Here is a 144,179-nt window from a genome sequence, read left to right on the forward strand (position 1 = left end):
AGCACGCAAAAACAAGTGTGTTTTAAATTGCAAAGTTCTTTAGTCTTGTATGACCACAAAGCTAGCTATGCTAGAGCTTTTCTTTGTGATCCTACAAGAATAAAAATCTTTAAACTTTGAAACAAGCCTGTTGGAGACTTATTTCAGCCAAAGTAGAGTAGCAAAGCCAGAGAGCCCTGGTCACAGCCACCCCATCACTGATTGTCAGTATATGCAGTTAGGACTGATATTGGAGGAGCATGGGCATCCGCTCCATAGGGCAAGGGGGGGCAACTGACCCCCCCAGGAAATTAGAGAAGGTGGAACCATCACCTCCTGTGGTGGCCACAGGCTGTCTGAGCAGTCCCGGGCCGGATGTCACCCAGGCACAGTGAGCAGAGTGAAGCCGCTCCCCCTCCAGTGTTGTGCCTGTGGCGCGCTGATGGCTGATCTGAGGTACTGAATGGGATGGGGGGAAGGAGGGTCTGTCTGTGCTGAAGGGGGGTTGTGCTGAATAGGGGGTCCATCTGTGCTGAAGGAGGGGTCTGTACTGAAGGGGGGGTCCATCTGTCCTGAAGGGGGGGTCTGTGCTTAAAGGGGGTCCATCTGTGCTGAAGGGGGGTCTGTGCTTAAAGGGGGTCCATCTGTGCTGAAGGGGGGGTCTATGCTGAACGGAGGGGTCTGTGCAGAATGGGGGGGGGTCTGTGCTGAGGGGGGGGTCCATCTGTGCTGAATGGAGGGTCTGTGTAGAATGGGGGTCTGTGCTGAAGGGGGGGTCCATCTGTGCTGAACGGAGGGGTCTGTGCAGAATGGGGGGGTCTGTGCTGAAGGGGGGTCCATCTGTTCATCTGCACTGAAGGGGGGTCTGTACATTCTCTAGGCTATATTTATATGGGCATGGAGTGAAGCTGAATTATTTCAAGAGCTATTTCACACTGCCAGCTGGTCGCGTTATTGGTAAAGCGCCGCTAAAAAGCCATTGTTTTAGCTGTGCTATTCGGCCATTAGCGGGACGCTTTAAACCCCCGCTAGCATTTGAAGAAAGGGTTAGATGCGGCTGTGTATCGCCGCTGCCGAATCGGCATCCTCAGTGCTTCACTGTCTCCTTGTGGAAAAGTCATAATTAGAACAAATGGGTAGGGCCAGGGGCGTACCTAGAGCATTTGGCACCGGGGGGGGGATCCAATATCTGGCACCCCCCCACGTTAAAATGTAAAAACACCCCACTGTGCCCCCTGCATACCTCTGCATTCTTCAATATCTTTTTGTTACTACTTTGTACCCCTCTCCACAACTGCACCTCTGGACCACTTTACATTGCACAGCACCCTGCATCACTGGACCCCTTTACATCTCACAGCCCCCTTCACCTCTGGACCCTTTTACATTACACAGCACCCTGCACCTCTGGGCCCCTTTACATTACACAGCACCCTGCACCTCTTTACATTACACAGCCCCTGCACCTCTGGACCCCTTTACATTACACAGCACCCTGCATCACTGGACCCCTTTACATTACACAGCACCCTGCATCACTGGACCCCTTTATATCTCATAGCACCCTGCATCTCTGGACTCTTTTACATTGCACAGCACCCTGCATCACTGCACCCCTTTTACATTACACAGCCGCCTGCACCTCTGCACCCCTTTACATCACATAGCCCCCTGCACCTCTGGACCCTTTTACACTACACAGCCCTCTGCACCCCTTTACATTACACAGCACCTCTGGACCATTTTACATTACACAGCACCCTGCATCACTGCACCCCTTTTACATTACACAGCCACCTGCACCTCTGGACCCCTGCATGTTACACAGACCCCCCTTCAGTGCAGACACCCCCTCAGTGCAGACACCCCCCTTAGTGCAACCCCCCCTCAGTGCAAATCCCCCCTCAGTGCAACCCCCCAGTGCAAACACCCCCAGTGCAAACACCCCCCCCTTAGTACAACCCCCCCCCCAGTGCAAACCCCCCTTAGTTAAAACCCCCTCAGTGCAAACACCCCCTTAGTACATCCCCCCCACCCCTTCAGTGAAATCCCCCCAGGTGCAAACACCCCCTCCCCATTCAGTACCTCAGATCATCGCAGGCAGCACCACGGCACATGGACAGAAGGTCCCCTCTGCCCCTCCCCCTCTGTACACACAAACAGAGAGGATGGGGCTGTGCCTGTGTGCCGACTGCCGACCACCGCTAACAGCCCGTGGCTGTGAGAGGAGGGGATGGATGGTGCTGCAGTGTCACCCCGCAACCCCCCTCCTCTTGTACCGCGGCGCTCATCGCTGCAGTTGCGAGGGGGAGCCGCCCCCCCCCCCCCCCCCACATGTCAGCATTTTTTTTTTTTTTTTTAAATCGGGATGGTGTCACCCCTCTAGCGGGTGTCACCCGGGCCGGACCGCACCCCCCGCACCCCACTAGCAACGCCTCTGGGTAGGGCACTGTAAGTGATGCACTGGGGTTGTCTAGAAGAAGGAATGCTTTGTGAATCAAAACCTTTACTTTTGAAGTGGGATGTTTGTATAATACCCTAATCCATTGGAGCACCCTTGGACCTATCCTCATAGCTTTCAGGGTAGTAAGCTACAATATAACCACTTGCAGACCAGTTGCCATTATACAGCAGCAGGTCGGCACAATCCCGCGAACCACCGTAGGTGTACGTCGGCCCCTTTAAGCAGCATAGCAGGCGCGCGGCCGCTGCGGGGGTGCCAAGCATTTTTTTCAAAATTGTCGCTCTTTTTTTGTTTATAGCGCAAACATTTTTAAATCGCAGAGATGATCAAATATCACCAAAAGAAAGCTCTATTTGTGGGTAAAAATGGACGTGAATTTTGTTCGGGTGCAGCATCGCATGACCATGAAAATGTCAGTTAAAGCGACGCAGTGTCGAATCGCAAAAAATAGCCTGGTCATTGGGCAGCCAATTCTTCCGGGGCTGAAGTGGATAATAAAGGTTTACTTTTGGGTTAATACCGCTTTAACAGCATACAGGGACTTGAGCAAAGTTAGACATAGGGGCCCAGATTCAAGAAGCAATTGCGCCCGTGTAACCATAAGTTACACGGCGCAATTGCTTACTTGCTCCGGTGTAACGAGTGCTCCTGATTCAGGAACCTCGTTACACCGACTGCAGCCTAAAATCTGCGCGGCATAAGGCTCTTATGCCTCGCAGATTTTAGGCTGCATTCTTGCGTGTGCCGCTAGGGGGCGCTCCCATTGTGATCAGCGTGTAGTATGCAAATTGCATACTACCAACTGATTCACAAAGTTGCGCGGGCCCCGCGCAAGCCAGGTACGGAGTTTCCGTACGGCAACTTTAGCGCAAGGCTGCCCTTTCTAATAGCAGGGGCAGCCAATGCTAAAGTATAGCCGCCGCTCCCGCGCCGTGAAATTTGAATTTCACAGGGTTTGCGTAAGTGATGCGTGAATGGCGCTGGACGCCATTCACGTTCACTTTGAAGCAAATGACGTCCTTGCGACATCATTTGCCGCAATGCACGTTGGGAAAGTTTCCCGGCGGGATCATTTACATTGCGCGCGCTTATGCCGGGCAATTTTGCCGGCGCGCCCTCGCAATTCACGGAGCTACTGCTCCGTGAATCGAGGGCAGCGCAAAATATTTGCGTGGGCGCAGGGCAAAATCGTTGCCCTGTGCCCGCGCAAATATAGCGCAATTCTACCTGAATCTGGGCCCGGGAATGTAATAGATGAGTCAGAAATGGCTTGTAGTAGGGAGAAGGGTGGTGAAATCCCCAGCTAGTCCTACTATTACTAGTTTTAAGTAGTTTGTAATTACTAGTCAAGTAGAATGTAGGTTGGAAGAAAGGTGTATAAACAGCTTTAACACTGACACATCTTTTTGAGAAACGTCCTCGGCTTGTACTCACTGACTCTTGTTCTTGTGCAGTAGGTGTGCCTGGATAAACCAATAGGATCAAGGGGACTGACAGGTAATAATGGAAAGCTCAGTATGTTTTGAATAAAATTTGTCATGCCTACGATTACCGTTTGCCACTTTTAGTAAAATGTTTTTGGTATTGAGGTTTGTTTCACTATCATTCATGAAGAGATTTGTATCAAGGAAATCAAGTGTGGAAAAAGTGGTTTACACTCTTGGCAGGGGGCCATTTATTTAACGCCTAACAAAACTGCATGATGAAAATGGATTGTAGTTGCAAAAACAATATCTCTGGGTTGAATCAGAAGTCCCCCTAAAATTTGCTTTAAAGTGAACTTGTGCTTTGCCCTACTTGAGGCTGGCAGCAAAGTTGCTTTGTTCTGAAAAGGCAAAGTGTATTTTCACTATATACAGTGGCGGCTGGTGCTCAAAATTTTTGGGGGGGCGCAATATAAATATATATATATACACAAACACATACACAATTAGTAAAAGTATTGGGACGCCTGCCTTTACACACACATGAACTTTAATGGCATCCCAGTCTTAGTCGGTAAGGTTCAATATAGAGATGGCCCACCCTTTGCAGCTTTAAGCGTGCTGACAACTTCATATATACACTATATTATTAAAAGTATTTGGACGCCTGCCTTTACACGCAGATGAACTTTAATGGCATCCCAGTCTTAGGGCCCTTTCACACTAGCGGACCGTATGTTCGCATTTTCATCCGTCCGGTTTCGGATGAAAACGGGACATACATGGGTCCCTATGTGATTACGGGTGTCAGCGGATGAACATCATCCGCTGACACCCGTAATTTGTCCGCCTCCGCAAAGATCCGCATTTGCAGACGGAAGAAATCCTATTTTTCTTCCGTCTGCCGGATCGGATGAACACGGACACACGGTCCGTGTTCGTCCGATCCCCCATAGGGGAGAGCGGAGGAAACACAGGGCGGTCCCTGCACAGTGTGCGGGGACCACCCTGTCAGCTGCCAGCTCAGCTGGTATTTTACGGAGGATCCCCGCTGGGCAAAGCGAACACACGGAGCGGATCATTACTGATCCGCTCTGTGTGAAAGGGCACTTAGTCCGTAGACGATTGCTATTTTTTTTTTAATTACATTGAGAGTCCTGACCTTAACCCGATAGAACACAGTTGGGATGAATTAGAGTGGAAACTGCAAGCCAGGCCTTCTTGTTCAACATCAGTGCCTGACCTCACAAATGCACTTCTGGAAGAATGGTCAAACATTCCCATAGACACACTCACTAAAACTTGTGGACAGCCTTCCCAGAAGAGTTGAAGCTGTTATAACTGTAAAGGGTGAGCCAACTCAATATTGAACCCTACGGACTAAGACTGGGATGCCATTAAAGTTCATCTGCGTGTAAAGGCAGGCGTCCCAATACTTTTAATAATATGGTGTATATATGAAGTTGTCAGCATGCTTCAAGCAGCTTTTAAAGCAGAAGTAAACTTTCCCTTTTACCAGCACATCTCGATTTTTGCCCATTCTTCTTCTTTGCAAATAGCTCAAGCTATGTCAGATTGGATGTAGAGCGTGTGTCTGTGAACAGCAATTTTCCATTCTAACACATGAGTATGCTTTGATCGAAACCATTCCATTGTAGCTCTGGTTGTATGTTTAGGGTCCTTGTCCTGCTGGAAGGTAAGTGTCCTTATTAAATATCAGCAGCTACAATGTTTGTAGCTGCTGACTTTAAAAAAAAAAAAAATTGCGGGTGGAACCCCGCTTTAAGTCGGCCATAGATGGTGCAATTTTCCTGTCCTACAGCTACAGGTTGCAGGAAAGAAAGTCGCTTGATTCCCTCCAGGGCCGTCTTTAATATTGATTGGACGCTGGGCAAATATTTTCTTAGGCCCCTCTTCCATGCAATTTTACTCTCCACCTGCTCTGAGACATAAAATAAATAGCAGCTAGACTCAAAATAATAAGTCAATCGCTGGTATTTGTAAGTCCGTGAGGGACTCCAAACCCCGCTGAGAACCCTGACTGGGCCCACTGGGCCCACATCCCCCCCCCCAAAGGGGTGATCTACTCTAAAACCCTTTTCACACTGGGGCGTTTGTCAGGCACTTTAGCGTTAAAAAAAAGCACATGTAAAGCGCCTGAAAGAAGCCTCATCTGCAATCCCAATGTGAAAGCCCGAGTGCTTTCACACTGAGGCGCTGCGCTGGCAGGGCGTCAAAAAAAGACCTGCAAGCAGTTTCTTTGCAGCGCTTTAGGAGCGTTAAATACACCGCTCCTAAAGCACCCCTTCCCATTGAGGCTCCTTTTTTAACGCCAACGCGCCTGAAAAATGCCCCAGTGTAAAAAGGGGTCTTAGTGGAGCTTTACCAGCGTTTTTCGGGCGCTGGCAGTGTGAAAGGGCTCTCGGGCTTTCACATTGGGATTGCAGATGAGGCTTCTTTCAGGCACTTAAAGTGGAGGTTCACCCGGAAATGACAATTTTTAACATTAGATTCATGCTCATTTTGTCAAGGGGAATCGGGTAGTATTTTTAAAATCAAAGCCGTACTTACCGTTTTAGAGATACATCTTCTCTGCCGCTTCCGGGTATGGGCTGCGGTACTGGGCGTTCCTATTTGATTGACAGTCTTCCGACAGGCTTCCGATGGTCACATCTATCGCGTCACGATTTTCCGAAAGTAGCCGGCTACTCGTGACGCGAGAGATGCGACCGTCGGAAGCCTGTCGGAAGACTGTCAGTCAAGAAGGAACGCCCAGTCCCGCAGACCATACCCGGAAGCGGCGGAGAAGATCGCTCTCTAAAACGGTAAGTACGGCTTCGTTTTTAAAACAACTACCCGATTACCCTTGACAAAATGAGCATGAATCTAATGTTAATTTTTTTTTTAGGGTGAACTCCCGCTTTAAAATGCGCTTTTTTAACGCCAAAGCACCCCGAAAAACGCCCCAGTGTGAAAGGGGTCTAACAGAGTGATGGGTACATTTTGGCAGTATTTCTACAGTCAATCACTGGCACATGTAAGTCCATGAGGGACTCCAGACCCCACTAAGGACCCATCACCCCCCCCCCCCCATAAGGGGTGATCCATTCTAACAGAGTGATGGCTACATTTTGGCAGTATTTCCCAGGGAACAGACCTATATGGCATTGGGTGAGTGGTTTTCATATAGTATGGCCTGAAGGGGGCGGTAACTTTTCTATGAAGACCAAGAAACACGTTAACCCTTCCAGCTCAGTTACCCCCCAGCTTAAAGGTCAACCTAAGGACAAAGTGCAACACATTGTAACATTTTGCACCCGACTGTGCCAATTACCTTTAAGGCACAAGCACAGGCAGGAAAAACAGGAACATAGGAAGAAAAACAAATTAACCCTTCTGTAGGCACCTGCTCACAAGGGGCTGAAATCTGAAACCTAGGCAAATGTGAAAACACAGAACTAGTATAAATAGCCTCTGGTAATCACCTGCGCAGAAGCACTAAGGCATGGTTCACACCTATGCAGGTTGCAGGTTGCATATCCCAGGTGCATTTTGCATTTTTTAATACACGTTTTTGATCCTGAAGTCTATGGAACCAAAAAACAGAAAAAAGTCCCTGGCCCCTTCCATAAAATGCACAGATGTGTACGTGACCCATAGGAAACCATGTTAAACGGACTACAGTGTGTTTCTGCAAAATTGAAAAGGCACAAAAAAAATGCATTGGTGTGAACCAGGCCTTGGTGCTACATAGGCAGGCATAGCTCCCAACTGTCCCTGATTTCGAGGGACTGTCCCTGATTTGGAGCAATGTCCCTCTGTCCCCCATTCCTCCTCCTTTGTCCCTCATTCCTCCTCCTTTGTCCCTAATTTTGGTCTGATCTATATAGATGTATATAAAATGCACTTTTTATCTATCAAAAAGTGTTTTCCAGCGCCAAACCTTTCATCAAATTGCTGCATTTGTAAACTCCAAAAGCCAATATTATGGAATAGTAGTGGTAAAGAAAAGCACTTGTGGGTTTAACCAATCCTTGTTTTTTTGTACAAATCTCCTTTAAGGGGGCGTAACAAGGGGTGTGTCCTATACCTGCATACTTTTGCTGATAGGTGTCCCTCATTCCCATCTCAAAAAGTTGGCAGTTATGGGCAGTTATGGGCAGGCAGCAGAAGCTTGCACCCTTGTTAGCACTAGTTGGCGCTAGAGGGGTTTCAGCAGAGCGAGTTTTCCCCAGCAGCCAATTGGGGGAGTTTTTCCCTCGCGGGGCATGCTGGGGGAGAATATATCTGTGACAGGGGTCATGTGTTAAAAAACTTTCGCGGGGTCCCCGTTCCAGGTTGGGTATCCACCTTCAGGGTACGCGCATCCATGGACCCCACCAGCGCGGCCCACCTGGCCAAAGCTGCAAACTGCCTCGAACCTCATCCGAAAGGTAAAAGGGGACCTCAGTGCTTCACTGGGTTCCTGGACCTGTTGAGAAAATCCCAATCTGGGATCGGGTGTCCGGACCACTGACAGGTATGATTGCTGTCATCCGGGGGCCTTTATAGGAAAAGTCTACTGGGAGGATTCGCTCTCTTTATTCACCTAAGTCCTTTATTGAAATTGGCCTGTGGCAGAGGCCCTAGAGCCGGGTTTGTGAGAAAGACCTGTTCCTCCCAGCTAATTCAGTGCTGCCAGGCCTATCATAGGGGTCTGTCCGGGGGCACTTTACCCACTCCAGGTAGAGTGGTGACGAGTTACAAAATTGGTACTATACAGAGCAGTACTTTATTATTTATTATTTAATTTAGGTTGATGTTGGCCGTGTTTGGCCTGGACAATAAAGCATTGAAAACCCTTTTATTGGTTGTCTGGACCTTCGCTCACTACCACTGTTCTCACAACTACACCCCTAGACAAAGCCAGGGTAACTTAGTAGGTCAATCCCAAAACAACCAGCAGCTCCTGAGGGGGTAGAGCTACATATTTATTTATTTATTATTTATAAAAGGCCCACCAAAATCCTCAGCACCAGGCCCATGATGTTCTTAATCTGGTGGCCCTGCTCCTGAGTCAGGGCTCTTAAAGCTGCCTGAGCACAGCAGCGTTAAGGTTCTGTGTCCCTCAAAACTGGGGTAATGCATTGGGTTAGGCGGCCGCAAGGCCCCTGTGAGTGCGAGGCCTTAGGCGACCGCCTAATTTGCCCAATTAAAGAGCCGCCTCTGATCATCAGATAAATGAAAGGCTCTTCCATAAGCCTCGAACCTAAATAAATGATAGCAGTAGAATACTACAGAGCCTTGTTTCAGCTCTAAGCCGGCCTGGGGCTGTTGATGTCAAATCCAAAATAGCGGTTCCCAGCAGCAGTCTCAGGCCTCTTTAATATCATCAATATTTAGAGGGGCGATTTTACATATCCCGCTTTATAGGAAGACTTTTCCTGATATTAATAGGATGAGGATAGGGTCTCTTTAATTTTAGTACTGCTTTAGAAGTCCTATTTCAGAACCCTGACCTTGGAAAGAACTATGCCTCTGGACATTCTGCACTTTGTTTTCCATTGGATCTTACAAAACAGTGTTTAAAAAAAGACAGCAAAGCTTGCAGAGCTGGATTTGGAAGCCTTCTCATTCATTGTTGATGAGGATCAGGGAGAGCCCCGGGCACAGGCTGTGTAACGTATAGAACAGGCTTCGCACACTGTATCTGGATATTCACAGCTTCTTATTCTCTTCAGCCCTGTGTAACTTCTTCATTGCCAGCTACATGAAATATTTTGCACAGTCGCTGCCCAAATAAGAGCTAGATAAGTGATATAGACGAAGCCGACCCTCCCACGTGGGCCTGCAGATGAGCAATGCATAACGCCTCCTAGCTCTGGCCATGCACAGTGTGCTTTATAACTTCCCTCTCCTCAGTCTCCTGCCAAGGATTTCAAGCATTGTGTCATTTTTCTTGGACTTTTAATTTGAACCACTCCTTCCAGAGCTTTCCAGAACACTGACGTTGAGTTGCGTGATGTCCCAAAGGTAGAGAGCGCTGTGTAGCACCTATTTACAGAGATGTGCCAGGTAAAGAGCCATGGCACAGGTGCATGTTATGGCATTAGACAGGGAAGGGGTTACATGATGCTTTGCTGAGTGTGCGGAGAATATTCGGTCTGAGTCATTCTGTAGAGAGTTGCTCTTCCTGCCGCGCCCCATGAGTCACCATCACCGCAATGTGTCAGAGGCCACAGAACAAAGAATGGCTGCACAAATCCAGAGGGATTCCCATTCACGGAATACATTACTGGATCATAGCTGCAAGTCAACTTCATTTACAATACCAGTAATAATCCTGCTCTTATTGCTTTAATATCATCCTTACTGCAGCAAGACAACACTGGCATGGTCTTCACTGCAACAACAAACTGTACTAAGCAAAAGAACATCTGTAATATAAATCTCATTGCTCCAATACATTGCACTGGCTGCTTCCCCCTCCCTCTAGTTTCTTACTATTCCTCCATTTTCTTCACTGTTGTAGCCAGGCCCGGACTGGGACAAAAAATAGGCCCAGGTATTTTAGACTGAGAGGCGGCGGCGCTTTGCGGCGGCGGTTAATGATGGGATGTGGGGTTCCAGCACCTTGTACCTCTGGACCTCTTTACATTACACAGCACCCTGCACCTCTGGTACCCTTTACATTACACAGCACCCTGCACTCCTGGACCCCTTTACATTACACCGCACCCTGCGCCTCTGGGCCCCTTTACAATACAGAGCACCCTGCACCTCTGGACCCCTTTACATTACACAGCACCCTGGACCCCTTTACATTACATAGCACCGCACCCTTGGACCCCTTTACACTACACAGCACCCTGCACCTCTGGGCCCCTTTACATTACACAGCACCCTGCACCTCTGGGCCCCTTTACATTACACAGCACCCTGCACCTCTGAACCCTTTACATTACACAGCACCTTGCACCTCTGGACCATTTACATTACAAAGCACCCTGCACCTCTGGGCCCCTTTACATTACACAGTACCTTGCACCTCTGGACCCTTTTACATTACACAGCACCCTGCACCTCTGGACCCCTTTACATTACACAGCACCCTGCACCTCTGGGCCCCTTTACATTACACAGCACCCTGCACCTCTGGACCCCTTTACATTACACAGTACCTTGCACCTCTGGACCCTTTTACATTACACAGCACCCTGCACCTCTGGCCCCCTTTACATTACACAGCACCCTGCACCTCTGGGCCCCTTTACATTACACAGCACCCTGCACCTCTGGGCCCCTTTACATTACACAGCACCTTGCACCTCTGGACCCCTTTACATTACACAGCACCCTGCACCTCTGGGCCCCTTTACAATACACAGCATCCTGCACCTCTGGGCCCCTTTACAATACACAGCATCCTGCACCTCTGGATCCCTTTATATTACACAACACCCTGCACCTCTGGACCCCTTTAAATTACACAGCACCTTGCACCTCTGGACCCTTTACATTACACAGCACCTTTCACCTCTGGACCCTATACATTACATAGCACCCTACACCTCTGGACCCCTTTACATTACATAGCACCGCACCTCTGGACCCCTTTACATTACACAGCCCCCCACAGTTTGTTACACAGACACCCCCCTTCTGCATATTACAATGGAGGTAGACGTGACATGTGGGCCGCCGCGGTGGGGTGGGGCTTTAACAAATGCCCCACCCCAAACAGGATATTGCGCTAACTCTGTAGGTAAATAAGAGAACCAGAACTTTCACATGGAAGCATGGGTTTCATACAGTGTTAATTTAGTGTTAATTTAGTCGACTAAAACAACTAAAACATTTTAGTCGACTAAATTAAATTACTAAAATACGAATAAAACTAAAATGGTATTTTAGTCAAAAGACTAACATGGGGCTAAAACTAAAATTCCATTTTAGTCAAAACACAGACAAAATACTAAGACTAATGCCGCGTACACACGGTCGTTTTTCGGCATGAAAAAAAAAGACATTTTTCAGCATGTCCAAAAAACGATGTTTTTCCAACTTCATCATAAAAAACGATGTTGCCCACACACCATCGTTTTTAAAAAATGATGAACAAAGTGCGGTGACGTACAACACGTACAACGGCACTCTGAAGGGGAAGTTCTATTCGCCTTTGGGCTGCTTTTAGCTGATTCCTTGTTAGTAAAAGACGATTCGCGCTTTTTTTGTCTGTTACAGCGTGATGAATGTGCTTACTCCATTATGAATGGTAGTTTTACCTGAACGAGCGCTCCCGTCTCATAACTTGCTTCTGGGCATGCACAGGTTTAAAACGTCGTTTTAGCCCACACACGATAATTTTTTACAACCCGAAAAACTACATTTTAAAAAACTACATTAAAAAATGCAGCATGCGCAATTTTTTTTTGGTCGTTTTTCAGAAGCTGAAATACAATGTGAAGCTCACATACATTGATTTTAAATGACGTTTTTAAAAACGTCGTTTTTTTTCATGCCGAAAAACTACCATGTGTACGCGGCATTAAACTAAATTTAAATTTGACTTTAAAATTACCACTGGTCTGTAGTGCATGTTTATACCTCAGTACCATAAATAATAACATATTCGATTTTTCACTCCTGGACATTGGAGAAATGTTAAAGCGGGAGTTCACCCATTTCTAAAAAAATTTTTTTTCTTCCCCTAGATTCCTGCTCGTTCGGTCTAGGGGAATCGGCTATTTGTATTAAAATATGAGCCGTACTTACCCGTTTTCGAGCTGCATCTTCTTCCGTCGCTTCCGGGTATGGGTCTTCGGGAGCGGGCGTTCCTTCTTGATTGACATTCTTCCGAGAGGCTTCCGACGGTCGCATCCATCGCGTCACTCGTAGCCGAAAGAAGCCGAACGTCGGTGCGGCTCTATACTGCGCCTGCGCACCAACGTTCGGCTTCTTTCGGAAAATCGTGACGCGATGGATGCGACCGTCGGAAGCCTCTCGGAAGACTGTCAATCAAGAAGGAACGCCCATTCCGGAAGCCCATACCCGGAAGCGACGGAAGAAGATGCAGCTCGAAAACGGGTAAGTACTGCACATATTTTAATACAAATAGCCGATTCCCCTAGAGAAAACGAGCAGGAAGCTAAGGGGAAAAAGTGCCCTCTAAGGGTGAACCCCCGCTTTAACTAATGCATTACAATTTATTTATACCCATTAGATTTTAGTCGACTAAAATGTACTGGAGATTTAGTCGACTAAAACTAAAACAATTGCAGAAGACTAAAATGGGACTAAAACTAAAATGCCATTTTAGTCCTAAGACTAATGCCGCGTACACACGATAATTTTTCGGCATAAAAAAAAACAACGTTTTTCCAACTTCATCATTAAAACGACGTTGCCCACACACCATTGTTTAAAAAAAATGCTCTAGCAAAGCGCGGTGACGTACAACACGTATGACGGCACTATAAAGGGGAAGTTCCATGTGGATGATGCCACCCTTGGGACTGCTTTAGCTGATTCCGTGTTAGTAAAATACGATTTGCGCTTTTATGTCTGTTACAGCGTGATGGATGTGCTTATTATGAACGGTAGTTTTACCAGAACGAGCGCTCCCGTCTCATAACTTGCTTCTGAGCATGCACGGGTTTTTAACGTCGTTTTAGCCCACACACGATCATTTTTTACAACCCGAAAAAACGACATTGTTTAAAACGTCGCCCACACACGATCATTTTAAATGACATTTTTTTAAAACAACGTTTTTTTTCATGACGAAAAATGATCGTGTGTACGCGGCATAAGACTAAAACTAAATTAAAATGTGCTGCCAAAATTAAATTTCCAGCGGATAAATCCTCTGGCGGATTTGGATCTGATGGCTGTACACACCATCAGATCGAAATCCCCACGGAATACATCTGCGGTGACGTGGCCGCGCCGTCGCCGCGACGATGACGTGGCAACGTGCACGACCCAGGAAGGTAAATACTTCCACGCATGCGTCGAATCATTACGACGCATGCGAGGGATGGGAGCGGACAGACTGATCCAGTGAGTCTGTACAGACGACCGGATCAGTCCGCTGGACTGGATTCCAGCGGATAGATTTCTTAGCATGCTAAGAAATTTTTATCCGCTGAGAATCCGTCGGCTGGATTTTTATCCGCTGGGAAATGTCCGCTAGGCCGTACACACGACCAGATCTATCTGCTGGAACTGATCCGCGGATCAATCCCAGCGGATAGATCCAGTCGTGTGTACGGGGCCTTAGAGGAACAACTGCAACCAGCACATAGCATTAACCATAAGTAGGAGATTAAATCGCACATACATACAATATATGAATAGTGTAGGTATATTTAGCAAAGGGCCCAACAAGAGTCCTGGTGGAATTGTGCACATATACCCAGATACAGGCGGTCCCCTAGTTACAAACATCCGACTTACAAAGGACTCCTACTTACAAATGGAGGGAAACAACAGTAAGTGAGAGGAAATCTCGTAGACAACGGCGCAGGCGCACTGAGCGTGCCATTATTCTGAATGGCATTTTTTGGGTTAATGCTGTATTCCTGCGCATGTGCGGGGATCTACCGGTCCTGTGACCATGTGCGGGAGTGACGTCATAGCCGCTCTGGCCAATCACAGGGCCGGAGCGGTGATAACAGGAAGAATCCTCGAGGGGACATGGCGGCGGCGCCATGGAGCACTTCGGGGGCTTCGATGCATACTAACTCATTATGCCTTTCTCTTGCAGGATTCGTTTTTTCCCCGTTTTTCGGGGGGGGGGGGGAGAGGGGGTTATATCCTCTTTAATAGAGATACCATCAGCTGAAAATCACAGCAAAGGTCAGTTGCAGGGGCCCCTGAGGATGATAACAATGTGGTATCCGTCTTTGTGTCGGAGACTTAAAGTGGATGTCTCCTTGATTTGAGTGACAGGTTATTTACATATCTAGCTTGGACATGTTTATCATACGTTATGTTATGTTTATCACACAGGTCATTGTATATTACCAGGATGTGTTATGTGGGGGAGGGGTGGATTTCTCACTTTTTATACTGTGGATCACCTCATATTATGATAAAAAAAAATTCATGTGCATGTGAAATAATAACAATAGGACAGAGACTTGTCTATCACTAGTATTCCGAAACAAACTCAAGAAGCTGTGGGCACCTGTAGTTAAACTATTAGAACATAGGAATGTTTGCATAATATCCCCTTCTGGCCAGTGAGGATAATGTGAGAACTGTATTTCTGCAGTGAGACAGATGTGAGAAGGGTATTGGTGCAGTGAGGATAATGTGAGAAGGGTATTGGTGCAGTGAGGATAATGTGAGAAGGGTATTGTTGCAGTGAGGATGATGTGAGAAGGGTATTGGTATAGTGAGGATGATGTGAGAACAGTATTAGTGCAGTGAAGATGATGTGAGAAGAGTATTGGTGCAGTGAGGATAATGTGAGAAGGGTATTGGTGCAGTGAGGATGATGTGAGAACAGTATTAGTGCAGTGAAGATGATGTGAGAAGAGTATTGGTGCAGTGAGGATAATGTGAGAAGGGTATTGGTGCAGTGAGGATAATGTGAGAAGGGTATTGGTGCAGTGAGGATAATGTGAGAAGGGTATTGGTGCAGTGAGGATGATGTGAGAAGGGTATTGGTGCAGTGAGGATAATGTGAGAAGGGTATTGGTGCAGTGAGGATAATGTGAGAAGGGTATTGGTGCAGTGAGGATAATGTGAGAAGGGTATTGGTGCAGTGAGGATGATGTGAGAAGGGTATTAGTGCAGTGAGGATAATGTGAGAAGGGTATTGGTGCAGTGAGGATGATGTGAGAAGGGTATTGGTGCAGTGAGGATAATGTGAGAAGGGTATTAGTGCAGTGAGCATAATGTGAGAAGGGTATTAGTGCAGTGAGGATAATGTGAGAAGGGTATTGGTGCAGTGAGCATAATGTGAGAAGGGTATTGGTGCAATGAGGATAATGTGAGAAGGGTATTGGTGCAGTGAGGATAATGTGAGAAGGGTATTGGTGCAGTGAGGATAATGTGAGAAGGGTATTGGTGCAGTGAGGATAATGTGAGAAGGGTATTGGTGCAGTGAGGATGATGTGAGAAGGGTATTAGTGCAGTGAGGATAATGTGAGAAGGGTATTGGTGCAGTGAGGATGATGTGAGAAGGGTATTGGTGCAGTGAGGATAATGTGAGAAGGGTATTAGTGCAGTGAGCATAATGTGAGAAGGGTATTAGTGCAGTGAGGATAATGTGAGAAGGGTATTGGTGCAGTGAGCATAATGTGAGAAGGGTATTGGTGCAATGAGGATAATGTGAGAAGGGTATTGGTGCAGTGAGGATAATGTGAGAAGGGTATTGGTGCAGTGAGGATAATGTGAGAAGGGTATTGGTGCAGTGAGGATAATGTGAGAAGGGTATTAGTGCAGTGAGGATAATGTGAGAAGGGTATTGGTGCAGTGAGCATAATGTGAGAAGGGTATTGGTGCAATGAGGATAATGTGAGAAGGGTATTGGTGCAGTGAGGATAATGTGAGAAGGGTATTGGTGCAGTGAGGATAATGTGAGAAGGGTATTGGTGCAGTGAGGATAATGTGAGAAGGGTATTGGTGCAGTGAGGATGATGTGAGAAGGGTATTGGTGCAGTGAGGATGATGTGAGAAGGGTATTAGTGCAGTGAGGATAATGTGAGAAGGGTATTGGTGCAGTGGGGATAATGTGAGAAGGGTATTAGTGCAGTGAGGATAATGTGAGAGAAGGGTATTGGTGCAGTGAGGATAATGTGAGAAGGGTATTGGTGCAGTGAGGATAATGTGAGAAGGGTATTGGTGCAGTGAGGATAATGTGAGAAGGGTATTAGTGCAGTGAGGATAATGTGAGAAGGGTATTGGTGCAGTGAGCATAATGTGAGAAGGGTATTGGTGCAGTGAGGATGATGTGAGAAGGGTATTAGTGCAGTGAGGATAATGTGAGAAGGGTATTGGTGCAGTGGGGATAATGTGAGAAGGGTATTAGTGCAGTGAGGATAATGTGAGAGAAGGGTATTGGTGCAGTGAGGATGTTGTGAGAAGAGTATTGATATAGTGTGGATGATGTGAGAGTAGTATTGATGCATTGAGGATGATGTGGGAACAGGGAAACAGCACTGCCAGAATGAGGATGATCTTTATCAGCGTTTCTCAAACATTTTTAAGTCATGGCAACCTTTAAAAGCATGTTTTTTCCAGATGTATTGGCCTTATTTGGTGATAAATATTATTGGATAACTCCTGATTATTTGTAAACTTTCCCGCCCGAGCCACTGTAAAATAACACCTGAGCGAGAGCCCTATTGTTCTAGGTGGACGTCATATAACATCCTCCCCCTCATGCAGGCACGTAGCTTTATGGTGCACACTGCAGAGGACACAGGCAATACACCACGTGAGAATACTGCAGCTAGCACAATCAACTGCCTGCCAGTAACTTAGGAAGAGCTGATCTAGCTAAACTATACAGTGTATAAATATATGTACAACACCTGGGATGCATATATATCCTCTACACACTGTAACTTTAACTGACTAGCCTGCCTGCTCTATCTACCTAGAATAAATGACACTCTCTCTCACTCTCTTTCTTCTCTTTCTAACCACTGCCGCAACACACTACACAAGGCCGACCTGCAGGCGGCCTTTTATAGTGTGGGGCGTGTACTAAACCCCCTGAGCCATAATTGGCCAAAGCCACCCTGGCTTTGGCCAATTATGTCTCTCCATTTTTTGCGCACTGTGATTGGCCAAGCATGCGGGTCATAGTGCATGCTTGGCCAATCATCAGCCAGCACTCGAATTTGGCGCGAACGGCCCGTAACGTTCGTATTCGAATTGTCGAACATACAATGTTCGATTCGAACGTGAGTTCGACTCAAACAGGAAGCTCATCCCTACTCTCCAGTTTGTGACAGACTGATTTCTGGATTTTTGTGCTCTTCAGAAATTAATTCATAGAAATCTCCATAATGTGTCTCATTCCCAGGGTTGTTGCCATGAGGGGATCAATAAACGTTTGAGCCAATAAACGTTTGAGCCAATCAAACAGGATGTTGCAAGCAAAGCCTCCTTCACATCTGTATCTCATTGACAGGCCAACCCAGCAGATATTCTTTATGTGGCTGTCACTGGAGGCTCTTGACTTACTTACATACCTTATGTCATCCAAAGGAATTTGCAGAGTAAAAAATATCTGGGTAAAGCAGACCTTCACACAGAAAAACAACTTTGCACCTTGGTAATTCCTTCACAGCCAACTACGTTTTTTGTGATTTTTTTTTTTTCCAATTCCCGGTCCCTATCTTCTGTCTCCATTCTTGCCTTTGCAAGGATTATGTTATCTCTTCCTGCTGTCTCCTGTGTGTCACAAATCCGAGAAGTCTTCAACTAAAGCCTAGTACACACAATCAGAAAATATGACAAAAAATACCTATTTCAAAGCGATCATATGATAAGCTGATCGTTAGTACACAGCTTTTCGAGAGCTGATCATGACAGTTCATCTGAAATTATCCGAATGGACAAACATGAAGAGTTTTCTCGTATGATGCCAGATTGTACGTTTTTCGTTTAATCAGTACAGTAAAAAAAAACAAAAAGGAAACGGAAGAGCAAGACCAAGCATGCTTGGAAACGCAAGAATACATTACAAAACAATATAACACATTACATCACTTCCGAAGTTTTATTCTGTCGTATGGGAATTTTCTTAAATTGAGTATCGTATTTTCCGGCGTATAAGACGACTGGGCGTATAAGACGACCCCCTAATTTTCCAGGAAAAATGTTGGTTTTGGGATATACTCACTGTATAAGACTACCCCCTTCTTACTAGTCTTTCTGGAAGCTGAGGGGTAGCCAGAACCGCTGACAGAAACAGGCTTTTTCAAATCTCACTATGCCATTACATTACATTCCTCACTGTGCCATTACATCACTTGCCCCCTCACTGTGCCATTACATCACTTGCCCCCTCTCTATGCCATTACATCACTTGCCCCCTCACTGTGCCATTACATCACTTGCCCCCTCTCTCTGCCTGAGCTTGCCCCCCAGTGCCATCACTCACTTTTTTTTTCAGGCGGTGGGGTGACAGTCTCCGCGCTGCGCGTGTCAATAATTTAAAAGACGCGCCTTCTCCTCAGACTGTCCTGTGTTAGGCGGAACACAAATCTTCCCAGCAGCGCCTCTGTTCTGTGTTCCGCCTTTCAGGGACGTCTTCTCATCTCGTCCGAGGATGAGAAGGCATCTGTGATAGGAGGAACACAGAACAGAGGCGCTGCTGGGAAGATTTGTGTTCCACCTATCACAGAACACGCTGAGAAGAAGGAGCGTCTTTTAAATCATTGACGCTGGCATTGACGCTCCCCGCACCGCACCGCCTATTCAGGAACAAAGTGAGTGATGGCAGAGACCGTACCCGGCGTATAAGACGACCCCCGACTTTGGATGCATTTTTTTGCATCCAGAAAGTCGTCTTATACGCCGGAAAATACGGTAACCTCTTCATTTTCAATATGAGACTAGCATGCAAAAAAATACTGGATCATTTGTCCAGTATTCTCACCATGTGTACGGGGCCTGCATGCAAAAAAATACTGGATCATTTGTCCAGTATTCTCACCATGTGTATGGGGCTAGCATGCAAAAAAATACTGGATTACTTGTCCAGTATTCTCACCATGTGTACGGGGCTAGCATGCAAAAAAAATACTGGATCTTTTGTCCAGTATTCTCACCATGTGTACGAGGCTTAAAGCGGGGGTTCACCCTTAGAGGGCACTTTTCCCCCTTAGATTCCTGCTCGTTTTGTCTAGGGGAATCAGCTATTTATTTTAAAATATGTGCAGTACTTACCCGTTTACGAGATGCATCCTCTCCGTCGCTTCCGGGTATGGGCTGCGGGAATGGGCGTTCCTTCTTGATTGACAGTCTTCCGAGAGGCTTCCGACGGTCGCATCCATCGCGTCACGATTTTCCGAAAGAAGCCGAACGTCGGTGCGCAGGCGCAGTATAGAGCCGCACCGACGTTCGGCTTCTTTCGGCTACGAGTGACGCGATGGATGCGACCGTCGGAAGCCTCTCGGAAGGCTGTCAATCAAGAAGGAACGCCCGCTCCCGAAGACCCAAACCCGGAAGCGACGGAAGAAGATGCAGCTCGAAAACGGGTAAGTACTGCTCATATTTTAATACAAATAGCCGATTCCCCTAGACCGAACGAGCAGGAAGCTAAGGGGAGAAAAAAAAAAAATTATAAATGGGTGAACTCCCGCTTTAAGGCATGCACAGCACTGGAAGGAGGTGGACCTGGTGGTGGCACATCAACAGGGAGCCAGATGCAAGAACCTGGAGGAGACAACTGGCTCCTGATGGCATCAGAAAGGAAAATGGTGGTCCAAGACCTTGTGTGCAACAGTGGACCATAGAAGATCAAAACTGGATTTGCTGGGCATGCGAGTCTGTTTATTGAAGATCAACCAGCATTAAAGATAAGGTGTAGCAAGGTCCACCGGTGGGAGGGTTCCCCATCGTCAGAGTACAATAATCAATACTGGTGGCTGTAGCCACCAACAGTGATCACACAAGAAAGACCCAACAGGCTGGTTGCACTGATGTCGATTGATAGATCAGCTTCAGTACAACCAGACTGCCCATAGGTGGATCGAAATTTGTCTGGTTCAGCAGGAACCATTCAAATTTTTATCCATCTATGGCTGGCTTAAATATAGCGATTGTATGCTGTTGTTACCATGGACTATGATGATTTGTCTGGCCACTACTCACAGTACTGTGTGCTACTTTTTTTTTATATATATATATATATATATATCAGAAGGGTAAACGGTAAAGCTTTTTTGTTTAGTCCTGGGGAAGAACTAAAAACCCTGTCAGGTTTCCATTGCTATCCAGAGCTCAGTTGCATGTGTAGAAGACTTGAATCCCTAACAAGTATTGGATATGGCTATGTGCAAAATCAGCAACTGTGCCACACATGTTACATATCACGGAGGACACCAGAGTGAGAGTAATAATGCTAGGGCCATCATTTATTGTTAATGCTAAACTGATGACAAATAAAGTTTTTTTAAACTTTAGTGTCAATGGAGAAACCTTTTAGGTTTCTCTTATTGAGCCCTTGGGTATATCTATGGCTCAGCTTAAAGTAGAACTAAAGGGAAAGATTAATTTTTTTTTTAATAGACTAAGGGGGAGGGGGGATTATGACCCCTATCAGTTTGTTTTAGCCATTCGTTTCCCACTGGGGAGTTTTCACTTCATTTCCTGTCCCATAGCCAAAACAGGAAGTGAGAGGAAATCCCTCCAAAGTGAGGGAATCCTGGGTGTCTGTCCCAGTTGAAAGATTTCCCCTCTTTTCCTGTTCTGGTGTCAACCCATAATTTGGGATTTTCTTTTACTTTCACTTTTGATGATAATGATATACAATATAAATACGGGGACACAGACACAAATAAATACCTGAAAAGAGTTCTAATCCTTCTCCACTCTATCCAAAACTAAAAAAAAAGTTTTGCTTTCAGTTATACTATAAGCTATCAGATCAGGCTACTAGTGTGATCAAATGACTGGAGATTGGCATAGGTCACCGTAGCTTGCTGAAGCTCAACATGTTTCATGAAAGATCACTTCCTCAGGTGTTTAGGTAAATTTTCTCGTAAATAAAATTACACGATAAGGTTCTCCAAAAATATGTATGTTCAAATATTTTTTTGGGTTGTGTATAGATACCAAGGCACCACAGAACATGCATGCCCAGGGTATCCAGTGGATGTGGGGACATTATATATATATATATATATATATATATATATACACACACACCCACATGTGAGGAGCTTATCCATAATTCCAAAAGAAAAGAATGAGTGTAAATATGTATATGTAGTTTTTTAACCAAAGGACCTCTGACCCAGGGAAGGAAACAGACTCTTGTATAGATCAAACTGATATCCAAAAAGGCTAAAAAAGGAGGGGGGGGCTTACAATTACATACATTCAATTGTAGAACTTCAATCAATGATAAACCACTTAAGACCCGCACCAATATGCAGGTTAAGGACCAGGCCCCTTTTTGCGATTTGGCACTGCGTCGCTCTAACTGACAATTGCACGGTCGTGCGATGTGGCTCCCAAACAAAATTGGCGTCCTTTTTTTCCCACAAACAGAGCTTTCTTTTGGTGGTATTTGATCACCTCTGCGGTTTTTATTTTTTGTGCTATAAACAAAAATAAAGCAACAATTTTTAAAAAAATTCAATATTTTTTACTTTTTGCTATAATAAATATCCCCAAAAAATATATAATTTTTTTTTCCCCTCAGTTTAGGCCGATACGTATTTCTCTACATATTTTTGGTAAAAAAAATTGCAATAAGCGTTTATTGATTGGTTTGCGCAAAAGTTATAGCGTTTACAAAATAGGGGATAGTTTTATGGCATTTTTATTAATAACTTATTTTTTTACTAGTAATGGCGGCGATCAGCGATTTTTTTTCGTGACTACGACATTATGGCAGACACATCGGACTGGGCTCTTAAAGGGCAACATACCTGTACATGCCTGTGCCAGGCTGTGCCATTCTGCCGACATATATCCGCATTAGGCTGTCCTTAAAGCGGAGGTTCACCCTAAAAAACATCTATATACCATTACATCCAGCATACTTCCGACATCTACAGTATGCTGGTATTTTTTTTTTTTTCGCTGTACATACCGTCTTATAGTTCTTTTTCACCCGGCTTCCGGGTTCTCACTCCCGCGGGGAATAGGCGTTCCTATGAAGAGGCGTAGATGATTGACGTGCGGATAAGGCGCATCACGCGTTCCGAAAATAGCCGAACTGAGACTCGGCTCTATACGGCGCTATACGGCGCCTGCGCACAGACTAGGAGCCGTGTAGAGCTGACTGCGTAGGCGCCGTATAGAGCCGAGTCCCAGTTCAGCTATTTTCGGAACGCGTGACGCGCCTTATCCGCACGTCAATCATCACATTTGACACCTTTTAGGGGGGAGGGAGTGTGCAGATACCTGTATAATAATTTGCACCCACATCCCACAGGAGTCACTCCATTCCATCCCCCCCCCCCCCGCTGCCGTCTGGGAAACACACTGGTCCCTGGGAACGAGTCGTGCTACTCGCGCATGGCTTCACTTCCTGATTCCCTCACCGAGGATGTCGGCAGAGGCAGCAGAGAGACGAGCGATTGCTCGACTCTCTGCTGCCAACATTGCAGGCGTGCTGGACAGGTAAGTGTCCATTTATTAAAAGTCAGCAGCTGCAGTATTTGTAGCTGCTGGCTTTTAATATTTATTTTTTCGCGGGACCTCCGCTTTAACAGGTCATATTGAAGCATCACTCAGGTAGCCAAAAATCGACAGTCCATATATATTGTAAATATTCATTCATTCACATGGTAGCCAAACTCATCAGTGTATTAACCACCATTTAGTATACCATAAGCTAGCCATAGATGGATCAATCTTTCATTCAGCCAGCGGTTTGAAGCAAAATGACGTATTCCTCCATCCACACAAGTGAGATAGATTGTATGCTGTATGCTGAGACATTGGGGTAGATTCACGTACCTTTAGGCGGGCGTAGTGTATCTCCTATACGCTACGCCGCCGTAACTTTGAGAGGCGAGTTTGGTATTTTCAAAGATTTTGCCGCCGAAGTTACAGCGGCGTAGCGTATTAGGGTCGGCATAAGCCCGCCTAATTCAAATGTTGAAGTTGTGGGCGTGTTTTATGTATATTAACTGTGACCCCACGTAAATGACGTTTCGATCGAATGGCGCATGCACCGTCCATGGACATATCCGAGTGCACATGCTCCAAATGACGTCGGCAAATCGTCATGCTTTCGGCGTGAACGTAAATTACGGCCAGCCCCATTCACGGACGAGTTACGCAAACGACGTTGAATTTGAAAAATTTGACGCGGTTCCGACGTCCATACTTAACATTGGCTGCGCCATGTTTTTGGTGGTTTATCTTTACGCCTGAAAACCCCTTACGTAAATGGCATATCTTTACTGCGACGGCCGGGCGTACGTTCGTGAATAGGCGTAACTAGCTGATTTACATATTCTAGGCGTAAATCAGCATACACGCCCCTAGCGGCCAGCGTAAATATGCAGTTAAGATACGACGGCGTAGGAGACTTACGCCGGTCTTATCTTAGCAATATTTAAGCGTATCTCAGTTTGAGAATACGCTTAAATATACGACGGCGGGGATTCGGACTTACAACGGGGTTGCTGGCTGCAGTTAGTTCTCCAAGCTGAGAGCGTCTGTTAGACTCTTTCACACTGCCCAAAGCCAGCACAAACAAACCCCCCCCCCCCCCCCAACACACCTACCCCTCTGTGTCTGCCCACACTTCAATCCCAATCACTGTGCCTCAGAAAAGGAAAGTTGGGGCCAGAGATTTGTAGTCCAGCAGCCTCAGATATATCTGGATGAGAGGTGCTGACTGCCAAGGGGTGAGTGAACTCACCATCCATCTCTGTCTGTGACTGAAGTCTCTCCCCTTCTCTCTCCTGCCTCTAAATACGTACACCAAGGTAAATCAGGGTTCTCAGAGCACCCCTTACATCAGAGTTCCCCTCTACACCAGAGGCCACAATGTTTCCCCTTAAATCAGAGTCTTCTCCATACATCAGAGTTCTCAGTGTTTCCCCTTAAATCAGGGTTCCCAGATAGGGTGACCACATTTCCAAACTGCCATTCAGGGACACACCCCCTCTCTCACCTTCCCCCCACAAAGATGCGGGGGGTGTGGGGTAATGTAGTCTCAGGGTTGATGGGAAATTTGTCAGCAGGTTATTTGTCAGGTGAAGGTGCCACTTGCCACCAGATGCAGTGCCGCTTGCCACCCATCGCCTGCCACCAGATGCAGTGCTGCTGTCACTCCCTCTGCTTGAGCCACATGCGTAGAAGGAAAGGAGTGGCGTCCCTACCTGGAGAGTGAAGATCACACCAGTCCCTGCTGCTTGCCGCTGGGTGCTAGAAAAAGGAGTCGCCGCCGAGGTGGGTGGGGACAGCAGTGCTGCACTAGGCGCAGGCCTTGCTCCCAGTCTCACTGTCTGAGAGAAAATTGTCACTGGTTGCAAAATGCCAGGCAGCGCCGGCCCTAACAACCAGTTCTGGAAATGTATTTATTAGTTAGTAGGGGTGGCTGTGTCCTCTATTTCTTTCCGGGACATTGTATTGTCCCGGAATGAAGGTGCCCGGGACCCAGGACAGACATGTGAATTGCGGGACGGTCCCGGGCAATCCGGGACTCGTGGGCACCATGGGCCAGATTCACAAAAGAGATACGACGGCGTATCTCCTGATACGCCGCCGTATCTCTGTGATCCGCCCATCCTAACTATGCGGCTGATTCATAGAATCAGTTGCGCATAGATAGCCCTAAGATCCGACAGGTGTAATTGACTTACACTGTCGGATCTTAGGATGCAATTCTATGCCGGCCGCTAGGTGGCGAGGCCATTGCGGTCGGCGTAGAATATGCAAATGACTAGTTGCAGCGATCCACGAACATCCGTGTTACCCGTCGCTCTAACTTTACGTTGTTTCCGTCGAGATACGCGTCGTAAAATTTGGGCTGAGCCCTAGGTGTTCTAAGCAATGTTAAGTATGGCCGTCGTTCCCGCGTCGAAATTTAAAAAATCACGTCGTTTGCGTAAGTTGTCCGTGAATGGCGCTGGACGCCATTTACGTTAACGTCTAAACAAATGACGTCCGTGCGACGGAGCATGCGCAGTACGTTCGGCGCGGTAACGCGCCTAATTTAAATGGTACCTGCCCCATTTGAATTAGGCGGGCTTGTGCCGACCGGATTTACATTACACCGCCGCAAGTTTACAGGTAAGAGCTTTGTGAATCAGGCAATTACGCTGTAAACCTGCGGCGGTGTAACGTAAATGGGATACGTTACGCTGCCGTGGAGCAACGTAAATGTATCTGAATCTGGCCCCATATTCCCAGAGCATCTCTTATGTCAGAGGCCCAGAGTTCTCCCTTACATTAGAGTCTGCAGAGTCCCTTCTTAAGTGAAAGGGAACTCTTCAAGTTCAGATGTAACAGGGGAACTCTGTGGGCTCTGATGTAAAGGAGGACTCTTGTTATTAACTTCATATGATTAGAAATTTTATTTAATAGCAAAATACATGTATAGTTTATACTATAAAAAAATGTGCAGTAGCACCACTAAAGTGTCTGGGTTTGACTTGAAGAAAAGGTGGCAACCCTAAGTGAAGTGTGTTTCTGGAAACATGCATAGGTGTGATCCAGACCTAAAATCACATACTTCAATGCAGGGTGTGGGCCTTACAAGTGTCTAACCACCTCTCCGCCACCTGCTAAAGTTCAGTGCCAGGTGAAGAGATATTTTGTGTTCACAAATCATCATGATAGATTGTCAGTTCTTTGGATCAGCACTGTGATCATGCAATCGTCATTTGTAAATGAGAGCGAGATTCGCGGCAGAGATTGTGACTGGCCTGGAGGCAGGGAGAGGCTCCCTCTCGCCTTTTCCTAGTTTTCCTCCATCGATCATGGGTTGGGTCAGGCTGTTTATTATGTATTGCTTTCTTTCACAGCAGTGTGTTTGTGCTGTCTTCTCCCTTCCACTACCTAGCCCTTCATATTCCCTCATGCTTTATTTTTCCTGGCTATGTGTTCCTGTCCTCCCGCCATTCCCCCCTTTCCCCTGTTATTGCTTCTCCTTTCTCCAGACCTCCTCCAAAATGATGGTTCTAATGTCAGTAAACAGCAGGCCAGATCTCTGTGGCCCGGAGTACGCCCTCCTCTTCATTCTTTCTGTCCTTCTCCCCCTCTCTCCATGCCGTATCCCCGCCCTGTCTGCCCCCCTCCTTCTCCCTCTGTGTGTCTCTTGCTCTTGTAAACAGGCCTCTCCCACCTTGTGCTGAGCTGGGAATGTTCTCTTGGCTCCAGCAGCTCAACAATTTGGCCTGAAACTGACTGAGCTGATCATAACAAGCTTGGCCCGGGCCGAGGAGGGAGGGAGGGGGACTGATATACAGGAAAATCGGCCTGAGAGGCAGATGAAAGGGAAAGGGAAGGAAAAAGAAAGGTGTATTCTGAGCGTGCAAGTCAACATGTGAATGAATACAAATGTACAATACAACATTTACATTTTATACACTTAAAGGGGTTGTAAAGGAATTATTTTTTCCCTAAATAGCTTCCTTTACCTTAGTGCAGTCCTCCTTCACTTACCTCATCCTTCCATTTTGCTTTTAAATGTCCTTATTTCTTCTGAGAAATCCTCACTTCCTGTTCTTCTGTCTGTAACTACACACCGTAATGGGAGGCTTTCTCCCTGGTGTGGAGAAAGCCTCTTGACGGGGGAGGGGGCGAGCAGGAGTGTCTGGACCCCCCAAACCAACACACAGCTCCTTTCTCTATCTGCAAAGTAGAGAGTGTCCTGACTTGCCTGCAGTGGCGGTTCGTCCATAGAGGGCGCTGGAGCGCCGCCCCCTCTGGCTCTCACCGCCACTGAGTCTAATAACATAGATTCATGCATTGCACAAATCTATGTTATTATCGCCGCTGCCGCTGGTCTATTCAGATGGTCGGCGCTCATGTCCGGCCATCTGAATAACAGCAGCTGGTTGGCTGTACTGAAGTGCCTATCAGAGCCAACAGCTCTGATAGGCTTTTCCCAGTACAGCCCTCTGGTCCCGGAAGCTTATACAAGGAACGCACTAGGGATGCGCTCCTTGTATAAGACTGACAGGCCTCTCAGCCAATCAGGTTGGCCTATTCTGGCTACCGGTAACCTGATTGGCTGAGACGCCTGTCAGTCATCGAGGGCGGTAGAAGACATCGAGGGACGTGGATGGCTGACTCCAGTAAAGGTAAGTGCCGGGCGGGGCACTTTACAGGGCACAGCGGCGACATCAATGGACACAGTGGGGACAATGGGCACAGTGGGGACAATTAAAGGGCACAGCGGCGACAATTAAAGGGCACAGTAGTGACAATTGATGGCACAGTGGCTGCGTTTGATGGCATGGCACAGTGGCTGTGTTTGATGGCATGTCACAGTGGTGACAATTAATGGCACAGTGGCTGCGTTTGATGGCATGGCACAGTGGCTGCGTTTGATGGCATGGCACAGTGGTGCGAATTGATGGCACAGTGGCTGCGTTTGATGGCATGGCACAGTGGTGACAATTGATGGCACAGTGGCTGCGTTTGATGGCATGACACAGTGGTGACAATTAATGGCACAGTGGCTACGTTTGATGGCATGGCACAGTGGTGACAATTGATGGCACAGTGGCTGCATTTGATGGGCACAGTGAGGCTTCAATTTTTTTTTTAGTTTGCGCCCCCCCCAAAAATTTTGAGCACCAGCCGCCACTGCTTGCCTGCTCACCCCATCCCCCCTCAAAAGGCTTTCTCCACACCAGGGAGAAAGCCTCGCATTACGGTGTGTAGTTACAGACAGAAGAACAGGAAGTGAGGATTTCTCAGAAGAAATAAGGACATTTAAAAGCAAAATGGAAGGATGAGGTAAGTGAAGGAGGACTGCACTAAGGAAAAGGAAGCTATTTAGGGGAAAAAAATATCCTTTACAACCCGTTTAATAATTAGGTGACAGACCGCTCGATTTTTACGTATCGAGGCTTCTATCTCATTTCCAGGGATACTCCCCAGATTTGATCCTTGGAAATATCCCCAGAAATGCCATAGAACTGACTAATGGGGCCATAATATTCATTTGTTTCCTGCATGTAAATAGATTCATATTTTATGAACATGTTCTCTAATTTTAGCTAATATTTATTTATTAAAAAAAAAAAAAAAAAAGTTATTTAACCACTTCCCGACGTACGGCCGCAGGGTGGTTCTACTTCTCTGGGGCGCGCAGCGGGGAACTTCTGTTCTGGCCGTGTCCCTTGGACACATCCAATCACAGATCGCCGTGAACGGCCAATCGGAGTGGCTGTTTGCTAGGCGATCTGTGCGGCCAATGAGAGATGATCTCATATGTAAACATATGAGATCATTTCTCAATGCCGGCTCTCACACTGACAGTGTCCTGTCAGGGAGAGAGGAGACCGATCTGTGTCTCTTGTACATAGGGACACAGATCGGTCACCCCCCCTCCCCCACAGTTAGTAACACTATATAGGGTACACATTTAACCCCTTCCTCACCCCCTAGTGTTAACCCCTTCAATGCCAGTCACATTTATACAGTAATTAGTGCATATTTATATCACTGATCGCTGTATAAATGTGAATAGTGCCAACAATGTGTCAAAAGTGTCCGATGTGTCCGCCATAACGTCGCAGTACCGATAAAAATCGCAGATCGCCGCCATTACTAGTAAAAAAAAAAAATAATAATAATAATTCTGTCTCCTATTTTGTAGGCGCTATAACTTTTGCGCAAACCAGTCGCTTATTGCGATTTTTTTTTTTTTTACCAAAAATATGTAGAATACGTATCGGCCTAGACTGAGAAAAAAAAACAAATTAAAAAAAAATTGAGCTATTTATTATATAAACAAGTAAAAAATATAATATTTTTTTCAAAATTGTCGCTCTATTTTTGTTTATAGCGCAAAAAATTAAAATCGCAGAGGTGATCAAATACCACCAAAAGAAAGCTCTATTTGTGGGAAAAAAAGGACGTCAATTTTGTTTGGGAGCCACGTCGCACGACCGCGCAATTGTCAGTTAAAGCGACGCAGTGCCGAATCGCAAAAAGTCCTCTGGTCAGGAAGGGGGTATATGTGCCCAGTAAGCAAGTGGTTAAATGTCCTTATTTCTTCTGAGAAATCCTCACTTCCTGTTCTGTCTGTAACTCCACACAGTAATGCAAGGATTCTCCCTGGTGTGGAGAAAGCCTCTTGACGGGGGAGGGGGCGAGCAGGAGTGTCAGGACCCCCCAAACCAACACACAGCTCCTTTCTCTATCTGCAAAGTAGAGAGTGTCCTGACTTGCCTGCTCGCCCCTCCCGCCTCAAGAGGCTTTCTCCACACCAGGAAGAAAGCCTTGCATTACGGTGGTGAGTTACAGACAGAAGAACAGGAAGTGAGGATTTCTCAGAAGAAATAAGGACAATTAAAAGCAAAATTGAAGGATGAGGTAAGTGAAGGAGGACTGCACTAAGGTAAAGGAAGCTATTTAGGGAAAAAAAAAAATTCCTTTACAACCCCTTTAACCACTTACCGACCGCCTTACGACTATATACGGCGGCACTTTAAAGATGGATATTTCGGTAACGGCAGCAGCTGCTGCCACAACCGAGATATCCATCTTTAGTGTGAGCGGTCCTGTAGAAGATAACGGTGGTCTCCGCGGCGGATTCGCCGCAAGATCACCGTTATCGGCGGCGGGAGGGGGCCCCCCCTCCCGCCACTCTCCCGCGCCCCCCTCTGCCGCTTACCGGAGCCGTCGGTAGGGGCGGAGGCGATCGGTGCTTCAGCCTGCTGTGTGGGGATACGAGTGAGGGCAAGATGGCCCCCACCCATCTCCATAGCATTGCTGGGCGGAAGTGACGTCAAAACGTCAGTCCCGCCCAGCGTCTTAAAGAGACATTTTTTGTTGTCATTTTTTACATTTTTATTTTTTTTGCATTGAAGTCTAAATATAAGATCTGAGGTCTTTTTGACCCCAGATCTCATATTTACGAGGACCTGTCATGCTTTTTTCTATTACAAGGGATGTTTACATTCCTTGTAATAGGAATAAAAATGATAATTTTTTTTTTTCAGTGTAAAAAATAATAAAATAAATAAAAATAAATAAGAAAAAAACATTTTTTTTTTTTTAAAGCGCCCTGTCCCGACGAGCTCGCGCGCAGAAGCGAACGCATACGTGAGTAGCGTCCGCATATGAAAACAGTGTTCAAACCACACAAGTGAGGTATCGCCGCGATCGTTAGAGCGAGAGCAATAATTATAGCACTAGACCTCCTCTGTAGCTCAAAAAATTCAACCTATAGAATTTTTTAAACGTCGCCTATCGAGATTTTTAAGGGTAAAAGTTTGACGCCATGCCACGAGCGGGCGCAATTTTTAAGCGTGACATGTTGGGTATCATTTTACTCAGCGTAACATTATCTTTCACAATATATAAAAAAATTGGGCCAAATTTATTGCTGTCTTATTTTTTAATTACAAAAATTGAATTTTTTCCAAAAAAAGTGCGCTTGTAAGACCGCTGCGCGAATATGGTGTGACATAAAGTATTGCAATGATCGCCATTTTATTCTCTAGGGTGTTAGAAAAAATATATATATAATGTTTGGGGGTTTTAAGTAATTTTCCAGCAAAAAAAACTGTTTTAGTCTTGTAAACACCAAATCTAAAAAACACCCAAAGTAGAGAAGTGGTTAATAATTAGGTACAGAGCGCTCGATTTTTACGTATCGAGGCTTCTATCTCATTTCCAGGGATACTCCCCAGATTTGATCCTTGGAAATATCCCCAGAAATGCCATAGAACTGACTAATGGGGCCATAATATTCATTTGTTTCCTGCATGTAAATAGATTCACATTTTATGAACATGTTCTCGAATTGTAGCTAATATTTATTTATTAAAAAAAAAGAAGAAGTTATTTAAAGCGGTATTAAACCCAAATTGAATACATTGCAGCTTACCAATCCCTAAGGCCCCTTTCACACTGAGGCGTATTTCAGGCGTTTTAGCGCTAAAAATAGCGCATAAATAACGCCTAAAATAATCCTGACCCAGCCCGAGGGCTTTCACACTGAGGCGATGCGCTGGCGGGAGGAAAAAAGATCTCCTGCAAGCAGCATCCTTGGAGCGGTAAAGGAGCGGTGTGTATACCACTCCTTCCCATTGAAATCAATGGCCCGGATTCAGGTAGATTTGCCCCTTTCTTGCGGAGGCGCAGGGCAACGTTTTTGCCTTGCGCCCCCGCAAATTTACTGCGCTACCCGCGATTCACGGAGCAGTAGCTCCGTTAATTGCGTGTGCGCTGTGTAAACTTGCCCTGCGTAAGGGCGCCTAATGTAAATGATCCCGTAGGGGGTGGGAATCATTTAAATTAGGCGCGCTCCCGCGCCGAGCGTAGAGCGCATGCTCCGTCGGGAAACTTTCCCGACGTGCATTGCGGCAAATGACGTCGCAAGGACGTCATTTGCTTCAAAGTGAATGTGAATGGCGTCCAGCGCCATTCACGAATCACTTATGCAAATTACGTAAAATTTGAACGTCGCGACGCGGGAACCACGGGTATACTTTAGCATTGGCTGCCCCTGCTATTAGAAGGGGCAGCCTTACGCTAAACACGCCGTACGGAAACGACGTAAATTGCGTACGCAGGGCTCGCGCAACATTGTGAATCGGTGTTAGTATGCAATTTGCATACTATACGCTGAGCACAATGGGAGCGCCCCCTAGCGGCCATCGCAAGAATGCAGCCTAAGATATGCGTGGCATAAGAGCCTTATGCCGCGCAGATCTTAGGCTGCAGTCGGCGTTACGATGTTCCTGAATCAGGAGCATTCGTAACGCCGGAAGCAAGTAAGCAATTGCGCTGTGTAACCTATGGTTACACAGGCGCAATTGCTTCTTGAATCTGGGCCAATGGGACAGCACGGCTATACTGCCCGCAAACTGCGGCTGTAGCGGTATTAACCCTTTTTCGACCGATAGTGGGGGTTAAAAATGCACAGATAGCGGCTGAATATCGCGGTAAATACAACGGTATAGCAGCGCTAAAAATCACGCCGCTATACCGCCACCGCACCTTTTGCGCCCAGTGTGAAAGGGGCCTAAGGCTGGGTTCACATCTAAGCCGCAGCAGGGGTTCCAGTGTGTCTCTGTTCTCCCTTTCAGGGACGAATCAGGGACACATTTTTGCCTGAATTCGGCCCTGAAACGGAGCCGAAGATGCACAGGATCCCTGTACAATCCGCTCCACAGCCGCCCTGGAGATATGGGAACCGTCTCCATAGAGAACCAGTCACAACTGAGTGTCATCCAATTCGCACTAGTGTAAACCCAGCCTAAAGAATTCCAGGTATAACATTTTTTAACCACTTCCATACCAGGCACTTATGCACCTTCCTGCCCAAGCCAATTTTCAGCTTTCAGCACTGTCGCAATTTGAATGACAATTGCGCGGTCATGCTACACTGTACCCAAATGAAATTTTTATAATTTTGTTCCCACAAATAGAGCTTTCTTTTGGTGGTATTTGATCACCTCTGCGATTTTTATTTTTTGCGCAACAACAAAAAAAAGACCGGAATTTTGGAAAAAAATTAAGTTTTTATTTTTTTCTGTAATTTTTTTTGTAAATAAGTACGTTTTCTTCTTCAATTATGGGCACTGATATGGCGGCACTGATGGGCACAGATGAGGTGGCACTGATGGGCACCGATGAGGTGGCACTGATGGGCACCGATAGGCGGCACTGATGGGCACCGATAGGCGGCGCTGGTATGCTGAACTGATGGGCACTCATAGGCGGCACTGATGGGCACTCATAGGCGGCACTGATGGGCACTCATAGGCGGCACTGATGGGCACTCATAGGCGGCACTGGGCACTCTTTGGCGGCACTGATGGGCACTCATGGGTGGTACTTATGGGTGGCACTGATGGGTACTTATGGGTGGCACAGATGGGCACTGATAGGTGGGCACTGGTCATAGATGGGCACTAAGAGGTGGCACTCATGGAGACTGGGTGGCACTGATGGACACTGAGGGGTGGCACTGATGGCATTGCTGGGCATCATTCCAGCCAGTGCCCATGTTGCCAGTCATTGCCCATTTGTGGGCACTGATTGGCATCGATTGTGTTAATTTTTTTTTTTATTGGTGTTTTTTTTTTGTTTTGTTTTTTGCTCTATTGAGCACCGGGGGCACTCCCTGGTGGTCCAGTGTTGGCATCCGAGGGAGGGGGTCTGTCAGACGCGAGTGAGTAAGAGCCGATCAACGGCTCTTCCTGTTTACATCGTGATCAGCCGTGGTTGGACACGGTTGATCATGTGGTAAAGAGCCTCCGCGGGAGGCTCTTTACCGAGATCGGAGATGCATTATCGATCGCATGCATTATCGATCGCCGCGCTGCGCGCCCCCACGGGCGCGCGCCGGCATGAAATCCTGCAGGACGTCAATAGACGTCCAACCAGGATTTCACAACCACTTCCCGGACGTCAATTGACTATTGACCTGGCGGGAAGTGGTTAACATAGTTACAACGGTACAGCTTTGACCAACGTAACTATGCATATACCATACCTCTAAAGCTGAAAATCACTATAGTAGACACCACTACTCCAGTGGTCTCCACTTGCTTCAGGTCCCATGCCAAGCAGCTGCTTTGCTGCACTGTGAACACTGGGGCCCTTCAAAGAATGCTTTACATTTTCTACCTGAATGCAAAGTACTCTCCGATTGAGGTGGTGAAAAGGTGGGGCAAAGAAATCACGTTCTCCACCTCATCCAATCAGAGAACACTTTGCATTCCTTAAAGCGGCACAAAACCAATTTAGCAGTTTCAAAAAACAGTTGCATTTCCGGCTAATTGTCACATTTGCTTTTGCTCTCAACCAAATTGTCAAACCATCAAATGGGTGGCGTCATAACTGATCACATGTGCAGCACCATCGCAGTTGCAGATCAAACTGAAGCAGCTTCCTTGGATGAAAACGATAGGAGGGTTTAGTTCCACTTGAATAAAATGCAAAGCATTCTCTAAATGGCACTCATGCAAAGCAACTCCTGCCCACCTGTATTAGCAAAAGCAAGGCAGCTGCTTATCCCCAGACCTGAAAGCCTGTGGAGATCACTGTAGTGCCTCCTCACCAGTGATGTCTCATCAGTTCCCATCAGTGCAGCCTATTAGTGCCCATCAATGCCCATCAGTGCCATCCTATCAGTGCAGCCTCATTAGTGCACATCAGTGAAGGAGAAAAATTACCTGTTTGCAAAATGTTATAGCAAACTATGGAAAAGTTTTAATTTTTTCTAGATTTTGGCTCTTTATTTGTTTTTTTAGAAAAAAATAAAAAACCCAGTGGTGATTAAATACCACCAAAGAAAAGCTCTATTTGTGTAAATAAAATTATAAACATTTGGGTGCATTGTCATTCATAAGGCCCATACACACAATCTGACTTTTTGACAACAAACTTCAAAATGAGCAGGTTTTCAAAAACATCCGACCGTGTGTACGCTCCATCGGACAAACTTTCGGTTTTCATCGGACAAATGTTCACTCTGCAAACGGACACACTTTTCGGCAACAAAAGTCCTACGGTGCAAAATCCTATCGTGTGTACAGAAGTCCAAAGTACAAGCACGCATGCTCAGAACCAGAATGTTAAAAAATCAACCAACAATAGTAGAAGTTGACCAAAGGATGGCGGTAAAGAGCAGAAAACCCACGTGATTTTGGGAAAGTTTGTTGAAAAAGTTCTGCTGTGTGTATGCATACCAAGTTCACGGCCAACGTCCTTCGAACAAAAAATCCACAGAAAAGTTTGTTTGAAGTCTGTGTGTATGAGGCTTTAGTGTGACAGCTGAAAATTGTCTTGGACAGGAAGGGGGTAAAAGTAGGCAAGTGGTTAATCAACTGGTTTAGTTCCACTTTTATGATTTACTGCTGTTCAGGGGCTCTGGGCTTCAGGAAAATGGCAGCCTTCAGCAAAAAAAAAAAAAAAAACAGAAGCAATGCTTGGGTCAATTTACAGCACACACTAATTTTGGTAGCATAACTATTAATGTGGATTGTATGTTCCACATACATTCATTTTTATCAAGTTGTTATGGTTAAAGTTCTGCTTTAAGTCCTGGAGTGGCTGCTGCAGGGCAGAAGAGGGCTAACCGACAACGGTTGGGCAATGGGAACTGGCAGGTGATGTCACAGCTTTCAGTGGATAGAAAGAAGATTGAAAGAACGGGGTAGCCAAAATTTAGAAGTAGTTGTGGGCGCCCTCACATCCTCAATCAACTTTTCAAGCATGTGGGATTGGGGGTGAGGGGGGTGTATTTTAACAGTGGCCATAAAGTCCAGATGTGTCTGTATTTATGTTAGATATCTTGTGCTATGGCACAGGCCTCCTCTATCTGGACTATCTGATTTACCTTATCTTGCCAATTCTTTAGGGTAGGGGGAATAGTGCTTTTTCCAGTGTTGTGGCACAATTGTCTTCACTACATTGAGCAGATGTACCGTCAGAGACATCATGGCCCGGATTCACGTAGGAGATACAACGGCTTATCTCCAGATACGCTGTCGTATCTCTGAGTCTGAGGCGTCGTATCTTGGCGCCTGATTCAAAGAATCAGATACGGCAAAATTTCTCTAAGATACGACCAGCGTAAGTCTCCTACGCCGTCGTATCTTAACTGCATATTTACGCTGGCCGCTAGGGGCGTGTACGCTGATTTACGCCTAGAAATCTGTAAATCAGCTAGATACGCCTATTCACGAACGTACGCCCGGCCGACGCAGTACAGATACGCCGTTTACGTTAGGCTTTTTCCGGCGTAAAGTTACCCCTGCTCTATGAGGCGTACCAATGTTAGGTATGGACGTCAGAACAGCGTAGAATTATTCACGTTTTACGTCGTTTGCGGAAGTCGTTTGCGAATAGGGCTGGGCGTCATTTACGTTCACGTTGAAAGCATTGGCTTTTTGCGGGTTAATTTGGAGCATGCGCACTGGGATACTTTCACGGACGGCGCATGCGCCGTTCGGAGAAAGCGTAATTTACGTGGGGTCGCAATACTTTTACATAATACACGCCCACATCTTCCACATTTGAATTAGGCGGGCTTACGCCGGCCTATTTACGCTACGCCGCCGCAACTTTGCTTTGAGAATACTGCACTTGCAGTCAAAGTTGCGGAGGCGTAACGTAAATAGGATACATTACGCCCGCACAAAAATGCGCTCTCCTACGTGAATCCGGGCCCTTGTGCTTTAACGGTAAAGCCGTATCACATAGAAGATAAGCTTGAGGAGTAAAAGGAGGTGCATCAGCTCATATTTATTAAGCAGTATTTAAATGCAAACCTACATTCTAATTTAATGAGCATGTTGGTATTCCTAAGGACTCTCACACATGCGGACAGTATGGCCCGGATTCACAGAGACTTACGCTGACGTATCTACTGATACGTCGTCGTAAGTCCAAATGTGTGCCGTCATATCTATGCACTGATTCTTTAAATGAGATGCGCCTGAATTTTGCCAAGATATGACCGACGTAAGTCTCCTACGCCGTCGTATCTTGGGTGCATATTTACACTGGCCGCTAGGGGCGCTTCCGTTGATTTACGTGTCGAATATGTAAATGAGCTAGATACGCCGATTCACGAATGTACTTGCGCCCATCGCTGTAAACTACGTCGTTTACGTAAGGCGTTTTTCCGGCGTAAAGTTAAACCACTAAAAAGCTGGTCTAAGTCGTTTAGGGTATAGACGTCGGAACTACCGTTGGATTTTACGTCGTTTGCGTAAGTCGTACGTGAATGGGGCTGGGCGTAGGTTACGTTCACGTCGAAAGCATTGAGCCGACGCATCCTAGGGAGTATTTGCGACGTGATTCTGAACATGCGCGCGCATGCGCCGTTCGTTCGGCCATGCATTTACATGGGGTCACGCTTCATTATAATACTACGCGCCCACTGCCTTGCTATTTTGAATTAGGCGGGCTTACGCCGGCCATTTTACGTTACGCCGGCGCAAGAAATGGAGCAAGTGCTTTGTGAATACAGTACGAGCCTCTCTATGTTACGTTGGCGTAGCGCATATCAAATGCTCTACGCCGCTCTAAAGATACACCGATCTCTCTGAATCCGGGCCTATGTCCGTTTTTCATCCACCCGTTTTCAGATGAAAAACGGACAAACGTGTATCCCTATGGGATTGCTGATGCCAGCGGATGAACATCCGATCTCATCAGTCTCCGCTATGCTCCGTTTTCTGTGCCCAAGTGCCCGAATGGTCAGTCCGCCCCTGCACATATACCCCCTTCCTGCCCAGGCGAAATGTCAGCTTTCGGCACTGTCACGCTTTAAATGAAAAATGCGCGGTCGTGCGACGTGGCTCCCAAACAAAATTGACATCCATTTTCCCACAAATAGAGCTTTCTTTTGGTGGTATTCGATCACCTCTGTGTTTTTTTTTGCGCTATAAACAAAAAAAAAAGAGCGACAGTGTTGAAAAAAAACCCACAATATTATTTACTTTTTGCTATAATAAATATCACAATTTTTTTTCTCAGTTTAGGCCGATACACATTCTTCTACATATTTTTGGGGGGAAAAAATCGCAATAAGCGTATAGTGATTGGTTTGCGCAAAAGTTATAGCGTCTACAAAATAGCGGATAGAATTCTGACATTTTTTTATTATTTTTATTTTACTAGTAATGGCGGCGATCTGCGATTTTTGTCAGGACTGCGATATTATGGTGGACACATCGGACACTTTTGACACATTTTTGGGACCATTCACATTTATACAGCGAACAGTGCTATAAATGTGCACTGATAACAGTATAAAACTGACTGGCAGGGAAGGGGTATGGGGGTGATTCTTACTGTGGGGGGGGGGGGGGACTGACTGGGGGGTGTGACCAATTGGTGTCCCTATGTACAAGGGACACAGCATCGGTCTCCTCTCCCTGACAGGACGTGGATCTCTGTGTTTACACACAGAGATCCACGCCCCTGCTCAGTCACTGCTGATCGCATTTAGCTGGCGGACATTGCGGCCGCCAGGCACACGCATTGGCATCCCAGTGACGCGCCGGGACCGCCAGTGGCCGGAGGACCCGCGGGCCATAAAAAGACGGCCTCCCGGCATTGTAGAGCCACCTTACTATGGCCCGGGTCTGAAGAAGTTAAAGGAACGGATCCTCACGGGATCCCTACGTGTGAAAGGGCCCTTAGTTATTTGAGGTCATCTTCCCTTGTAGAGCTTATTTCGAAAGTTTCATAACTTGAACCTTTTCCAAAAAGTTACTTGTGGGTCAAGAACACTATTTCTATTCATTAGTTTGGCACTTTAAATTTTAGGAAAATCCACTGTCCCTTATTTAATTGAGATATTCAACATTTAGAATGACACAAATTGGAATTTGAGAACAAAATGTGTAGGATTAGTAAAGTACCATAATCGCAGTATACATAATTACTTGTAACACAAGCCTCTCTCACTTTTACTCGTTTTGTTCTCAACTTTCAAAAGCCAGTTCACAGTTCACTGTGATCAGAATAGTACAACATAAATTCAAGTCGGTTGCCATGAGCACTGTACTTTTATTGAAACCGAGTAATACATTTGTGCCTTTTTTCCACTGAAGTGGTTGGTTTGCAAAGAATGCATGAACATGAAATATGTTCTGTTGATTATCAAACACATATTTGAAATAGAATACCTTGTAGGTTTAAATTTTTCCCTATTTTTTTGTTTTTTTGCTTTTATTTATAGTTGGTGATCCTGCCTGTTCTATGGTGACAACACTGTGGTGTGTCTATAGAGATGCAGCGTTGTCACCCTAGGAAGGAACAACAAGCACCTCCCTTCCTCCTCTTTAGTAGTGAAGCCTCGTACACAAGCTCGGTTTTCTCAGCAAGAACCAGCAAGAAAACTGCTGGCAGAGCTTTCTTTCCGAGTAAACCATGCGTGTGTACGAGGCTTTCAGGTTTCTCGTCAAGAAAACTGCCTAAAATCTTGACGAGAAAAATAGAGAACCTGTTCTCTATCTTCTCGTCGTGTTTTCCTGCCGAGAAACCCGAGAGTGTGTATACTTACCTGTCGCCGTGGAAACCCGCGCATGCTCGAAATGACTTTGACGCATGCATGGTAGCTTCCTAGGCATAGGTCGGGTGTAGCAAGATGGCGGCGACGGCATCGAATGTGACGAGCGCATGCTTGTCGTAGTCGATGACGTCACCGCTTTCGTTCCATTCAAAAGAACGACGGTTCTTTTGAATGGAGTGTCTGTATACTCGGCCGGCAAGAGATTCTTGCCAAGAATCTCTTCAGGAAAAACAATGTTTTTTTCCTGACGAGATTCTGGGCCGTGTGTACAGGGCTTAAGAGATAGAGTACAGGCTGAGAGCACAGGATGTTATCTACCGACTGTCTAAATCAGTGTTTCTCAAGTCCAGTCCTCAAGGCGCCCCAACAGGTCATGTTTTCAGGCTTTCCATTATTTTACCCAGGTGATCTGATCAGTTTCACTGCCTTAGTAATTACCACAGTCGTTTCATCTGATGAAAATCCTGAAAACATGACCTGTTGGGGCGCCTTGAGGACTGGCGTTGAGAAACACTGGTCTAAATCTACAGGGGTTATGCACTTATTGAGCACATATACTGTAAACACATCAGCTTCTGGAAGGTTTACCCTCCTTCATCACTAGACCATTTTTTGCTATACGGCACTGCCTTACTTTAATGCCTTGGAATTTCTGATGGACTAAAATCTGATGGAATTTTTCGTCAGAATTCCGATCAAGCTGTCATGTGATTGCATATGATTTATACATTTTAATAAAAGAGATTGTGGTACTTCACCATTAAGGCCTCGTACACACGACCGGACATGTCTGCTGAAACTGGTCCGCGGACCAGTTTCAGAGGACAGATCCGATCGTGTGTACAGGCTAGCGGACAGATTTCCAGCGGACAAAAGTTTCTTAGCATGCTAAGAAACTTGTCCGCTGGAGAGCTGTCCGTCTAGCCTGTACACATGATCGGATCTGTCATCTGAAACTGGTCCCTCGCATGCGTCAAATTGATTAGACGCATGCGTGGAAGCATTGAACTCGCGCGATAGAGAACGTCGGTGTCGTCTACGTCACTGCATTCTCTGTCCGCGGGGATTTAGGTTTGATGGTGTGTACAGCCATCAGACCGAAATCTCCGAGCGGACATGTCCGATGAAACCGGTCCGCGGACCGTTTTAATCGGACATGTCCTGTGGTGTGTACGAGGCCTCAGAGTTTATTTTCTTGGCTGCATTTATGTGCATTCCAGACTGCAAGACTTGGTTACAGCGTCTAAAGATCCAGTCAAGAGTAGAGCAGTTGTCTAATGGGTAGAGCTCTAAGTGCTCTTTGACCTTCTCTGTTTGGGTGCAGGGCCGTTTATAATATTGATTGGACCCCAAGCAATTTCGCTCTCCACCTGCTCTGAGACATACTATAACTAGCAGCTAGACTCAAAACCACCCACTTACTGGCTGCTAGAGGTTACAGCACACATTATGGGTCACTGATTATTTGCTAGAGGTTACAGCACATGACATCTTGTTGATTGGTTGCTAGAGATTATTGTACATCAATACTGTTCACTGCTTGGTTGCTAGAGGTTACTGGACATCCTTACCACTCACTTATTGGTTGTTAGAGGTCACTGCATATCCTTGCTGCTCAATTATTGGTTGCAAGAGGTTAGTGCACAGCATTACTGCTCATTGATTGACTGCTAAAGGTTAAGGCAGTCGAAATTCCGCGTCGGGTATGCAAATTAGCACTTACGGAGATCCACGAAGCGGTTTCCCTTCGTGAAGTCTACGTAAGTTGTTAGTTTGCAAACGCAAAATTAGGGCTACTTTTACAAAGTGTAAAGTTAGTACACCATGTAAAAGTAGACCCTTCTTTCCCGCGACGCTGTCAAATTTTTTTTAATTTTTTTTTTTCCCGCCGCATCTCTTTTTTTTCCCGACGCAACTTTTTTTACCCGGCGCGATTCACAAAACTCGGCGTAACGTAACTTCACGCAAAGCACGTTGGGAAAATCGCATGCGCAGTATGTCCGGCGCGGGAGCGCGCCTAATTTAAATGGAACTTGCCCCATTAGATTGGGCCCGCCTTGCACCGGACGAATTTAAGTTACACCGCTGAAAATTTCTAGGTAAGTGCTTTGTGGATCGGGCACTTAGGTAGAGATTTTGCGGCGGTGTAACTTAAATAGGAAAAGTTAAGTTACAGCCGCTCGTTGTGGATCTGGCCCATAGTACTCTAATAGTACTCCGCCGAGGGACCCCAGAAGACGAAGATCGGGGCCACTCTGTGCAAAACGAGCTGCACAGTGGAGGTAAGTATAACATGTTTGTTATTTAAAAGAAAAAAAATTCTTTACAACCCCTTTAAGATTGTTCTAGAAAATTGTAAGGGTGATGATGAAGCTGTTTAAGGTTACTTTAGGCCACAACAAAAGTAATTATAATTGCTCACAGAGTTTTGACAAGTTGTTGGAAAATATCTGGGTGACCCGGCCAATGCCTACATGCAATTCTCTGCAATACAAAAATATATAATTAGGATTGTCCTGGAAAATTGTTAGGGTGATGATTGTGCTGTTTAAGGTTACTTTAGGGCATCTCTTTCTACAGCATAAGTACCTCTATTGTTTACTGAGTTTTGACAAGTTGTTGGAAAATATCTGGGTTTTGGGGCCAATACTTGCATACAATACATTCTAGCAAGAGTACAAACATTATCACTCAAAGTTCCCAGATTATTGACTCCACATAAGGCATACAATTGTGAGTATTAATCTGCACACCTACACAAAAAATAAATTTGACAGTTCTGTTATTGAAACAGTGATGGGGCTAATACTTTCCTCTTCTCATTAGGAGGAGAGGAAATTGTGGTAGGCAATGCCCTCAGGGCCCAATGCATTTTGTTTTGCCCCATTGTTCAGGGAAACATACAGCATGCCCATCTATGGGTAATGTATGAAAAGTTTATGTAATTGTGCATGTGTGGTCAGCTAATACTACTGACCGGAAGCCCACATCAACTGTATATTTGATTATCATTTAAATATCATTTAAATAATAATCATTTAAATACCCCCCCCTTCTTTCAAATTAATTCTGATGTTATAATTATTATTATTGTTATTCAGGATTTATATAGCGCCAAAAGTTTGCACAGCACTTTACAACATGAAGGTAGACAGTACAGTCACAATACAATTCAATACAGAGGAATCAGAGGCCCCTGCTCGTTAGAGCTTACAATCTAGAAGGGAGGGTCAAGTGAAACAAAAGGTAATAACTGTGATTGAACTGATGGAGACAATGAAATGACAGTTGTTAGGTGTGGGTAGGATAGGATTCTCTGAAGAGAAGGGTTTTCAGGGATCGTCTAAATGCTAACAGAGTAGGAAATAACTGGACAGGTTGGGCTAAGGAGTTCCATAGTATTGGAGAGGCTCTGGAAAAGTCCTGGAGGTGAGCAAAGAAGGAGGTGACAAGGGAGCTAGAGAGTAGGAGGTCCTGAGAGGAACAAAGAGAATGATTAGGTTGGTATTTAGAGACTAAGCTAGTGATGTAGCTGAGGGCTAAATTGTGGATGGCTTTGTAAGTTGTTGTTAGTATTTTGAATTTGAGTCATTAGGTGAGCTGGAGGCAGTGGAGAGATTGATAGAGAAGAGTAGCAGACACAGAGAGATTGGTAAGGTGGATGAGTCTGACACCAGGATTCATGATGCATTGAAGGGGCGATAGCCTATGTTGAGGTAAGCCAATGAGTAGGGTGTTGCAGTAGTCGAGGCGAGAGATGACCAGGGAGTGAACTACTTATTTTGCATGTGTTTTGCAGCCCCATTCATTCTTTTGAAGGAGCTGTACTCTATGGTGGCCTCTAGCCAACCAATGAAGTACAGCTCCCACATAGGAATGAATGGGGCAGTGTAATGCATATTCAGCAAGAAGAAATGGGGCATACCACGCCAAGGTGATACCAATTCAATAACCCTGTCCTGCTGCTATCTGATTGAGAAATCTCAACAAGGAAAAAAATATAAAAATTACAGCGCCGTGCTCAGGTGTGTGTTAAACTAATCAATCCACTGTAGGTGTAACGTGGCGGATATCCCAAAAAGCCTTTTAAAGATTTTTCCATTGCACCCACCCCCATTGCCATTCACCCCTCTTGTGGGGAACCCTGCCTTTAGCCCGGGACTCAGTGACCCTAGATTCCAGGATCTGAAAGGGATTGACCGATCCCAGGCCCGGCCATCTCATAAACAGACAGTGGATGACCAGGCAACGAATCATGGACAACCCTACTCTGATGAGCCTTTCCTTCTGGCAAAAACTACAGCTAGCTCATTTCATTGACTCTTCACCTTCCCCAGAACCCTTCAGGAGGACCCTTACTACTTTCGAGGTAATGTGTCTGGAACAGTCCCCTACGCGCCATGTGGTATCTCAGACCTACCAGTTACTACTAGCACCACCCCCGAATTTAAGACCTTTCTACGTATCTAAGTGGGAGCAGGACTTGGGACTACAGTTCTCAGAGAGGCAAGTGGATTCTCTGGTTGGTGGTTGCCTAAAATAAATAAAAATAAAAAATTGTGATGTGCGACCACACCAACATGTGATAAAGGAGTGTGTAACTAAACCCACATACGCATCTCCTTGAATGTGTGTATATATATATATATATATATATATATATATACACACACACCAAACCAAAAAAAAAAGTCCATACGTGTCCCAAAATATAGTGTCAAAATAACTATTTGTATCAAAAAAGTTCAATAAATCTTGTTTCATCCCACATGTGTAAATGGCAATTTCTTCACAATGTAAACACCATGCCAAGTGATATATCCTCCACCTCTTATGATCGAGATCACTCACCGATGGTAGTGGCTGGTGATGAGGAACCAACAAACACACTTTCTCCCTTAGCAGGGCACAATACTCTGCATACCCCGTAATTGAATGATCTCAAACATTTTCCATTGTAACTGATCAATCTGAACTTCCAACAGGTAATTTCCTTTGCTTTTCAAGGTGCAATAATCTGCAAATACAAAAACAGCCACTCCAAACTCTCCTCCACTCTTATATGATCAATCTCTCCAGAGAGGTTTATCCCAAAATAAAAAAGAAGCACAGCATAGCAAAAAATCCTTTAAAAAAGGTTCGCATTTTAATCAAGCCACAGCACTCACCTTTAAAAGTGTCTCCTGACACTGGTAAAACAGGCATAGGTTGTATGTGTCTATCCCGGAGCTCAAGATACCATGAACAAGCATCCAATAAAGCGTGGTAACGATGCCTCCAACAGTACACCCTACGTACGTTTTGTTGTTAGACGTCCTCACGGGGCAGCAAGAAAAGGACCTGGCAGGAATGCTGGAATGGAGAAGAAAACAAGTATCCTTTACTGCAGTCGGCACTTGGGGGGTGAGGGCAATAATCAAAGGACAAGTGTACTAAGGAACAGTTGCCCTTAAAAGAGTAGGTAAAGTCAAAAATAAAAAAATACATATCTGAAATTGATGCACACATCTTTTTTTGTGGACTGATACTGATAGAAGAATTGCAGGTATGGATACTTTTAGGCCCCGTACACACGACCGGATCTATCCGCTGGGATTGATCCGCGGATCATTTCCAGCAAACAAATCCGGTCGTGTGTACGGCCTAGCGGACATTTTTCGGCTGAGATTTCTCCAGCCGACGGATTTCCAGCGGATAAAAATTTCTTAGCATGCTAAGAAATGTATCCGCTGGTATCCAGTCCAGCGGACTGATCCGGTCGTCTGTACAGACTCACCGGATCAGTCCGTCCGCTCCCCTCCATCGCATGCTCGACACGTCACCGCGGATGTATTCCACGCGGATTTCGATCTGATGGTGAGTACAGCCATCAGTTCCAAATCCGCCAGAGGATTTATCCACTGGGAACGGTCCGGCGGACCGTTTCCAGCAGATATCCTCTGGTGTGTACGGGGCCTTACATAATTACATTGGTCTAATTTAGAGAAATGTAACTATGCATATACCATGAAAATCATTGTAATAAGCTTCTCTATTACAGTGATCTCCACCAGTTTCTAGGTCCCGTGTCAAGCAGCTACCCTTATGCATTATGAACATAAGGGGTCACCTGCTCAGAAGAGGTGCCATTAAAATAATGGTGTGCTTTTTCTCAATAATTGCAAAGCATTCTGAGATTGTGATAGCTCTGCCGCACCCCTCCACCTCAGCCAATCAGAGAAATCTTTGTATTTAGTGAGAAAATGCAAGGCGATCTTTGAATGGGCTGGGCTAAGCATGCAACCTCCTCTGTTCACAATGCAGAAGGGAAGCCGCTTCGCACAGGACCTGGAAGCTAGTGGAGATCACAGTAGTAGCAGTAGCCTACTACAGTGATTTCCAGCATCTAGAGCAGGGGTGTCAAACTCAATTTCATTGTGTGCCACATTAGCATTATGATTTCCCTCAAAAGGGCCGGTTATATCTGTAAGATTAGATGTCCAGCACATCCCCTCCCCTTTGCAGAAGCTGTCAAGAGCCACCCCACCATCAGAAGTTGATTCCCCCACTCTCCCTTACATCAAAGTGCACCCCCTTTCCTTATGCTGCTGCAGGGAAGAAGCTAGATGCATTGCTTGAAAGCAGAAAGTAATGGTCTGGAGTAGGCCCAGTGGAGGGCTGGAGCTCTCCTGCAGTTGCAGGAGAGGTGCGAGGGCCACATGAAATGGCCTAGAGGGCCGGATTTGGCCCATGGGCCTTGTGTTTGACACCTGTGATCTAGAGGGATCCCACAGGTATGGTATATGCATATATACATTCCGTTGATCCAAACTGGACCAATGTAACTATGTAAAAATATCCACATCTGGAGTTCTAATTTAACAGATTCCTCAATCCATGCTATACAGGCCAGATGAATTATTCTTCCTCTGTGCCTGTTGTATTTTAACAGTCAGTTGCCAAAATACCCAAACAGCAGTTGCATCTGATTGGATGCAGGCTCTGTTTGTCCAAAATATTTCCTGCAGGCTCACTGGACAAAATTTGGTTGAACAATTGACTTTTGTCAAATAGAGCAGGCCGGCAGAGCCACCCACTAAGCGAATTTCATACGGTTCCTCATGCCACGTACACACGACCGTTTTTCATGACGTGAAAAATGCAATTTTTTTTAAATGTCATTGAAAATGACATTTAAAAAAAACAAGTTATTTTTTACAACCCGAAAAACGGTTGTGTGTACGCGGCATTACAGACTGAAAAGCACAAAGACTGAAAAGCGCGAATCCTCTCTCACCAAACTTGTACTAACACAAAATCAGCAAAAGCAGCCCCAAGGGTGGCGCCATTCTAATGGAACTTCCCCTTTATAGTGCCGTCGTACGTGTTGTACGTCACTGCGCTTTGCTCGAGCATTTTTTTTTCACAATGTTGTGTAGGCCAGGCAGGCTTGACAATAATCAGGTCGAAAAAAAGTTTTTACTAGGCCATTACAAATGGTCGTGTGTACGCGGCATCAGGAGTTGGTAAAAATCTGCACAGTGTATGGCACCTCTACTTTTGGATCTCTACAACATAACATAACACAACATAAAAGCTGATCATTCTGATAACAACTAGGAGGTTTTTGAGATAAAACAGGTAGTAAACAGAGGACTCCAGACAACTCTGACCAATAAAGAGCAAATAAGAGAAGCTCGTTCACTTTCCAACCGAAGCTCCACATTTACAGGGAGCACTGAAAGGCCATCAAGATAAACGATAAGTGAACGCAGCGAAACGATTGATTCCCCTTAAATGGAGAGACGCGAAAAGTCCGCAAATGTGGGAGTGGATCGACTCCGTAGAGGACACTTATAGGAGAGAGAAATTAAAATACGGGAGCTATAAACACGAGGTAGGGAAAAAGGATATATGGGTACCCTGGATGGAATTTAAAAAGTCCTGGAGGTTCGCAGAAAACCTGAGAGAGGAATAGGAACGCATTTTTCAATTAAGGGAAGGAATTCTTACAGTGGAGTCGTGGGATGGTCAAGGGAGGGGGGGGTAGGGGGTGGAGGGGGGATTTAGTTGGGGAGGGGGAGATGGGGTGCTGGGTATTTCTTTGTCACGCAGATAAAACCTTTTAAAAATTCCGTACTTACTATAAAAGAGTGAGTTCTAAACGGTGAAAAAAAAAAAAAAAAAAGATGAAAATATAAAAATAAACAAATAAATAAAATAAAAATAACAAGTATAAAAATATGCAAAAGAAATGCACCACAAATGATGCTAAACCTGATGTAGAGACGGAATTATGAATAAAATCATGAGCAAGTCTCTCGCTGTGGTGAAGTCTGAAGTGGCAAAAAAAAAAAAGAAAAAAAAAAAAAAAAAAAAAAAAAAAAAAGATAAACGATAAGGTAATATTCTCTATATTACATATTATTAGGTTTACAAGAGCCAAAAATTATATAACCTGGCAACGATCTGCACACAAAAACTGGATATTTAATATGAATTGGTCCTCAGACGCATAGTTGTGCAGAATGAAAGATAAGCAAAATAGTCTCCCTAGAAAATATTTTTAATTATTTTACCATACTGAAAACTATACACTTATTGCCTCTGTCTTCCCAGCTAACATAATTCTGGGCTCAGAGCCTTGAAGATTTCTAACACAAATGGCTCTTTGCAGAGCCATTGTCAAAAAACTGATTGGACAAGTTGCTGGATCTAGTTGATGGAAAGCACAATTCTCTTGAGAGCTGGAAAGCCTATTACGGTACATAGAATTGCCGAACACTGGACCTTTTCAGTGCAGTATAAAATGATCTATTCCAAAACACTCTCTTGAATGATAGACTGACTGTTTGGCCTACATGTAGATTCAAACATCTGTTATCATAGCCTTTCACTGTATAAAAAAAAGCAAAATGTACTATAATAAAAGAAAAGGTTTCTTTTAAATGAGTAGTTTAATCTCATAGAGTAGATGCACAGCCATTTTTGCAATATTGCATAACAGGCTGAATCAACGTTCGTCTGTGAATTAAAAAAAAAATAAAATTATTTGTTTGCCCTGTAAGAGCCCATTCACACAGGGGCAACACGACTTTCAGCGTGACTTTGGGAGGCAACTTGGACATGACTTGAGTATGAATCACAGTGCGACTTGGGGCGACTTCAGCGCGACTTCCAACGCGACTTGAAGTCGCCTCCAGGAGGGGGAACTTCATGCCAAATTTTTAATAAAAAAACAGCATGGGTTTCCCTCCAAGAGCATACCAGGCTCTTAGGTTTGGTATGGATTTCAAGGGGAACCCCCTATGTCCCCCCAAAATCCATACCAGACCCTTATCCAAGCACGTAGGCCGGCTGGTCAGGAAAGGGGGTGAGGACGATCGAGTGCCCCCCCTCCTGAACCGTACCAGGCGGCATTCCCTCAACATGGAGGGGTGGGTGCTTTGGGGCAGGGGGGCGTCCGGGCTGCATGCTCGGATAAGGGTCTGGTATGGATTTTGGGGGGGACCCCCACACCGTTTTTTCGGCGTAGGGGGTTCCCCTTGAAATCCATACCAGATCTAAAGGCTTGGTATGCTCCTGGAGGGGAACCCATGCCGTTTTTTTAGTTAAAATTTGGCGTGGAGCTCCCCTGTGGGAGGGAGGGGTTTACCTTAGAACAGGTTCACACTGGAGCGACTTCCTGTAAAATTGCCTCACTGTGAACGCGGATCCTAATTGGAGGCAACTTAAAATTGAAATCAATGGGTACAAGTCGCCTACAAGTCAGATTGAAGTAGTACAGGAACCTTTTTTCAAGTCGGAGCGACTGTAGTAGTATACATTAAGACGGCTCCATTCACTTACATTCATTTCTTCATGCAGCGCGACTTGAGGCGACTAGGGGCGACCTGAAGTCGGATCCCAGGTCGCCCCTGTGTGAACTGGCTCAAAGTATATGTAGCGCCCCTTTACTTTCAGAAAGGACGCTATGTTAAATTTTGTGGGAGAATGAGAGAGTTATGTTGCTCTCATTCTTGATTTTGTCAAATTTGGCTGTCGCCAAATCTGGATTGTTCTGTGGGTCAGTCTGCGTTCCAGGGATACGGTCTCATCTCTGGACGGCAGATGGCGCCAGAGGGATCCAGGCGGAGCCAATTCTTCCCAGCAGCCAATGAGAGGAGTTGGACCTCGCTGTGCATGCTGGGGAGGGGTATTTCTGTGGTGGAGGCCGTTGTTCTGGGTTCTTCGCGGGTTCCTGGTTCCAGGTGCGGCACCCACCTTTAGGGAGTGCGCACATCGCGGGCCCCACCACTATGGCCTACCTGGCCTGGGGTCGTGCACTATGCAGAGTTCCTGACTCTGGGCCCTTCCTGGCCTGGAGCAACTAATGCTACCAAGGGGCCCCAGTGACTTACTGGGTCCCCACTTCTACTGAGGAGATCCCAGGCTGTGTGCCGTTCGGTGGGGGATCGGCTTGAGGAGAACCCGGAGGCAGGTGATCCAAAAGGGCTTGAACGAACCATCGGGGATCTGGTGACTGGACATTGACAGGTACACTTACACTGTCAACCGGTGACCCTAACGTGATTTACTGGGAGGATTTGCTCTATCGTTCAACTTAATCTTGCACTAGGCCTGTGGCAGAGGTCTCAACATCCAATTAGAGCCAAGTCGGTGGCAGAGACTTGTTCCTCCCAGAAGCTTTAAGTGACGCTCTGGCTGCCAGGCCTGTGGCAGGGGTCTGTCCAGGGGTACTTCACCCACCCCGACTAGAGTGGCGAGATACTGATGCAACTACAGAAGGCAGGACTGCTTTCTTCATCCAGAGCCTAATACTACAAAGTTATTCTATTCTCATCAACCTGTCCTGTCTACCTTAAGTTGATGTGTTGGTTGTGTTGGACTAAGAAATAAAGCATTCAGAAAACCCTTATCTACAGATTGGACATTCGATTACTGCTCTACTCACTACCTTCACCCTAGACATCACATAGAGGTAACTTAATACGCCGATCCCAAATCAATCATCGGCTCCTGATGGGGTAGCGCTACATATAATAAAGAAAAATATGTATTAAATTATTTAAACATAATAAATCCTATTTACAACCAAATAATTTTACATTGATTTATACAGCTTTCAACAGTGCATTTATACAGTGCAGCTGAGGCTGCAACGAAAGGGACCGCAGAATCTACAGGTATTTCCTCAGTCCCTTTCTCTATCTCATGTGAGACATCAGAGCTCTGTATAGATCCCTGATATTTCAGCAAAGGCCCTCCAACAGATCTGTTAAAAAAAATGCAAAAAATAAAAAGGAGGGGCGCTCTGTTGGGTAGGCTGCAAGGGGCCCCGAGATTTCTAACAGCAGCCCTGGCTGCAGCAGATGGGCAGGCACAGTGGTGAATTGAGAATGGACTCAGGTAAGTGATGAAGGTGAAGCTGCTATTTAAAGTATATATTTTTTTACCATAATGCAGAGAATGCATTAGAGCCCTTTCACACTGCCCGCGCTGAATAACGCTGGTAAAGCTAAAACTAGCAGCTATTTACCAGCAGTTTTCGAGCTCTAGCGGTGCGCTTTTAACCGCCGCTAGTGGCCGAATAAAGGGTTAAAAGTGCCCACAAAGCGCCACTTTGCAGGTGCTTCCCATTGATTTCAATGGGAAGGGGCGCTTTAGGAGCGGTGTATTCACTGCTCCTAAAGCGCTGCACAGAAGCTGATTGCAGAACTTTCTTGGACGCCCTGCAAGTGCTGCACCTTAGTGTGAAAGCACTCGGGCTTTCACTTTGGGATTGCAGATGAGATTTCTTTCAGGCGCTTTACAAGTCCTTTTTTTAGCGCCTGAAAAACGCCCCAGTGTGAAAGGGCTCCTAAGGCCTTCGTCTTTAGAACACTTTAACCACTTAAGAACTGAGCCTCTTTCTGAGATTTGGTGTTAAAAAAAAAAAATTTGCTAGAAAATTACTTAGAACCCCCAAACATTATATATATATTTTTTCTAACAAACTAGAGAATAAAATGGCGGTCGTTGTAATACTTTCTATCACACCGTATTTGCCCAGCGGTCTTACAAGTGCACTTTTTTTGGAAAAAATACAAATTTTTTTATTAAAAAATAAGTCAACAGAAAAGTTAGCCCAATTATTTTTTATATTGTGAAAGATAATGTAACACCAAGTAAATTGATACCCAACATGTCACACTTCAAAATTGCGCCCGCTCGTGGAATGGCGAAAAACTTTTACCCTTAAAATCTCCATAGGTGACTTTTAAAAAATTCTACAGGTTGCATGTTTTGAGTTACAGAGGAGGTCTAGGCTAGAATTATTGCTCTCGCTCTAACGATTACAGTGATACCTCACATGTGTGGTTTGAACACCGTTTTCATACCGTATTCTACATGCAAGCTTGGCGGGACGGGGCACGCTTCAATTTTATTTACATTTTTTATTTTTTATTTTACCCTTTCTTTAAAAAAAAAAATGTGTCACTTTTATTTCTATTACAAGGAATGTAAACATCCTTTGTAATGGGAAAAAAGCATGACAGGACCTCTTAAATATGAGATCTTGGGTCAAAAAGATCTCAGATCTCATATTTACACTAAAATGCAATAAACAAAAATAAAATAAAATGCAAATCGATCGTAGAGACCACTTTTATCTGAAAGCGGACTGTCCGCTGAAGAGTATACCGGGGTTATGGTAGCTAGCTTCTGCCATAACACCGATACTCCTCTTCAAAGTACCGACGTATAATGACGGCGGGCGGTCCGGAAGTGGTTAAAGTGTATTTATAGCATTTTTTTTTATCTTGGATAGAGTAGAAAAGAGTGAAAACTCCTGACTGGTTTTGCCATTGAAAAAATGTCTCTTCCTGTCCTAGAGACGCAATAGAAACTTAGAGGAAATCTCACAACTGTCGTAATACAATTATCTTTGGAGCAAGCGTCCCCATTTTAAAGATTACCTCTTGTTCTAGGGAAAACACTAAAATGTTGGATTTCCCCTGAATTTTTGTCTTAGAGACAATATCCGGAAGGGTAACCAAGTGGTGAATTTCCCCAATGGGGACAGAAACATAAATTAAAAACTTGACAGAGGGTCTGATCCCTCCTCATTATATCCCAAAAAAAGTTTTTAATGTTATTATTAATACTAATCTTTGGACTTGCCAGATCCATGGATTAGTAAATATAAGTAGCCTCTTGCCGATTGCATAACGCATATATATGCAGCAACAGAATAAATGGGCTTTAATGCCCATATGCTCCCATGGCAGTGTTTGTTTTGTGTGCTAAAATTATAGTCATTGCTCACTCCCAGCACACTGACCAAGCTGTCGCTGACAGCTCTCGGTTACTGCTTCTGATTGGGAACCAGCGAGGCAGGCTCCTAAAATGGGCATCCGCAGGTAGGAGCAAGGGGTGTCAAGTTCCCCTCCCTGAAATCAGAGATCGAATGGGGCTGCGGGCAGCCCACACCCGGGTGACACCCGACAGAGAGAGAGCCACACTGCCTGGCGCCACCAGAGAGAGAGAGCCACACTGCCAGGCACCACCAGAGAGAGAGCCACACTGCCTGGCACCACCAGAGAGAGAGCCGCGCTGCTCGGCACCACCAGAGAAAGAGCCACACTGCCTGGCACCAGCAGAGAGAGAGCCACGCTGCCCGGCACCAGCAGAGAGAGAGCCACGCTGCCCGGCGCCAGCAGAGAGAGAGCCACGCTGCTTGGCGCCACCAGAGAGAGACACGCTGCCCGGCCCCACCAGAGAGAGAGCCACGCTGCCCGGAACAACCACCAGAGAGAGAGCTACACTGCCTGGCACCACCAGAGAGAGAGAGAGCCACGCTGCTCGGCAACACCAGAGAGAGAGCCACGCTGCTCGGCGCCACCAGAGAGAGAGCTACACTGCCTGGCACCACCAGAGAGAGAGAGAGCCACGCTGCTCGGCAACACCAGAGAGAGAGCCACGCTGCTCTGCGCCACCAGAGAGAGAGCAACGTTGCCGAGCCCCACCATAGAGAGAGAGACACATTGCCCAGTGCCACCAGAGAGAGAGCCACACTGGCCGGTGCCACCAGAGAGAGAGCCGCGCTGCCCAGCATCACCAGAGAAAGACTGAGCCACTGCCAGGGTACAGACATGCTACACTACTGACCAGAGTCGCCCCTGGGGAACCCAGAGTGATCGATCGTCCAGCCGGAGCGATCACTGCTCTAGTTTTGCTGGGTCTGGTAAGAGGGCCTGTCGGCCATTATCCGATACTTATCCTGGGGACTGTACTACATCTGCAGTCTCTGACAATGATAATGTGATAATGACCCTAAAATGATGCCCCCCCCCCTAAAAAAAAGTTCTGCGGACGCCCATGGCTCCTGATCATGTGACTGCTCTGAGGGGGGTACGTATACTAAATCTGAATGTTTGATTTATTATGCATTTGTATAGAATTATGCATCTTCAGCTTTCTGCTTGTTCCGGGAGCAGTGGTATTGCTGATAGATGTTCAAAATACAAAGAACTATAGTAACAATAACTCATAAATTATGTTTTAGGTTGTGATCACTTATATGGAAACAACTGTTCAGATTTTTCCTTCCTCTAGAAAGGAAGTCATAATGGAAACTTGTTTAATGTCTTCCATATGAAAACGGAAAGGAGCAGTCTGCATGAAAAGGAACGTGTATTTATGAAAAAATGATTCAGTTACAAGAGGACCATTCATATTAATAATGTTAGCAGTTTCTTCACTAATAAAGTAAATGATGTCACCAAAACATCATTTTGGAAGCATCTGAGATTATAAAATGATGCACCTTCTTTACATTGGGAAGAAGCATTTTCAGGAGTGTTTTTAAAGCCAAAACATTTCTTTGTCTTGGGTATATTGTGGAAGGGATAGAACATCTATCAGGATTTTTTTTCAAGCATTAAAAAAGTGTTTTATTTTTGATCTGCTTACAAATGATAATACTAATAATAACATCCATAAGAGATATTATAGAAATATAATAGATACAATGGGCCAGATTCTCGTAGTTCGGCGTATCTTTGCGCAGGCGTAACGTATCCGATTTACGTTACGCCTCCGCAACTCAGACGGGCAAGTGCTGTATTCTCAAAGCACTTGCTCCGTAAGTTGCGGCGGCGTAGCGTAAATAGGCCGGCGTAAACCCGCCTAATTCAAATTTGGATCAGGGGGGCGTGTTTTATGTAAATAACTTGTGACCCAACGTGATTGACATTTTTCATGAACGGCGCATTCGCCGTCCATGGAATTTCCCAGTGTGCATTGCTCCAAAGTACGCCGCAAGGACGTATTGGTTTCGACGTGAACGTAAATGACGTCCAGCCCCATTCACGGGCGACTTACGCAAACAACGTAAAATATTCAAAATTCAACGCGGGAACGATGTCCATACTTAACATTGGTACGCCGCATGTACGCCACCATATAGCAGGGGTAACTTTACGCCGGGAAAAGCCTAACGTAAACGGCGTAACTGTACTGTGTCGGCCGGGCGTACGTTCGTGAATTTGCGTTGATAGTTGATTTGCATATTTCTAAGCGTAAATCAGCGTACACACGCCCCTAGCGGCCAGCGTAAATATGCAGGTCAGATCTAATAGAAATCAATGCGTAACTGATTCTAAGAATCAGGCGCATAGATACGACCGCCCAGACTCAGAGATACGACGGCGTATCTGGAGATACGCCGTCGTATCTCCTTTGAGAATCTGGCCCAATGTCTTGAAAAAGTATTCATACCCCTTGAAATATTCCACATTTCTGTCATGTTTCAACCAAAAAAACGTAAATGTATTTTATTGGGATTTTATGTGATAGACCAACACAAAGTGACACATAATTGTGGAAGGAAAATTATTAATGGTTTACATTTTTTTTTTTTTTACAAATAAATATCTGAAAAGTGTGGCATGCATTTGTATTTAGCCCCCCTTAGTCAATACTTTGTAGAACCACCTTTCGCAGCAATTACAGCTATAGGTATTTTTGGGGATGTCTCTATCAGCTTTGTACATCTAGAGAGTGACATTGCCCATTCTTCTGTGCAAAATAGCATCTGTAAACAGCAATTTTCAAGTCTTGCCACAGATTCTCATTTGGATTTAGGTCTGGACTTTGACTGGGCCATTCTAACTCATAAATATGCTTTGGTCCAAACCATTCCATCATAGGTGTGCGCAGGTATTAGGGTGTGCACCCCAAAGATCAAACACACACTACCGATCACTCACCAGTTTCATTCAGAAAGGGAAGAGGCTGATAAATACATATTTACCAGCCCCTTCCCTCACTCATCCTAAAACATCCCTGCAGCAACATCCGGCAGGAGAGGAGGGAAGCCGGTAGTGCTGTAGAGGGAAGGAGTGGGCAGGGCAGTAGGGGTAATCTGTGCTGCACAGGGTGATTAGGGTGTGCCTGGGCACACCCAGCACACCTTGTGCGCACACCTTGTGCGCACACCTATGCATTCCATTGTAGCTCTGGCTGTATGTTTAGGGTCTTTGTCCTGCTGGAAGGTGAACCTCCTCCCCAGTCTCAAGTCTTTTGCAGACTTTACCAGTTTTTCTTCTAAGATTGCCCTGTATTTGGCTCCAACCATCTTCCCATCAACTCTGACCAGCTGTATACTTTTTGGCTTTGGGCTTTTGGGATCTTCTGTATTTTTTGCATTGTAATGTTACTGATAATTGATTCCACCTTAGACCAGGTGGAATCGATTATTTTCAACAAGGTAAAGAAGACGCACTCCTCTTACAAGTGTCCAAATCACAGGCCCTTCAGGCCTGTCTGAGGCCTACTTTCATTAAAAAAATATGGCAAAAGTAATCTGTGCAGAGGTCTTAAGATATTGTAAAAATAGAACTTTGTATACAAAGTTTGCCATGCACCGATAAAATCGTCATCTCAGAAATGCTACGTTTATGTTTCAGATCCAAATGTTGCTCTTTTTCAAACTCGGAGCACAAATAAAAGATCTACTGAATGCTCTATATCAGAAAACCTTTGTGCAGACCACTTTTTCTGGATTATCATTTATTTTCTCAAGTAGGAATGTTCCTCAAGGTGGCATCAATTTTTTTCTTCGATTACAGTTACAGTATTTTGACTATCTTTTCACCAGTCTTTTTATTTTACAATGTTTTTAACTTGCAGTCAGTAAAATGTTATAAGGCGGTCTGGGTATTATTATTTTACTGTAATGATCAGTGGCCACCCATGTTTATGATTTATTCAGGATTTTATTATTGCGGTATGAATAACTCTGTAAGCATTTATGACAAACCTTTAGAGTACCAAATAGCAGACTCCATCAGACTGTAATAAAATTATTTTGCAATAATAAATAATATGTTCATTATAACTTGATCCTGTAAAAATAATCAGTATTGCATGATACATTTGTTCCCAGCTCTATGCTTTAACACTTAAAGCGGAGGTTCACCCGCACATGACACTTTTTCCCCTTAGATGAATGCTTGTTTTGTCTAGGGGAATCGGCTAGTTGTTTTAAAATATGATCCGTACTTACCGTTTACGAGATGTATCTTCTCCGCCGCTTCCGGGTATGGGCTGCGGGACTGGGCGTTCCTATTTTGATTGACAGTCTTCCGAGAGGCTTCCGACGGTCGCATCCATCGCGTCACGATTTCCGAAAGAAGCCGAACGTCGGTGCGCAGGCGCAGTATAGAGCCGCACCGACGTTCTGCTTCTTTCGGCTACTAGTGACGCGATGGATGCGACCGTCGGAAGCCTCTCGGAAGACTGTCAATCAAGAAGGAACGCCCGCTCCCGAAGACCCATACCCGGAAGCGACGGAGAAGATGCATCTCGAAAACGGTAAGTACGGCTCATATTTTAAAACAACTAGCCGATTCCCCTAGACAAAACGAGCATCCATCTAAGGGGAAAAGAGAAAAAACAACATAATTGGGTGAACTCCCGCTTTAACTCCCCTAATTCTTACACTTAATCTTACCCCTAAAGTGAGCCTTTAGTACTCGCTGATACCAATTACTGATACCTAGCACAACTGTTTTGTTTACACTTCAGCTGTCAGCAATGGTACAAAGCATTGAAAAGTTGAGCTTTTTTCAATGTGAAATGTGTAAATATATGTGTATCTCCCTGATAGTTGGCAGGGTTGCTAACAAATTTAGCTTGCTAGGTGGTAACTAGCCTGGCTGATTGATAGGGGATTCACTGGGATTCACTTTTTCCTAACTCTGGATTGGATGCACCTATCTCTTCTGTCACTAGGTGGCATTGTTGCCTGTGGCATTAGTGAATTCAGACTAGGAGTAGATGGGTTGTCTCAGCCAATTGGCAGGGATTTCTTTAGTTCCTTGGCCTGCTGGGAGAGCCTATTTATTTGGGAGGAGTCAGATGATCAGGGTTATGTGCCACCTGGATGGCTGTCTGGGTGGACGTGTGTTACAAGGCTCCGGGTTCCTAGGCCAGAAGCCTGAGGCCTATCCCAGGAGCACCTGGCTGCTAGGCTGTCTGAGGCCTATACAGGCTTGAGAGAAGCAGCGTGGGGCTTTCGGCTGGAGGCCCAACCAAGTTGCAGAGGCTCCACTGGATGGGGAAACGGATCATTGCCAGCGGTGAGGGACAACCATTCCAGTTACCAGAGGAAAGTGAGAATCAAGGTCAGAGGTAAAGGAGACACAATCGCCATTAAGTGACAACCACTCCAGTTACCAGAGGCCAGTTATAGCAAGAGCAGCCTTATTCACTAGCTGGGAATGGTGAACAAGTGGGAAAGCTTCAGCAGAGTTCCAAGCCAGGGACCCAGCAGGTTAGCAGAACAAAGCAAACAAAACAAAAGTTTTAATTACAGTTGTTATTAGTTTATAAAACAGAAGTGAACACAAATGTTGCTTTAAACTGACTTGATCTGTAGATGAAAAAAACAGAAAGTTAAAAAAAGAAAGAATGTTTCTGTATATCTTCCGGTTTTAGCCCTGAGTTGATAAATATTGCCCGGCTTTTTTTTTTTTACAGCTTCAATTGCTGGAACTTCATTACTCTTTAGCTGTCAACAGGGGAACCCCACTTCATTACATTTTGGATGTCAGTAGGGGAATCCATCCAGTATTGGTATCAGTGCAACCCTAGAAATAATGGTAATCAGTCCAAATAGAGAGGTGAATCTCCACAATGGAGAACACAGGCAGCAATAAAAACTTGACAGAGAATCTAACTGAGATAATAGCTAGAGATATACTTTAACAAGTTTGGGCCAGATCCACAAACAGCTGCGCAAATTAAGTTACTCAAAACTTATGTAATTTAAGTTAAGGCGCCCTAATTTTGTGTCGTAAGTGCCGTATCCACAGCGCATTTGTGTCCAAAATTGCGCAAGTGTAACTTAAATTACGAGACGTAAGGCGGGGTTATTGCAAGTGGGAAGGAAGTGGGCGTGCTTCATTGTAATGAGCCGTGACCCCATGCAAATGAAGAGCCAGCCGTACTGCGCATGCGCACACGAATCTGCTCCTCACTGGGCATGTGCAGAATTTGCTCGGCGGAATCAGTGAGATAGGAAAAAGGCCAAGTGTACTTAGTTTGAGGATCGCCCTGTTTAAGACCATGCCTTTTTTATGACATTTGTTGTTTACAAGTAAAAATCAATATTTTTTGCTAGAAAATTACTTGGAACCCCCAAATATTTCATATATTTTTTAGAAGAGACCCTAGAAAATAAAATGACTTTCATTGCAATATTTCATGTCACACTGTATTTATGCAGCAGGCTTTCAAACGCAATTGTTTTTGAAAAAATACACTTTAATGAATTAAAAAAACAGTAAAGTTAGCCCAATTTTTTTGTATAATTTTTTTTTACAGGTTACCTTCTTAGATTTACAGAGGAGGTCTTGTTCCAGAATTATTGCTCTCAGTGTAATGATTGCGGTGATACCTCACATGTGTGGTTTGAACGCGTTTACATATGCAGGCGTGACTTTCGTATTCGTTTGCTTCTGCGCGCGAGCTCGGAGGGATGGAGCTCTTTAATTTTGATTTTTTCTTATTTATTTTACTTTTTATTTTTTACACTGTCCCTTTAAGTTTTTTTTATATGATCACTTCATTCCTATTACAAAAATATATAAACATCCCTTGTAAAAATAATAAGCATAACATCCTCTTTATTGAGAGATCTGGGGTCAAAAAGACCCCAGATCTCTCATTTACCTTTAAAAGCAAAAAAACTAACAAAATTAATATAAAAATCATTTTGACTTTAAGAAGAAAAAATCAACCCTTTAAGACCGAGAGGCGGAAGTGACGCCAGACGTCGCTTCGGTCCTCCAAGGGCATAGAGCCAAGTGAGGGCCATCTTGCCCTCACTTGACTTCCTGCCAAGCCACGGATCTGACCAGATCGCTTCCCGTTTTACCGATGGCTCCAGTAAAAACAGAAGACAGTGGATAACCCTGGGGGGCACCTCCCCCTGTAAAAGTGATCCCACGTTTAATGCACCACTTGGACCACTTTTATTGGAAAGTAGGCTGCCTGCTGTAAATAAAGATAGCTGCTACCATAATCCCGGTATTTAACGTCAAAGTAATGATGTTCAGTATATTTACAGTTAGGTGGTCGGCAAGTGGTTACATTTACGCTGGCAGAGGTTACTGAAGCATAACCCTGTAAAAGAAGAGGAGAAATACATAACTTTTAACAGGCAGCAAGGGAAATCTTCACTCTCTTCATCGGCTATGGCACAGCCACTGAACTTTGTTTGCAAGTTGGCTAGCTTGTCCTCTGCTGTGTGTTGTGGTTTCTCCCACTACCCCCTACATCAATACAGGATACACAGTGGGAGACACGGTATCTGACATACCCAGAATTGTTGATCATCAGGAGCCATAGCTCATAAAGAGAGTTATGGTTCCCTTCACCAGAAAGGTAAAGTATTCCTCTTTTTTATGGGGCTATTTTTCTGTAAAGTATACCTGCTAGTGACAGATTCACTCCCACCCAACACTTATACCATAAAGTACACAGCTAAGTCTTAATTCCCAAGGGCTCATTCACACTAGCAGTTAGGGGAGTAGTAAAAACCTCCATTTAAGCTCTGCTTTTACCGGCCCCCCAACTGTTACCCCCTTTAGCTGCAGAGGCAGCGGTCGGATGTGTACACATGCTGTGGTCGTGATGCGTTGCTTTGCAGCTGTGGCAGAAATTATACACCCTGCTGCTTCGGTGGGTGCAGTGGCCATTAAATGCAAACCATTCAGGTGAAAGGGGCCGTTCGGCAAGTACTCTGCAACTGCATGCAATGCATGTGGTTGTAGCACTAGTTTAGTGATCAAGGGATTTACATTACGCAGCCGCAAATTTTACGGGCAAGTGCTTGATTCACAAAGCACTTGCCTGTAAAGTTGCGGCGGCGTAGCGTAAATCCCCCGGCGCAAGCCTGCGTAATTCAAATCAGCTGGGTAGGGGGCGTAGATCATTTAAATTGGGCGCGTTCCCACGCCGAACCTAATGCGCATGCGCTGTCCCTAAAATTTCCCGACGTGCATTGCGCTAAATGACGTCGCAAGGACGTCATTGGTTTCGACCTGAACGTAATTGATGTCCATCCCTATTCACCGACGAGTTACGCAAACGACGTTAAATTTAAAAATTTCAACGCGGGAACGACGGCCATACTTAACATAGGATACGCCACCTAGGGGGCATGTTTATCTTTATGCCGCGTATCGCTTACGGAAACAGCGTATGTTTACTGCGACGGGCAAGCGTACGTACGTGAATCGCCGTAACTACTCATTAGCATATTCTACGCCGACCTCAATGGACGCGCCACCTAGCGGCCAACGTAAATATTGCACCATAAGATACGAAGGCGCAGGCCGTCGTATCTTAGGCATGTTTAAGTGTATCTCAGTTTGAGAATACATTTAGACATACGACAGGCTTAGATTCGGAGTTACGTCGGCGTATCTACTGATACGCCGGCGTAACTCTTTGTGAATCTGGCCCTTTGTATTTGTGCCCTTTATCTTGTGCAGATAGGTCCTGTATGTTATGTTCCTCCACTGTTTTCATTTGCTCTATGTTGATCACTGCTCACCTGTGATCATTGCTTTGATTTATAGCATTTGCATGCTGTTTACCACATGCTAAGTAACAAACTTCTAAGTCAGAAATGTAATTGTTAGCCGCAGAGTAGGTCCTAAGGCAGCCAAGTTAACAAAACTCTGTTTGTTCTTAGTAAAAAATCCATTTTTGCCATGACATCAGTTTTAGGCATCTGTTATTGTTTAAACACACGAAAGTTTGGCAATCGAGACACAAAGGCCGGGAATTTAGCACTGAAAACTTTCAGCTACAATGCTTTTCAGCCTCAAACTCAGCGTCAAATTGTAGGTGGTGTTACTGATTTTTTAAAATAACATATAAAGCTAATTGCTCTAAAAATAAGTAATAATTTGTAATAAGAGGTAAACTGAGACCACTCAGTCTATTATCTGGTAATTCCCCTAATGATGCATAAGTTTCTTTTGCACTGTTCACTATCACTAGCTGAGACTGGTGAGTACAGAAATAAGTCTGAATTTATACTTTACATTCATTTGATCACTGAGATCTAATTCATCTACAAAATATTGTACTTAGTAAGACATTGCCCAGAATGGAGGGATCTACTGATCACAAGATGTTGCATGAATTGATCAAAGGGTATCTGAACCCCAAAACAAAAATGTAATATATTTCAGTCCTTACATGGGATGACTGCATTTGTTTCCTATATATTAGGCCGTTTCTCCCGTTATTTTCAAATGATCCTGCCAATTACAACCTTTCTATTCTAAGGTGACAACCAGTGGTGGCCCGTCCATAGGGGGCGCCCGGGCGCCGCAAGTAGTAATAAAAAAAAACAGGCCCTTTAAGGCTTTTAAAATGTCATTCTGCAGCGCCGCGCAAATAACATACCCTCATGCATTGCATGAGGGTATGTTATTGTGGCCAGCTTCCGCTGGTCTATTCAGATAACCGGACATAGGGCGCCAGCTATCTGAATAACGGCAGCTGGTTGGCTGTGCGGAAGTGCCTATCAGAGTACAGCCCTTCGGCTCCCGGATGTCTTATCCAGGGAACATAGGGGGGCTACGTCCCTTGGATAAGACTGACAGCCGTCTCAGCCAATCAGGTTCACTGATTCTGGTTATCAGTAAACTGATTGGCTGAAGCGTCATCGAGGGCGGCAGAAGACATCGAGGGACTGTGGAAGGAGAATGGCGAACCCCAGAAAGGTAAGTGCCGATTTGGGGGGGGGCAATCTGATCTGACTGGCAGCATTTTACAGGGCACAGTGGCGACAATTGATGTGGGAACAGTGGCTACAATTGATGTGGGGACAATTGATGTGGGCACAGTGGCTACAATTGATGTGGGCAGTGGGCACAGTGGGGACAATTGATGTGGGAACAGTGGCTACAATTGATGTGGGGACAATTGATGTGGGCACAGTGGCTACAATTGATGTGGGCAGTGGGCACAGTGGGGACAATTGATGTGGGCACAGTGGGGACAATTGATGTGGGCACAGTGGGGACAATTGATGTGGGCACAGTGGCTACAATTGATGTGGGCACAGTGGGGACAATTGATGTGGGCACAGTGGGGACAATTGATGTGGGCACAGTGGGGACAATTGATGTAGGCACAGTGGGGTAAATTGATGTGGGCACAGTGGGGAAAATTGATGTGGGCACAGTGGCTACAATTGATGTGGGTACCGTGGCGACAATTGATGTGGGCACAGTGGCTACAATTGATGTGGGCACAGTGGCGACAATTGATGTGGGCTCAGTGGTAACAATTGATGGCATGGCACAGTGGCTGCGTTTGATGGCACAGTGGCTGCGTTTGGCATGACACAGTGGTGACAATTGATGGGCACAGTGGTGACAATTGATGGGCACAGTGGTGACAATTGATGGGCACAGTGGTGACAATTGATGGGCACAGTGGCGACAGTTGATGGCACAGTGGCTGCGTTTGATGGCACAGTGGCTGCGTTTGGCATGGCACAGTGGCGACAATTGATGGCACAGTGACGACGTATTATGGCACAGTGGCGACAATTGATGGCACGGCACAGTGGCTGCCTTTGATGGGCACAGTGGCTGCCTTTGATGGGCACAGTGGCTGCCTTTGATGGGCACAGTGGCTGCCTTTGATGGGCACAGTGAGGCTGCAATTGTCTCTTTTTTTTTTTCATTTGTTTGCGCCCCCCCAAAGATTTTGAGCACCAGCCGCCACTGGTGAGAACTCTCATTAACTGTACTGCATCTCTGGGGGAGCCGCATTGTCGCCCAAGGCTGCTCTTAGATTCCTTTCACACTGGGGTGGTTTTCAGGTGCTTTAGCGCTAGAAATAGCCTCTGAAAAGCGACTGAAAACCGCCTCCCATTCATTCCAGTGTGTCTTTTCACATTGGAGCGGTGCACTTGCGGGACATTTCAAAAAGTCCTGCAAGCAGCATCTTTGGGGCGAGTTGGGAGCGCTGTATTTAGCACTTCCAAAACACCCTACCCATTGGAATGAATGGGCAGCGCTTTCAAATCTGCTTGAAGTCGCCGTAAAATGGGTGTTTTTTGAGTTAAAAGCAACCTGCTAGCGGTCGTAAAACGGCGCTTAAAACGAGCGGTGCTTTAGAGCTAACAGCCATCGCTTTCAGTGTGAAAGCAGCCTTAAAGGGGTTGTAAACACTCATGGGCCGGATTCAGATAGAATAGCCTATCTATGGGCGGCCGTAACTTAGGGCGCAAGTTCCGTATGCAGAAAAAACTTGCGCCCTTAGTTACGGCGGCGTAACGTATTTGGTCCGGCGTAAGCCCGCCTAATTCAAATGGGGATGATGTGGGCGTGTTTTATGCATAATAACTGTGACCCCGCGTGTGCCGTTCGTGAAAAAATCCCAGTGCGCATACTCGAAATTACGCCGCAAGTCGTCATTGCTTTAGACGTGAACGTGAACGAAAGTTTTACGTAGTTTGCGTAAGTCTTTCGCAAATAGGGCTGTACATAATGTACAGCCCTATTCGCGAACGACTTACGCAAACTACGTAAAATTTTCAAAACTCGACGCGGAACGACGTCCATACCTAACATTAGCTACGCCTCATATAGCAGGGGTAACTTTACGGCGGAAAAAGCCTATCGTAAACAAAGTAAAAAAATGCGCCGGCCGGACGTACGTTTCTGAATCGGCGTAAATACCTAATTAGCATATTCATAGCGTAACTATACGGAAGCGCCACCTAGCGGCCAGCGTAAATATGGATTTTCCCACAGGAAAACTGCCGGGAAAAAAAGAGAGCAGGATCTCTTTTTTCACGTCAGGAAAAAATCCTAGCGGGAAAACCGTTCATCTGTATGCTTTTCCGACGGGAAAAAAAACATGCATGTTTGGAAACAATTCAACGCATGCTCCGAAGCATAGAACTTAATTTTGTCGGCTCGTCTTTTACACAGGGCCGATCCGCCCTATACGCAGACTACGCAAGCTGCGTAGGGCCCCCGGATTTACTCGGGGCCCTGCTGGGAAGCATGGAGTTTCTATTTGCATCGGCGATTCCTAACCAGAACAATGGCGGCTGTCCGAGTATCCGCCCGCGGCGCTGAACATTGACAATGTAGCAGTAGTGAGTCAGACGTCAGACGGCCGCCGCTAATGCTTATGGGAGCTGTAGTCAACGAGCGGCTAAGTGCTGAAGCTCCCTGCTCCTGGGGAGGTGGAGTCAGTCACTCTGAGGAGAGGAGAGCGGCACAGCTGTGGTGACTGTCAGATTTTATTTTCCCTGCCAATGCCTTTTGGAAATGGTAGGACTAGGAGGTGAATGTTATGTGTGTAAAAAAAAAAACCTGAATGTTATATGTGTAAAAAAAAAAAACCTGAATGTTATGTGTGTAAAAAAAAAACCTGAATGTTATGTGTGTAAAAAAAAAACCTGAATGTTATGTGGTTAAAAAAAAAACCTGAATGTTATGTGGTAAAAAAAAAAAAACCCTGAATGTTATGTGGTAAAAAAAAAAAACCCTGAATGTTATGTGGTAAAACCAAACCCTGAATGTTATGTGGTAAAAAAAAACCTTGAATGTTATGTGGTAAAAAAAAAACCCTGAATGTTATGTGGTAAAAAAAAAACCCTGAATGTTATGTGGTAAAAAAAATCCCTGAATTTTATGTGGTAAAAAAAAACCCTGAATGGTATGTGGTAAAAAAAAAACCTTAATGTTATGTGGTAAAAAAAAACCTGAATGTTATGTGGTAAAAAAAAAACCCTGAATGTTATGTGGTAAAAAAAAAACCTGAATGTTATGTGGTAAAAAAAAAAAACTGAATGTTATGTGGTAAAAAAAAAAACCCTGAATGCTATGTGGTAATAAAAAAAAACCTGAATGTTATGTAAAAAAAAATAAATAAATCTGAATGTCACGTGGTAAAAAAAAAACCTGAATGTTATGTGGCAATGGCAAATGGTTTACATAGCTCATGGTATCACGGGTCAGATAGAGGGCCCCTTAGCAGAATTGTGCTTAGGGCCCCAGAGAGGTCAGGATCAGCACTGCTTTTACATCACCGCGTTCTTGGCAGTCAAAAGTTCACCGGACTTTTGTGTGACCATGTGTATGCAAGGCAGGCTTGAAAAGAATTCTGTCGGGAAAACATTGTTTTTTTTCCGAAAAGAAAACCGCTCATGTGTACGTGGCATAAGCCACCTGGTCCAAGTGCTTTATTCACCTTTGATGCATCTATATGTTGAGGGACCATATCAGTTTTTAGCCATTGTTGTTCTTTTGGGGCTAAGTCAATAATATCCTCATTAAGGACTTGAGCTCCCCCATTTTATATCCAGAATTTAAGAATTTGCCTTTTTTTTTGTCCCCAGTCACCAACTCTTGTCTTACTCTTTTTCGCAACCTATTTACATTTTTGCACACTCGAGGCCAGATTCACAGAAAAGGTACGCCGGAGTATCTGCTGATACTCCGGCGTACTTTCAAATTTGCCGCGTCGTATCTTTATTTGTAATTCACAAACAAAGATACAACGGCATTTGGCTAAGATCCGACAGGCGTACGGCTTCGTACGCCTTCGGATCTTAGGATGCAATACTTCGACGACCGCTGGGTGGAGATTGCGTTGTTTTCCGCGTCGGGTATGCAAATTAGCAGTTTACGGCGATCCACGAAGGTACGCGCGTTCGTCGCATTCTCTTACGTCGTCGATAGTCGGTTTTTCCCGTCGTAAAGTTGCACTTGCTATTTAGGTGGTGTAATATTAAACAGCCCATGTTAAAGTATGGCCGTCGTTCCCGCGTCGAATTTCAAATTATTATTTTTTTGCATAAGACGTCCGGGAATACGAAAGGACGTAACGCACGTCGCCGTTCAAAAAACATGTCAGGGCGCCGTAATTTCGCGCAAAGCACGGCGGGAAATTTCCTAACGAGCATGCACAGAACGTTCAGCGCGGGAACGCGCCTAATTTAAATGGTACACGCCCCATTTGAATTAGGCGGGCTTGCGCCGGACGGATTTACGCTACGCCGCCACAAGTTTACAGGCAAGTGCTTTGTGAATCAAGCCCTTACGCTTAAAACTTGCGGCGGTGTAACGTAAATGACAAGTACGTGAATCTGGCCCTTGGTTTCCATTTTACATATTTTATTAGATTCTTTGTAACTTTCAAATGAGGATAGTGTTTAGTATTATATATATTTTTTAAATGCCCAATTCATATATTTTTTTTTTTAATTAGTGGAAGTGAGCCACTTAGGTTTTACTTTTAGCCTTATTGCCTATGGGAATATATTTTGCAGTGTTTGTATACAGTTGATTTGAAACCTTACCATTTCTGTTTTGTGTTCTTTGATGACAAATGGAAGGACCATTTTTTTGCAAGCCCCCTGCCCCCAACACAAATAGCCTTAAAAGTAATTTGTAAAGAAACAGATCACCTGGATGAAAGAAAAATATACAATCCTTGGCCCAAACCACATCTAGGAGGCATGGGTGGCAGTGCCATGCCTCACCACTGCCTCCTAAAAAAATAGCTGGCTGCCCCAAATTATGTCATGGGGGGGGGGGGGGTTTGTCCAGGGGGCTTGCAAAAATGTGGACTTTCCATTTGGCATGAGGTCAACTTTCAATACACTTCTAATATCTTCAGTTTTGTACTTTTGAGAAAAGAGCTGGCGAAATGTAACCAGCAATTTCTGTTTTAAGTTATGCTATTTGAGTGAGAATATGTAGGTGTTGTGCCATTTTGGATGCACGAATGAAAATACACTTTATGGTAAGGTCAAGTGTAATGAGTTAGGTTTAAGTTTAGCTTAAAGTATAAATATAGGCAAAACTTTTTTTTTTTTTTAGGGCTGTGGAAATTAACTATTAATTCATTGATTAATCTTAAATTTTTTTGATCGATCAAAATTTTTTTTGATCGATCAATATTATTTTGATTTGTACTCACCTCTTCACCGGCTTCAGGGAGTTCCGTCGGAGATCCGGTGACATCACGGCCACCGGCGGGGCTTGCCGTGTCCATCTGAAGGGCTCCTTTGCTGTGCCTTCATATCTGCATGTCGGCGGGACCTCACTATCTGCCACACACAAGGGCTGTTACACTTCCCTCTATCAATCTGGGATTCTACAACCATCCACTGGGAGTTGTGATAGTTCCCTTCACGGGACATCTACATGCCGACGGACTGATGTTAACGTCTCCTCATCTGGATTCAGCAGTGGCATCGTTGTACCCATTTTTATACCAGTATCATACTTGGCTACATGTTTTTATGACTGCTTTTGCTACCGTTTGGTATTACTCGCACCATTTTTACAGTTTATGTAGCTACATCGATTTTATCTCCAGTGCAATGTTTATTTTGTTACCTACTTGAAGACTATAAAAGTTTTAAAGTTATTCCCATCGAGCGCAGCCTTTGTGTGTTTTTTATATCCTGTCATCCATTTTTCCAGTGGTTGGTAGCTGCATTGGGAATCAGCCTGCAAGTAGATCAGCTAAAAGTAGTTGGATCTGTATGTGCGTTATAATTAATCGAAATTAATCGATTAATCGATTAAAAAAAAAATCGATTAATCGAACACAAAAATTTTGATCAGTAACAGCCCTATTTTTTGGAGATAGAGTCAGAAGGGATTAGAACATTTTGTCAGTTTTTCTTTCAATTTATTCTTTATTTTTTTATTATCATGTTGAAAAAGTAGAATACAAAGTTACATATAAAAGTAAAGCCAGAACACGGGCAAACACAAGGCTCAGTGGACATAACAGAGCCAAGAAATGTCCAACGAATACAGTATCTGAAGTCGACCACACAATAATAAATAGGAACGACTATCCTAAAGAAAAGAGCATTTCTATCACATCTATCGCATATTCACACAATATTCATAGTGGTTGAAATTCAGTACCATGAAGGAAAAAAAAAAAACGAAAATATAAAGCAATGCTTTCGAGGAGATAAAAAGTAAAGGGAAAAAGACAAAGGGAAAAGGAGAAAAAGAGAGAGGGGGGAAACCTACAGGAAAAAGAGCAAGGTACAGCAAGTGAGTACACAGTTACTAGAAGCTTGGCAGATCTCTAAAGGTCAATCGGAACATGGGTTCCAGACCTTTACAAATCGTTTTAAAGTAACATTAAGTTTTCTAGCGAAATGTTCATTGAGCATAATGCAGGACACCTTACGCTGGAACATACAGATTAAGACAGAAGATTGTTTCCATGAGCAAACTATAGTTAGCTTAGCAGCCAAGAAGAGATCAGTCTGTGATGGACACTAGAGCTGCTCTACTGGTTCATTTAGCAAGGCCATTCGGGGGAGTTGAGATACCGGGTCCCCTGAGATCCTCCTAATTAAGGCAAAAACCCTATTTCAGAAGCCTCTCAGTTTAGGGCATTCACACCAATATGATACATGGTGCAATGAGAGCGACAGCTGTGGAAGCACAATGACAAGGATCTCGTAAAGAGCCTTATAGGCGAGAAGGCACCAGATACCATTTGGTCATTACTTTTCACATTCGCTTTCACCAACAAAATATTCAAGATACCCTTATGGGCTGAATGAAAACAGGTGTGCTAATGTTCGGAGTCCCTCTCCGAAGCTAAATCTGAGTCCCAGGCCTGCATATAAGGCAATTTGTCAGCGGCATCCAGTAAAATCCTGTAAATGACCGAAATCCCCCCTTTCTGATCTGCATCCTGCGTGCATCATTTTTCATAAGAAGTCAACTTGGGATCCGAGAGAGCCGAGAGCCTTTGGTCCTTAACACTGTAGGAAATAGGAACATTTTTCATTGCTGTCTGTGCCCCTCTCTGTTTTTCCTGTTTATCATTATCATTGAAAGTGAAAGTAAAAGAAAATCCCAAATTTTGAGTTTTCCCCAGAAAAGTTAGAGGGCAAATATTCCAATGGGGAGACTAGTTCTGGTGACTAGGGGGTCCCCAAGGAATTCCCTTTGTTTGAATAGTTTTCCTCTCGCTTTCTGTTTTGCTTTTGGACAGGAAGTAAAGGGAAATCCCCGCAATAGGACACAGATGGTGTTCTACTTTAAGACTAAGTTTTAAGATAGTGTTTTTGAGATAAGCATTCATTTTAGTGGTCTGGTTTAGCTGACAATACACACTACAGTTTGATTATTCAATATCTATTTTTTTCTGCTAACAGCTTGGTTTTGCAAAGTCTTGCCTGATTGGATACCATTTGAATGCATTGTGTAGGTAAGGTTTACATAGTTATAGTAAATTTTGTAGGACTGAAAGGAGATTGTAAAATTGTATAGTAAAGTGTGTAGACAGCTTTAGGGTCTCAAGGTGAGGGGTCAGTTAAGAATCTGTTTAACAGGTAGCAAAACATTAAAGATTAGCTACAATTTGGTGATTTCTGTAAGGCCAGCCATAGATGTTTGAATCTTGGACAGTTCAAATTTTGGCCAGTTCAGCAGGAAACGGCAGAGATTCAAATCATGTATAGGCAGGCTGAATTTTCACAAGTTGATCAATCGATCAACTAGGGTTCAACAAGCCTGTCAGATTTTAAATAAGATTATTGCTAGCGGCTGATACAGTCTTCTTCCAAAAGGGATGGCTCCCCCTCCGGGGGAATACAATGGCTCATTGGGAGGGATTCGCCTGTCAACACTTTCTGTGTTGATGGGGGAATCAAGCTAATTTATATTCTACGCGTAAATCTACGGAAGCGCCCCTAGCGGCCAGCGTAAAATTGCACACAATTATACGCTGGCGTATGCAAGTTACGTCGGCGGAGGAAGCCTATTTTTTCAACGTATCTGGCTTTAAGAATCGGCCTAAAGATACGTCGGCGCAGATTTGAAATTACGGCGGCGTATCTAAAGATACGCCGCCGTAAGTTGTTTATGAATCTGGGCCTGTGTGTCTAAAACCCCTCAACAACAATCAGTTTCGTTTTACAAACCATCACTGCCCTGTATTGGCTCTGAGACTCTGTACATCACAGAAGCAGGAAACAGCATGCAAAAACGAAACTGAAACTGTAGGTACATTATATGATTGATTTTTATCTATTTTTAATCATTTTTAAAAGGAATTAGTTAACTGTTATGTCTCTATACCCTGTAAACAGTAATTTCAGCAAAAAAAATGTTTTCCTTTACAACTCCTTTATGCTATTCTCAGTATAAAATCTTTTCTCCCCATTTTTCTCCTGCCAAACCTTATGTAACAGTATGGGACTGGCCATTTGGCAGTGACAGCAGTGATGTCAGCTGCAGTTTCTGACTCTCCAGAGTCATCTTATTTTGCATCTGCCACGGAAGAGGCCAGAGAACCACTTTTTCTGTTTAACATATTATCCTGTATTATTTTACAAATTGGTTCGTGTTATTTTTGTGCATCATGAGCTATGTAATCCCTGGCTTAAAAGAAAGTCCATCCTTATACTGTTTTTGAGTTTTGAATAGAATAGAGAAGGGTTAAAACCTGTGCTTCTGCAGTGAGACCCCATTGGTAAGATTTCGGCACATGCCAGTGACCGTGTAGCATCCTGACACACAGGATATCAACAAGACAGGAAGTAAGAAAATCTTCTCAACGAAGTTGCAAACAGCAAAACAAAAAAAGGTTCTTGTAACCTCCTCCGCTTTGCTAAAAAACAGCCATATTTTTGGGTTTTAGATGTGAACCTCTGCAGCAGACACAAAAAAAATCAAAGGTTCTAACCCTTCTCTACCTTATCCAGAACAATAGACTCCAACAAGACTTTGGTGGAGCTGACCTTCAACCACAAGAAATCGGATCTTCGCCATTGTCACACAAATTCATCCAATTAAATCAATCTTTCTACTAAAGCCTCGTACACACGATCGGACTTCCATCAGACAAGTGATTTTTGTCCAAAGGGCGTTGGCCGTGAAGTTGGTATGCATACAGATGGCCCAACATTTTCAGCCAACATACACCAAACCACGTGGTTTTTCAGCTCTTTACCGCCACTCTTTGGGCAACTTCTGCTATTGTTGCCTGATGTTTAGCATTGGTTCAGAGCATACATGTTTGTACTTTGGATTTAAAGCGGGAATTTTTTTTTTTAACATTAGATTGATGCTCATTTTGTCAAGGGGAATCGGGTAGTTTTTTTAAAATCGAAGCAGTACTTACCGTTTTAGAGAGCGATCTTCTCCGCCGCTTCCGGGTATGGTCTTCGGGACTGGGCATTCCTATTTGATTGACAGGCTCCCGACAGGCTTCCGACGGTCGCATACATCGCGTCACGAGAAGCCGAAAGAAGCCGAACGTCGGTGCGGCTCTATACGGCGCCTGCGCACCGACGTTCGGCTACTTTCGGAAAATCGAGACGCGATGTATGCGACCGTCGGAAGCTTGTCAATCAAATAGTAACGCCCAGTCCCGCAGCCCATACCCGGAAGCGGCGGAGAAGATCGCTCTCTAAAACGGTAAGTACTGCTTCGAGTTAAAAAAAACTACCCGATTTCCCTTGACAAAATGAGCATCAATCTAATGTTAAAAATTAACTTTTCGGGGGAACCTCCACTTTAAGTCAGACGGATTTGTGTACACACGATCGGATAATCCGACGTAACAGATTTATTGTCAAACAGTTGGTGAGCATGAACAGCCAACATTTGTTGTCGTTAATTCCGCCAACAATTGTCTGATGGAGCATACACATGGTCGGATTATCCGAGACAACACATCCATCAGACAATTATTGTCATAAAATCCGATCGTGTGTAGGGGCCTTATGGCAGACAAGTCCTAATTTTCAACAAACTTCAAAGACAGAACTCTTTGTCAGAGTAGAATCAAAAACCTTATATAACACATAAATACAAAGTTAAAAGGGAGGGAGCAACAAATTCCAACCTAAAAAAAAATTTTTTAAAAACACAAAAGCACAAAACCAATCAAAAAAAAGTGGTTAGGCACAGAAACAGGCTAATTTCCATGTAAAGCTAGAAACAGAGAAAGAGTTAAGCTAAACTAAAAATGGCATTCCGTGAAATTCAAGCACACTACAAGCACTTAAGAGATATGGAGCTATGAAAATGAAAAAAAAACTATTGGAATCTGAAAATCTCAAGAGAGAGTTCTTCTGGGAATGCTGGTAACAACCCAACACAGCAAACTACTTGAATAATCTTTATACAAAGTTCCTAGAGAATGGCTCATCTTTGCTAATGTTGGAAAAACTGATAAAAGCCTTATCTTAATTTAATGTATTCTGCTTTCATACATTCTAATTCATAAATTACAACTTACTTACAGTACATAAAATTGTTTTTTGAGGGCTCATTCACACCAGAAAGGGCTGGCGACTCTGTGTGCTCCTAAATAAAGTACTTTATTACTGCAAGGTACAGAGTATATGCTAATATGTTAGTATATGCTATACAATTAGGGGCGCCACCTCATCCCTTTAAACCCGAACACCTATTGATTACACAAGTTCTGTGGCTGATCAAGGGGGCAATTAAATTCACTTAGTGTAGGGGTGTCCAAACTTTTTTCAGAGAGGGCCTGATTTGATGAAGTGAACATGTGTGAGGGCCGACCATTTTGCCGGACATTCTGTGAACCGTTAAAATTCGGTCTAAGTGTGTTCATCCGAGCACTAATACACTACCCAACAAGAATTCTCTTGCCTTTGTGGCTGTGTGTGGTGAAGAGATGAGCTCAGGCGTGTTATTTGGATATACCGTATTTATCGGCGTATAACACGCACCTTCACTTTAAAAAATCTTACATTTTAAATAAAGAACTGTGAATCAAAATAAGGGTCACTGCCCATCAATACTGCCTCATAAATGCCATAAATGCAGCACCCCCGTTGTCCTGAATGCAGCACCCCCGTTGTCCTGAATGCAGCACCCCCATTGTCCTGAATGCAGGACCCCCCTTGCCATGAATGCAGCACCAACCTTGCCATGAATGCAGAATCCCCCTTGCCATGAATGCAGCACCCCCTTGCCATGAATGCAGACTCACCATTGCAGCCGGATTCATTCATCTGCAGCATTGGAGGAGACAGGGAGGGGGCGGGACGAGCGCCGACAGACATACAGGAGAATTTCCTGTTTTATCGGTGGCCTCTTTAATCAAAAGTCCCACCTCCTGTGATGGACAGAACAGTCATCCAATGGCAGTGCAGGAGATGGAACTTTTTTTTAAACAGGTCGCCGTGTAAACAGGAAGTACTCCTGTATGCACGGCGCTCATCCCGCCTCCTTCAAGGCAGCTAGCATGTATTTCTTTTGTGGCCCTCGGCGCTCTGGGATTTGTTGGGGCCACAAAAGACATACATGTCAAAATGACCAGGCGGGCCATCCGAAACCGGAATGCAGGTCGCAAATGGCCCACGGGCCGGACTTTGGACATGCCTGACTTACCTTACTTGCATTAAATTAGCCTTAGAACCTGTGTAATTAATAAGGATGAGCTCAGGCTTGTTCACAACCAGCACGTGCAGAGACCGCCAAGAAGTCGGCACTGCGCTGCGCTAATCGCAGGCAGTGAGACATTTCCCGACCTCTGCAGCTGCGGATCGGGAAACGTCTCATTGCCTGCCATTAGCACAACGCAGTGCCGACTTACTGGCGGGCTCTGCATGTGCGGGTTGCGAACACGTCTGAGCTCATCCCTAGTAATTAGTATGTGTTGGAGCTTAAAGGGTTGAGGTGGCAACTCTATATACAGTGCATTTATGAAAAGTAGTGCATGCACTACTTTTGGTGCGATCAAGTGCCATTTTAGCCCATTGAAAAGAATAGGCTGAAAATCTCGACACGCTGAATTGCTGAACACAATCTGTGCTCCTGTGCGATTCAGGTGTGAACCAGCACTAAACAAGTTTATCACAAAATTAGACATTTGAAATGAAGGTGGCATAGTGCAGAGTCGATCAACTTAGTACATTCAGCCTGCCCAATAACGATTCGAATCGTGTATGCCCAACCTTAGGGCACTTTCACACGGGCTGTCCGATCAGGTCCACATGTCAGTTTTTCAGGCGGACCTAATTGGACCTTGCAGTCTCCTATATAGAGCTGCCGTGTCAGCAGACAAATGTCCGCTGACACCTACCGCTATCCAATCCGATCCTGCCCGCAAAAAACGGATGGATGGTGGTCCTTCTTTCCATCCATCTGGCGGATTGGATAGGATGGCACGGGAGAGCCTGGAGAAGCACTGGATGGCGGCGGGAAGGGGGGGGACGTCCCCTCCCGCTGCCTATAAGAACAATCAAGCGGCGCTTTGATCGTTCTTATCATGCACAGAATTGGCGGCTGAAGACGGCGATATCTGAATGATGCCTGTAGCTGCAGGCATCATTCAGATATCACCGCACAAAGTCGAGGACGTCCCAGGGACGTCCTCGGTTGTCCCAGGGACGTCCTCGTCGTCAAGAGGTTAAGAAGGGGTTCAAATTTATGACTATCTGGTCATCTGAAATAACTAGATATCACAGTAGGTAATGCTGAGAATAAAAAATGTAATTACAGGATGGTATATTAGACAAGGTTTTCCAATCAGACTCGACAGCCTTTATGGCTATTGGCTTTGCACAGCAGTGTGACATGAATTTGCGGATCGAAGATCAAGTTGCTGCTTTTCAAATTGTCTCCAGACTGCTGTCCAAAGAAATTGCCTTGAACTTCCAATCTAAAACTTTTTGTGTATATGTAATAAAGATTATGATGTATTTTATGTATCAATTTGTGCGATGTGGTTTTTGGCACCTAAAAAAATCCCTTATTCAGATAAAGGATGTTTAAATGAATGGTTTGATTACAGGATCTCTTTAAGACATTCCAGAAAGTTCTATTAAGACAGATTTTAAATGCCAAGTTTTAACTGTTTTGTAACAAAATATTCACCACAAAGCACATAGTAAAGTATTCCTAAACAATTATGAAATTGACTGATAAGTATGAAGGAAAGATTAACTGCTACAAAAAGATTGACTGCTAAAAAAAAAAAAAAAAAAAACCTGTACCAGAACATAACTGTAAGGCCAGGATGCAGACAATCCAATAAAGTTTACATAGGGCTAGGGATGAGCTTCGAGTTCGAGTCGAACATTGGCTGTTCGCCAGTTTGGCGAACAGCGAACAATTTGGGGTGTTCGCAGCAAATTCGAAAAGCCCTGTAAAAGTCTATGGGAGAATTCTAAAGTGCTCATTTTAAAGGTTAATTTCCAAGTTATTGTCCTAAAAAGTGTTTGGGGACCCGGGTCCTGCCCCAGGGGACATGTATCAATGCACAAAAAAAAGTTTTAAAAACTGCTGTTTTTTCGGGAGCAGTGATTTTAATAATGCTTAAAGTAACACAATAAAAGTGAAATATTAAAGTCATTTAAAACTACTAGCGGCTATTCATGAATTGTCGGTCCCGGCAATATAGAGAAAAATAATCGAAAAAAGGTGACAGGCCCCCCCCCCCCCCCCCCCAGTCCAGTAATAGGCCCTTTGGGTCTGGTATGAATATTAAGCTCCCATCGGAAATTCTGACCGTGTGTACGCGGCATTAGTTTCATCCGTGAATGCTTTTCCAGAACTGGTCTGGCTTTTTAAATGTTTTTTGGCAAAGTCTAATCTGGCTTTTCTATTCTTCTGGCTTATGAATGGTTTGCAACTTATGGCGAACCCTCTGTATTTGCTCTTGTGAAGTCTTCTCTTGATTGTAGACTTTGACAATGATATGCCCACCTCCTGGAGAGTGTATTTCACTTGTTTGGATGTTGTGAATGGGGTTTTCCTTTACCATAGAGAGAATCCTGCGATCATCCACCACTGTTGTCTTCCATGGATGTCCAGGCCTTTTTATGTTGCTGAGCTCACCAGTGCGTTCTTCTTTCCTCAGAATGTACCAAACTGTTGATTTGGCCACTCCTAATGTTGTTGCCGTCTCTCTGGATTTGTTTTGTTTTTGAAGCCTTACAATGGCCTGTTTCACTTGCATGAACAGCTTCTTTGAACATATGATGTAGGTTCACAGCCATAAATTCCAAGTGCAAATACCACACTTATTCCGCATACACATGATCAGACATTCAGACATCAAAACCGTGGATTTTTTTCTGATGGATTGTTCGCTCAAACTTGTCTTGCATACACAAATGTTGTTGGAAATTCCGAATGTCAAGAACACAGTTACGTACAATATTACGACGAGCCGAGAAAAATAAGGTTCAATGATTCCGAGCATGCGTCGAATTGATTCCGAGCATGCGTAGGATTTTTGTGCGTCGGAATTGGCTACAGACAATTAGAATTTCCGAACTTTTGTTGTCGGAAAAATTGAGAAACAGCTCTCAAACATTTGTTGTCGGAAATTTTCGACAGCAAATGTCTGATGGAGCATAGACACGATTGGATTTTCCGACAACAAGCTCACATCGAACATTTGTTGTCAGAAATTCCGACCATGTGTACGCGGCATAATAATCAACTCCAGACCTTTTAACTGCTTAATTAATGAAGAAATAACGAAGGAGTAGCCAACACCTGGCCATGAAACAGCTTTTGATTCAGTTGTCCAATAACTTTTGGTCCCTTGGTACGGGGGGGGGGGGCTATTCTTAAGAGCTGTTATTACCTAAACCATTTATCTGATTTGGATGTACATACCCTTAAATTAAACCTGAGAGTGTGCACTTTCAGTAAATATCCATTATATAACTATAACTTGAATATGTTTTGGTAAATACCTAAAATTGTGCCTGTGTCCAAATATATATGGACCTAACTGTAAATTTTCAGGCTGCTCATTTGACTCTCCTACCCGCTATATTCTGGAAAAAACAGAAGATAGGGGGAAGCGATCAAACTTGCAGCCTGCAGAGCCCAGCCTGAAGCAATAACATGCTGCTCTGCTGATTACAGGAGAGCCACAGAACTAAATTTGCCTACCATTTCACACTGGGGCAGGAGGTGCGGTGGCGGTATAGTGCAGCTAAAAATAACCCCCACTAGCGGCCGAAAAAGGGTTAAAACCGCCCGCAAAGCTCCTCTGCAGAGGCGGGGTTTCCCATTGTTTTAAATGGGAAGGAGCGATATACACACCGCTCCAAAGATGCTGCTTGCTCACCTCAGTGTGAAAAGCCCTCGGGCTTTCACATTGAGAATGCTGGGCAGGAGTTTTTCAGGCGGTATTTAGGCGGTATTTTTAGCGTTAAACCACCTGAAAAACTCCTCAGTGTGAAAGGGGCCTTACTAGCAGCCTATTTAGGAGCCTACATCCACATTTTGACAACCTGTGACAATCCACCTTCAGCTCCCCTCCACCACAACCTTTTGGCTTGAAGTTATGTTCTTGCATATATATCGGCATTTGGAACAGAACTTTATTGACCACCAAGGTAACGGGCATACTTATTCCTGACCAGCAGAGTAAGAGGACCTATGAGCACTGAGAAAGTGTTTTGGCCTCTGGGGTCAGATAGATGCATTGCGGGATACCATATGTGATCCGAATAGGAATTGCACCGCATTTTTATTGACATCACATGCGATGTCTGTGTGGTGCGATTTGAGCCATTAGATTGGATGGCTTAAATCGCATCAAATCCACACACAAAAGGTGCAGGACACTTTTTTTTCCCACACTGGAATGGGATCACATGGGTGTATATCCCTAGGCGATCTTATTCTGTCAATTGACTGCGTTTTGAGAACCGTTTTGGAGTGTCATTAACTTAACATTGACATCCCTGCGGTTCGCATGAATGTCGTGCAAATTCAATGGAATTCAATAGCAATGCACAGGAATTGCTGCGTTTACCATACCGCATATATGTTAACCGAGCCTAAGCGTGGATCAGTTAAAAGGTGTATGTTTAGGGTGCACTCACACTGGTAGTTTTAACTGTGCCTTGGCATGGTTCACTCCCTTGGTGTGGTTCATTTATGTAGGACCGGGGGAACAATTAAGCTTACTGTGCACAGGAGCATAGTCCCAGGTCCCAGAAGAGGTCTTGGCACAGTTTATATGTGGTCCAGCACAGTTCACTTCAGTGAGAACCGAAACTTCCGCCTTATTGTATGCCATGCTGTTCCCTAAATGGCTGAACATCTAGTCAGACGCCCTATGGGTATGTTCCTGATTGGTATTATACATGTAAGTACATGATCTTGCACAGGGCCAGATTAAGAACATCATGGGCCTGGTGCTGAGGATTTTGGTGGGGCCTTTTAGGCTGCATTCACACCCCCGCGACAAGTAACGCCGCGTACGCGGCGTATTTTGCCGCGAATAGTGTAACTTTTTTTTTACAAATCCTTCCTATTGCTTTGTATGGCCGAACGCCAATGCCGCCTGAAAAAAAAGGGTCCGGGACTTTTTTTCATGCCGCAGGTGTACGGCGTCTATGAGATGTGAACCATCTCATAGACAGCAATGGGAATTCTCCCCTCCAGCGGCACGAGCGGCCGGCGTCGGGCGTTTTGTCGCGGAGGTGTGAATGGGGTGTAATAAATTATAAATAAATGCGTAGGAATGGCATGAACGCAGCCCAGCCAAGGCAAGTGACCAAAGGCACAGAACCCAGAAGGAAGACCGGGTGAAGATGGAAGCGCCCGGGCCCCGCCTGATTCATTGCAGCACTGGAGGGCTCAGTCTGAAAATTGAAGTGTACACTAATGTGCTAATATGCTGTGCATACTTGTACATTGTGGCATAACCTACCCTAGGGCCTCTAAAAAGTAGTAATGTCAGGAAAGTTTACTACCGCTTTATTATCACAGGATCCCAGGAGCCTCTCATGGGGCCCCCTACTGACCCGGTGGACGGTGGCCCTTGGGCAGTGCCTAAGTGCACAGTTGCCAACATTTAAAACATATTTTCAGGGCCACTTTTTTATATAAGTGCTATATTTAGAGTAGCTGAGATCCCAGATGTTCCTCTATACATCATAGTAGTAATCACAAAATTAAATGAGTACTAATAATGGGGCAGAACAAATATGAGAACTGAGATTTCCTTTAGTTGAACTAACAAAAGTGTGTCCATTCTAGAGCTGGTAACATTGAGGATATTCAGTATAATTTTAAAGAACTGTTTTTGTGGGTAAGCGACATAGGGGAGAAGTATGGACGGTATATAAGTGGGAAGTATGTGCAGGTGAGGGAGAGGAATGTGGAGGGTCTAACAGTGGGCACTATGTACAGGAGAGGAGTACAAAGGGTACGGAAAAAAGCACTATGTACAGGAGAGGAGTGTGAAGGGTATGACAATGGGCAGTATGTACAGGAAGAGTGAGGGGGTATGACAGAGGGTAGTACGTACCAGAGAGAAGTGTGGAGGGTATGATGGGGCAGTATGTACAGGAGAGGAGTGTGGAGGGTATGACAGTGGGCAGTATGTACAGGAGAGGAATGTAGACAGTATGATAGTGGGCTCTATGTATAGGAGAGGAGTGTGGAGGGTATGACAGTGAGCAGTATGTACAGGAGAGGAGTGTGGAGGGTATGACAGTGAACGCTATGTATAGGAGAGGAGTGTGGAGGGTATGACAGTGGGCACTATGTATAGGAGAGGAGTGTGGAGGGTATGACAGTGAGCAGTATGTACAGGAGAGGAGTGTGGAGGGTGCGACAGTGGGCACTAAGTACAGGAGAGAAGTGAATGACAGCAGGCACTATGTACAGGAGAGGAGTGTGAAGGGTATGACAGTGGGCGCTATGTATAGGAGAGGAGTGTGGAGGGTATGACAGTGGGCACTATGTACAGGAGAGGAGTGTGTAGGGTATGACAGTGGGTACTATGTATAGGAGAGAAGTGTGGAGAGTATGACAGTGGGCACTATGTACAGGAGAGGAGTGTGGTGAGTATGACAGTGAGCACTATGTACAGGAGTGGAGTACATACACAGGAGTAGTGGTTAAGCGGGTCATACATGGATTGAAATTACGCCAATTATGCAGAGACCAGCCATAGTCAATCTATGTATGGGCTAGCTGGTTTTACACAAGTCAATCTATTAATCAACTTGAGTACAACCAGCCTGTTTTTTTTTCTTAAAACAATCAGTGCTGCCAGCTAAAGTTAGCAACACTGATCATTGTACGCACTGGCAGAACACAATAACACTGCAGGAGTGATTCCCCCATCCACAGGTCAGCAGGTGAGAGGGTGTGTGGGGACAGGCTGGGGAGAGATACTAGTCAGTGGCTGGGTAGGCACTGGCTAGTATCAGAGCCAGATACACACAGGTTACATACGCCACGATCATTAGAGCGAGAACAATAATTCTAGTACTAGACCTCCTCTGTAACTCTAAACATGTAACCTAAAAAAATGTAAAGCATCGCTTAGGATACCAAAAAAAATTGTGCTAACTTAACTAACTAACTGTTTTTTTAATGAATGAAACATTTTTTTCCAAAAAAACATGTTTGAAAAATTGCTGCGCAAATACCGTGCTAGAGCTGCACAATTAATCGTTAAAAAAATCGTGATCTCGATTCAACCCCCCTGACGATCTTCAATGCAGAGTTTGCTGATTCTTTCATATAACAAGTGGAGAGACTTTCAGCTGTCAAAAGAAAATATCTGGGCAGTCTGCCAAGTATTTAACAGGAAACATTGTAACTAACACTTCCTTCTTAGATCAAAGGGATACACTTCTGTGTGTAAAGAACAAATCTGGGCAGTCTGCGAAGTTTGTAAACAAAATTAAACATTGTAACTAACTAACATTGTAACTAAATTTAACCACTTAAAGTAAAACACTTGTTTCTTAAGTTAGAAAGCAATATTATTTGCTAGAAAATTACTTGGAACTGCCAAACATTATATATATTTTAGCAGAGACTCTAGGGAATACAATGGCTATTGCTGCAATATTTTATGTCACACTGCATTTTCCCACTTCAATGAATAATAAAAACCATAAAAACAAAACAGTGAAGTTAGCCCATTTTTTTTTTTTTCTTTAATGTGAAAGATGATGTTACGCCGCAACAATCGTGAGAGAGAATCGTGATCTATCTTCTAAGCAAAAAAATTGCAATTCTCATTTTAGCCAGAATCGTGCAGCTCTATACCGTGCAACATAAAAAGTGCAAAGACCACCATAGAGTCATTTTCTAGCAAAAAACAAATGATGATTTTTACATGTAGTAGAGAAGTGTCAGAATTGGCCTGGGTGGCAATGGGTTAATTACCATGAGTAATATACAAATAATTATTATAAGCACTGTGATCCTATCAGTCTGCTACAGTGTGTCAGCTTGTATTTATACAGTATTGGCCGCTCTGAATGTAGCTTCTGACAGGCTGTGCAAGCAGGCCCGTATCTCCGGAACCATACATGATAGCCGTCCCATATTTTGACCAGTTGTGGGAGAGGTCTTCAACTGCCTACCCCCCAAATGTGGGGTTTCTGTGACCTCTGGTCATCGAGCTACAACCCCCCAAATTCGATCTTAGAAAAAAAAAATCTTAAAAAAAAAAAAAAATTTTTTTTTTTTTTTTTTTTTTGGGGTAAATGGGCCTATCTTGAGAAAGGGGCCTGGAGCTGCAGCTCCATCAGCCCCATTGTTAATCCGGCCCTGATCTTGCACCTTTTCAGAAAGAAAGCTAAAACATGATTTTACATATTTATACACAATTTGCTGTCACTAATGTAAAAAATGAAAGTCTAATGTAAAACCAAATAATAACAATTTGTACTTGCAATGACTGCAAGTAATACAGAATGACATTGCAGAAGAGAACACTGCTTTCATGTTACACCTGTTTCCTGTTGGATGGATTCTGATGGAACAGGCCGCAACTTACACGTAAATGGCCTTGGAAGTAAGCCCAGAAAAAAATGTTTGATTAGGCAACTGATGATTTTATTTTTTGCCATTAGAAGACAACTAGTTTCTTATCCCCAAATCTCAACCAAACCAAAAAAGAAAAAAAAAGGGGTGATTCATAATGTGCTGTGATTTATCCCTTAGTGGCCTACCCCCGCCCTCCCCCTACCAATTATTAGAATTATTAATATTATTACTATATCATTGTACCAACTCATTCCTATCTTCCCCCCCTCCCCCCTCCCCCAACCCCTACAACTAGCCAATATCCAATGTAATAATCACCCAACATTTAAAGTCCATTCAATTACATTATATCATATATCGTAATTTTGGTCACATCTTAAAGCGGTGGTTCACCCTCCTTAACAACAGTACAGCACTACATTCGGCACAGCAGCGCGAGCCACAGCACGCCCGACCGCATCCCCCTACCCCCGCACCCACAGCGCCACCGCACATCCAGGACTCCGACTCCCGCGGGGAATGGGCGTGCCCATGGAGAGGGTGGGTGACCGACGGCCGGCCCCGGCACGCCACGCCCCCCGAAGACAGCCGGAGCAGGCCCACGGCGCCCGCGCACAGGCTATGCGCAGGCGCCGCGAAGAGCCAAGCCCACCCCGGCCATCCCCGGAGAGGCGCGATGCAACACGGCCGGCCGCCAACCCCCACCGGAACGCCCACCCCCCGGAACCCCCAATGCACAACAGCACAGCGAGCACCGGGACAAAAAAAAAAAACACAGACAGGCATACCGTAGCCCGCGCCACCACGCCGAACCCAACGCAAAAAAAAAAAAAAAAAAAAAGTTTCTTCTTTTTTATATAGGGTGAACCCCCGCTTCAATCATATTTTTATCAGTTACACCTTTTCCCCTTTATGAGAGAGAGAAAAAAAAAGGAAAAAAAGGGTAGGAGGCTGGGGGAGGGAGGGGTAGCGTAAATTAAATCCTCATATACATTATTTCACTAGGAAAAAGGAGAGGGGGAAGGGCGTAAGAGGACATAGGGAATATGTCCCTATTGGGAGATTTACCTCGAAATGGGAGGGTAGGGAGGGGTGGGGGGTGGGGGGTTTGGTAGGTGGGAGGGGGGAGATATACTATTGGGGGAGGGTGGGAGGGGGGCAATGATGTTATTGTACACTATCACAGGACACTGGACACAAGTGGGTACTAATGGGCGTAGAGGAGACCCCCCCACCTAGCTGGTAAGAGCGAGGGGGGAGGTACACGATAGATAGATAGATGAGGGGAGGGAGGAGTAGGGGATTGTGATGTTATTTGAACACGGACACTGGAAATAATTAGGTCACATGGGGGATTAGGGGGGACCCCTCTAACTGGCTAAATGTAAATGGTAAGATAGCCCTTTTTTTTTTTTTTTTTTTTACACTGAGAGGAGATGGAGTCACAGGAATAGTACTCAGAGGATGGTTAAGTAATATGGGTAATGAGAGATATGAGAGGTAGGTGGAGAGAGGAGGGGGAGGAGGAGAGGGGGAGGGGGGCGGAGGGTGATGAGAGGGGGGAAGGAGGAGAGGGGGAGGGGAAATTAGGGGAGACGAGAGGAAAAGGAGGCGTATGATTTAATGAAGATATTGGGACTTTTCCCCCTGAGGGGGTTTTCTTTTTTTTTTTTGTTTGTTGTTTGATGGGACAGAATGAATAATGCTATTAAATTGTTTATATATATATATATAAATAGGTGGGCTACGGACGGAGAGTCCGCTCTGACTCAGCTGCTCTCTACCCTAACCCCTCAATAGGCCAACACTCAATTATAGGTTGGGAATTGAGTGTATAAAGCAAGAAGCTTTACTGACTTGTGCGGCCAAGTAGGGGTTGGTTGTCGAGTTACTAGGGGAATTTTTTTTTCTAGGGGGTTTTTTTTTTTTTGTTTGTGTTTTTTTTTTTTTTTTTTTGGGGGGGGGAGGGGTTGGTATTTTTTTTGGGGGGGTTTCTCTCCCCCTTTTTTTTTTTTTTTTTCTCTCTCATTCTTCGTTTCCACTTTCTCTCCCTTCCCCTCAACGTCGGAGATGGAGGGATTAAAAATAACCTCCCTGAACGCAAAGGGACTTAATGTCCCAGAAAAACGCAGGATGTTGCTGAACGATTTGCGACATTCAGAGACAGATATTGCCTACATACAGGAGACTCACTTTAGGACGGGGGGGCTCCCACTATTGCAAAATAGGTTCTTCCCTTCGGCCTACCACGCAGGGAACCAGGAAGCAAAATCCAAGGGGGTCTCTATTTTGATTTCTAATAGGATCCCATGGACATTAGAAAATTGCTATCGAGACCCAAAAGGGAGATACCTTTTTTTAAAAGGGAAGATAGGAGAAACAAAAGTGACTTTAGCTACAGTGTATGTGCCTAATGTACATCAAGATACCTTTATGAGGAAGACTCTCAAAGAATTGATGGAGTTTTCAGAAGGCAAATTGATTTTGGGGGGGGATTTTAATATTCCCCTGAATCCAAAGATAGATACCTCAAGGGGAACTTCGTCTATCACAGAGGGGGTCAGACGGGAGGTCCTACGTAGACTGTACGAAATCCAGCTGGTGGATGCATGGAGGATGTTACATGGAGAAGAGAGGGACTACACCTTTTTCTCCAATCCCCACCAGGTGTACTCCAGGATAGATCTCTTCATGATACCTCACTATCTGATCTCCTCTGTGAAGGAGGTGTCCATTGGTAGTATTACATGGTCGGATCATGCCCCAGTTAGCCTGCGTATCTCACTATCTGGCATAGGGCTTGCACAGGAGAGAAGGTGGCGTCTAAATGAAAGCCTCTTGCAGAATAGGGAAGTGAGAGAAGATGTTGCTCGGGAAATCACAGAATATTTCCAAATGAATGCTACCCCCGGGAGTAATCTAGGGATGGTGTGGGAAGCGCATAAAGCGGTGATCAGGGGGGTCCTTATCAGACATGGATCGATTCTAAAAAGGAAGCGAGAACAGCAGGTTAAAAATTTACTAACAGAGATCCAGGAATTAGAACTACAACATAAAAAGACACATACCCCTCAAACAGGCAGAGAATTGAGCCACCTGAGAAGGCAGTTGACAGAGATCCTACGCTATAAGGCCAAAGCAATAATACAAAGGGGAAGGAAAATAAATTACGAATTTGGAGACAAGTGTAGTAAACTACTAGCTGGGAAATTGAAAGAGAAGAGTCAACAAACGTATGTCCCGCAAATCAAGGGGAAGGAGGGACAATTAAAACGTACGCCAAAGGAGATAGTGGAGGAGTTTGGGAGATATTACTCCTCTCTATATAATTTGGCACAGCTACCAGTAGCCCCACCCAAAATAGAAGAATATCTTTCAGCAATGGACTTAGCTAGGTTACCATCAATAGCTCAGGCCAGTTTAGACACCCCCATCTCGATAGAAGAAATAGAGGCAACGTTAAAAACTATGAAGGAAGGGAAAGCCCCGGGACCGGATGGCTATACGATAAGATACTATAAAGAATTTGTAACACTACTGAGAGGGCAGTTAGCAGAGTTTCTCAATGCAGTAGGCCAGACGGCTGGGTTCCCGCCGGACGCATTACTAGCTCAAATTATAGTCATTCCCAAAGATGGGAAAGATCCGGCGGAGTGCGGCAGCTATAGGCCGATTTCATTGTTAAACTCCGATTTAAAACTCTTTACGAAGTTACTAGCAAGACGGATCCAAGTATGGTTACCCGAGCTAGTCGATATGGATCAAGTCGGATTCGTACCTACACGGGAGGCAAGAGATGGTACAATAAGGGTTCTTAATCTGGTGCAGGAGGCCACTGACGGGGACATCCCTTGCGTGTTCCTAAATACTGATGCCGAGAAGGCTTTTGATAGAGTGAGCTGGAATTTCCTGTTCTCAGTACTGAGACACGTGGGCCTGGGGGAGAATATGTTAAGGTGGATAGGAAGTGTTTATACAGACCCACGTGCCTCAGTGAGAGTTAACGGGATGTTCTCTAAAACTTTCCAAATCACAAACGGAACGCGCCAGGGATGTCCCCTGTCACCGCTACTATTTGTGCTATCTTTGGAGCCCTTATTAAATAAAATACGCCAAAATCCGGATATACAGGGTATACAGATAGGGGGGAGAAGGCATAAAATAACCGCATTTGCAGATGACTTGCTGTTTACTATATCAAACCCTCACGTATCTCTTCCCAATCTCGTCAAAGAAATCGCTAAATTCGGAGAGCTCTCCAACCTAAAAATAAACCAAGCAAAATCTGAAGCAATGAGTGTGTCAATGACACCCCAGAAACAGTCAATTATACAACAAAACTTTGGTTTTAAGTGGAAGACTGCGCTAAAATACTTGGGTACCCTGATTCCAGCAAACATAAAAGAAGTTTTTAAAATAAATTTTCCACCTCTTCTTACTTCAATAAGAATGCTACTAGAGAAATGGCAACATGGACTACATTCATGGTTCGGCAGAAATAATATAGTCAAGATGAGCATCTTGCCAAAGATTACGTATTTGTTTCAAACACTGCCGATATTGATACCATCGGCCTTCCTACGGCAAATTAGTGCCCTCCTGATGAAATTCATCTGGGCAGGGAAAAAGGCAAGAATTAAGAAAGAGGTGATGAGGTTACCCAAGTGTTTTGGGGGGATGGCAGTCCCGGATATTGCCAAATATTATCAAGCGGCACATTTGACGAGATTGATAGACTGGTGTAGAAACGGACACTATAAAAGGTGAGTTGAGGTAGAACAGCAGACCTGTCCAATAACACTAAGTAGAGCCCCTTGGTGTTATAAGTTATTGCCAAGTAAGATGAAGAAACATCCCATAATTGGCCCAACGTTGTCAATCGCAGCTAAAATTTGTAAAAATCCAAAATTCTCATCGAAGTGTTCTCCCCTGTTCCCTATATTAGGGAACCCAGGCTTCATACCAGGTACAGCAGGAGCAGTTTTTAATAAATTAAAACAAAGGGGTAAAGTACAGGTATCACATTTTCTGCAAACTGGTATGTGGCCATCATTGGAGGCCCTAACAAAGAGAGGAGGGAATTATGAGTTATCCTTTTGGCAAGCATTTCAAATAAGCAACTTTTTAAGATCCCTGGGACAACCATCTAATTTTCGGCGACAACTTACAAAATTTGAACAATACTGCGACGAGGAGGAACCAATACAAAGAGTGAGTTCAAAGATGTATAGACTATTGAATTCCCCTCAGGAGGATTTTGAGTTGCCGGGACTGGGGAAATGGGAAAGAGATCTGGGGAGAAATTTCTCACAGACTCAACGTAAACACATAATTCACTTAGCACTAAACTCCTCAATATCTACGCGAATACAGGAATCCAATTATAAACTATTGTTCCAATGGTATTATACACCAGTAAGGTTACATAAATTTTCTAAAGGCTACTCAGAGTATTGTTGGAGATGTGGTGTGGAGCAGGGAACCTTGCTGCATATATTTTGGTCCTGTGCAAAAGTAAGAGATTACTGGAAGGAAGTCCAGAGAATTGTTCAAAAATTTACGGAGCACCAGATTCCGGAGGATCCAGCTTTTTTTCTGCTCCATTGCTCACAAATCCCAGTGCGAGAGTACAAAAAGATGGTGATATGTCACATGATAAATACTGCCAGAAATGGAATAACATTACAATGGAGAGACAGTAGATCACCCTCTATTGCGAGATGGCTCAATAGAGTGAGAGAGACTGGAGCTATAGAAGACCTGTTCCTCTCAGCCCGAAACAAAAGGGAACAGTATGTAGAAACTTGGACAGGTTGGAATCAGTTTATGAGTACGGAAGAGGGGAAGAGATTACTGGTGGAATAGATAGGGGAGAGAAGATTCCTTTTTGGGTAGAAGTGAAAAGGGAGAGGCCGAAGGGTTGAAGTAAGGGAGGATCCGTCCGTCTCCGGCGAGGTAGGGGAGGGAGAGGAGGGGAGGGGGTTGGCGGGGTTTTCTTTTTTTTTTGGTTGTTGTTTTGTTGAGGATTATGTTGATTCTAGGTTTAAGGGGGGGTTAGGTGGGGTATAGGAATGGACAAGGGAACAGAGGGGAGGAAGAAGTGTGAGGTCAATACAGTGGTATTAGGAAACGGGAAAAGAAGTTACTGATAAAAGGCAGGCGGGCTTGGGAATAGAGCAAGAGGACCGGGGAGGTACTGCTTTTGGTTTATTCTTCTTAAGTTTCTGAATCCCCACCTGTTTATTTGCTAGCCCATCATAAGTGTGTAGTGATAAGAACTATATGATTATGTATCCATTGTATAAGATATGTTAACCTTCTGTGAACCTTACCATAAAAGAAAAATAAAATAAAAGATTTAAATATGAAAAAAAAAAAAAAAAGAAGACAACTAGTCCCTGCATAAGAAAATATGATATATGCCATGATTGTATTAATCATGGCAACAACTTGAGTGGTTTTGTGGTTAAATTAGACACTTACCAATCTATATTGCTATAGTTTTCAGTGGACCTTTTGTCAATGTAGTAAACTGATAAAGTGGTTAACTGGAAAGTTTCAAGCCGTAAATCCAGGACAAATTAAATGAACACAATGATATTAATGATTATACATATATTTTACCGCGAATTTACCGCGATTTTAACGCTCCGCTATAGGCGTATCCAGTGTGAAAGGGGTCTAATGAAGAAACATCAGTGGCTGTCCTAGCTTCATTCAGCAGGAGCCCACAGCGTAGCACTCGCCGCATGTCACTGGAGAGCACATTGAACACATTTTATAAGTGGTCAGAAACTTGTAAATAACTCATGAAAGAATAAAGTTACGTTAAAACCAAGCACATCATTGTGTCATATGACACATCAATAAGTTTGATGTGTCATATGACCCTCTTCCTATTGAAAAAACAAACATTGGATTCAAAATGGCCGACTTCAAAATGGCCGCCATGGTCACCACCCATGTTGAAAAGTTTCCCCCCTCACATATACTAATGTGCCACAAACAGGAAGTTAATATCACCAACCATTCCCATGTTTTTAAGGTGTATCCATATAAATGGCCCACCCTGTACTCAGGGTCAATAATTTAGTGAGTTACTATTTGAATAAAACAAAAGGGGGGAGTTTTGGGACTTTGAATGAGACACATCGTGAATGTGCTTCAATCCAAGTAACGAAGAAAAGGGCATTTTGGGACTTTGAATGAAGCAGTTGACTGGTTGGGGTTAAAATGAAAATATCAAATTTTTTATTACATCAGTGTATGATAATAATATATCACATGTATAAAAGGTAGCATGTACATGTGCACATAGCGTAACCAACATAATACATAGACAACACATAATAATAAATTGATAACATATAGCAATCGGATGTTATATTCATAAATGGCATAAGATAAGTACATATAGGGCCAGATTCAGGTAGGGAGCGCGTATTTGTGTGTGGGCGTAGCGTATCTTATTTACGCTATGCCTCCGCAACTTTGACAGGCAAGTACAGTATTCACAAAGCACTTGCTCCGTAAGTTGCGGCGGCGTAGCGTAAATAGGCCGGCGTAAGCCCGCCTAATTCAAATGTGGAAGATGTGGGCGTGTTTTATGGAAATTTATTGTGACCCCACGTAAATGACGCTTTTTCCGAACGGCGCATGCGCCGTCCGTGAAAGTATCCCAGTGCGCATGCTCCAAATGACGCCGCAAAGACTCATTAGTTTCGACGTGAACGTAACTTACGCCCAGCCCCATTCACGGATGACTTACTCAAACGATGTAAAACGTGAAAAATTTGATGCGGTCCCGATGTCCATACTTAACATTGGCTGCGCCTCCTATAGCAGGGGTAACTATACGCCGGAAAAAGCCTAACGTAAACGACGTAAAAAAATGCGCCGGGCAAACGTACGTTTCTGAATCGGCGTATCTACCTAATTTGCATATTCAACGCGTAAATATACAGAAGCGCCACCTAGCGGCCAGCGTAAAATTGCAACTAAGATGGATAGATTTGACTAAGATCCGACCGGCGTAAGTCTCTTACGCCGGTCGGATCTTAGTCAAATCTATGCGTAACTGATTCTAAGAATCAGGCGCATAGATACGATGCCGCACACTCAGAGATACAACGGCATATCTGGAGATACGCCGTCGTATCTCCTACCTGAATCTGGCCCATACTGTATAGGCTAGGCAGCACATAACGTCCTGATGTAAAATAAGTACAAAATTGTTTGGGTCATAAAAATTGTATATCTGAATAGAGTCCTATTAGGGCATATAGCTACATGCTTGGTGCCCGACGCGTTTCTATGAATACACTTCCTCAGGTGCGGATGCTATAGGATATCTGAAACAAGAGAGTATAATGAAGTCAAAGGATTGACTGGGTGCAGCCAGAAGCGACAATATGTCAGTTCTGGGTACTTACAAAATATACTGAGCTGTGGTGTGAGTGGGAACTGGGCCAAGAAGGGTGTCCGTCCCGGGAGCTGAGATGGTTTGGAATCCAGCACAAGGCAGGCACGCACAGGCATCATCCCCAGAACACAAGCTGCCATTTCCATAGAATAGCCAAATGGTTGGTCAGGGTTGTAAGTGAGCATCTATGATGGATAGGTAAGTCCATTAAGATTCACCAGAAATATTGGAAATAGGAGTAAAGGAATGAAAAACTTTGTACTAAGATCACAAAGTATTACCTTGATAGTGTGCTTGAAAGCAAGAGCTTCTCAGAGCTATGGCGTCTGCACATGTATGGCAACAAGCATGGTGTCTGGGGAGACGTCTTATAAACGTCCCGCACGTACAGGAGACCAACACCAACATTACGCTGTTGCTACTGGCTGCGCCCAGTCAATCCTTTGACTTAAATATACTCTGTTGTTTCAGATATCCTATAGCATCCGCCCCTGAGAAAATGTATTCACAGAAATGCTTCGGGCACCAAGGATGTAGCTATATGCCCTAATGGGACTATATTCAGAAATACCATTTTTATGACCCATACGATTTTATACTTATTTTACATCATGACGTTATGTGCTGCCTAGCCTATATATGTACTTATCTTATGCCATTTTTGACTATAACAACCGACTGCTATATGTTATCAATTGATTATTATGTATATGTATTATGTTGGTTATGCTATGTGCGCATGTACATGCTACCTTTTATACATGTGATATATTATTATCATACACTTATGTAATAAAAAAAATGGATACTTTCATTTTAACCCCAACCAGTCAACTGCTTCATTCAAATTTCCAAAACGCCCTTTTCTTCTTCACTGTTTGAATAAATACATTTGTAGAATGAGATCCAAGAGGGGGCAAATGCCACCTTTTGGTTTGAGAGCTGTGAAAAGGTTGTGATAAAATCACACTTCCTGTACCCAGGCATCTGAAATACTAGTATATCTGTTCAGTTGTCTGCAAAGCCTAAAAGACATCCTGCCCCACTTTGGAAGGTTGCATGCCAAAGAGTACTTTGAGAGAATTTAGAGGCCCAGGGTTTGCAGCTGAACTGGGTACCTGGCTTGTCTATGGTTTTAGAGTTTGAAGTCTGTAAGCAATGAAAATACTTCTTTCTGGCCCTGAAGTTGTGTTTGGATGGGGGGGGGGGGGGGGAGGCATCATCTCAGTTTGAAGCCTAGGCTTTTCTGTGGAGCAAATTAGTACAATGTAGCTTCAAGGAGACTTTGACCCATGAAGGACATACGCAGAAGATCATGTTTACTGATAGGAGACTCATTTGGTAAATAAGATGAGAGACAACCACTAACCTGTCTTATGGTAGTGTAACTTTAATCACTCTACAAATAGGGGATCAGTGTGAATGGAAACAGGATTTATTTTTATGAGTCTAATATCAGGGCCATGGCAGGTTGCAATGATGGTTCTGCCATAGAAAACAAGGTTTTTGAAAAAATCGTCAAACCTTCATCTATGGCAGGGGTGCCCAACCATTTGAAGAGCGAGGGCCACTTAAGCAACTTGAAGGTAATGTGTTGGGGCGCCCGCTAATTAAGAATAATAATTAGTAAATAAATAATCTAAAATCCCAGAATGAAAAATTCCATGCAATTTCCTAGCACTAAGTGCATGACAAAATACAACATCAAAAATGTGCAGCACTAAGGTGCATGATAGGTAATAAGTGCTAATCAGGTGCATCCATACATTAAAACTAAATTCAGCAATCGGCACTGGATGTGCAAAATGAGTCCAATATAAACAATAAAAATATCTTCATGCAATTGTGCAAAAACGCATTAAAAGTTAAAAATTCCAAAATTCCGGATCAAAAATCCAAACATGCAAAAAAATATGTAAAAAGTAAAGTCCACAACGTTTTCCAAATGTGCAGTGTTCAGAACTAGCTCAGAAAGTGCTTCACTCCCCACGTGCCCAGTCTCACCAGCCTCTTACCTCTAAGAGGCTTAAAATAAGCCTTATGTGAAATCCCAGTGGCAGCTCCTCTTTCCCTCCAAATGCAGCAGCGTTGCAGATCAACTTCACTCCACAAAGGCAGCGCCAGTGTACAAGCCCCTCTTCATTTGAATCAATGACTCCCCATAAGGCACATATGGAAGGAATAACGCTCACAATAGTGTAAAAACGTCAGTATAATTTTAATATAGACATAATAAACACTCACATTTCAGTTAAGGATCTCAAACATCAGACATCAAACACAGTAGTATCTCCACTCCCGGCCGAGAGCGGAGACGACGTCACCAACAGCTCACTTCCCTCACGCGTATCGTGGCTGTGCACGCCACTTAATTATAGGATATTACTGTTATAAGTGTGTGAACACCCAATCGTTGTGGCTGCTGCTGTAGTCCATCCGTTATTTAGTATTCAATAGTGTAGTTTGCGCATCTAGTTACCCCCCATTCCACTTAAGCAACTTGGTAACCGGTCGCAGGCAACAATAAGCGGAGTGGGTGGGTGGATGGCATGTCCGTGTCCACGGACAAAGCCCACAATACTTTTTAGTTGATTGTATTGGAGTTACAACACAAGTCGGTTTATGTCTGCCACTACTTAGGGGTGAATGGAGGGTCCAATTGGTCAGACTGTCGGACTGACCATGTGAAAGTGGTCGCAAGGCTGCTTTCACACCGATGCGCTGCGGTTTACCCGCACCACGGGTGCAACGCAGTGTATCTTTTGCTTTCCTGCACTTTGCAATAGACTTCCATTATATTCTGCAGGTTTGGTGCACTTTCAGAAAGCTCCCCAAACTTGCAGGTAATAACAGAAGTCTATGGCAGTGTTTCTCAACTCCAGTCCTCAAGGCGCACCAACAGGTCTTGTTTTCAGGCTTTCCCTTATTTTGCACAGGTGATTCTATCAGTTTCACTGCCTTAGTAATTACCACAGCAGTTTCATCTGAGGGAAATCCTGAAAACATGACCTGTTGGTGCGCCCTGAGGACTGGAGTTGAGAAACACTGGTCTATGGCTTAGTGCAAGTACCCCGCAGCTAAACTGCTCTGCACCTGCGGATCATTTTGAAAGCAGCCCAGTAACCACTGCAGAACAGATATGCCCATATATACAATGTGATTTTAGTAATAAACTGACCTTTAATAACAGTATTCTATTCTATTCCATTCCAGAGTAGGAGGTCGCGGGCCACATGAGAGGGCTCCGCGGGCCACATGTGACCCCCGGGCCACTGGTTGGGCACCCCTGATCTATGGGATCCTTAAACATGGTCTTTTGTAAATAGCCGCCATGGCGAGAAGATGCTGCCTCATACTGCATGGCAGGAACAGAGTGCAGAATGCGTACACACCACTCCACCTAGTGACACAGCATTCAGTTTCTCAGTGTTTTAAGAAGTAACTCCCTATGCTCAGCCCACATAGCCTACTCATAAATCAGTCTTCAGAGACAGGATCACATCAGAGGCTGTACCACTGCTCTAGACCTGGGAAGAACTCTGTGCCTAACCAACACAGTACACAAAGGTCTGGAAAGTGCCATAATGCAGAGCCCAATGCTCAAAGGTCACATTCCAGGAAAGTTCTGCTATTGTCCATTCAAGCAAGCTGCATTTACGCTCCAAAGCTGTGCTGAGGATATGCTGATCTGGATGGCTGCATAAAGAGACTAGCTTGAGCAGCATGTAAAGATGTATTGACTGAAGAAAAAAATAAATCTTGAGAAAAATGAAATATGGCTAACAAAATGGTTATTTTTTTCTAAGTATAAAGGTGTCCATTCTCCTAGAACACTAACAATATTGAGACATGCTGGGAGTGGACGGGTGGTCGCTGTTTTATGTTTGCCAGTGCCCAGCTATCTTTCTACATGGCTGGTTTGATTGTTTGTGATGAGGCAAAAGGGAGGCTTTTGAAGATGGACTTTTAGGGGTTGAGCTGCCACCCCCCAACTGTTAAGTTCATCCAACCCAGAGAGTAATGGTCCCACTGTGTGCAGATGCACTAGGTGATTTGCTAAGTACATTGCCATGTTCTATTCGGATACTTTGCATTGCAGTCATCCAAACAGCCTAATAGATCCCTCAGAGGGTTCTTTCCTCAGACCTTTTGATGAATAAAGCCCTCTATGTATCTCATAGTATTTTTCTGGATTCCAACTGTGAACATGTTGGGGACGCCTGATTTTCACATGTGATTAGAGCATAAGGCATCTTCTGTCTGGCTATTATCCAGGCCTTTATACATTCCAACAGTTCTATGTCAGCCCTAAACACCTCCTTTCCTGACTTTGTTTACTTTGCAAGATAGCAACATGCGTTCTGATACAGATGAGATCACTTTCATCAAAAAAATATATTGTTGCCTTGTTAAAAAGACTAGCTAGATTGCTACAGCATTTGTGCATCAGAAAAAAAAGATGAAAGGGAAAGATAACATCTGAACACGTTTTACCTTTCACATAAAATAGACGGCATTTGAACATGTATTTATGTTGTACTAAAAATAAAAATAAATTTTTTTTTTTAAGAAGGGCTGCTTGATTTATGTTGAGGCATTGCCTGGGTTAAAATTCTGTTCTTGTTCACGCCATCGCCACCTATGGTGTGGGTTGCAGAAAAGCCTCCCTCCCCGCTGCAGGCATGTCGATTTTGGGGACATGGCGTTCTTGCACTGGGCACTTTACAAGCTTGCTTTTGTAATCTCATGTTTATTCTTAAAACTAATAAACATTTTGAAACAAAAAATACTGTATAGTAGTTTCATACACAGAAACATAGGGCCAGATTCACAGCCAGGCGGCGCAGCGTAACGTAACCGATTTAGGTTACACCGCCGCAAATTTTCTGTCTAAGTGCCCGATCCACAAAGCACTTACCTGGAAATTTGCGGTGGTGTATCCTAAATCCGTCCGGCGCAAGGCGGGCCAATTCAAATGGGGCGGGTACCATTTAAATTAGGCGCGCTCCCGCGCCGGACGTACTGCGCATGCTCCCGACGCAAATCTCCTGACGTGCTTTGCGCGAAATTACGACGCGCCAACGTTTTGTGAATCGCGACGTGAAAAAAAGACTTGCGCCGGGAAAAAAAAAATTTCAAAAAAATTCAAAAGCGACGCGTGAAAGACGGGTATATTTTTACATGGTGTAGTAATTTTACACTTTGTAAAAGGTGCCCTATCTTTGCGACGGCAAACTAACACTTGCGGCGACGTAACAACGGGAAAAAGTTTTGTGGATCGCCGTAACTGCTAATTTGCATACTCGACGCTGGTTTACGACGCAAACTCCCCCCAGCAGGGGCCGCGGTACTGCATCCTAAGATCTGACAGTGTAAGTCCATTACACCTGTCGGATCTTCTGCCTATCTATGCGTAACTGATTCTATGAATCAGTCGCATAGATAGAAACAGGGATACGACGGCGTATCAGCAGATACGCCGTTGTATCCCTTTTGTGAATCTGGCCCATAGCTCCCAACTGTCCCTCATTTGGAGGGACTGTCCCTAATTTGAGACCAAATCCCTCTTTTCCCCCTGTAGCTTCAGTTGTCCCTTTTTTGGTCTAATGTGTACATCTCCATGCAAAATTTACTATTTCACTACCAAAAATGTTAAGCAGCCGCATACATGAGTCATTTTTGTTTTCGTTCAACCAGTGGATTGAACAGAAAAAATTACTCGACTCCCCAATCCACACACTCAATGTGGATAGGGGACTCCTCCCCTACTAAGCTATTGTGTTCTGACAGAGGGGAAATTTCTCCGCCGTCAGAATAAACTGATAAGTGCTGCCAGTACCGGCTATAGCCTGATCATGTGGAAATTTTCCAACAGGCTGATTGTACAGAAGTCAGTTAGTACATCAACGTCCGTACAACCAGCCTGCCCATACATGGATCATCTTGGTTTGAGAGTAACTTGGTTTAAGAGCGTTTTGCAAGACAAGCAACATTTTTAAATACATTTTGACTTGATATACAAGCGGTGTCTTGATATAAGAGTAGTGTCATGTCACAACTGAGTATAAAATAGAGGAGAGGTGCCTTTATAGTATAGAAAGTAGTATAGAAGTATAGAAATATGGTTACATTTAATGAAGGTACAACATTTAGAAACTCACATGGTTAATGATTAAAACAGGCACATCTAAGTATGCAGGGAAAAGCTGTCCACATAGACCATCTACCTCACCGCCATTGATGTCTTCCCTTCCATGAGCGGTTAAAGCCTCGCTTTCAGATCTACTGGAGGGTAGTCTTCCCGGCAGGGCCACCATCAGGGGGGTACAGGATGACAATCTCCCTTTTTTTTATAAAAAAAATATCTTTTTTATATATATTTTTTTATTTCTTTTATTTTTTTATTTATATATATATATATTACTATTATTATTATTATTAAAGGGGCCAGAGGTCCCCAGGGCCCCAGATGGCAACCCCTCTTTTTAAAAAAAAAATATATCTTTTTTTTTATTTCTTTTTATTAAAGGGCCTAGATGGCTACCCCCCCCTTTTTTTTATATATATTTTTCTTTATTTCTTCTTTTTTTTTGTAAAGGACCCCCCCGCTTCTCAGTTCGCAGCAGCCCCCCCCCCGCTTCTCAATTTCAGGCGGCACATCCCCCCCCCCCCCACCCGATTCTCTGCTCCAGCTGTGTAAGGGGCCCCATAATTCATGATGGCGGCCCTGCTTCCCGGTCATGATTGCAGACTGGTAGCGGTGAGGAGGATGGTCTATGTGGATCACTTTTCCCCCAGATGCCTGCATACTTAGATGTGCCTCTTTTAATCATCAACTATGTGAGTTGCTAAATGTTGTACCTTCATTAAATGTAACCATATTGCTACACTTAGTGGTGCCTCTCCTCTATTTTATACTCTGTAGCTCCTGCTGGATTTTGCTTCTAATCCCCTTGTGGAGGCTTCCATTTGTGCATGGACATTTTAGGGTTACACAACTTATCACATTGCTATAATCTTTTTATATGAACTATAAACTGAAGGACTTATGAATAAATTGTGGAACAAATCATTTGAGTTTCCATTATTTCTTATGGGAAAATTTGCTTTGATATACAAGTGCTTTGGATTACAAGCATGCTTCCAGAACGAATTATGCTCGCAATCCAAGGTTTTACTGTATTTTCTATTTTGCCTACAAGCCTACATGCTGTGTGCTAAAAGAAATGTCTCTCTTCATCAATTCAAAAAGTTGGAACCCAAATATATGCACACTGCTCATATCTAATAGAAGACTAATAATGCGTACAGGCCCACATTATGTATAACACACTTTAAAGCCCAACTTAGGTCACAACTTTTTTTTTTTGTTTTGTTTGAAGGGGGGCACCCCAACACACATTGCAAACACACTAAAATAAGTAAGCATTGCAGTAAACCCCACTTCACAGATGGGAATTATCAGGAACATGCTGGGGGCAGATGGTACCTAAGGCACCCATGTTTGCTACCCTCTCCCCCCCCCCCCCACCAGGCAGCAAATATGCTTGTGTGTGTTTATTTGTGCATGCCCACACAAACATGTGTTGGCATGTGCCATGTGTAAATGCATTATACTGTGTGTGTGTTAATGCCCAGGAGCATTGGGGTTAACTGCATGCTGTGGTGCATCAGCCAGAGGGAAGGTTACATCCAGCTAGAAACAGGGCTCAAGTCCTGCGGGAACGCGTGGGAACGGAGTTCCTGCACTTTTTTCACAGCAGGAACGCAGTTCCCTTTGCAGGACTAGAGCAGCCGAGAGCAGCCAAGCCGCCCGAGCCAATCCTTCACTAAGTGGCGATGCCCAGCTCGAGGAAGTGACGGAATACCGGCACACTACCTGATGAATCCATATACAGGAAGCGGCCAGTAACATAAAGGATTACTAAGGTACAGTGGATCGAAAAAAACAACACAAAACATGCGGTTTAGTAATTATGCATATGAGCGTATCATTTTTTATTTTTTTTTGGTGGGGGAGTGGATCTTGGGTGGGAGTTCCCACACTTTTTTCCCCAGGACTTGACCCCTGGCTAGAAGGGTATATAAGTGTAGGCAGTAGTGGCCAGTATTGGGCTGGAAGCCACAGGAAGTACAGAATCTCTATAGATACTACGATGTAGAGACTCAATGTTGGGTTCAGTTTACCTCAGAAAGACCCGGAGTTAGGGAAAGTGAGAGACTAGGAGCCAATTATGTGGAAGGTGAACAAACTAAAGTTATGTGCATCATTGTACTAGTAACATTGCTGTGGCCCAGACCACCTCTGAGAGACTGTTGCTGCAAGCAATGTGATTACTGTGAAGTGGGTTCTGCCATGTTATTATGAAACAAATTGGATCCCGTGAAGTTGTATCGTAACTCTGTGCCTGGAGGTGTTGAATACTGAACTGTGTGAGATGTATCATAAAGAACTACTCCAGTAAACAAGTGTCATAAAGAACTTCTCCAGTAAACAAATGTCATAAAGAACTACTCCAGTTAACAAGTTAGTTTAGTCCTTGTCTGTTTAATAAATTAAGATAAGCTCATGTGTACAGAACGAAGAATTCGTCCGGAATAGGTATGGTATTGGCCAGTGAAGGAGGGTTCCAATTGGAAAGGGAGTTTGGTGTATGTCCAAATACGCCCTTCTCAGCGTTGAGTCCCTGTTCTAGGGCCATTATGGTACAGAATGTTCATAGTGACAGGGCCTGGACCATGAAGGAAGCAAGGCCTTGTATGTGTATGGTGTTCCCCTTCTAAACCTATGGGTTGGAACAAGACAAGTATGCCATTCTAAAGAACTGTTGGAATTTAGTGTTCTGCACTGTAAGGCTCCATTCACACCATGGCGAAAAAATGCCCGACGCCGGACGCTCGTGCCGCTGGAGGGGAGAATTCCCATTGCTGTCTATGAGATGGTTCACATCTCATAGACGCCGTACGCCTGCCGCCTGAAAACAAGTCCCGGACCCTTTTTTTCAGGCGGCATTGGCGTTCGGCCATAGAAAGCAATGGGAAAGATTTGTTAAAAAAAAAAAAGTTACACGAATCGCGGCAAAATACGCCGCGTACGCGGCGTTACTTATCGCGGAGGTGTGAATGCAGCCTTAAGCCTCGTACACATGCACGGTTTTCTCGGCAAAAAAACTGCCGGCAGAGCTTTTTACAGAGAAAACCGTTCGTGTGTATGGTTTCTCATCGAGAAAACTGTTGTGAATCTCAAGGAGAAAAATAGAGAACCTGCTCTCTATTCTCAATTTTCTCGTCGTGATTCTCGTCGGACTAGTTTACGTCGAGAAAACCGTTCGTGTGTACGCTTTTCCGAGTCTTAAAAAAACGTGCATGCTCAGAATCAAGTATGAGACAGGAGCGCTCCTTCGGGTTAAACTAGCGTTCATAATGGAGATTGGTCATGCTGTAACGGACTGAAAAGCACGAGGCTAAAAAGCGTGAATTGTCTCTCACCAAACAATAACTAACACGCAGTAACACAAGATTAGCAAATGCAGCCCAAAGGGTGGCGCTAGTGGAATCGAACTTCCCCTTTATACTGCCTTCGTACGTGTTGTACGTCACCACGTTTTAGAATGACGAGATATTGACTTGACAGTGTGTATGCAAGGAAAGCAAGACAAGAATCCCGTCAAGCTTGACAAGAATCCCGTCAAGAAAAACAGCGTTTTTTGTACGACGGGATTCTCGCCCTTGTGTACAGGGCTTTTGACTCAAAATGCTGTGTAGTTTGGTGCTGAGATGGATAGGAACAGACCCATGCAAATGACTAAAAAGGAGACTCTGTGCTTTTGGTGTGGGGCCTGGCAGGATGATTTAACATATGGCTATCTGCATGTGATAACTCTTCCCTTCTACAACACACGCACAGGCAGTCAGCGTGTCCTGCAGTGGCTGGCAGCAATGTGCTCATTCTCATTTCCACTGTTTTACCAGGCTCAGCGTTACTGAGCTGCACTGACAATCAGGGTCCAGTATGGACACTCCCCATGGGTTTTGATGACTCTGTTCTGATGACTCTGGTGACACACCAAGATTCCCTTACTTTGAAGGGATTTCTTCTCATTTCATGTTTTGGTTATAGGACAGGAAGTGAAGGGAAAATCTCCCCAGATTGAAAAAAAAAAAAAGCTGACGTGAGTTATAACCCTCCCTTACTCTATCCAACATGAAAAAAAAAGTTTTGGCTTTAGTTATACTGGTTCCTGGTTCACGCGATGATCAGCTGTGATTGGTCACAGCTGATCACATGGTCAGAAGCCTCCGTCAGAGGCTCCATACCACGATTGGAGTTGCAGTGTGTAAGACTGACACACAGCACCTCCGATCGCCGCACACTTGCGCGCCCCCACCGTACAGTAGGCAGGGGCGCGCCTGTGGGGGTGAGCAGCGCGGCGATCAGAGGTACTGTGAGTCAGTCTGACACATCAAAACTCCGATCGTGGTATGGAGCCTCTGATGGAGGCTTCTTACCATGTGATCAGCTGTGACCAATCACAGCTGATTATCATGTGAGCCAGGAAGTTCTGTTAAACGGCTCTCCCTGTCACGGGGGAGGGGGGTCTGCACTGATAATCTGCTGCCAATCAATGCACATCAGCTATAATAAATATCCCATTTTTTTTTTTAAAAACAACAATTTTTTTTCTCAGATTAGGCCGATACGTATTCTTCTACATATTTTTGGTAAAAAAATCACAATAAGCGTATAGTGATTGGTTTGCGCAAAAATTATAGCGTCTACAGTAGTACTAGTAATTGCGGCGAACTGCGATTTTTGTCAGGACTGCGATATTGCCGCGGATCCACATCGGACACTTTTGACACTATTTTGGGACCATTCACATTTATACAGCGAACAGTGCTATAAATATGCACTGATTACTGTATAAATGTGACTGGCAGGGAAGGGGTTAATACTAGGGGCTGATCAAGGGGTTAAATGTGTTCTCTGGGAGTGATTCTTACTGTGGGGGGAGGGGACTGACTGGGGGAGGTGACCGATGGTTGTCCCTATGTACAAGGGACACACCATCAGTCTCCTCTCCCTGACAGGAAGTGTATCTCTGTGTTTACACACAGAGATCTACGTCCCTGCTCTGTGACTGCCGATCGCGGGTACCTGGTGGACATCGCGGCTGCCAGGCACACGCATCGGCACCCGCATGACACGGCGGGCACAGCTCTTCCACGATGTGTGCCCGCGATGGCGCGCATTACGGAAGTAAGCAGGAGGACGTCCATGGACGTCCACCCAGCAATTGAGCGCCGCGCTGTAGACGTCTTTTGTCTATAGTGCGGGGCGAAAAGGTTAAAAATAAAATAAATAAATGAAAAAAAGATTCCAGTGGTGGTAATCCACTCTCGATCTCCACTCCAGCGATGCCGGTATCCAGAGATGAATGATCTCCAAGCTCCAGCGATGATGTCTAGCGAGGAACAGCACACAGTCCTGTCTCAGGGAATGACGTTGCGTCAGCCAGACAGCTCTTATGTAGCTGAGGACGGGGCCATCCGTCACGTGACCCCATCCCCTCTGAAGCAAGGGAAAACCTGGGCTTTCCCAGTGACGTGACGGGTGACCCCGCCCCCCTCTGATGTAACTCAGGTTTCCCGTTGCATCAGAGGGGGGTGGGGGCCCCCCGAAGTGTAGATCGAGAGTGGATTACCACCACTGGAATCTTTTTTTTATATATATTTTTTTTATTTTTAAAAAAAGGACTTATGCCAACTGTGTCTGTGTGTTTTTTTACAATTTTATTTACACTTTCTTTGTGAAATGGTAGGGCTACAATGTACCCCTTACCAATTCACATAGATGGGGGGCCGGGGTCTTCCAGATTTCGATAAGCCCCCCGCCTGCAGACCCCCATAACCATCGGGCAAGGGTTGTGGGGATGAGGCCCTTGTCCCCATCAACATGGGGACATGGTGCTTTGAGTCCAGACCCCAAAGCATCCTCCCCATGTTAAGGGCATGTGGCCTGGTACGATTCAGGAGGGAGGGGCGCTCTCTCGTCCCCCCTCTTTTCCTGCGGCCTGCCAGGTTGCGTGCTGGGATAAGGGTCTGGTATAGATTTGTGGGGGGAACTCCACGCTGTATTTTTTTAAATTTGGAGCGGAGTTCCCCTTAAAATCCATACCAGACTTTAAGGGTCTGTAATGGATATTTGGGGGAACCCTCACGTAATTTTTTTTCATTTGGTGCAGGGTTCCCCTTAAAATCTATATCAGACCTGAAGGGCCTGGTAATTGATTTTGGGGGGACCCCCATGCATTTTTTTTTTCATCAATGACTTTCAATTACTTTTCTCTGTATTGCAGGGAGGCGACATTTCATTAAAGCCGCAAGTACTTTTAAATTACTTTTTTTCCTTCAGAAATTACATTTTGTGCAGGGACAGTTCTAAGCACGGGAAACAAGCGCTACTTTACAGGCATACTATACACACCCCCCAGGTACAAAATATAAAAGGAATATTTCACTTTTATTGTTTCACTTTAAGCATTATTAAAATCACCCGGAAAAAATGCAGATTTTAAAACTTTTTTTTGCATTGATACGTGTCCCCTGGGGCAGGACCCAGTCCCCAAACACTTTTTATGACAATAACTTGCATATCGGATGTTCGAACAAATTTATTGCCTGTACGCATGTTCTGATGAGAATCGAACTGGGGGGTGTTCGGCTCATCCCTAGTGCCCATCAGTGTGGGCACAGTGTTGCATGACCGCGCAATTGTCGTTCAAAGTGCGACAGCGCTGAAAGCTGAAAATTGTCCTGGCAGGAAGAGACAAAAGTGCCTGGTATTGATGTAGTTAAAGTAACAAGGGGCCAGATTCACGTAGGGGAGCAGCGGCGTAACGTATCGTAAATACGTTACACCGCTGCAAGTTTTCATCGCAAGTGCCTGATTCACAGAGCACTTGCGATGAAAACTACGCCCGCGGCCTTCGGCGCAAGGCGGGCCAATTTAAATGGGCGTGTGCCATTTAAATTAGGCGCGCTCCCGCGCCGAACCTACCGCGCATGCTCCGTTTCCAAACTCCCGCCGTGCTTTGCGCGAAGTGACATAATTTTTTCGAACGGCGACGCGCGTAGCGTAATTCCGTATTCCCGGACGGCTTACGCAAACGACGTTATTTTTTTAATTTCGACGGCCATACTTTATACAGCAATAAGTTTGCTGACTAAAGTTAGGGCACCAAAAAAAAACGACTAACTTTGCGACGGGAAACTAGACTAGCGGCGACGTAGCGAACGCGAAAAACCGCCGGGAATCGCCGTAACTCCTAATTTGCATACCCGATGCTGGTTTTCGACGCGAACTCCCCCCAGCGGCGGCCGTGGTATTGCATCTTAAGATCCGACAGTGTAAAACAATTACACCTGTCGGATCTTATGGATATCTATGCGTAACTGATTCTATGAATCAGTCGCATAGATAGAAACAGAGATACGACGGCGTATCAGGAGAAACGCCGTTGTATCCCTTTTGTGAATCTGGCCCAATGTCACTAAAGGCCACAAATGACTAGTCAGAGGGCTGTATGCGCACCGAAATGCAATTTGTCAAGCCTGCTGTAAGTATTACAGTGCCCTTTAAATTTTCCACATTTTGTCATGTTACAACCAAAAACATAAAAAAGTTACTGAAGAAAATTTATCAGAAAAAACCTGCGGATTATTCTGATCCCAGCGCTCAATGGAAAGTGCGTTAAGTATATAAATGTTTTATGCAGTGGAAAAGCAGCTATTATAAAAATATTGACATAAAAACGATGTGTTATTAAAAAATTAACAAAACATTAACAGCGCTAAAAAAGGCCGATGAGCCTAATACTCATATACTGCAATAGTGTGTTAAGAAAAAGGATTTCTGAGATTGTATATATATCACATAAACAATATTATGAAGCATATGTGCCCACTCTTTGTGAGTCCATTGCTAATAGTCCTTGTAATTTCTCAAATGTGCAGTTCTTTCTTAGGAGTAATCTTCACAATATATAGCTATTTGTCTGCTCAAATGCTGGTGGTGATTCTCTTTGATTTCCCCTATGGTTTTGTACTCACCAAAATGTAGTACTTTAAAAGCATTGGATATATCCACTTATACGCATCGGTTCTCCTCCTCTGGTGTGTGGTGATGATCCGTTTGCTCGTCCGTCTGTAAAGCTTGGCAGTCATGCAGGGAGGCAAAAGAGACTTTCCATAGTGTAAAACTATTTTATTTAAGCAATAAAACCCCTGCTACCCGCTCATGCTTACAGAAAATTAAAATAAGTAGCGCTTGTCATAAAGGCTGCTGCCTCTGCTCACTCAGGAATATGGCTCCAAATTGATCAGGCTCAAAAATCCCTTCGTAAGTCCCGGGTAGAAGCTAGGCTGCCTTGCAAGCTGTGTAGTCGTGTAGTCACGCCCTAAAGGGCGTGACTACACGACTACACAGCTTGCAAGGCAGCCTAGCTTCTACCCGGGACTTACGAAGGGATTTTTGAGCCTGATCAATTTGGAGCCATATTCCTGAGTGAGCAGAGGCAGCAGCCTTTATGACAAGCGCTACTTATTTTAATTTTCTGTAAGCATGAGCGGGTAGCAGGGGTTTTATTGCTTAAATAAAATAGTTTTACACTATGGAAAGTCTCTTTTGCCTCCCTGCATGACTGCCAAGCTTTACAGACGGACGAGCAAACGGATCATCACCACACACCAGAGGAGGAGAACCGATGCGTATAAGTGGATATATCCAATGCTTTTAAAGTACTACATTTTGGTGAGTACAAAACCATAGGGGAAATCAAAGAGAATCACCACCAGCATTTGAGCAGACAAATAGCTATATATTGTGAAGATTACTCCTAAGAAAGAACTGCACATTTGAGAAATTACAAGGACTATTAGCAATGGACTCACAAAGAGTGGGCACATATGCTTCATAATATTGTTTATGTGATATATATACAATCTCAGAAATCCTTTTTCTTAACACACTATTGCAGTATATGAGTATTAGGCTCATCGGCCTTTTTTAGCGCTGTTAATGTTTTGTTAATTTTTTAATAACACATCGTTTTTATAAAAAAGTTACTGTATAAATACACTTTTATGTTGTATTCCGTGATAAATTACAGACTTTTTTTCTGCTATTTGTTGTTGTATGTCCAATTTATTTAATTTTTAACAGCTACTTTAAAGTATTATTGTCAAACTAAATACAATTTTCTTGTTTGTAGTGTCAGTCTTGAACTGTATAAATTGTTCCATGCTTATCTGTTACTATAGTTACCCAGTCAAAAATAGATTTTACAGAATCTTCCTGTTGCTGATATGTGGTGCTGTAGATGTTATCACTGGAACAATTTCTTCTGCAAATGACATTTAATTTAATTTCCTCACAACTAACACGAGACATGCACGTCTGTTTATATCTGTTTTTTCTTACAGGACTAGGTGTGATTTCAGCCTACAACTCTTCCCATCACTGGTATACTATTGGTAAGGCTAAGCTGCTAAAACTTGTATATAGGAAATCCAGTATTGCAAAGAAAACACCCAAATGGGCTTTCACAAAACTATACGATGCGAGTCAACTTAAATGAAAATGATACATTTTATACTTCTTGTTGCTCCCCCAAATCTTACTCTTTAGAAGCTGTAGTCTTCATGATGATAGTCAACTAGCCAGAACTAACTGCATGCAGTTAAGAATAAACGGCTCTATGATTAATGGCGGTGATCTGCGATTTTTATTGTGACTGCGATATTGCGGCGGACATATTGGACACTTTTGACACTATTTTGGGACCATTCACATTTACACAGCGATCAGAGCTAAAAAAAGCCATTGATTACTGTGTAAATGTGACTGGAAGGGAAGGGTTTAACACTAGGGGGCGATCAAGGGGTTAAATGTGTGTCCTAGGGAGTGATTCTAACTGTAAGGGGAGGGGGACTCACAAGGGGAGGAGGCCGATTGGTGTTCCTCTGTACTGGGAACACACATCGGTCTCCTCTCACCTGACAGGACGTGGATCTGTGTGTTTACACACACAGATCCACGGTCCTGCTGTGTTCATGGGCAATCGCTGGTGCCCCGCGGACATCGCGGCCACCGGGCACGCGCACTGGATTTTGCTTAGTGTCAAAAGGGGTATCGGAGCTCTATTGCACCCTAATGTAGATACCTTCTATTTTTGGAAGAATTTTCTGTCGTTCATATTTTTTTATTTAAAATTTAGATATGAGGAGGGGTTCAATAACTTACTTTGAATATCTTATTAGCTTAATTAGTAAAACATATGAGGTATATATATATATATATATATATATATATATATATATATATATATACACAGTATGGGCCAGATTCAGGTAGCTCGGCGCATCTTTGTGCCGGCGTAGCGCATCTCATATGCGCTACGCCGACGTAACTCTGAGAGGCAAGAGCAGTATTTACAAAGCACTCGCTCCCTACGTTGCGCCAGCGTAACGTAAATTGGCCGGCTTAAGCCCGCCTAATTCAAAGTAGGAAGGTAGTGGGCGTGATACATTTAAATTAACCGTGACCCCATGCAAATGAAGGGCCAAACGAACGGCGCATGCGCGCGCATGCTCAGAATCACGTCAAATTTACTCCCTAAGATCCGACGGCTCAATGCCTACGACGTGAACGTAACCTACGCCCAGCCCTATTTACGTACAACTTACGTAAACGACGTAAAATACGACGTCCATACCCTAACATGACTTACACCTGCTTTATGAGGCTTACGTTATGCCGGACGTACGCCTTACGTAAACGGCGTAGATTACAGCGACGGGCGTAAGTACGTAAGTACGTTCGTGAATCAGCGTATCTCGCTCATTTACATATTCGACGCGTAAATCAGTAAATCAATGGAAGCGCCCCTTGCGGGCAGCGTAAATATGCGCACAAGATACGACGGCTTAGGAAACTTACGTCGGTCGTATGAAGCCAAAATTCAGGCGTATCTTGCTTGCAGAATCAGGCGCATAGATACGACGGCGCATCCGTGCACTTACGCGGCGTATCAGTAGATACGTTGGCGTAAGTGCTTTCTGAATCTGGGCCTATGTATATATCTATATCTATCTATCTATCTATCTATCTATCTATCTATCTATCTATCTATCTATCTATCTATCTATCTATCTATCTATCTATCTATCTATCTATCTCTATATCAGTATATACAGACAGCGTATGAACGTCAAGTACTAACGAAGGTTATATAAGGTTATATACCCAGCTGTGGATAAGCACTGTACAACCAACTTTTTTTTCCAGTTTGTTTACAAGAGATGAGTATGGGAGGAAAGAAGGTTAAATGTGAAATCCAATTATATATCAGACAGGAGGCTCATATCTTATGCATTATCTTTCCTTTAATAATGCTCACAGCAGAAAGTGTATCTAAAACATTCAGTGTAAAAAACTTAAAACAACCACCACCCCCAGCAGTCCATATAGTCACTAACCACGCCCCAACGGGGGACTCCATAAAGAGGGGCTGCTTGTGGTGGATCCTCCTCTTTCTTTCTGCTCACAGGATCAGATAAGTACTCCATTAAATATTGTCATCAGTAAATATATATATATTGGTGTTGACTAGGGATATACAGAGTTTTTCACTCCTGTCTCTTTCCCTGGCTTATCCTCACTATTGTCCCCCTTTATTGATATGCTATTTTTATTTATATTGTTTAATAGCATATTGTGGATTTGCCATCTTATTTGCCAATTTTCCTGTTCTGACAGGACTGTCCTTGTCTATCCGCTCTCAACGCGCAGTTTTTCTCTAGCGCTCGAGACCCTCTCCCTTTTCACATCTCTTCAGCCTCTCCGCTGTCTTTTCCAGCGCGCTCCGGTGCTTGTCACCGCCATACTGAGAGAGAGCACGTCTCCTTCACTCACTGCCGCGTTGTGCGCGCGTTCGGGGGGGCGGAGCTTCTTCTCAGTTCACTCGTCCAATCAGCGCCCAGCGGCCGTAGTCTCGCGAGACTTTGTTCCCGGGCCGCTGGGGGAGTCCAGGTTCCCTTCCCCTCTGTCGCCATTCGGCGCCGACGGAGGGGAGGATTAGTTGGAACCTGGGACCGATAAGTGTTTATAGTTTATATACAAACGATTTCTATAGCAAGGATTTATAGGAACGATTGAATACCTAGCTAGCTGGCACTTTCTTATAAATACCGACCTGTGACATTCACTACAGTACCGCATAAAAGAAAACACACCCTGGTGGTAATTGACTCCCCGGCAGGGGAAGAAAATAATGTGCAGCAGGTAGCCCCTAACACGGGCTACCATCCCCAGCACTTACCTGAATCTGCTCGACCCCTGGACCCCAGGGAGACTCACCAAAAAGGGTATAGAATTCCTAGAAGAACCAAGCCGGATTCGTACGAAGATTCCTCTGCTGAGGAATCGGCGGACTTTTCTGAGGGATCAGACCTATCTGATTCTGAATCCATCAATCAGGATGCTGGGGCCATGACGACCGACACAGTCGCCAATCCTGCCACGCAGGACGATGTCCTATTGGACGCTCTAGGGGAACCATTTTTCCACCCGGACGCGATTACTCACCCGCGTTCCGGAGAGTGGACACCCCTGCCACATGTGGCACAGTATGTAGAGCTTTGGGCCAGGAAGTCCCTGGACAGAACGGCCCGTAACAAGCTGAGAGCCGAATGCCCTAGACCCTCATTGCCCAAAAAAGTGGTGGCTACCCCGGAGGTAGACCCGGTCCTTACTAAGTACCTAATAAAAACAGGTACATTTCAGAAAAAGGGCATTGAGAGGTCCTTCCGGTCAATACAAGACCGAGTTTTAGATCTTATCGGTCCACTGATCAAAATCTTAAATTTGTCCGAACAAGCAGCAACTTCGGGACAAGCAGTTGACTTACCACAACTGAGAGGTTGGGCACAAAGAGCCCTATGCCTAGCGGGCACTGCCAACACGGCATGTTCCGTAGAACGGCGCAGGTCCATTCTCATGCGCCTGGATCCCCAACTCTCACATCTGGCTGAGACTGAACCCGGCCCATCGGCCGAAGGCATGCTATTTGGGGATTCGGTCATTAAGGACATCAACAAATTTGTTGGCCTGTTTTCCAGCCTTGACAAAGCTCAGAATTCTCTGAGACGTACCGGAACCAATAAGGTTTTTTAACAGGGCCGGCAGAAGTAGAGGCCGTTCTGCCGGCCACAGGGTAGGAACTCTACCCAGTATCAGTACCAGGCTCCAAACTACTCCACCCCGGTGGCTCAGCCAGCACCGTTTTTTCCCCCCAGAGGCAGACCCTGGCGCGGACGCGGGGGACGCGGCTATCCTCGATCCAGACCCTATACCGGTGAGTATGCCTTGCACCACACTCGACCTCATCCCGGTGGGGGGTCGTCTGAGACATTTTACCCACGCCTGGTCTGCGATTACGGCAGACGCATGGATCTTAAATTCCGTAGAGGGGTTCACGATAGACATACTTTTTCCTCCTCTACTCAATATAATTCCCCCTCCCATTCGATTTGCAAAACGAAGTTGCCTTCTCATAGACAGGGAGGTGAGAGACCTGCTTACCAAACAGGCCATCGTGGAAGTAGACCCTTCTTCCCCAGGTTTTATAAGCAACCTTTTCCTGGTTCGCAAAAAAGGGGGGGGCTACCGCCCGGTTATCAACCTCAGGGGCCTGAATCAACACGTCCAGTATCGCCACTTCAAAATGGAAGGAATTCACTTCCTGCGAGACCTTCTCCAACCCAGAGACTGGCTCGTGAAAGTAGATCTCAAGGACGCTTACCTGACGGTACCCATACACCCGGACTCTCAGCATCTGCTGCGTTTCCCGTGGAAGGGCAAGATGTGGCAATTTACTTGCCTCCCCTTCGGCCTATCATCCGCCCCATGGTGTTTCACCAAGATCATGAAACCCGTAGTGGCAGCTCTAAGGAGCAGAGGAGTGCGTCTGATTATTTATCTGGACGACATTCTCATCATGGCATACTCAAAGCCCCAAGCCCTGTTACACATGTCTTGGGCTATGTCCCTTATACAAAATCTGGGATTCATAATCAACCGCGAAAAGTCGGTCTTAACCCCATCCCGTCAGATCCAATTCTTAGGTTTCACAGTGGACACCGTCCAATCTACCCTCAGCCTCCCCAAACCCAAACTTACTCTTATTCGCAAGGAGATTCGCTCTGCACTTCGCAAGAGATATCTCTCACTACGCACTCTGGCCCGACTGGTAGGCTTGCTGGCTGCCTCTATCCAGGCCATATTCCCGGCCCCTCTGCATTACAGGGCCCTTCAGAGGCTCAAGATTATGCATCTGAGGCAAGGCCTCGGATATTCAGACGAGATTCCCCTATGTCAAGAGACCACAGAGGAACTGAAATGGTGGCTACACCATGCCGTCGAGTGGAACGGCAGAACTATATTCAATCCCAGCCCAGACGTTGTCATAGAGTCGGACGCCAGTCGACTGGGCTGGGGCGCACGGTGCGGCGTAGCCTCCACAGGGGGGACTTGGTCCCAAACAGAATCCTCCCTGCATATCAATGCACTGGAACTACTGGCAGCCCTCTTCGCTGTCAGGAGCTTCATGCCTCATTCTCCAGCATGCTGTGTTCTCTTTCGCATGGACAATGTGGCGGCGGTGCAATATGTCAACCGCCTGGGGGGCACCAGATCCAAAACTTTGGCTTATATCGCCAAGGACTTCTGGCACTTTTGTCTGTCCCACAACATCACTCCTATAGCGGAGTACATCCCGGGAATCCTCAACTCCGTGGCCGACTGGAACTCTCGATATCTTCGAGATTCCAGCGATTGGAGACTAGATCGATCAATCTTTCTCCTTTTGCAGAGGCTTTGGGGTCCGCTATCCTTCGATCTATTCGCCTCTCGGCTCAATCGCCAGTTACCCCGCTTCTTCAGCTGGAGGCCAGATCCGGAGGCTTACGCGATAGACGCTCTTCGCCAACCTTGGCCGGTGGGGACGCACTACGCATTTCCCCCCTTCCAGATACTATCCAGACTTCTCCTTCGGATAACCAACCTGGGAGCAACGGTGGTACTGATCACACCATGGTGGCCGACCCAACCTTGGTTCCCTCTACTATTAGCAATGTCTGTGGACTCTCCCAGATACCTCCCACAATACTCTCATCTCCTCACCAACCCGAACGGGGAACCCCATCCCCTAGTTCTAGAGGGCAATCTCCCACTTCTCGCGTGGTTAGTATCGGGATCCCTTCCCCTGATAGAATTCTTTCAGAGTCAGTTCGAAACCTCCTCGCCCTGGCCTGGGCCCCCGGGACTAGATCGGCATATCGATCAGCCTGGAGACGTTGGGTTCGTTGGTGTGATCAACGGCAAGTTGATCCCGTGCAAGCCCCTGTGCCCCTAGTGGTCAACTATCTAGCCGACTCCTTCGATTCCGGTAGCTCGTATAGTTCCATTAATATCTACCGTTCAGCCATTTCAGCATATCACCAACCGGTTGATTCTTTACCCATTGGCAGACACCCTTTAGTATGCCGTCTTTTGAGAGGTGCAAAATTCCAACGTCCCCCCAGGCCTAGATACCAAGCGACCTGGGATGTTTCCAAGGTGCTGGATATGTTCGCCAGTTGGGGGGACAACACTAACCTTTCACTTAAACTTTTATCCATAAAACTGACGGTCCTTCTCTGTCTCCTCTCTGTCAAGAGGGTGTCAGATGTCAGAGCCCTGGACATTTCCAGACGACAGTTCTCCCCACAGGGAGTTGAATTCTCCATTGTACGCAGGCAGGGCAGGACTTAGGGTGGTGGGGGCCCCTGGGCTTGAGTGTTGAAGGGGCCCCCTGGAGCCGAGAATTGGGGGGGATCGAAGTTGTTGAGCGGGGGGGAGGCGAATTGAAGTTGTTGAGCGGGGGGAGCGCATTAAAGTTGTTGAGCGGGGGGGGATTTTGCAGTTGTTGAGGGGGGGAGTGCCTCTCACCTGTGCCAACAGCCGGGGCCACAGACTGTCATTAGCCCGGCTCTCGGCTTTCTTCCCTTCAGCAGCCACAGTCCTCCACACACCACTCCGGTTCCTCCTGCTTCCGTGCTGCCTCCTCTTGCAGTGCGGGAAAATTAACCCTTTTGCGGGACTGCGGGAAGAAGCTGTCTGTGCGGGAAAGTCCCACAGAATCCGTGCGTGTTGGGAGGTATGCGCAGGGCCGCCATCAGGAATTTTGGGGCCCCTTGCACAGCTTAAGGCATGGGCCCCCTGAAGCAGAGAACCTAGGGGGGGTGGGGGTGCTGCCGCCTGAAATTGAGAAGCGTGGGGGCTGCCGCAAATTGAGAAGCGGGGGGGCCTTTACAAAAAAAAGAAGAAATAAAGAAGAAAACAAATATATATAAATATATGTAGCCATCTGGGGCCCTGGGGACCTCTGGGCCTTTTAATAAAAAGAAAAAATAAACCTCTGGGCCCTTTAATAATAAAAAAAAAAAACATTTATAAAAAATACATAAAAAAAGGGAGGTTGCCAAACCCGGGGGCCCTGGGGACCTCTGGGCCCCTGGGAACCTCTGGGCCTTTTAATAAAAAATAAAAAAATAAACAAAAATAAAAAAATAAACATTTATAAAAAAAATAAAAAAGGGGGGGTTGCCACATGGGGCCCTGGGGACCTCTGAGTCCTTTAATAAAAATATATATATATATATATATATATATAAAAAAAAAATATTTTTTTTTATAAAAAAATAAAAAAGGTGGGTTGCCATCCGGGGGCCCTGGAGACCCCTGGGCCCTTTAATAATAATAATAAAAAATATATATATATATATATACATATATATATATTATATATATAAAAATAAAAAATATATAAAAAAAACATTTTTTTACAAAAAATAAATAAAAAAAAGGGGGGTTGCCATCCGGGGCCCTGGAGACCCCTGGGCCCTTTAATAATAATAATAAAAAAAAAAATATATATATATATATATATATATATTATATATATATAAAAATAAAAAATATATTAAAAAAAACATTTTTTTACAAAAAATAAATAAAAAAAAGGGGGGTTGCCGTCCGGGGCCCTGGGGGCCTCCGGGCCCCTGGGGACCTCCGGACCCCTAAAAAAAAAAAAAAAAAAAAAAAAAAAAAAATTTTTTTTTTTTTTTTTAAAGGGGGCCCCCTATTGGGTGGGGCCCCTGGGCTTGAGCCCAGTCAAGGCCAATGGTAAGTCCGGCCCTGTACGCAGGACAAAAACCGGCATTACCTCGGTCTTTTACCCATCTTTTCCGGATCATCCGCTCCTTTGTGTCGTACGCTGTCTTCAGACGTACGAATCCCAGACCTCTGCTCTGCGTTCCGCGGGTTCTTCCCAGCTTCTTCTATCTTATGTAAAACCCCATTTTCCAGTCTCCCCCGCCTCTCTGGCGCGTTGGGTTAGGACCGCCATGGACATGGCGGGGATCGACGTCACACTTTTTGGGGCCCACTCCACCAGGGGTGCCATGGCCACAAAGGTGCTCGTCTCAGGAGGCTCTCTTTACGATTTATTGAGAGCAGCGGACTGGTCCTCAGAGACCACGTTCCGCCAATTTTACTTCAGACCTCCAGATCACATCTCCAGATCAGTTCTCGCTTAATGAATATCTTATGTCTTCTATTGTGTTAAGTTTGTGATTGCTACATTAGCTTTGAACTTGCATAAGATATGAGCCTCCTGTCTGATATATAATTTGAGATTTTCCTAGCTTGTGACGGAAAATATTGATTATATGAAGACAGGAGGCGAGTATCTTCCCTCCCTGCCCTCCCTATTACGGTTGTTTTCTCTCCTTCACAGGCTATTGACCGACAAACTGCGTTCGACAGACGGATTATCCAGTTTGAAGGATGACGGAACCCCGTCTGATGGATGAAACACATCCAGGTTTAGTTTCCCCGTTGGGATCGTTCGTTCCCGGACCTCTGTTGGGTCATGGTGAAAAGTCGTCTCTTCTCCACAGAAGACACCCGTCGTCGACCGGCCGGTCTAGACTTCAAGGCTACAGTTTGTTTCTCCTCCGATGCCATTCTACCCTGTAAGCGTCGCATCAAGAAAGAGGAGGATCCACCACAAGCAGCCCCTCTTTATGGAGTCCCCCGTTGGGGCGTGGTTAGTGACTATATGGACTGCTGGGGGTGGTGGTTGTTTTAAGTTTTTTACACTGAATGTTTTAGATACACTTTCTGCTGTGAGCATTATTAAAGGAAAGATAATGCATAAGATACTCGCCTCCTGTCTTCATATAATCAATATTTTCCGTCACAAGCTAGGAAAATCTCAAATTATAGGCAAGTATTTGAAGTTGACATAAGCAAGATGTTCCCATTATGAAGATAAGGGGTAGATCAGAGAGAGATATGAGTTGGGTGTGACGAAAAGGGAGGGAAAAAGGGGGGAATGGAGCAGAGGGGAAAGGAAAAAAAAGGGGTGAGAGTAAAAGCTAAAAAAAAAAAATGGGGACCATTCCCTTGGTAGTGCGGAGGTTCCAACAAGAGTTTTACCTTCCTTAGAAAATATGAAGGCAGTAGAACCAGGTTTTCTTATAAATTCCCTGTTTGTTTTTTCTAGAAAGAACCAGGTCTTCCATATTACTGATATATATTCTTTTTTAAGGCTATTATCCGATTAATCGATTAATCGAAACAATAATCGGCCAACTAATCGATTATGAAAATAATCGTTAGTTGCCGCCCTACTTGAAATTATTTCCTTGGTGTCATATGAAGATGGAAGACTTTAGGGCTAGATATAGGATGTTTTGTGATAATTGTGGGGAAAGGGACATTATTAGGTCTTGTTCCCATTTGGTTAGGAAGGGGGGTGTTGTAATCCTCTTGAGGTGCAGGATTAAGACAGTAAATAATGAAAAGGGAGTGACTAATGGGGTTCTGTTTGGAACAGAGCTTTTCGGGGTGGGTCAGGGTCTCTAAAATTCTAAGGGAGGGGGTGGGGTAGAGAAATGTTGTAATTGTGAGGCTCTCCAGGTGCCCAACTAAAAAGGGCCTGTGAAATCCTCATTTTAACGGAGGCCAGATTGCCTAGGATAGGATAAAAAGGGGAATAGTAGAGAATTTGTATTTCAAGTAAGTTTGTGTACAGTATTTAAGAGTGGATCGAAGAGTGGAAGAAGAGTCCAATAAGACACCCAGGTGGACATTGTAATAAAAAGTTTGTAGAGGCCTTTTTCAGGATTACCCAGTCTTTCGAATTTCCATGTCTAGATCAGTCTAATAAGCAAGTCAAGTGTGTTACTGTATATTTCCTTCAATTGGTAAATGGCAAGCCCACCATGATCTTTGGGAGGAGCAAGTAAGCCCAATTTAAAGGGGTTGTAAAGGTAAAAAACTTTTTCCCTAAATAGCTTCCTTTACCATATGGCAGTTCCTCCTTCACTTACCTCATCCTTTGATTTTGCTTTTAAATGTCCTTATTTCTTCTGAGAAAGCCTCACTTCCTGTTCTTCTGTCTGTAACTACACACAGTAATGGGAGGCTTTCTCCCTGGTATGGAGAAAGCCTCTTGAGGGGGGAGGGGGCAAGCAGGAGGGTCAGGACACTCTCTACTTTGCAGATAAAGACAGGAGCTGTGTGTTAGTGGGCGTCCTGCTCACCCCCTCCCCCCCAAACCTCCTTTCTTGGATCCCTCAGTGGTCCTCCTGGCAAGATGGCCCCCACTTGACTCTATGCCCTTGGAGGACCGGAATGATGTCTGACTTAAGTTCCGCCTGACGCCGGAAGGGACAATTTATTTTTTTAGAAAATGTAAAATGACTTTGTAAAATTATGTCACAGTTGCCAGTTTGCTTATGTTAGCTCCCAAGTCCTCAAAAGGTCCTCCTCAAGACCCTATACTTTCTGCTTTCAAGCAAAGCATCTAGCTTCTTCCCAACATCAGCATAAGGAAAAGGGGGTGCACTGTGATGTAAGGAAGAGTGGGGGACTCAACTTCTGATGGCGGGGTGGCTCTTGACATCTAATATATGGGGAGAGGATGCACTGGACATCTAATCTTACAGATACAACTGGCCCTTTTGAGGGCAATCATGGTGCTAATGTGGCCCATGATGAAATTGAGTTTGACACCCTGTCATAGATTATCCCAGTGGCGGTTGGTGCTCAAATTTTTTGGGGGGGCGTAAACAAACAAAAAAAACCCCATCAATTGCAGCCTCACTGTGCCCATCAATTGTTGCCACTTTGCCATCAAACACAGCCACTGTGCCATCAAACGCAGCCACTGTGCCATCAAACACAGCCACTGTGCCATCAAACACAGCCACTGTGCCATCAAACGCAGCCACTGTGCCATCAAACACAGCCACTGTGCCATCAAATGCAGCCACTGTGCCATCAATTGTCACCACTGTGCCCATCAATTGCTAACAGTATGCCCTCTAAAATGCCACCAGATTGCCCCTTAAAATGCTGCCAGACTGCCCCAAAGTACAGCCAGATTTCCCCCCGCCCGACACTTACCTTTCTCGGGTCAGCCATCCTCCTCCACGATCCCTCGATATCTTCTACTGCCCTCAATGTTGCTTCAGCCAATCAGGTGACCGGAAACCAGACCCGGTGAACCTGATTGGCTGAGACGCGTGTCAGTGTTAACCAGGGAACGCACACACTGTGCGCCCTCTGGTTAACCATTTGGAAGCCAATTAAAGCCCACAGGCTGTAATCGGGAAGCCTATCAGAGCCACTGGCTCTGATAGACACTTCCAAAACCCACCGCTGTTATTCAGATGGCCGGCACTCAACAGGGGCCGGCCACCTGATTAGTGGGCGGCAGCAGCGACAATACATATAGATTCATGCAATGCATGAATCTATGTATTGTTGAGTGACGGTGCAGGAGAGAGGGGGCGGCGCACCTACGCCCACTATGGACGCACCGCCACTGGATCCCATGTGCATAACCGTGGCAAATGCAGCTCCAGATAGAGGCTAAGATGGCACCATCCATGGCAGATAAGAGGGTAGTAGGGGTTAGTTCTGATTTAAGGCCTGGCATTTGAAATCTCTTTTTACCAGCTTTGGCTTAATACACCAGTACAAGAAGAAAACCACCTGGACAAAGTGATTATCTCACTGGTGGTGACCTAGGGTCAGTCTCTGACGTTTCAGCAGATGTTATGAATAGAGAAGAAGTGGGATTTGTCTGGAACCTCTGGATGGCTGGGGATGCCCAGCATTAGAAGATCTGGAAGGCATCTAAGTGTGAAGCCTGAAGGATTGTTTATAATAAAGAACCATTTGACAGAGAGGGCCTAATTAAGGGGAGAAGTTTTGGCCAGTGCCAGGTCTGATAGCCTGAAGGTTTAACTTCATACAGGAATCACATGCTGTTCTCCAATGTGCCTGCCTGACTCACACACAGTGTGTTACTGAGTAACGCAAACACACTCCCCCAGCTGTGTGACAGAAGGTTCCCTAAAATGATGTATCATAAGATGACTGGGGATTCCTGAACGCACACACACAAATATATATATATATATATATACACACCCTCTGCGCAGCTGGTTACTATGGCAGCGACTCAAAATACAGAAAAATACTTCCTGGCCAAGTAGGGACACAGAGGAGAGAACACAGAATAAGACGGAGGATGATAATAGCAACAACTACTGATCACTTTTGAACATAGCAACAAGAACACATCAAATCCTGTGCTTGGTTTTCGGAATACCTAGAAATAACACATTGAGCTTTTACTTTACTTCTTACTCAGTACAGTATATAAAGTTCTTTATCTGTCATGGCAGGCTGGGCAGGAAGTTGAGAATGGGTTCTGTTTCCTCCCCTCACACTGTGCGATTTTCAGTATTTTCTTTGCCAACATCCACATGAAACAGATGTGCTGCAGTGGCTCAGTGACTTGGCTTGCTGCACAGCAACACAATTAAAAGAAAAAGGTGATGTTATACCATGCTATATATCCAGCAATAAACGTCTGACCTCTGCTGAAAATTGGTTTGTGTAATTTGGTGTAAAAAAGGCAGTAATGGATTTCGTCTGACCCTCCCCCACCACGGTCTTTTTATGGCAGACCATAGAGTTCCATGTGTACCAGTGCAGCTTAACCATTTAACCCCTGGACCATATTGCTGGTCAAAGACCAGAGCACTTTTTGCGATTTGGCACTGGATCGCTTTAACTGACAATTGCGCGGTTGTGCGACGTGGCTCCCAAACAAAATTGTCGTCCTTTTTCCCCCACAAATAGAGCTTTCTTCTGGTGGTATTTGATCACCTCTGCGATTTTTAGTTTTTGCGCTATAAACAAAAATAGAGCGACAATTTTGAAAAAAAAAATATTTTTTACTTTTTGCTATAATAAATATCCCCCAAAAATATATAAAAAAACTTTTTTTTTCCTCAGTTTAGGCCGATACGTATTCTTCTACATATTTTTCATGATAAAATTTGCAATAAGCGTTTATTGATTGGTTTGCGCAAAAGTTATAGCGTTTACAAAATAGGGGGTATTTTTATGGCATTTTTATTAATATTTTTTTTACTAGTAATGGCGGAGATAATCTATTTTTTTCGGTACTGCGACATTATGGTGGACACTTCGGACACTTTTGACACATTTTTGGGACCATTGGCATTTTTATAGCGATCAGTGCTATAAAAATGCATTGGATTACTATAAAAATGCCACTGGCACTGGCACGCGCCCCTAGTGGCCTGCACGAGAGCCGACGTATAGCTACGTGCTCTCGCGCAGGGGAGCCGACTTGCCGCCGTAAAACGACGGTGGCTGGTCGGCAAGCTGTTAAGGTGACCCTAAAGATAAATTGCAATCAAAGATTTGTACGTTTACTTATTTATTACAGGTACTTATATAGCACCATAAATGTATGCAGTGCTTCACATATAAAGTGCATTGAAAAAGTATTCATACCGCTCGAAATTTTCCACATTTTGTCATGTTACAACCAAAAACATAAATGCCACATAATTGTGAAGTGGAAGGAAAATAATAAATGGTTTTCCAGATTTTTTACAAATAAATATTTGAAAAGTGTGGCATGCATTTGTATTCTGAAATTCCCTTACCGTATTTGCCGGCATATAAGGCGATTGGGCGTATAAGACGACCCCCTAATTTTCCAGCTAAAATTTTGGTTTTGGGATATACTCGTATAAGACGACCCTCTTCTCCCCTCACTGTGCCATTGCCTCACCTCACTGTGCCATTGCCTCACCTCACTGTGCTATTGCCTCACCTCACTGTGCCATTGCCTCACCTCACTGTGCCATTGCCTCACCTCACTGTGCCATTGCCTCACCTCACTGTGCCATTGCCTCACTTCACTGTGCCATTGCCTCACCGTGCCATTGCCTCACCTCACTTAGACGATCTCCATACCTTATCCCTGGCAGAGTCAGTCAGACTGCGGGCGTCCATTTTTTAAAAGCTGCGTCTCCTCCTCGTGCTCTTCCGTGATAGGCGGAACACTCCGTTTCCCAGCTGAGCCTGTGTTCGAGAGGACGTCCGTGATAGGCGGAACACTGAAAACAGACTCTGCTGGGAAAATGAGTGTTCCGCCTATCACGGAACAGCAAGAGGAGGAGGCGCGGCTTTTAAAAATAGACGCCTGCAGTCTGACTGCTCTGCATCCGGCGTATAAGACGACCCCCAATTTTTGAGGCATATTTTTAAGTATAAAAGGTTGTCTTATATGCCGGCAAATACAGTAACTAAAATCTAGTGGAACCAATTGCCTTCAGAAGTCACCTAATTAGTAAATAGGGTTCACCTGTGTGTAATTTATTCTCAGTATAAATACAGCTGTTCTGTGAAGCCCTCTGAGGTTTGTCAGATCGTGTGTGGGCCCCATCGGTTATTTATCCATAGGTTAAAAAAATAGGAACTTGTTTTAAAATTATCTGATGGATAAAAAACCTATAGAAAAAAACGATCGTCTGTAGGTACGTCCATCGGTTAAAAATCCACGCATGCTCAGAATCAAGTCGATGCATGCTTGGAAGCATTGAACTTTATTTTTTTCAGCACGTCGTTGTGTTTTACGTTACCTCGTTCTGACACGATCGTTTTTTTAACTGATGGTGTGTAGGCACGACTGATCATCAGTCAGCTTCATCGGATAACTGATGGAAAAATCCATCAGACCGTTTTCATCAGACTAACCTATCGTGTGTACAGGGCATTAGGAGCTCTTGAGTTTATCTGGGTTTTATAGGAACGCATACCGCACGCTGCTTGTCACAGAGCGGATAGATAGAATTTTACAGATCCCTGAGCTGCAAACGTGTTATTGCCAGGTGCAGGAACTTAAACATGACCCTCCAAAACCCCCTTCCCACACACATACACACAACCGCATCAAATGGTGTGGTCAAGTTTCACTTACAGTGAAAGGGTTTTAAAGGTGCATTAAATACCGGGAGTGCATTATGTACAGAGTGCTGAGTTTGGGGAGGATAGTTACACACAGAGTGCAGAGTTTGGGGTGGGGGGGGATAGTTACACACAGAGTGCAGAGTTCAGCGGTGTGCTATGTGCAGAGTTTAGAGGTATGCTACAGACATTGTGCAGAGTTAGGTGGTGCGCTGCATACAGAGTGCAGAGTTAAAACTAGCGGCTCTCCAGCTGTTGCAAAACTAAACACGTTCTTGCAAAAAAACGTCCGACCAAAGCACGTGACGTATAACAGGTACGACGGAAGTATAAAGGTGAAGTTCCTTTCAAATGGCGCCACCCTTTGGGCTGCTTTTGGGCTGCATACTTGATTCTGAGCATGCACGTTTTTTTTCCCCTCAGAAAAGCATACACACGACTGTTTTTCGTGACGAGAAAAAGACTGACGGGAAACACGACGAGAAAAAAGAGAGCTGGATTCATTTTTTTTTGCGGGCAGTTTTTTAGTCGAGAAAACTGCTAGGGAGCATACACACGGCCGGTTTTCACGACCAATATAAAAAATGTCAGTTTTCTCGTCGTGAAAACTGGCCTTGTGTACAAGGCATCAGAGTTTTACAATGCCTCATGGGACAAGTAATTCCGCAACAGCTGGAGGGCCGTAGTTGGGAGATCCCTGGTCTAGAATAAAGAAGAATCTGTGTCTGTCAAGGAACATAAGAGAAGTTGATTTGGCCAGAGGCGTTGCTAGGGGGGTGCGGGGGGAGCGGTCCGCACCGGGTCACACCTGCTAGAGGGGTGACACCATCCCGTTTTTTTTTTGTTTGTTTTTTAGCTGACATGCCCAGCCTGCCCTGTGCAATCCCAGCCTGCCCTGTACCACCCCAGCCTGCCCTGTATCACCCAGCCTGCCCTGTACCACCCCAGCCTGCCCTGTACCACCCCAGCCTGCCCTATACCACCCCAGCCTGCCCTGTACCACCCAGCCTGCCCTGTGCCACCACAGCCTGCCCTGTACCACCCCAGCCTGCCCTGTACCACCCCAAACTTTTCCATGCCACCCCAACTTGCCCTGTGCCATCCTAACTTGCCCTGTACCACCCCAATCTGCCCAATGCCACCCTAACTTGCCCTGTACCACCCCAACCTTTCCCATGCCATCCCAACTTGCCCTATGCCACCCTAACTTGCACTATACCACCCCAACCTGCCCTGTACCACCCTAACTTGCCCTATACCACCCCAACCTGCCCTATGCAACCCTAACTTGCCCTATACCACCCCAAACTACCCTATATCACCCCAACATGCCCTATACCACCTTAACCTGTCCTATACCACCCCACTACACCAACCTGCCACTATACCACTCTATACTACCCTAACATGCCACTATACTGCCCTATACTATCATTTACAGGGGCTGGTTTGGGGTGCGCCCCGTGCCTGTGCGCTGCCTGCTTGGTGCTGGGCAGCCTAGACAGAGGGGGGGGGGGGTGACACCATGTTTTACCGCACCGGGTGACACCAACCCTAGTGACGCCACTGGATTTGGCTATGATAACCCTTTCCTATTTTTTTGATTCAAAGTTTTTAGATCCATTTTCCTGATGCAGCTGCTACATATTATGTTCCTTTGATGCGTTTTAAACTTTTGAAGCTTATAAGTTCACATACACTTTAATTTTAAACATTTTAAAATAAATTCAGGTTTGTTTTATTACATACTGCATATACAGATCACATTCTACAAGTCATTATCTAAATGAGAAAATAGTGACAAGAAAAGAAGTGACTGTGAAATCTCTTGCCCTGCCCCACGTGCGATGTTCACATACTGTATCTGGCCCCGTGAATAAGTATTTCACACTGAATGATATAATCTCTGGATAATTTGGTCTGATGCTGTTCAAGTTCTGTATGATCGGTGAACGGTCCTCAGCCTCCCTACAAACACGAATATGTAGCATGTTTGGGATGCCAATTGTACCTCAAAGAACACATTTCCAATTATAAAGCTTCATGTATCTTCTATTAGTCATGCATTCACACACACACGGGGTACAATGTAGCATGTTCACTTAATTTCTTAGAAATGTGCGGAAAAACTTTGCTAAGCACACAACCTGATAAACAACCCTTGTTGTAAAAATAACTATAATTCTGGGGTCTGCTTGTAGGCAAGAAGCTCTGCTGATAGGTAAAAAGTGCAGGCACCTAGAAGTACCTACACATTTAGCCAGATTCAGAGAGACTTACAACGGCGTATAAGTAGATACGCCGTCGTAAGTCCGAATGAGCGCCGTCATATCTTTGCGCGCATTCTTAAAATGAGATACGCCTCACTGTTGCTAAGATACGACCGACGTAAGTCTCCTACGCCGTCGTATCTTATGTGCATATTTACGCTGGCCACTAGGGGTGTGTACGTGGATTTACGCGTCGAATATGTAAATGAGCAAGATGCGCCGATTCACGAACGTACGTACACCCGTCGCAGTAAGCTATGCCGTTTACGTAAGACATACGCCGGCGTAAAGATAAACCACCAAAAAGATGGCGCAGCCCATGCAAGGTATGGACGAGGGAACAGCCGTCGTATTTTACGTCGTTTGCGTAAGCGTACGTGAATGGGGCTGGGTCACGGTTACTTTACATGTAGCACACCCACTCCCTGCCTAATTTGAATTAGGCGGGGTTACGCCCGTCCATTTGCGCTACGCCAACGTAACTTAGGGAGCAAGTGCTTTGTGAATACTGGCCTTGCCTCACTATGTTACGTCGGCGTAATGCAAATGGGATGAGCTACGCTGAACTAAAGATGCGCCCGTCTCTGAATCTGGCTAATTGTTGTCACAGGATTCAGTCCCTGTGCTTTGCCAAAATGCTGGGCCAAACAAGCAAAACTACAATACAAAGCATACCTCCCACCCCCTGCGTCCAAATACATTTCTATTGGCCCATCACTATGATGGGCTTCACCGATAAGCAATAAATGTCTAGGATGCAGGAATGGCATATTTTTTTGCAAAGTGTAACTTCAACCATGGATAATTTTAACATTTCTTAACCACTTGCATTTACATTTACATCGGCAGAATGGCTCCTGTGCACATAGCAACGTACCTGCTTATTGCTTTAAAAAAACTGCCTTGCGGGCACGCGCCCGCCGCGAGCTCCGTGACCGTGCCCACGATGTCCGCCGGTGTCCCGCAATCATGTGACGGAGCGGCAGAACAGGGGGATGTCATTGTAAACAAGGCACCTCCCTGTTCTGCCTAGTGACAGGACACTGATATATTGCTCCCTGTCATCAGGAGCAGTGATCAGTGTCATGTCACAGGTAGCCCAGTCCCCACACAGTTAGAATCACTCCCTAGGACACACTTTTTAACCTCTTCCTCGCCCCCTACTGGTTAACCCCTTCACTGCCAGTGTCATTTACACAGTAATCAATGCATTTTTATAGCACTGCTCGCTGTATAAATGACAATGGTCCCAAAATAGCGTCAAAAGTGTCCGATGTGTCCACCATAATGTCGCAGTCACAATAAAAATTGCAGATCGCCGCCATTACTAATAAAAAAAATGAATAATAAAAATGCCATAAAACTATCCCCTATTTTGTAGACGCAAAACCAATCAATATACGCTTATCACAATTTTTTACCAACAAAAAAAAATTTAGAAGAATACATATGGACCTAAACTGAGAAAGAATTTTTTTTTTATATATATATATTTTTGGGGGATATTTATTAAAGTAAAGGTAAAACATTTTTTTTTAAGGATCAAGCAGGCAAGCAGAACATGTTTACTATAAAAAAAAAGAAATGGTTTAAATCACTTTAACTGGTAAAAAACTCCAAGCAGTTAGCTTTTCGTTGCAGAAGAGACATGCTATGTCCAGCTGCACCAGAATGATGGACTCCTGTGTTCATGCACTAGATGATGTCATTGCCCCAATGGCCAATCAAGAGGCCAAAAACACAGCAGTAGCCAGGGAGAAGATGACAGCGGTCAGTGAGGGATGTAACTAGAAGGTGAAGGTAAGTATTTCTTGGGGTTTAGTTCCACTTTGGGTTCAAACAGTGAGCACATTTCAGTTGATTCCTAATGGACCTGCTATAATTCAATCAATAAAATTTACAGCAGTTGGGCGGAAAATTGTCAGAGTAACAGCACCTAAATCCAATCAGATGCATTCTACCCAAGCTAGTACTGACTATCAGAATACAAAAGCTACATTGGGAGATTTGTTCATCTACGCTGTTTAGCATTTATGGAAGAATCTGTTAGATTTCTTCCATTCAGAATGCAAGCAGGCTGAACAAAAGAAATCTATTCGTGTATGGCCATCCCTACAAACTTACAATTAAAATTCAGGTTTTGCCTGTCTAAGCCAGGGGTGGGACACATCAACATTATGGTTACCCTCAAAAACCCTGTTGAATCTGTAAAAATAGGAAGAAAAATATATGGACAGCCGCACTCCAGAAAAACCTTTTCAGTTGCCTTTATTGGTAAGAGGATAAAAGCACTACAAATTACAGCATACAGTGGGATATACAGCTAACGCGTTTTGCACTAATATATAGTGCTTAATCATAGCTGTGATTAAGCACTAGATATTAGTGTGAAACACGTTAGTGTATATCCCACTGTCACTGGACAGAGGCGTGGCTGTGGACGTGGTATATTTGGATTTTGCAAAAACATTCGATACAGTACTGAATGGTCCAAGGTTATCAGTGGTGTACCCCAAGGTTCAGTGCTGGGACCCTTACTTTTCAATATATTTATACATGATATTGGGTCTGAGATCAAAAGTAAAATTTCTGTCTTTGCAGATGACACCAAGCTATGCAGTGGAATAACGTCCTTGCAGGATGTCGCCAATTTACAAGCCAAACTCAATGCTCTCTCTAATTGGGCGACTAAGTGGCAGATGAGGTTTAATGTTGATAAATGTAAAGTTATGCAATTGGGAGCTAAGAATATGCATGCATCATACATACTAGGGGGAGTACAACTGGGGGGGTCTGTAGTGGAGAAGGATCTGGGGGTTTTGGTAGATCAAAGGCTCAATAATGGCATGCAATGCCAAGCTGCGGTTTCCAAAGCAAGCAAAGTACTTTCTTGTATTAGGAGAGGTATGGACTCCAGAGACAGAGATATAATTTTGCCCCTGTACAAATCATTAGTAAGACCTCATCTGTAATATGCAGTTCAGTTTTGGGCACCAGTTCTCAAAAAGGATATCGGAGAACTGGAGAAAGTGCAGAGAAGGGCAACCAAACTGATAAGAGGCATGGAGGCGCTCAGCTATGAGGAAAGATTAGAGGAACTGAATTTATTCACTCTTGAGAAGAGGAGAATAAGGGGGGATATGATCAACATGTACAAATATATAAGAGGTCCATACAGTGAACTTGGTGTTGAGTTATTCACTTTATGGTCACCACTGAGGACAAGGGGGCACTCTTTACGTCTAGAGGAAAAGAGATTTCACCTCCAAATACGGAAAGGTTTTTTCACAGTAAGAGCTGTGAAAATGTGGAACAGACTCCCTCCAGAGGTGGTTCTGGCCAGCTCAGTAGATTGCTTTAAGAAAGGCCTGGATTTTTTCCTAAATGTACATAATATAACTGAGTACTAAGATTTGTGGGTAAAGTTGATCCCGGGTAAATCCGATTGCCTCTCGGGGGATCAGGAAGGAATTTTTTCCCCTACTGTAGGAAATTGGATCTCATGCTCTGCTGGGGTTTTTCACCTTCTTCTGGATCAACTGTGCGTATGGAGTTGGGTGTATGGGATTGTACTGTGTTTTTTTTTTTTTTTTTTTTTTGTGGTAGAACTGGATGGACTTGTGTCTTTTTCCAACCTGACTAACTATGTAACTGTCTGCTGTGATTTGTAGTGCTTTTATCCTCTTACCAATAAAGGCAACCGAAAAGGTTTTTCTGGAGTGCGGCTGTCCATATATTTTTCTTCCTATTTTTACTTTGTGCATTGCCAGCACCGGTGGTTTCTAAGAGGACACTGTTACATCACAGTGTACCCCCATACATTGTGCTGCTGTCGGGAAGAAGCTGGGGGTGGTGCTGGGAAGCAGAAAGTGCAGGGTCTGGAGAAGGACTAAAGAAGGGCTGGAGTCAGCTGAATGCTGAGTCTAGGGGAGGCAGAGACAAGGGGGTTCTGGATCTGTAGGAGAAGCTCTGTTATCCTCTCTGCTGCTGACTGCTGAGATGGGGGGGGGGGGGTGGGAGGGCAGAGATGAGCCTCTCCGCAGCAGCATGGAGAAGCACAGGATCTGGAGGAGGAGTTCTATCTTCTTCCCTGTTACTGATTTCCCTGTTACAGGGGCATAGTCGAAAAGGGTGCCGCAGCTGCAGGAGAGGTGAGAGGGCCACATGAAGTGGCCTGGTGCGCCAGATTTAGCCTGCAGGCCTTGTGTTGGACACATGGTCTTAAGCCAGTGTTTCTCAACCCTGTCCTTAAGTACCCCCAACAGGCCATGTTTGCAGGTTTTCCTTTATCTTGCACAGGTGCTGTAAATCAGACTCAATGGCTTGGTATTTTGGACCACTATTTTATCTAAGAGAAATTCCCAAAACATGGCCTGTTGGGGGTACTTGAGGTTAAGGTTGAGAACTACTGGTCTAAGCCAAGCTACTGATTAACATTACATGTAATTAAACACATCTTTTAATATTACATTTACTAGGCCCATTTGGCTATTTGTGAACACAATTTATAATTGTATAATTTTCCCATTTACGTAGAGTTAATGTGCCTGACATTTTTCAGTTGCATAGGTTTGCTTTGATTTTGTCATGTGTGTTTTAAGTATTTTATTTAGAGATTTGGGTGCAGCTTGGGCAATTATGTTATTGTGTGGTCATCAAAAAATACAGAAGAGCTGTCATGTGTGCATGACATCGTAAATACATGTGTAAAGTAATATGTATACTATTTAGAGTATAATTACAATGTTTTAATCAGATTATGTAATAACAGTCAGCAATATCTTAATTCCTAAGTACAGTACTTTTCAAAGGATTCCTATTACGTGTGCAAATGTTTATACAGCTGCTATATAGTACACACTTGGCAGTATGGGTCAGCTTGAGTAACCTGTGAATCAGGCCACCAAACAGGATCCCAAAATACATTTTTATGGCCACCAGAATGTTAATGTTCTTTTGAGGGTGGTTCCAATGCTAAATTTAATATTTCTAGCCTTACAGGTTCACTTTTATATGCTTTTGGGCTCATGCACAGGGGAGGTGTAGCTCATATAGTGGACTTTTTTGGATGCAAGGGTGCAATGTACAGCATGCTGCCAGCAGCCTGTCAAAATCAAGTTCTTGCATTCATGGCAGTGCTGAGACAAGGTCATCTAGCGCCCAGGGCAAAGATGCCAAACTGCGTCCCCCCCTTCCCTTAGGCCTCGTACACGCAATCGAATAACCAGAGGATAACGGTCTGATGGACCGTTTTCATCGGTCCAAACCGATCGTGTGTGGGCCCCATAGGTTATTTAACCTTCGGTTAAAATAATAGGAACTTGCTTTAAAATTTAACCGATGGACGCCTAACCGATAGGTCAAAACCGATCGTTAGTACGCAAAACCATCGGTTAAAAATCCACGCATGCTCAGAATCAAGTCGACACATGCTTGGAAGCATTGAACTTTGTTTTTTTCAGCACGTCGCGTTTTACGTCACCGCGTTCCGACACTCTCTTTTTTTTTAACTGATGGTGTGTTCGCACGACGGACCATCAGTCAGCTTCATCGGTTAACCCATGACAACGGTCCTTCGAACCGTTCTCATCGGATGGACTGATCGTGTGTACAAGGCTTAAGGGTTAGGGTAGGGCGCCCCCATCCGAGCAATAAATCATTGTGCCCAGGGCAGCCGACCCTCATGCCCACCCCTTGTCCCGACCCTGATTCATGGAATACGTCTCTGTAAGATGCGTCTCTAAGCACGAGTACTAATCGAAACAGCATTCAGCGTACAGTTGCCATGTGTTTCAGCCTGATATTGATTTTGACAAGCTAATGGAGGCGGGCTGTACAATGCACCTGAGTCCCCCTCCCAACCAAAAACATCAGGTTTTTTACACTGTATGAGCCAAACTGCCCATGTACATGAGCCCTTAAGCCCTATACACACGGCCGGGTTTCTTGTCGGGAAAACTGCAGGGAGAGCTTTTGGCTGGGAATCCCGCCCGTGTGTATGCTTCCTCGCAGTTTTCCTGACAGGAAAACTGCCAGGAATCCCGGCGGGAAAATAGAGAACCTGCTCTCTATTTTACCGCCAGGATTCCCGGCGGTTTTAAACCCGGCAGTTTTCCTATGAGGAAACACTGCAAGGGAGTATACACACGGCCGGGATTCCCAGCCAAAGCTCTCCCCGCAGTTTTCCCGACGGGAAACCCGGCCGCGTGTACACAGGGAAACTTACTGAGCAGGTTCTCAGGTTTCGGCTGACTTTTTACCGCAGAGAAAACCGAGCGTGTGTACAGGGCTTTACTGTGTGCTAATTTCATCTTCTGTAAATAAATATCACATTGGCACAAAAATAATTATATCATGTTATTAATGCCAAAGCAATTAACCTTGTAGTATTTTATGATCTTTTGCAGTGTTTTCATGCTCAATGCCATAAACATATGTGTAAATGTCCGTTTAGAAAGATCATCATACCAGTTATCACGCCTTAAAATTATCCCTAAATTCTGCCTGGAGACCAAAATGAGATGACAACTGAGAAAAGTGTGCAGTAAAGGTAAAAATACGGCTTGATGAAAAACAGAGTAACAATAGTTTGACTTTGCCACTTTGCTCATTTATCATTATTGTTATTCAGGATTTATATAGCACCATCAGTTTGCTCAGCGTTTTACAAAATTAGACATTAAAAAGGCAGACATTACAGTTACAATACAATTTGGTACAAGAGGAATCAGAGGGCCCTGCTCCTTAGAGTTCACAATCTAAGATTTAATTGAGGAAAGAGGAACAATAGCGCTGGACTCATTGTGTTATCTTATTGGTAATGCTATTTTAAAGTATTGATGTTGATATAAATAATCTAGTTTCCTGGCAGGTGGCTTCTGAGCCTCCTAGGGTCTCCATGGTCTAATTGGCGTGTAATGTAATGAAACAATAATGGAAATTGAAGTGCTAAACCACTGCTAAGAGGTCATGATACAATTTTATTTCCAATAAAAGTCAAAGGGTCAACCCAAAAAGTATCCAACCTGTTTTGAGGATCCAACCCCCCCCCCCTCCCCCTTATCAACAGTGCTAGCCCTAATGACAGTCTACTGACTGGAATGGTACCAGCTGATTGGAGAAAAGCCAATGTAGCACCAATATTTAAAAAGGGCCCAAAATACATCCCTATGAATTACAGACAAGTTAGCCCAACATCAATAGTATGTAAGCTCTTGGCGGGGATGATAAGGGACTATATACAAGATTTTAGTAATGAGAATGGTTTTCTCCGTCTGAATTCCATACATACAAACGGAATTTCCGATTTTTTTGGCATCAGAAAAAAAGAGAACATGTTCTCTTTCTAAGTTCGTCAGAATTTCCAAAAGAAAAAGTCCGATGGGGCACACACACGGTCGGAATATCCGATGAAAAAATTCCGTCTGACTATTTCCATTGGAAATTCCAACCGTGTGTACGCGGCATTACAGTGTGGCTACCACCTCCCTCCTGCTCATTTGTGTCTAGGGATTACAAATCATATTTATTCACCTTATCCCTTTTACCCCTGACAGCTGGTGCTTTCCTCAAATCCAGCCTTTCGCAAATCTTTTCAGCATGGAGGAACCCTTGAAATAACTTTCTTGTCTCAGGGAACCCCTGCTAAAAATGACCATATCTACAACTCCTGATACATTAGTATGATGGTCAGTGGAAAGAATGCCCCTTATGCCCTGTACACACGATTGGATATCTGATGGAATCTAATCCGATGGATTTTTTCGTTGGATATCCGATGAAGCTGACTTTCATCAGTCTTGCCTACACACCATCGGTCAAAAATCCGACTGCGTCCAAATGCGGTGACATAAAACACTACGACGTGCTGAGAAAAATGAAGTTAAATGCTTCCAAGCATGCGTCCACTTGATTCTGAGCATGCATGGATTTTTGACCGATGGACTTCCACACAGACGATCGTTTTTTTCTATCGTTTTTTTATCCATAGAAAAAATTTAAAACATGTTCTATTTTTTTTAACCAATGGAAAACAAACTGATGGGGCCCACACACGATCAGTTTGACAGATGAAAACAGTCTATGGGTCTGTTTTCATTGGACAAACCGATTGTGTGTACAGGGCTTTACACTTGTTGTCATTGAAAAGAGGTACCCCCTTACAGATAGCTAAAAAGATCAATGGTGTCACTGGAAGCTTATCTGAGGCTGAAACTAGTCATTGTTCAAGGAACCCCTAACAACTTAGGGATCCATGGAACCCTGGTTGAGAAACCCTGCTAATCTCTGATGTTGTATGACATGGACAGGCCCTCAGCATCATCATTTATAAGGCAAAGCTCCTGATCAGAGTGCAACCGGGAAACGGAGTGCCAAAGACTAGCAGCTCCAGGGGGCCTGGCAGTGGTATCCTGGGCAAAAACAAGCATTTCGCTGTGCAGGGGGAGCCCCATTGCAAGGGTAGTTTTTACATTTATCTGGAGCTCAAATTTAATAATTTATAGTTTTCAACTATTTTTTAGACCTAGAAAATAGTTATTTGAGACATCCTGAACTGAGTTCATAGGAATGGAAAAAAATAAATCATGAATTATTTTCATGAATATCGGAAAGGAATTCTAACTATGAAATTGTAAGTAATAAGGAGGAAAAATTTGCTCAAAACTCATGACTGTTTAATGCTGAGATGGCTGTCCATTGATTCATGAGCACTTTGTTCGCAGTCATTCTAACTAATAACTCAATTACCAATAAAGAAAAGGTTAAAAAAAGTACTGTATTTATTGGCGTATAAAAAAATAGAAAATAGAGGGTAAACTGTGCCTGTGTGTTATACGCGGGGGGCTATGGAAAGTTTTTTTCCTGAAACTTCCCGCTTAAAGTTAGGGTGCGTGTTAAACGCCTGTGCGTGTTATACGCCGATAAATACGGTAGTTAGAATCATGTTACAACAAAACACGTATCATTGGATGGGTGTTGGTGCAACAACACATCAGTGAACTGTGAGTTTTAAATTATGGTATTTTAAATAAAGTTTCTAATACCTGGTACTTTACACTATTTTCCAATAACTTACGTTAAATATGTTATGTATGTCAGTTAATTTATTTCTTAAGTTAATGTATTTGGTGTACAATTCCCATGTAATATAAAGGGTCCTAAAGTGTATGTAATCCCTAACAACAATGAACTTCTTTTGTTATTTGTTAAATATAACATTGAAGGTGCTATGTTATATCTGTTTGATGAGCACAAAAAAAAAATCTGTTAATCATGTTAGAAATTCAGAGCTGTTCTGTATCCTATGGACACTTCCTGTGCTGTCTCAATGAGTGTAATTAGCTCTCCCAGTTCTTATCTTAGGACTACAGCATGACTGGGTCCAGTGTTAATTTCGTAGACTAAAACCGACTAAAACATTTTAGTGGACTAACTTAATACCATTTTAGTCCACTAAAACATGGCTAAAACAATTGAGACGACTAAAATACGACTAAAATAGCATTTTAGTCAAAAGACTAAAATTGGACTTAAATGGCATTTTAGTCAAAAGACTAATGCCGCGTACACGCGATAGTTTATCGGCATGAAAAAAACAGACGTTTTTCCAACTTCATCATTAAAAACGATGTTGCCCACACACCATCGTTTTTGAAAAATGATGAACTTTGGGCTGCTTTTAGCTGGTTCCGTGTTAGTAAAAGACGATTTGCGCTTTTTTGTCTGTTACAGCGTGATGAATGTGCTTACTCCATTATGAATGGTAGTTTTACCTGAACCCTGGCTCCTGTCTCATAACTTGCTTCTGGGCATGCGCGGGTTTAAAATGTCGTTTTTGCCCACACACAATGGGCCAGATTCACATAGAATCGGGCTACGCTGCAGCGACGTTACACCGCCGCAAGTTTACAGCGTAAGTGCTTGATTCACAAAGCACTTGCCTGTAAACTTGCGGCGGCGTAGCGTAAATCCGCCCAGCGCAAGCCCGCCTAATTCAAATGGGGCAGGGACCATTTAAATTAGGCGCGTTCCCGCGCCGAACGTACTGCGCATGCTCCGTCCCTAAAATTACCCGACGTGCATTGCGCTACATGACGTCACAAGGACGTCATTGCTTTTGACGTTAACGTAAATGGCGTCCAGCGCCATTCACGGACGACTTACGCAAACAACGTGAAATTTCAAATTTCGAAGCGGGAACGACGGCCATACTTAACATTGGCTAGACCACCTAGAGGGCAGCTTTACTTTTACGCAACGTATCTCGGAAACAACGTAAATTTACATCGACATGCAAAGCGGACGTTCGTGAATCGGCGTAACTAGTCATTTGCATATTCTACGCCGACCGCAATGTAATCGCCACCTAGCGGCCGGCCTAGAATTGCAGCCTAAGATCCAACGGTGTAAGTCACCTACACCTGTCGGATCTTAGGGCTATGAATCAGGCGCATATTCTATGAATCAGGCGCATAGATACGACAATCGTATCTCAGAGATACGACGGCGTATCAGGAGATAAGCCGTCGTATCTCTTTTGTGAATCTGGCCCAATGATTTTTAACAACACGAAAAAAGCAACATTTTAAAAAACGATGTGAAAAAATGCAGCATGTTCAAAAAAAATCAGAAGCCGAAAAACGATGTGAAGCCCACACACGATCATTTTAAATGAAGTTTTTTAAAACGTAGTTTTTTTTCATGCCGAAAAACGATCGCGTGTACGCCGCATCAGACTAAAACGAAATTGAAATTTGACGTCAAAATTAACACTGGTCTGTAGTGCATGTTAATACCTCAATACCATAAATAATAGCATATTCGATTTTTCACTCCAGCAGTAAATGAGTTTGGAAATTGTACAGAAATGCTTAAATAATGCATTACAACTACACCCATTCGATTTTAGATGACTAAAATGAGTTTTAGTCGACTAAAATGTCCTGGAGATTTAGTCGACTAAATACGGCTAAAACTAAAACAATTCCAGAAGACTAAAATAGGACTAAAACTAAAATGGCATTTTAGCCCTAATGCCGCGTACACGTGACCGTTTTTTATGACGTGAAAAATTTCATTTTTTTTTTTATTTTATTAAAAACGATCGTGTGTGGGATCCAGAGCATTTTTCACGACGTGAAAAATGGGCATTAAAAATTTAGAACATGCTCTATTTTTTCACGTAGTTTTTCATGTCGTAAAAAACAGACGTGTAGTCTTTAACGAAGTGAAAAAACGCGCATGCTCAGAAGCAAGTTATGAGACGGGAGCGCTCGTTCTGGTAAAACTAGCGTTCGTAATAGAGATAGCACATTCATCACGCTGTAACAGACTGAAAAGCACGAAGACTGAAAAGCGCAAATCGTTTCTCACCAAACTTTTAATAACACAAAATCAGCAAAAGCAGCCCAAAGGCTTCTGAGCATGCGTGTTTTTTTCACGTCATTAAAGCCTACGCACGACCGTTTTTTACAACGTGAAAATTGACAATGTGAAAAACGACGTGAAAAAATAGAGCATGTTCTAAATTTGTAATGCCCATTTTTTTTCACGTCATGAAAAATGCTCTGGAGCCCACACACGATCGTTTTTAATGACATAAAAATTCATGTCATGGAAAACGGTCGTATGTACGCGGCATAAGACTAAAACTAAATTGAAATTTGCTCCCAAAATTTACACTGATTGGGTCTCTAGCATTCAGTGGGGACTCCATGAGTTTGTGCAAAGGGTACTGTGCTACCTAAAGAATAATAAAATCTCCTAAATGTGCACTGTTTAGGACAGTGGTCTCCAAACTGCGGCCCTCTGCTTGCCTTTATCCGGCCCTTGGGGCACTATCCCTCCCACTGATACGAGACACTATTCTGCCATCTGACACCGACAATGGAGCACCATTTCTCCCACTGACACCACTAATAGAGTACTATTCCTCCATATGATACCAGCAATGGGGCACTATTCCTCCTCCTAATACCAGATGTTCACTAACAATGATGCCAGGAAAATTTCCACTCCCGCTGGCCAAAGTCCGGCCCTCCAAGAGTCTGAAGGACAATAAACCGGCCCTTTGTTTAGAATGTTTGGAGACCCCTGGTTTAGGAGATATTCACCCTGGATGCAGCCAGTTACACATCTGAAGGTCCGGCATATCTTGCCGGAACTTCAGAGCTTCATGCCAGAACCGAAGGCTCTCACATGTATGCCAATCGCTACAAGTAAGCATCACAGGATGCGAAACATGTCAGCTCTTTTTTCCTAATCCACTTCTTGGTTGACTGCATGAATTTTGGCTGTTTTTTCCATTTGAATTTTTGTTGTTTTTTCATGTTTTGAATAAAGACATCGTTTTTTGAGGAGTGCGGCGATCCAGGATTTTTCTTTCATCTCATGATAATTGAGCACAGCCAGCACCCTCTTGGTTTGTTGGGACGGAAGCAATGGGGATTGATTGTTTTTAGAGCGGTATACTTTTCTTCACTATGCCAATCACATAGCCGGAGTGTACAAACACGGAAGAAAGACCGGGGGAAGATTTCAGCCGCTCAGCAGTGACAGTACAACTCTGGAGGGCTTTGTTTCAAGGTCAGTATTTCATAATGTGCTAGTATGCGTTGCGTACTAGCACATTATGCCATTGCCATTTTTTTTCTTACAATATCCGTCAGTGGCAGCTCTAGACTTTGTGAGGCCTAAGGCAAAACTTAGACATGAGGCCCCACTCACGTCCATAATGGGAAAAATAATTCCCATTCCACCTCTATAATCTGTCTGCATGCGGCGCTACCTGGAGGACACAGAGGGGGCGCCGGAGAGAGCCAAGAGTTGCAGAGGGAAGACTCTTCAGGTCGGTGCAGCGCTGATGATATAGCAGTGCCGCGGCTGCATACTAGGAGAGACCCTCACTCATCCATCTGGCTCACTCAGTGGGGACACTAACAGTGTCACCGGGGGACATTGCCTCCCACTCTTACACACACTTCAGGCATATTAGATGACAGCGAGGCCCCTGGGCATGCGAGGCCTAAGGTGACCACCTAATTTTTCTAATTAAAGAGCCGCCTCTGACGTCCGTGGTTACTAAACCCACAATAGTAAAATCAGTCTATATATGCAGTAAAGCATGCTTGTTATACTCACTGTGGAACCTGAGGGGTTAATCCTCTGCATTGTGTAAAAAAGCTGTTTGATCTTGTCTTCTCTGATCCTCTCCTTCTTCCACAGTCCCCAATTCATCTCCTGATATAACAGAAGCTAGGGGACAAGCTGCACTTGCTCGGTTTGGTGTGTATTGCTAGAGAGTTTTTTTTTTTTTTTCTTGTGAGGGTGCATGTGATCAGCACAGGGACAATCAGCACTGTCCAGACAGAGGGTCAGGGGCCCTGCAGAATAATAGAACAGTCAGAGCAAAATGAAAACTCCTCCTACAAGCTTTAACCAGACACTGATAGAAGTCACAAGACTGCTCTAACTGCTGATGAAAAAAGGTATTTAGCAGTTTAAAACTATTGCATTTCCATGTTCTGTGTACTGTGGGAGATCGGATATAGTGAATGCAGGGTCCTGGGTTTGGTAACACTTTAAGGACCTGATTGTGTTCTTAACAACCAGTGATAATGTTGTGATCAGCATGCTCCAGCTTAGGAGCGATGTTATCACCAGTGGAGGAAGGAGTCGGAGAGACAGTGGGCGGGACAGCAGGGAGCATTGCCTGCCAGAATCTGAGGGGAGGAGGCAGGGGAAGGCCAGACCAGGCTACTGGTGAGCACCAAGGAAAGAGGAGGCTGTGTGAGGGAGGGAAATGTTCTTTAACAATCAGCTATTCATTGGTTGTTAAGGACGCCGCTCCTTAACAACCAGCAAAAACACACCTAAAACGCACCCTGGGTGCATTTTTGGTGCATTTTTTGTTGCGGTACCCATTGAGTTCAATGGAAGGTGCATCTTTGGTGTGCTTTTTTTAAATGCACCAAAGATGCATCTTGCAGGATTTTTCCATGTGAAATGGCTTTAAAAATTTTTTTTATAGTATATACTAAACATATATTTTGCTATTAAATAAAATTTCGAATCATTGGAAGTTAATAACAAGAGTTCCCCTTTACATCAGAGTCCACAGAGTTCCCCTTTACATCTGAACTTGCAGAATTCCCTTTCACTGTAAGGGGGGACGCTGCAGATTCTGATGTAAGGGGGAACTCTGGGGCCTCTAACATAAGGGATGCTCTGGGAACCCTGAATTAAGGAGGAACACTGAGAACTCTGATGTATGGAGAAGACTCTGATATAAAGGGAAACACTGTGGCTTCTGGTGTAAATGTTAACTCTGATGTAAGGGGAAGCACTGTGGCCTTTGGAGTAAAGTAGAACTCCGATGTAAGGGAAAACACTGTGGCCTCTAATGTAAAGTAGAACTCTGATGTAAGGGGTGCTCTGAGAACCCTGTTTTGCCTAAGTGTACTTACTCAGAGGCAGGAGAGAGAAGGGGGAGGGGGGAGACTTCAGTCACAGACAGGGATGGATGGTAACCTCACTCACCCCTTGGCAGTCAGCACCTCTCATCCAGATGTATCTGAGGCTGCCCAACTTTAAGGCCCCTTTCACACTGGGGCGTTTTTCGAGCGTTATTCAATCGTTTTTCGAGCGTTATTACAGCGTTATTCGAGCGAAGCCTCATCTGCAATCCCAATGTGCTGGTAAAGCACCACTAAGACCCTAACGTTTTAGGGCGTTTTTGCAGTGCCTCAGTGTGAAAGGGTAAGGCGTTTTTACAGCGCTTTTCAATTCATTTCAATGGAGAGGGGCGTTTTTGGAGCATTTTTTTTTCAGCGCTCAAAAGCTGCTCCAAAGATGCTGCTTGCAGGACTTTTCTCAATGCCCCGCCAGTTCAACGCCTCAGTGTGAAAGGGTAAGGCGTTTTTACAGCGCTTTCAATTCATTTCAATGGAGAGGGGCGTTTTTGGAGCGTTTTTTTTTCAGCGCTCAAAAGCTGCTCCAAAGATGGTGCTTGCTGGACTCAGTGTGAAAGGGTCCATTGAGATGCATGGAGAGCGTTTTATGAGCGTTTTATGAGCGTTTTAAGAGCGCTATTTTTAACGCTAAAATGCTGTAAAAACGCTTCAGTGTGAAAGGGGTCTTAATCTCTGGCCCCAACTTTCCTTTTCTGAGGCACAGCGCCAGGGTTTGGAGTGTGGGCAGCACAGAGGGGTAGGGGTGTTTTAAGGGGGGGGTTGTTAATGCAGACTCTCAGCTTACACAATTAACTGCAGCCAGAAACCTGCTGGGAAGCCATAGTTCAGTCTAAATAATATGTCCGGGTTTCAGGCAGTCTGAAACCCGGACGCCTGATTCCAAACCTGAACTGTCCGGGTGAATCCTGGACAGGTGGCAACCCTAAGGGTAAGTCACATTGAAATTCAGCCTGCCCCTGCTAAACCATTCAAATTTTAACTCATGTTTACCCACGGATAGTCATGCAGTCTAATCTGGATGCACATTGTGATTTGATCTTCTGGAATCAATTAAATAGTTGTGTATGTGCCTTTAAGGCTATGCCTAGGATCTAATTTGGTTATTTAAGGTTTGTTAAAATTTGGGATTACCCCTTAAGGCCTGGTTCACACCTATGCATTTTTTTGTGCATTTTGAGTTTTGCAGAAGCACACTGTAGTCCATTTAACATGGTTTCCTATGGGTCACGTTCGTATCTGTGCATTTTATGGAAGGGGCCAGGGACTTTTTTCTGGTTTTTGGTTCAATAGAATTCAATGGATTAAAAAAAAGGCAAAATGCTCCTGGAATATGCAAACTGCAATCTACATAGATGTGAACCAGGCCTAAAAAAACACGGTGGCTAATTTTGACCAGTAGAGTACATTCATGTGGGCCATTAGCACATTCCAGTGGCAAGAATTTGCGGATTCTTTCAGCTAAAATGACAGGTGTGTGCAAAGAGCTATCCTTGAGTATTCGCAGCGACTCATAAAGCCAGGGATTACCTGCAGTTAGGGACAGACGATCGTGGCAGGACCCAGTCTGTCTGCGTTTATAGCATCTATAGCTGCAGCCACTATCAGCCTGTCATTGCGCTGTATTGACAGAGTGGCCACAGCTCTTTGTACACACCTCATTCCAGCTGCAGGAATCCATGTGTGTTTGCTGCTGGGATTTGCTGCTCCCTTGTACTATCCTATGATTAGCCTTTATGTTTTGAAGATAGTAGAGTAGATCTGAGTCTGATGTTAAGCTGGGTTCAAAAACGTCACTTCCGCCCATACGTCTTAACTACTTGCCGACCAGCCGCCGTCGTTTTACGGCGGCAGGTCGGCTCCCCCTGTAGCTCTACGTCGGCTCTCTCGCAGGCCACTAGGGGCGCGCTCTCCCCTGACTCCCGTGCGCGTGCCTGGCGGGCGCGATCGCCGCCAGGCACACGCGTTTGCTCGTTACAGAGTGAGGACCGGGAGCTGTGTGTGTAAACACACAGCTCCCGGTCCTCTCAGGGAGAGAAATGCTGATCTTCTGTTCATACAATGTATGAACCGAAGATCAGTAATTTCCCCTAGTGATCCACCCCCCCTACAGTTAGAACACACCCAGGGAACATACTTAACCCCTTCCCCGCCCCCTAGTGTTAACCCCTTCACTGCCAGTGGCATTTTTATAGTAATCCAATGCATTTTTATAGCACTGATCGCTATAAAAATGACAATCACGTATGCGTTCACTTCTGCGTGCGAGCTCGCCGGGACGTGGCGCTTTAAAAAAATAATTTGTTGTTTTCCTAATTATTGTACTTGATTTTATTTATTTTTTACACTGTTTTAAAAAAAAAATGGGTCACTTTTATTCCTATTACAAGGAATGTAAACATCCCTTGTAATAGAAAGAAGCATGACAGGTCCTCTTAAATATGAGATCTGGGGTCAAAAAGACGTCACATCTATGGAATGCCAACCTTTTGTTCACTATACCAAAAGTTTGCTACATGTACAATGTAACTTTACAATCACCAAATAAAGATAATTTTGACAAAAAAAAAAAGACGTCACATCTCATATTTACACTAAAATGCAATAAAAATAAAATAAAAAATGTTGTCATTTGAAAAAATTACAATAAAAAAATGTCCCTTTAACCACTTAAGCCTCGGACCATATTGCTGGTCAAAGACCAGAGCACTTTTTGCGATTCGGCACTGCGACGCTTTAACTGACAATTGCGCATGTGGCTCCCTAACAAAATTGACGTCATTTTTTCCCCACAAATAGATGTTTCTGTTGGTGGTATTTGATCACTATAAACAAAAATAGAGTGACAATTTTGAAAAAAAATCAATATTTTTTACATTTTGCTACAATAAATATCCCCCAAAAAGATATAAAAAACATTTATTTTCCTCAGTTTAGGCCGATACGTATTCTTCTACCTATTTTTGGCAAAAAAAAATCCCAATAAGCGTTTATTTATTGGTTTGCGCAAAAGTTATAGCGTTTACAAAATAGGGGATAGTTTTATGGCATTTTTATAAAAAAAATGTTTTACTAGTAACGGCGGCGATTAGTGATTTTTTTCATGACTGCGACATTATGGCAGACACATCGGACGATCAGTGCTATAAAAATGCACTGGATACTGTGAAAATTACACGGGCAGTGAAGGGGTTAACCACTAGGCACTGTAGGGGTTAAGTGTGCCCTGCATAGTGTTTCTTACCGTAGGGGGGATGGGCTGTGTGTCACATGACACTGATCTCCGCTCCGAGTACATGGAGCCGAGATCAGTGTCATTCTCACTAGGCTGAGCAGGGAGATGCTTGTTTACATTAGCATCTCCCCGCTCTATACCTCCGTGAGGCGATCGCAGGGATTCCCACGGCGATCGAGTCCGCGGGACCCGCGGTCTGACTCACGGGGAAGGCGGCAGGATCGCGACCACACGGCAGGCATTTAAAGGGCCACGTACAGGTACATGATCATGCCCCAGTAGAAGTCCCTCTAGGACGAAACGCGTAGGGCTTAGTTTTCACCATTTCTCATATTGCCCCTTTTATTATTTGTGATCACTTTTAATGTATACCTGTGTTTTTTTTACAATAAAACCTTTATATTTTTTGACCTGCACCATTGGGGCTGTGTTTTCTTTTTTCTCCCCCACATGCTGTTTGGAGCCTTCCATTTCTACCTTGTCCCATCCCCTAAGGGGTTGCATTATCATCCCCCCTCATTCATTCGGGGTTAGACATCTTGGGATATTCGGGACACCATTCCAGGACACCGTGCATCCATGGCTCTTCACTGAAGATTCATCCCACTCGTTGATCCAGTTTGAGGAAGCCGAGCAGATTGTTCCCTGAGAGTGTTCATGCCTTATTGATCTGCTGTCGCTGACAGGCAGATCCACGCCTTCTGGTAAGCGCATTCTTATCTTCATTGTATTTAAGAAAATGATTGTTTGCCTTTGAGGATCTACGTGGTCAATTTACCATCCATTCATTCACAAGTTTTTTAGATGGACTTTACACTGTTATTTTTGGTTGTGTTTGTTTATAGCACTATTTTATTCATTCACTCCACATTTGTTTTTGTTTTTGTCACTTTATCACTGTTGCAGTAAGCGATCATTAATTTATTATTTACTTCGAGAAATTATTGTCTCTGTGTTACCACAGCGCTACATATCTTCTTCACACCTATCTTCAATTTTTGTCACAATGCAGTGTAGCAGCTTTAGTTTTAATTTTTAGATTAGCGCAATATTTTTCCCTTTTTTCCTTTACATGATTATGCCTGTCCGTGCCATTCTGCCGACGTATATATACCGTGGGCCGGTCCTTAAGCGGTTAAGATACTCAGTCATATGATAGCTGATTTTAGTGAAACATTTAATTGGGAGTGGTTATGGCTCTCAACTCGACGCGATTCATAGAAACAAGTTCCGCTTCTTCAGGAGTATGAATGAGGTGCATAATATAATCAAATCTACTGACAACAAGTATTTACAAAATGCTCCAGGGGGTACTTAGAAAGTCACAGGCCCAGATTCTCAAATCAGTTACGCATAGATAACCATTAGATCCGACAGGCGTAAGGCTCTTACGGTGTCGGATCTTAAATGCAAATTTTTTTTGCCGCTAGTTGTCGCCTCCGTCGTTTTCCCCGTCGGGTATGCAAATTAGCAAAATACGCGAATTCCCGAATGTACGCGCGGTCGACGCAGTGAAGTTACGACGTTTATGTTAGATTTGCGACGTGTAAAGTTGCCCCTGCTATATGAGGGGCAACCGATGTTAAGTATGGCCGTCGTTAAAAATTTACGTCGTTTGTGTAAGTCGTCCGTGAATAGGGCTGGACGCCATTTACGTCCACGTCGAAACCAATGACGTCCTTGCGACGTCATTTAGCGCAATGCACGTTGGGAAATTTTAGGAACGGCGCATGCGCATTAGGTTCGGCGCGGGAACGCGCCTAATTTAAATGCTATACGCCCCCTACCCGCCTAATTTGAATAAGGCGGGCTTGCGCAGGGGGTGCTTTGTGAATCAAGCACTTGCCCGTAAAACTTGCTGCGGCGTAACGTAAATGAGATACTTTACGCCGCCGCAGAGATGCGGCGATCTACGAGAATCTGCCCCACAAAGCTCAGTCTTGTTGATATTGATGATGGATATTGCTGATCTTGTTGACGGCAGTTTATATCACATATGTGTAATATATTTTGACCTTAGTTCATTTGAGACTTCATGTTTTTTAAACCTCACACCATGTTAAAAAGTCCATGCTGTCCTTTCAGAGACAGCCATTCTGACCTTGTTATAATTGAAATAGACTATAAAGGTTACACAATTGTTTTGCTTCAGTGGTAATGTAAACTGAATATTCCGGTTTGGGTAAATAATTCTTAATAAGTAACTTGATTTATTATCGATGTGATAAGGACTACAATCCCAAAAGATAAATCTGGCTCTGTG

The sequence above is a fragment of the Rana temporaria genome, chromosome 11 (assembly GCF_905171775.1).
Source record: "Rana temporaria chromosome 11, aRanTem1.1, whole genome shotgun sequence".
NCBI lineage: Eukaryota > Metazoa > Chordata > Amphibia > Anura > Ranidae > Rana > Rana temporaria.